A 144,179-nucleotide genomic window follows, 5' to 3' on the forward strand; every position below is an offset into this window, starting at 1 on the left:
TGCATTGAGATCTCTCCTATCTTCTTGCTTTTCTCACTTTTCAAGAAGTCTGTCTAGTTGCAAAACTCTTGTTAGAAGACATTATATAAATGTTTTGGGGTTTCTAATCTGTTTGAAAAAGAAGTGGCTACACTCTCCAGGAATGAAAATTATGTCTCAAAAAGAAATATCTCTTCAAAAAGTCCTATATCTGAAGAAAGATGGTTATCTCTGACCTGATCCCTTCCTTCCCATCCCATTTACTGTTTTTCTTCTCTCTTCAGATTTCAGATTTGATCACATTGCTGCCGGAACATTTAGTTTTATTTAAATGCAATGACACAAACATTACTAATCTGGTTTCCCTTCATTCGTTTGTGCACTTGCTGTCAACAATGGTTTTATCAGCCATCAAAATCTTATTGAAATGGCAGTGCTGCATGTAGTCATCCAATAATTATGAAATAAATAGACTGAAAATTCAAATGCATTTGAGAAAACAGCCCCTAAAGTAACATAACCAGAAAAAGGTAATTAAAGAGCTCCCTCTATGATTTTTTTTTTTAAATGCATATATATCTGAAGACATCACTTATAAGCTCCAGAGGTAGATTACTATGCGCTGTTCTTGTATTACAAAAAGGAAACGGACTGGATGGAGTTAATATGGAAAATTATTCTAGTAAACAGTACAAAAAAGCACTTCATCATCGCACCACCAAAACATGCTTTGCTTTCTCTTCGGAGAACTCCTACGGTAATACACACACGACAGTTAATAATAGATTATAAAAAGCAGTGCCCTTTATCATCTAAACACCAAATCTTTAGAGGCTCACAAATAGAACAGTCTGTTCAGTGATTGTAGAAATGTGACGTCAAAAGGCTGTTCTGCTCCTTATTTGAAATCTCGTCGTGTTATTCTATATACTCCACACCCTATCTTAAAAAACATAGGGCTGTGAATTGTCCAGAGGCTACAGAGTTTTGCCTTAATGGAAACAACATAGCAGTAGTGTATTTAAACTTTTGAAAGAAAGGGTAACAGAGCTCTCAAAATAAGCCCTGGTCATGAATGTATATATATAGTCCTGTGATGGGTTGGCATAGCAACTATTTCTTAGAACTCTGTTGCTGCCTAAGTAAACAGCTAAAGCACTGAGCATGTCTCTGCTAAGCCGTGTCCATCTGTAGTACAAACATGTATTGTATGTGAACCTTTTCTTCCATAGATGGGGATGTTTTAGTGGTGCTAACTTATACTGCCATTATTGTCAGTGTTTTTATCATAAAACCTTATTTTCTTACTGCTTTCATGATGTAATTGAACTGAAGATTCTAATTTAAGGTTGTGGGGTTTTTTTTCAATCCAGGACAAAGCTTGGCATATATAATCTCAGTTTAGACACTTTTGTATGCCCTTGGTTTGTGTAATTTTTTAATAGCATATTTTTCAGAACGCCAATAAAAGCTAAATGTGAACATAAATTAGTGATGGCAATCACTTAAAAGAGCGGCGTACTAGATTGCACATATCATGAAGGGCTACTCCATAATTCTTTTAATGTGTATTAGTGGCAATTTTTATTCAATGTGTTACCCTAATATATATTTAAAATGGCTATCTTTTAACCTGACAGCCTTTCTTAGCTGCAAAATATGAATTTAGATGTATATCAACTGATCTTGCAAAACAAACAAAGCTTCTGCTCCTTTAAATAAAGATTCATTTATGAATGGTTTATAATGAGTTTACAAAATGATTCTTTAAAATGGTTAATCATTAATAATAAAGTTTGAGTCATATGTGTCTTATAATCAGTTCAAACACCTATCAACATGGTTATAACTGTGTAAAACAGGTGGTACTAATGTCCATAATATACTGGTAAACTATTAATAAATACTTTGAGATGGCAATAATCTGTTCATTGTAAGTTATTATTGATACATACAAGCTCTCTACTATTCCATTAGATTCTTTAAAAAATGACTAACCATTTTAGTTAATAAACCTTTGCAAACTATTTATCCATTTTTAATGAATGAAAGAATGTTGCAATTAGTAAATTCTAAGTGCCTGATTCCCAGAGTGGAATGTTAGATTCTCTTTGATGTAGTTTCCCTGAACATTTTGCTCCGCACCTCTCTCCCTTGCGAGCTTAACAATTCATGCCATCAAAGCTAAGTAACACACTCTCCTCTCCTTCTGCCTTCATTTATTTCTTTACTAGGGACCTTTTATAGCTCCTCTTTTCTTTCTGCTTCTTAGAAGAATGTGATGCATGGGGGAAAGCCCTCATATCCCACCTGAGAGCACGTGGGCACAGGGCATGGCAGGGAACCAAAATTGCTCCACTCCTGCTCTGATGTATTTAGATATGATATAAGATGCAATGCCTGTTAACAAATTTCTCTACAGCATTGCTAGTGGCTATGGTATTGTCTTAGGGTGGGATTTGTCTCACTTCACATTAGTTCTTCCTAGTCTCCTTCAGTAGACTGCCTCTGTCGTCAGTGGAGAGAAATAAGCATCTCTTAATAGGCATATGATACCTTAAAAGAGGTGCCTTAGTAGGTGTGATGAGTCATCCTCTGGAAGGGCTTAGCTCTCAAGCTTCTGCTGACTACAGAAAGAAGCTGGCAACGTGCTTTGGCTGAATACTGAATTCTCGATAACTGAAATTAAGTGATGTGAATGATGCCACTAGTGTGGGATTCAGCTCAAGGTTAAAATATCTAAATTTAGTTGTGTGTAATGTATCTATATGTGCACCAAGTATCTAAACTTCCACCATGGTTGGTAGTGGCCCGTCAGCGCATCAGTCTGGAGACTGGACAGTGGTCACCCTCTATAAAGCAGGCAGATATATTTGGTCAGCTGAACAGTCCTAAGGAGTTCATTGGCTGTGTTGGCTATATTTCCAGTGACTCTGATAGGATCTTTATGCTTCTAAGTCACATGTAGGTGCTCACATTTGTGGACAACAGAATTTAGAGAATCTGAATTTTGCCACTGGTGCCCAAATAGCACACTGCAATGAAGAAGTAACCTGTGTTGGCGTACAAACAAAACGACTAGTTATAATTATGACTGTGGGCTGTTCCAAGGCCTGTTGGGATTTTTTTCAATTTAGTTGCCTTTTGTCAACCATTGTCATTAGAATAAAAACCTTTAGCAGGCATGGTGTCCTGTAGCCTAGCTTCTGTTTCATCATAGGCACTACAAAGCTGCTCCTGAGGTCTCAAATATCTTGGCTTAGTGCAGCACTGCTGCAGAGTATGCGATGTCACTGCACTCTGGATGAACGGGACGCTATTCCTGTATGGCTTCAGTGTATACCTGAAAAAATTTATTTTTCCTGACCTTGGCTTTATGATTCAATTGACTTTATATATGATGCTATCTTGAATTCTCAGCTCATCTGGGCATTTCCAGTATTCTTGGGAAGCAGACGAGGCTTCTCCCACGGTGTCTGGCTGTCCTGACAGAGTGTGACAGAATGATAGATGCATGCACTTGTAAATCTATGTCTTGTATCATTTGTTCTTAGATATGTTGTAGCCCCTACCTTGAAACTGGCACATAACAGACTTAGCTGATGCTTCTGTCTCCCTGCATTTTCTGCATTAATATCAGGCGAGAGATTTCACATTCCTGTTAAGTTGCTGTTAGTTGTGCACTGCAAGGCTGCTCTGGATAAGAAATCAGCAATGTATTTGTCAGTCTCTTTCATGCTTACACTTTGCAGTTTCGGGAGGATACACTAAAGGCTTTCTGTGACTGACAGTGTTTTTTTAAAAAAACACTCCCAAGTGATTTATGGGTACTTCCTACGGGGATAGTTCTCCTATCTTTGACCATATTGTTCGAACTTTTTGCATGCAAACACTGATATAAGAAACTGCTTTTCAAATTTGACTTATTTGGATTTGGGTGATGCTAGTAATCCTAGGCATGATGACTTCAGGTTGTCTCTTCTGTAAGAGTACTGCCCTGTGTCCCGTCTCCAGCATCACACTGACAGTGGCTTCTTTATTCACATCGCTGTATTGACACATCTAACAGCTATGTTTTATTGAACTAATTGTCACATGACATCTTCTTTCAGCAGTAGCTTCAGAGATTTGCACACACAGGTTGTTTCCCCCTCCTCAAAAAAGTATTTTGTAATTACTAGTAGCCTCTGAGTAATTAGTATCTGAAGTACAGTCATTTCTTACATTGAGTTTACTTTCTCATTTAAGGTGTTGGGGAAAAAGAGGCCTGCTATATGTGACCTTGGTCATCATGAAGTCAGCTTGTGCTTACATGGTTTGTGACTGATTTCCCTGATTCCTATATCATGCAAGGGAAGTTATGATTGAGGTCTGCTGTGCCCTCTACCATAGTGTGTCTGTCCAACAGCAGCTATGATCTAGTTGGTCTAATTTTCATTTCAGGGAACATCCTCAGACAATTTGGATATACTTCTGTTGTGCAGTACGTGGTGAGGTAGCCACTTTTGCTACTCAGGAATACTTGCCAGTATCTATCTTTCGCATTTTGGAATTTGGCACTAGGTCTTTTTCCTGTAATTTTTAATTTTTGCTTTTGCCAAGTCAGGTAATATTTCATGACTGTAGACATTTGGCAGTGAGCACTTTTTGTGTTTTATTTAAATAGCTTGAGTCTATAGAAATGCGCTTCTTGCCTGACATTTCAATATCTACCACACTACTTAGCCAACATATATGCTCTGTGACTTCCATAAAGATGTCTTTATCTATCCTGTGCTTATTTGCTCTTTTTTATATATTTTTTTCTTCTAATGCACTGGATGCTTTGAAAGCCAGGTGCTGTTCCAGCAACATTGCTTCAGCTATCTTCATATGTAACACAGAAGACAACATTTCAGATTTTCAAAAACATCATGGTAACCTTTAACAGACAGGTGCCACAGTGGGTTTGCCTGCTCTAGGTGTTTGTTTTTAAAATTTTTATTAGAGTGTGTAACATTGCTCCCTGCCTGAACTCTACTAAATTTATAAATTTACTTCTTTTATCTGAAAGCCTCATTTCTGTGTTAAACAAGAGGCTTGAAATTACAGCATTTATACTTTTCTTTGGTTTTGTGCTTGCAGTTGTTATTGAAAATATCATCATATGATTTTAAAATAGGTTAGCCTGATTGCAGGTTTTTTTGCTTATGTAGTGCTTAAGGAAATCTTCACGTGGTGAACTTACTATCTGCCCTTAGATTTCCTGTATTTTCTACTATCTTGTCTTTGCAGTTGATGATAGTCCACACTATGAAAACCATTTATTTTTGTTAATTTGCACTGCATTAGTGTGATACATGTACAAAAAAAATAAAAAATCCTTTGAATCAATACTTGCTTTTTAGCTTTAGCAGACTGATTTCTCTTTACTACAAAGAGTATGTCATCGTATACAAAGCATTTCCACCATTGAGCTTTCAAGTCTTCCTTGCAGCCTTAATATTTCATTGAGTTAAATGTGTTTTGTTATTTGGTTGTGCCTAGTCTTTTCAATTGCACATACCTGTTGCTTTCTGTAGAGCTTCTTTGGGACTCCTGAGCGTTTACATTTCAGCTGCTGTATCTTTTGCTTCTATTGCTGCTTTATCATAGGTTAATTTATCTCCTTGTTTTCAGTTGACCCCACCCAATCATTCACTCACCCCTGCCCCCATTGGGATGGGGGAGAGAAACAGGGCAAAAGTGAGAAAAACGTGTGGGTCAAGATAAAGACAGTTTAATAAGTGAAGGGAAAAAAAAAGAGAGGAAAGAGAAACACCAGCTGATGCAAAGGCAATCACTCACTACCTCCCACCAGCAGTTTGATGCCCAATTAGTCTCTGAGCAATGGCTACACTGGAAAACCTCCCTTCTCCCTCAGTTTCATTGCTGAGCGTGACATTGTATGGCATGCAATATCTCCTTGGTCAGTTTGGGTCAGCTGTGTGCCCTCTTAGCTTCTTGCCCATACCCCAGCTTACTTGACAGAGGGCATCAGAGTGAGAAACAGAGAAGACCTTGACATTGTGCAAGCACTTTTCAGCAATAGATAAAACATTGGTGTTTTATCAACACTGTTTTGGTTACAAATCTAAAACACAACACTGTATGGGCTGCTATGAGGAGAATTAACTCCATCCTAACAAGACCCAGGACATTCCTAAAATTTCTGAATCACACACCAGCCATCCTGTGAAGTTTAGCAATATACTTATTTATTTCATCATCTTCATTTTAAATTATTGAGAAAATGCATGTAACATCTTTGTGTCCACATAAAGCTTTTTGAGACAATTTGTTTGATGATTTAGGATTTTCACTGGAATGCATAAACTCCATTAGGGCTTGGGGCATGCATTAGAATGTGTAGAATATATTCTCGGGTTTGTCTGCGCTAGGGAGTGCAACAGTGCTTCTCAGATCTGGGCCGTGGTGAATCTGTCTGCTGCACTGGCACCCCAGTTTGGGATGATGTTTTCTCCTCCCCTTCTCCATGCCCTCGCGCCTGTAGGAAAGAAGTCTCATTTTTCAAGAGGGGCATAGTGTGCTTTAGTTTTGTCTTCCAGTTTGAGCAATCAAGGGAAAGGACAAAGTGGCATAGTCTTGGCCTCCGGTCCAGAGACAGTTTTAGTTTGCATCCTTTTAAAATGGATTACCTTGCAGTTTTCCCTGTATGAACTAAAGATTGCTTACTTAGTCAGGGAAGTTCTTCTCATGCTCTTCTCCTTATGCAGCTGAATTATGACATTTTCTTTCTCCTAGTTTTTTTGTTCGTCCCTCCCTTCCTCCCCTCCTCCCTCCCTCCCTCCCTCCCTCCCTTCCTTCCTTCCTTCCTTCCTTCCTTCCTTCCTTCCTTCCTTCCTTCCTTCCTTCCTTCCTTCCTTCCTTCCTTCCTTCCTTCCTTCCTTCCTTCCTTCCTTCCTTCCTTCCTTCCTTCCTTCCTTCCTTCCTTCCTTCCTTCCTTCCTTCCTTCTTGTTCTTTTTGTATCTGATTTTACATTTCTGTTAGAATGCATTTCTTGTACAAAGTGATCAAGGAGAGGAGAGGAAGAGAAGGGGGATGGGGGGAAAGAGATGAGCAGAGCAGAAAGTCAGTGATACCTCCAGATCTTACTTCTTCCTTTATTTATGCTGATGTTTACTACCAATAACCTCCTGGAACAAGAGTTCTGTAAGGTCTTACTGATCACAGTCAGGAAGCTATTTATCTTAGTGATGAATCCACGATCTGGATTCAACAGTAATAATAATTCAATAATCTGGATGAGTCTGGATCTGCATTCAATAATAATTGGGTAATAATCTGTCTCTGCAATAATCTGGATGTGGATTCAATAATAATAATTCAAGATCTACTATGAGTTGCTGGTCTTGCAGCTCACAGTCCCTTTCTATGCATTAACAATAATTTATTGCAAGATAAATTTATCTGTCTTACAGAGGTGTTGAAAGTTTTCATTAGTGCTTGCAAATAGCATTAATATCCTTGTCTGAAAAGCGTACAGAAGCTATAGAGAAGTAAACCATTTTTTCATGTATTTTTACAGCTCAGATTTTAGTCTTAGGAGAAAGCATTACTAGAGAGAAAGCATACTAGACCATACAATGAAAGTTTGAATACTTTTATTGGAAAAATAAATACATTGGATATTGAGACTTATCAAGCAGCAGCCTTGCATACAGTGTGATTGCATTAATAAAAGCTTTAATAGGCAGATTTCTTGCCTGTGCATGGCGTATGATAGTGATTGTAGATTATTTTGTGATGATAGACTGCAACTGCTCTGAAGGAGGTACTTTGATCTATGATATTGATACACTGTAGATTAAAACTCCTGCTGTTTCACCTTAATAATAACACATAGGAATTATTATGATCTATTGCTATCAACAATCTGAAGATCCATTTGTTTGTTTTATTTTAACAACATACAGAACACAGAAGTTTAAGCAAAAGAAAATGTAAAACCTGGCAAAAATTACTAACTAAGAAATTCACATTTTAAGTTTCAGTACTATTGCTTCAGAAAGTACTTATTGATTTCACAGTCCTGGGAAGCAGCACTGAGGAAGAGCTTTGGTAATGACATACCTACTTATGATTCTTTTAGTGCAAGTAACAGCAAGTTCAGAAGTGAAAAGTGAAATTCTATTCCATTGCTACTGAAATGTTTAGAGAGGGGAAAATAGCGCCTACCAGATTTTAATTTTTGTGGCTTTACCATTAATCATCTGCAATCTTTTCTCTTTCAATAGCACAAGAAACAAGTCAAAAGGATGCTGCAGAGTGAAATGCAAAAGTCTTGTTCAATTCTTGCTGTCCGAGGTCAGGCAGTACTCTGTGTAGGGTTATGTGATGGGGTTACAGAATAAGGATGTTGCAGGCAAGAAATAAAAGTGGTGGAGGGGAAATGCTGTAAGGGTCTTGCTTGAGATGCTGCAATGGCTTATATGTTAGGTGTCGATGCAGACTGAACATGCCTGGGGCTAGAAAGCTCAATCCAAAAAAAAAAAAAGAAAAAAAAGACATCATGTTGAGCTTTACAATACCTAACTTTTATGCCTCAGACCCTGGATTGCAATCCAGGGTTCTCTGAGGCACCTGCACTTTGTGTGATGTGTAGGGAGAGACAAACACCTGAAGAATGTATTCACAGTAAGTAGCATAGTGTGCAGATGCTGTCTAGAGGCAATCCATAAAGAAACATGGAAGAAGGGGATGTTTCTGAATGTTTTCCTATTTCTAAAGTCCAGGCATGTACATAATGTGTTTTTCCGAGCTAAAGCTACTTTTATGCTGAGAATTTATAGAACAAGCAAGAGAAAATCTAAGCATATATTTTTACCTCTGTTCTGTATGTATCGTAACTTTAATAGAAATCAGAAACTGTGCTTTGTTTAAAGATGTAGACTGTCAAGTGCTTACACCGCAAGAGAAGTCGGTTAGGGCTCATGTATGTGATGGTGTCAAGGAAAAAACCCAAGGAAACTATTGCATGGTGTTGCCCATGACAGTGACTGGCGAGCGCACTCAAGATTGCTCATAGGGTCAGCTATAAAAACAGCAAACATTTCCACATGTTGGCTTTGGAGATACCCCTTGGCTAGAGCTCATCTTGCTTGCATGTCACATCCTGCAGAGCGAAGCTGTGCCAAGGAGCAAGCTCAGATCCCAAAACCGGTGCTGTAAATGACTTCTGTGACTGAGCTAGTGATCCCACCTTCTCAGCAGAGCTAATTTGTTTTAAAATATGCTCTGCTGATACTTCTATAGCGCTTCTAGCTCAGGAGATAACAGTGATGAAGCTATTCAAAGGTTTTCATACGACACTCCATTGCTTGTTGGAGACATGCCTGAAATGTCCTGATTCACTATTGACTGCTTCATTAGACTGGTCCGTATTTTCATACTGATTTCATTGTAAGCTGTTCAATGCTTCAGGGAAAAATACCACCTATGCTTTTTTTGCTATTTGTTGGGCTAATTGGGACCTTGAGAATGCCACAAACATACATACACATTGTATCTGTTTAAACAGATGTGTGCACTTCTGTCATGAGTACATGACTACATGTGTAACCTGCGTGAGGTATAGGTTTACAGTCATGAAAGTATACAGACACATGCTCATTACAGTAATATTATCCCACCCAACCTGTTAAATATATTGTTTGCTGTTTGACAAAATGAGAAATTAAAGTTTGTTGGGTAAATGAAAGCAGGTTTTCATTAAGGCTTTGGTTGTACCCAATGGAAGGTGATAGAATAAATAAGGTCTTGCTGTGTTAACCCTACAGAACCTATTATAAAAACATAAACACAATCTTTAATCATAGCTGTAATAAGAACAACAACGGCAACAACAATAACAATGATGTGCTGGTTTTTATTTTTGTAGACAGGAACCCTTTCAATTTTCTCATCATTGTGTTATTGACCTGCCTTCCTTTTTGTTTAAAACCTGATGGAGCCTTGGGGAGCAGTGTCTGTAGCACTGATGAAGAGCTGCAAATAGTGTTTCTGTGTATAGAGGCCTTGGCTGTCCTGGTATTTTTGAAAGATAGGCTTTTGATCACACTAGCAGGGATCTATTGATTTATAGCTTTATGCTCAGCTCCAGATAGTCAGGCTATATTCTATAGTCTGTATCGAAAAAAAAAAGCTGTTACATTCTCATAAATTCTGTGAAGAAGGATGCATATTATTAAAAGAACTCTAAGTGATATTGCTTCTAAAAAGTCCGGGTGTAGGCTGGGCATGACTTTTGTAATGCATATGGTCCCACCAATTGTCCTGCAGTTAGTACCCACTTTTCCTTAATTATCCAATGCATATTGCTGTTCTCACAAGCAAGCACTGTGCTAGTCTATCAATCTCTCCTATATGCTTGTAAAGCTATGAAAATTAGGGTGAAAAGTCATGTATGAAAGCAGGAAAGCAGGCTGTTTATTTTAGTGTACTGGAAGGGGACTTAGAAGGAGCTTCTTTCATTATTTTTCCTTCCGTGATGAAACAGTTAATATTCTGCTAATATGTGTGCTAATATATGATGAAATACTGGAATACCTGGAAGCATTATCCACTGAGTGCTAGTGCTGAGGTATTCATGAAGTATGGACAGGTCATCCTAAAACAGAGTAGTCAGCAGAGATTTGCTTCGCTTATGTTGCAGTTAAAATTATGTCCGTAGTACTTCAACTTGAACCTTCTCATTAAATTATGTGAGCACTTGAAAAAGTATAATGCCAACTTATTCCTTTCCCACATAAATAAAAGAAGGGTAAGTATGAAAAACTCTGAGACTGATTTTTTTTCTTTTGTTATGTGGCTAAATTGCAACATTGGAAAATTGCTTTGGACTTTATTCTAAGTACAATGTTTTAGTTTTTGCCTGAGTGAAATGAAAAGATCTACAAATTTATTTTCATGACAAAAAATAATTTATTTCCTGAAAATTAGGGTTCTTTTCCTTTTCCAGATATCTACGTTTTATGAAACCAGCTTTTTTTTTTTTAATGCAATTTTCATTTCAAAATGGAAAAATACACCCGAGTATCTTCATTTTTCTAAATTCAACATATTCACTCAAGCAATACTTATGTGTAGTCTAAGTTTGCTCATAACTCAATTTTTCATCTTAATTTTTTTGTCTCACGGGTCTTGCCCAGTCATAGTTTGTACTTGCAAGTTTCTCTGGAGATATGAAAGTGCTGCTGGTAAAAACTGGTTATCCTGTTTGTTTAGATAGTGTGATCTCTTATTTGCCTTATTCTGATGAAACTGTTCCCTTGCTGAAAGCATCTGGGACAAAATGGCAGACTTAGTGTTCATCATTTCCTTCTTCTCAGGAAAGAGGAAAAAGTTTCACTCATTCTGTCATCCTGTTAATAGAAAAATATTTAGGTACAAGAGATATTATGTGCAAGATTCATTTAACTTTTACATTAATTGTTGGCAACTCGTCACTCTTAACGCTTGTTTATTTGAACTTGTCTTTGCATACTTATGCAAATTTGTGTTTTCTTTACTATGTTTCTATCCTGAAAGACAGCTTTGTTTTATTTATTTTATAATTAATTATAATAAAAAATAAATTGTCAAGATGTAATGGTCTCATGCTTCATTGATGTTATCCTGCAATTTAATTATAAGATGATCAGAGGCTGATTTCACAAGCTTTTTTGGAATGAGCTATATTTTCAGATTCCATTTTCCAACTACGAACATAAAAAGCCTTCTCTAGCCTTTCAAAAAGGAAGGCAGTAAAAAATGAGATGTAACACCTCTAGATCTAGAGGTTGTAAATTGCATGCCCTCGTGTGTATGGCTACATCAAACTCCTCTGCAAGTTTTTTTGTTGGTTGTAACCAAAATCTGTATGTCCATATTTAGTTATTACTGTGTTAAGTATAGTATATTTGGCAGGAACGGGTACAATATACATAAGCATGTAGTCAGCTGTACTATCCATTTGCAAAACTGTCTCAGGGAAATGAGATTATGAGCGTAGGAGCAATAAATTTCTTCAGTTAACATAAACAAATCTGTGCCTGATTTGCACTCTATGTGCAGTTCCTCCTGTCACAAACTCTTTTTCTAATTTGGCTTTTGTTCTTGCTGTATGAGGTAAATGCTGATATTTACCTTGCAGGTATTGTTTCCAAACATCGTCTTCTCCTTTGGTATGCCTAAATGGTCTTATTGTATATTTTTCAATATTTTTTTCATATATTACTCCTGAGTTCACCATGTGTGGTATCTTTAAAGAGTTTCACATAAACCTGAGAGTTCTGACTTCAGGTAAGACTAATGACAGTTGACAACCATTCCTATCTTAAGAGTTGGGACCACTTTCTGAAGCTTCCTATCCTGAGCAATTGTTCTGAGAATCACGGTCTCCCTACTTTTCTTTCTTTTAAAAATTCTGTTTTATGTATCAATATCTTACACTTGAATCTGTTCTACCTCGCTTCTGCCAAATGTTCCAGAAAGAAAGTTTGCAGCCCTCAGATCTTTCTTAGACTTGTGCTTGATTTGCAGATCTGATATCTGTAATCAAATAAGTATTTTTCACATCTGGGGAATGGGACCCACTGGTTCCAGCTTAGTCACCTAACTGGCAACTACATTTTAGCAACTAGTGAGCCAGTTTTCCAAAAATGCATGCTTGACTTCCCTGTACAGTCAATAAAAAACAGTAGATGCCTGTGAACGCCTCCAGAGGGAGATCCTGTCTGCTGAAGTTTCACATGCCTAAGTTTTAACAATACATGTCAAAGCAAACAGTTTGTTTTCAACTAGTGCTGACTTCCAGCAATTAAAGAGATGAGCCATACCATATCCAGTCGCTACGGCTAAAGTCTCCTTCTGTGTTTGAGTGTACTGACATGCAGGTTTCCTTAATGCTTATGACTCATTTGCCAATTGTGACCAGACTGCTCTTACTGGACTGGATGTTAATCTGGAGACAGCTTAATTTCATTTTCACTGCCAAAGCACCTTTGGACTTAAAGCACCTTTTCTTAAGGTCTTTGAAAGTGTTTATGAAGGTTTGGAAATCCCTGTCATTGGCTTGCTTTCCACAGTAGCACTCCTCATTATAAATGTTCTTTCATGCTTTGCCATTCCGAGGACTCCTTGTATCTGTTGCCTGGCATTTTGGGCTGGCATGATGATCACAGTCTTAACCACATCAAGAGCAAACTCATAACCTTTTCTGACTTGCCATGTTTTCGGGGTTCATTAGTCCCAGGAATCTGCATGTTTGATTGTTTAATTTGAAATCAGTTGCTGTGTTTTTTTCCAAAGCTTTTCAGAGATGTTGATGATATTCTTCTGCCTTTTTTTCTCCAGATCAAAACATAAGCTTTCTCATTCCTAGAACTTTCTGCGCCATCAGAATCAAAAGACATAGTAAATGGACCGAGGTAGGCTTTTTACTTAAAAACATCTGCCAAAAATCTTTTGATATCTGTAGTACAAATAATATTTGGATTGGCTAAATCCGTCAGTATTTTTTTCCTTTTTTTCTTTTTACTTTTTTAAAAGACTCACTTAATTCTTTTTACCTATATTTCAGTAAAAGTTTGTGAGCTTTTTTCCCTTCAATAACCACTGATTTTACTCACTTGGTGGTCATTCTAGTCACTCTGTGATCCTAGAGCAATGAGTTTAATTCATTCTTGATTGTTTTTTATCCATTTTGAACTTTTCTGTGTTCTTTGACAGAGAATCCCAAAATTCTAAAATTGTTTTGGTCTCTTGTATGTCTAATAAATGCAGTAGTGCAGTAATGCCAGGGTTCTGCATGAATTGTTTTAAAGTATACTTTTAAATCTCTGTGCCCACAAGCACACATCTTTTATTCATTGGACAAAATCTACTTTCAGATCATGTAAGATAACTATAATCGATAGTTATGATCCTTTATGGAACAAGATAGTTGAAACAATAGCACCATCCACCCCAGATTCAGCCATCTGTCACTGTCCAAAGCATTGAGACGAAGTGCATGTGCCCATATGGATGAAAGAGTTTTGCTAGTTACTGTTTTTGAAGATGTGTGCATCTGTGACAGAGAGAGGCAAGTGCAGAGAAGCAGATAGACAAGACTGTGAGTAAGGAACAAATCCTGAGAAAGCAGCTTGAAGGAAAGGTAAAAGTTTTTGAGAAAAGTTCTGATTGAAAATAGCATTGACAACTGTGACCAAAGGCAATGTTTAATGCATTTTTAATTCCTTTGTTTATTTCCTACTTTGTTATGAAAAACAGGATTCTGAACATTTTCATAAACAAACAGGAATATATCAAAGAAACATCTGACTCTACTAACAGTTTCTCTTTGAGAGAGAAACAATACTTACATCCCCTTGTTTGGTTAGAAGACAGACACAAATATATGTGTACATATGTGTGTATCATAGCCTTCTAATGTCTACTTTATCTCAAGATAAATGTCAGAAAACCTAGTCTAAATGAAGTGATCTGTATTCCTTAAGTCTCTGTACTTCTTATGTACCAACTGCACATTACTTATTCACTATTTCTTACCCCATTACAAAATTTGTGTCAAAATATTGCTTATTATTCTGTGCTGCTCTAGAAGACGATATCAGCTACAAGACATAGGCACAAGCATGTGAGCTACAAAGACTTATTTTTTCCTATACAATCCCTTTCCATAATAAACACAACTAAGCATGGTATTTGGTCTTCATTTTGACTTTTGTTTATCATTTATTTAATTTATTATTTATTTTTTTAGAAGGAGATTGAAATAGGGTTGTTGTTTCAATAAATAACTGAATACACATTTACTTTCTGAAACAGTGATTGTCTATTTATGTGAATATGTATTAGGCCTTTTATAAAATATGTATTACTTAATGGACTGATAGATCATAACATAGCTCTTGACTAACATGTAATTCTAAAAATGTTTTTTGTAATTTCAGTAATCTTTTTCACTTAACACTACCGTTTGGGAGTTTCTCTTCTAAGAAAAAGTCCAGCCTACATTAATGTCATGAAATCCCCATTTAAGACCAAAGTATGATAGCTTTTTATTAATGAAGACACAAAATATTTGCCATCTTGGTTTCTCTGTTAGCTTCTGAAGATTGCAAAACCCAGATTATTTTTCCCCCCTTGGTTTTCACATGGGAATGTGAGTTTCTTTTTCTCTATTGAGACCTCACAGTAAAGCTGGGGCTTTGTATCTCCTCATTCAGCCTAGAGATTCTTAATGATGTATTGCTAAGCCTATACAAACTTGAGACATATTGTGGCACAAAACCCTTTAAGGCACATCTGGGAGTTAGGTGTCTTAAAAAGACAACATGCAAAAATAAGAACTTCAAGTTGAAATGTGGCTTCACCATAATCTCTACTAATGTTTCTGTGGTTCCAGTATCCTGCCAGCATCCTCCTCTCCTCTATTCTGCTTACTGATGAAAGATGGTGCCATCTTCCCATGGTTGCTGTAAATTGTACACATGAACATGTCAGGAGTTGCCTTTAGCTGGCTCTGTATGTTTGTATAAATGAACATGAGTTGTGATTCTACACAGGTCTAGCACTGTGAAAGTCTTTTGATATGGTGCCTTGCCTCCAATGAAAATTGGGTGGATTAATTTTCATGGATACAATTTCTGCAAAGATATATTATTAGATGTTCATGTTGGTTTAAAAATATTTTTATTGACTTTCCATTGGGAATTTTTCCTTTTTTTCTTGATGCGGCACTTCTGTAAAATTTTATTTTACATGAAAGTTCTTGGAAAATTAAACTTACAGAATTGCAGTCTTCATAGGTCTTTGCATTTAGGCTTCAAAAGATGGTGTTCAGCATTTTAAGAGATCAAGTAGCACTGGCTGGCATTCATATGGATACCATTGCTTCTGATGGGAGAATATAATGGACCATTGTATGAGGTTGATCTGCAAAAGCTGACATCAGTAACAGCAGCTTATTTTTCTGTCCAAAATTTGTTAACAAACTTCCTGATTATGGAATTTAAGACATGAATAGTGCTGGCTTGTGAGGGAAGGAGCTGGCAATTGCTACACACACGCGCACTTTCCTACTTGTCTCTGCCAATACACCATAATCTTGATTAGTGATACAGCCTGATATTCCAATCCTTCATGTCTCCTGAGTCCGGATTTCCAGCCATGCAGAACTGTGCCATATTTGGAGGTTCAGTGGGGTGTGACAAACAACTCATTTGAGACTAAAAGCAGTATTTGAATTTGGATCTCCTGAGGTAAAAGGCTAGTTCACTTATAATTTATGTTATCTAGCTCACTCATGACAAAGATTTTCTGCGCCAGAAATACCTTGACAGGTGTTAGTACAAGGCATCATAGTTACAATTAACGCAACAGCTTTATTAAATTTGACATTGACGTGTGTATTAATAATCCTTGGACTGGCGTAAGAAAATCACTCAGCTATATTTTAAAGGTTTAATTATATATGTGCATATTTGTGTTTGGTGTCTCACACTCACAGTCAATTTTCCTTGCCTAATGCCTTCTGTCACATTGGTATTATAAAGCAGATGTTTATTATAAATTATACCTCTTTAATATATGAGTATGTAAAGATGCAAAGTGAGTTTATGACTTTTCAAGATTGTGTCTAACAAATTAAACTACATATGAACATCAATCCTACAGATTCATTTACAAATAAGATTACCTGAAGTGCAATATTGTATAACTGAATATTAAAACTCCGGTAGAGAAAGTACTTAGGAACGGTTGAAGTACTGAAATGTATCAAGTCTAAAAGAGACAAAAGACTTTAAAAACTTCCCTGTCATACTCAGTTCTTCTTCCCATTAATACTCCTGCTATCAACCTTCTCTGCTATTACAAAGCTTTACAAACTTCAAAAAACAGTGCTCAATACCTGTGATCTTTTAAGCTGTGGTCCTTTACAAAATGCTACACATTCCTATTTGTTTGTAAAGTGAAAAAAAAATGTAACAAATAAATCTGAAAAACACTTTTTTATGTGTGCCTTTTCCCATAATTGCAAGAAAAAAAGTAGTCTCCACTGATGGAGTGAAAATTTTCTGCATTGTTTATTTTCTTAATATTCTTCTTCACTCTCAGTTGTTTGGCTTCCTTCTCATTCTAGGAAAAAAGGAAAGGTTTCAAATTGTTGAAATTGTATGGCATGGTAATTTAAAAATTAAAAAATCCCTTGCAGTACTTGTAATTTAGTGTCATGACCTCCTTTGTGTCATGACTTTGACCCTCTTGCTGAGTTGATGGCTTTGAGTCCAGCTATAACAGTAGGACATTAGAGTTTAACCTCTTTCTTTCTCCACAATTATTGTTTGTAAGTAGCTTAACATGTGTGCAGACAAAGAGAATTATTTGGAAGGTATAAGACGGAAATGGAACCAAAACAGGAAAAAGAGCATTCACAGTTAATTTCAGAAAAAAAGAATCGTCTGGGGATGCTTTTTAAAAACTGTATCATTCTTTCCTTAGGGAAAGAGTAACATTCCTTTAGTTCATATATTTTGAAACCTGTGAGGACACCAATAGGTGTACCACACAGAACAAACTTGCAATGCCAGGGTGGTGAGCTAGATGACCTTTCAGTCTCGAATTAAGGGGAAAAGACTACATGCTGCTTCTGACCCATCCAGTGAAGATGAACTGAGATATTTAAGTACTTTTTGAGATGCTGTTTTACTTTAATCCTTTTTAATTTTAAATTTGTGACTTCTTAGCTTTAAAATTTTAGGTTGCATACATACTGTGGACTATGGTGCTATGATGTCCCCTGAAGTCTTTCTCCCTCTTTTTCTCCCTTGGTCTTGTTTTCTTTTTGTCTGGGATTTATATGACCAAATGCAGATGTCTACAGTGAGGTATACAATGAACTCCTATGACTCCCACTAGAGAAAGTAAGACACTACTAGAGCAAAATTTATCTCATCCCAACATAAATATTCAAAACAGGTCAGATGAAACACCTTAAAAATGCCTGTTCCTCTCTATTTACTGTAAAAAGTGACTAGAGTGAATAATAAAAATGTAGGTGTCTAATAGTAGTAGTCTAAAAGTACTACAGACGTCTAAAAGTAAGTGACATGAATCCCACTTTGTTATCTACTCTCTTTAGTATTAGCTTCCAAGAGTGTTGCTGATGCAAGCTCAATCTCTGCCATAGGGAAGGCTGCTCCTGCCAAGACTCACTCTGCTTTCCAGTGGCCAGATTTTTTAAAGGAGCTGCTGCATCTCCTTTTTATTGGGGTGCAGGGAGGGATATCAGTATTGTCTAGTGACAAAGGAAGAGAACAAAGACAGCTCAATACATAGTTTTTATTCAGATTTTTGATAGAACATACACATTTTGACTAAACAAATTTTGATGAGAAGTTTTCTTTTTGGCTTCGGCTCTTCACTTTGAAAGAACTGACTTTTCCATTTTAACCATTTTTGTACTAAAACTCATGTGAGATTGGAGTAAAATATTAGTCAGAGTAAAGGAGAAGTAGGATTTCTTTTAATTTTTTAAATCTGTTCTCCTTGCACTCCTTTTAATTTTCCTTGTTGGAGAAAAATGTTTGTAAATCAACATTTTGAAAGAGATTTTCTTACCTTCTTTAGCCAATGCTACAGCTAGAAGGTTAGAGGCCTAAGAAATGTTCTTTCTGACAGTACCTTTCCATGTCTGTGTACGCCAGTTTTCTTTTCCGGGTCTAGCAAAAGTGATCTTCTGATCTATTATTTAAGATCATGTTTCTAAACCGTCTCCTTCTTGTGGCTTAGCTTTGGGGTCAGGTTCTTTCCATCAGGATTCTTAATGCACAGCAATTTCTCATGAAATTATATGGTTAGAAGTTGGTTATGCCTGCTAGTTTCATTAGCGAATGTAAACAGCATTGTTTCATTTTGGGATAAAGTTGAGAACCTATAAAACTTCCCAGTGGAACCAGACAACTGAAACAATAGTAGTCACCAGCAGGACATTTGAAATACATACCAGTGTGGAGGGATTTTCTTGGGTATCGCGTTTTTAGGGGTCTGAAAGCTTGTGACAGAGAAGCAAAAGCTCAGAGAAAGGAGGAAAGAAACAGGGTAGCACGAAGGAACAGAAATGGTTTCAGTAGCTGGGTAACATGAAATAGAAGAAAGGCTGAAAGGGTTATTTTTGAAGCTGGGTATTACCTAACAAGAGCTTGAAGGAGTCAGAAAGGAAAACGCCTCATCTGATTCTTGTTGTGTTCAAGGAAACTGTGCTATATACATTTTGTCGTAGATAGACAAGATTGAATCAAACATATCTGATGCCACCATCAATACGTTCCTCTAACTGATTTTCCCATTCCCAAACAGTCTAAAATTAGATTAATTGATCAAGTCAAATAATCTAATAGTACACAGGGGAGTAGAATAGTTGGCATTGGCCCAAGTGCACAGATGAAAGTGTTTGTTTCCTGCTAAATCCTGTGTTTTTTGCTGCTTGTTTCTCTCATTTTAGCTCTTGAGAGGACTGTGGGCTCAGCTGTCATTCCACTGTCTATCCACTCACTAGCTGCACCAGTGGCAAGGGGTGACGCTCCATGTGTGTTTTGCTGCACCAAACCTGAGGGATTACATTTGTTCATATTTTTCTCCCTAGCTGTTGTTGTCCTTGGTAGATTACCCCTGCAGTTCTTATCAGTACAAAACTTTGGGCTTCTTCTTCATGGCATACCCTGCTGAGGGCAATAGATGCAAATGCTTTGAATGTCAGATTCTTCGTTATTGAAATACTTGAAAAACCTTATTAGTAAGAAACAAAACAGAAACACCCACATCCATTTTACTCATCTGTGTCATCGGTGACAGTTATGAAAGACAAACGTGCTTCCCCTCTATTACTGGCATCATTCAAGCCATAAAGCTTGAAGGAAAGCAAATGCACATAAATACATGAAACTTATTGAAATGTTTAACTATGGCTCTAGCCTAACATGCCAGATGAATATGAGCCAGCAGTGTGCCCAGGTGACCAAGGCAGCCAATGGCATCCTGGCTTGTGTTAGAAATAATGTGGCTAGCAGGACTAGGGAAGTAATTGTCCCACTGTACTCAGTACTGGTGAGGTTGCACCTCAAATACTGTGTTCACTTTTAGGCCTCTCACTACAAGAATGACATTGAGGTGCTGGAGCATGTCCAACATTGCTGGTCTAGAGAACAAGTCTTTTGAGGAGCAGCTGAGGGAACTGGGGTTGTTTAGCCCGGAGAAAAGGAGGCTGAGGGGAAACCTTATTGCTCTCTACAACAACCTGAAAGGAGGTTGTAGTGAGGTGGGAGTTGGTCTCTTCTCCCAAGTGACAAGTGATAGGATGGGAGTAAAGGGCCTTAAGTTGCACTTGGGGAGGTTTAGATTGGATATTAGGAAAAATTTCTTCACCAAAAGGGTTGTCAAGCATTGGAACAGGCTGCCCAGGGAAGTGGTTGAGTCACCATCCCCGGAGGTATTTAAAAGACTTGTTGATGTGGCACTTAGATTTAATGGTGGACTTGGTAGGGTTAGGTTAATGGTTGGACCTGATGATCTTAAAGGTCTTTTCCAACCTAAATGATTCTATGTTTTGCAATATGATTCAGTACTAAATAATGGCAGTGTCGTGGTTTTGGCTGAATTGGCCAATGGCTGGTGACAGATGCTGCCCCCCAACCTCTCGTATACAGAGAGGAGGAGGAGAGATAAAGAGATTTCCGAGTTTAGAAGATACTAAATTACTTTAATGAAATATTAATAATAAAATAAAAAGGAAAATATTAAAATAGATACAGTATATACAAAACCGTATTAAGCTCCCAGGATGACGTCACTGGCAGGCATTGGGGAAGTCCCAGACTGGACTCAGCGGTGGGTGGGAACTGGATTCTGGAGCTGGAGTCAGGAACCCACGGATCGGGATTAAAGGCAGATGAATAGACATAGTCCTCCTCAGACGTCAGCCATTGGAGAAAGAGAGATGACCCTTTGATCCCTCAGCTTTTATACTGAGCACGGGGCAGATGGGATGGAATACCCCTGTTGGTCAGTTTTGGGTCACCTGTCCTGTCTGCTCCTCCCTGCAGGTGGGATCCCTCTGTGCTTTTCTGTTTCTGACCCTCTAACGGGGCAAATAACAAAATTAGCTGACCTTGGTTGTTATAGCAAGAAGTATATGCAAGAGCCTCTCTGCGTACCATTCCTTGGCACAAACTGTAAACATTGGTCTTATCACTCCGAGAGCAAACCCGACAAAATATGCTGTTAGTTTCAAAGACTTAGAAGAGGCCTAGCTAAGAAGTAAAATTACTGAACAGAAAGTTGGTTCTGTTTTACCTCAAACAAGGACAGGCAGGAAATACTTTGCAACATCCTATTTTTCCCATGATGTCCAGCACCCCTTGAAGTCTGAAATAGAGTATCTCTATTATTTCCATAGGAGCTAAGACAGGTTATTACCTTCTAAGAAAATTTCAAAGAGAGAGGAAAGGAATTCTCTATTTCCTTTTTGATTTAAAACCTGAAAATAATTTGACTTAAACTGAGTCACTGAGGAGTACTCATGTGAAACCCTCACAGACCATCTTCTGTGTAATGTATGTACAAGAGCTGCTTGTATGTTATTAACCCCTTTAATTACTTTGGGTTTTTTTACTAGCAAAGCACTGTCTACAAGCTATTGGGAAAATTGTCATTTGCAACATGAAAAAATGCAACCGGTAAATGTATCAACTGCACAAATATATGTACTATGAGATGAAAGTACTACGAGTGCAGAACTGTTATCACACTCCCCACAGTCTCATTCTCACTTGTTTCTCTAGTATACGTGTGTGGTTGGCTGGCAAGTCACTTGATTACAATATGGGAAGTGTCTAAGTTTAAAGTTAGTCTTGCATCTCTGTTTTCCCTTTGGAGATTTTTTTCTTCCCTATCAGTATTTTTCTTGTTCCTACTTTTTATTTTTTGAAACAAAAATGTTATAGCTCTTTATTTAAAAAATTTTTCAAATTCTGCTGTACATTTTTCCCCTAGAGGATTAAAAGATGGCTGAAATAGCTTGAAAACAAAGCCAAATATTAAGCTGAATTTTTGTTGTTGGTTTCTTAACTGAATAAAAAAACATCTACGATTCACGCAATTCTACTTGAAAGTCTTTTGTGGTGAGTGTCAACATGCATATGAATAAGCATATAGCACATAATTCCATGCAGTAAACATTTAACTTCACAGATGAAATGCCAATAGCATTTGGGTTAATGGCAGTTAGCTCATTGTTTCTGTGAACTGTTGAGGTCTTCTGAGATCTTGTGTCATGCTTTTTGTTTGCTCCACCTGGGTTCATAACTTACTTTCCAGTTATACTGTCATTTACATCACTTTTTTCTGCATAGCTGCTCATCAGTGAAACCACTTGTGCCCATGGAGAGACACATTTATTTTTTTCTTGAAATGTGTCCGATTTTATGCTTCAGCACTTGAAATCTGATGTGGTTTCAGCTTATTTTTACATAAATGTTTTAGGTTGCAGTGGATTGTTATTAGTTTTGTTGACTTTTTTGCTCAACACGCTAATAGCAAATCAGTTCTTTCTCATAACTTTCTTTTATTTCTAAGTTTATTCAGGGTTTTCTATTGCAGTGGAGGAATTAGAGGATGATAAACTTTTACACTGTGTATTTTAAGTATGTATTCTTCAAAACGAAACTTTCTACTGCAGTAGCAAAGGCAGAATTTGTGAGAGGTGTTTGGAAAAGTAGTCCATTTACTACAGGTAGCCTCAGCCTGATGCTTCAGCTGAGTTAACTGCAGCTGGAAGGCAGGAATAGTTGGGCTATCGTTGAAGAACGTACAGGACAAAATAGCTTGGGAAATGCTGCATTATGTTATTGTGAGTCTCACTGTACTGAGACCCAGGGAGATGTGTATTCTATCTATCTGGAAAGCTAAACAAGTAAGATGAAAATGCATCAGTGCTCTAGAGGAAAATTAAAAAAAAAATAAAAAAAATTCAACTCTTCGCAGAGTCCAAATACAGGAAGTAAATGAAAAATTTAAACTGGCTACATTTATTTACAGTATTTTAGCTTTTACAGTCTCAACTACTTTTAGTATCACAAAACTCCAATTCTTTTAAAGGGATGTTGCTGCTGTTCCTTTGTTTTTGAGCTTTTCATAGAATTTATTATTGATAATTACTTTTAGATAAGAAATGCAGCTCCCTTGTAACCACCAAAATAACCAGAAGAAATTAATCAACACATAGGAATAAACCTTTGATTGAAATTTTAACAAAAATATTCCCTTTAAACATCTTTATTGTTTACTTTTAACATTCTCTGCCTTTCTAACTTGATTTTAATGTGCTTTCCAGATTTGGTGTCAGCAATGTTGCTATGGTAGAACTTGTGCAGACAGCTAGGACAGAACTCTAGCTGGCCCCTTTTTGTGCTTAATAACTGGTACTCAGTCTTGGTCCATCTTCTACCACATCTTCTACCAGTAGAGTGCACAATATCAGCAGGTAGTCAGGCCAGGCTGCTAGTGAGCTGTCATAGCAATCATACAACTACCGATTTATTGTTACTTTTTACTCTTTTTTTCTCAGATATAGCTTAGGCTGGATCATCCTAATACATCCTAGGTGGGATGTGTTAGCTAAAGCACATTGCAGCAGTCACAGAAGTCTTTTGGCTTCGAAGGGACCTACAGGTATGTCGGGCAGTTGGTGCTTTTGCATTGCAGCAGGTTTGAATGTTTAATTTGTATAGTTACTTAGTTGTCCCATAGAGTGTTTGAGAAGCCTTAACTATTTATCCTTACAGCATCTCTGAGAGCGAGGGAATTGCTTTTGTCACTGTTTTACAGCTAGGGAGCTGAAATGCAGTGTTAACTGGCTTGCCCAAGGTCACGTAAGAAATCTGCAGTGCAGAAAGAAACTGGCTAGAGCCCTAACCGTTGTGTGATCCTCCCTCCACCAGATATAAAGGAAGAATAAGCTACAACCTGCATCTCCGAGGGAGTTTTTCAGGCTCCTTTGGCAGCATGTTGTATTCCTAACTGTTCTATTAGTTAAAGTTTTTCCTTTACACTTAACCTAGATGTTCTCTGCTGCAGCATAAGCCCATTAGTTCTTGTTCTGTCCTCATTGACTAATGAGAATAATTTGTCCCTATCCTCTTTATAGCAACTCTATGTATGTGCAGACAGACCACGCCTCCCTTCAGTCTTCTTTTCTTTAGTCTGAACATGCCCAGTTCAGTTAACCTCTTCCCATAGATCTTATTTTCCAAACCTTTTATCATTTTTGTTGCTCTCCTCTGAACTCTTTCCAATTTATCTGCCTTTTTGAAAACGTTGTGTCCAAAACTGAACACAGTAACCCAACAGAGGCCTAAACAGTGTCAAGGAAACCAAAATAATTAGCTTGCTTGTTTTACATGTGATATGTCTATTAACACTATTTAATATAATATTTGTCTTTGTGACAGTGTGCTGTTGTGAAATTGTATTTAGTTTTTCATATACAACAAAACCAATTTTTTTGTAGCATTGTTCTTGCAGACATGCTATCATTTTCTGTACCCATTGAGCCTGTAAATTTACTTTCCTTATTCTTCTTATTACCGTTATGGTTCATTGTCCCTCCCTTATCTGAACTGGAAGAAGCCTTGTCACCTACAGGTGGGTAGGGTCCATTGAGATTCTGACGGACTGAAAGGCATATGAGTGAGGATGGAGAGGAGAAGTTTGGTGGAATTTGTCAAACCACAACTGTTCACCAGCATATTATTGAGTTGTGATCCCTGCTTTCAAACACATTGCCATGTTCTCCTTTCAAATGTCCCTGCTAAAGAGCTAACAATTGACTTTTTTTAACAAAACCAATGACTCTGAGAAGCTTTAACAAGTATGAATAATGCCAAAGAAACATCAAAATACTGCTGTTTTAGATTGGGGGATTTTTGTTGGGAAGCTATTGTGGGTCACTGATGAGTACATTTGATTATGCCATCCTACAGTAGCCTCTGTGGACTTGTCTTTGTCAAATTACATTTTACTTATTTAAGGAAAAATAATTTTTTAAACACCTCACAGTCATGTTGTATTGTAAATGTGGCATTCAATATCCACATATTCCAGAAGACATACTCTGCCTGTTTTTAATTGCTAGTGTTATTTGTTAGTTCGACTTGTATCATGTATCTTTGTGCTACTAACCTTTGGTTAGTCATTACACAGCTGCCAGTCCTCAGTTTTCTAAACATTGGTGTACTTGTATGGTGTGCCAGTCCATATCACTCTAGCCTTGAAAGTTGCTGCATGATTTAATAGTTCCCCCTGGTGACAGCTGGTATACAGTGATTTACATTTTTCAGCGTGTAGCCAGGTTTCATTACTTAGGTATGCTGCTTTATTTACTCAAAATATGGAACATATAATATTTCAGTTATTAACCTAAATGTGAAAGGGCAGTATGCCCAATACAAATCTTCAGTCCTGTGGTCAGCTATTATAAAAAAGAAAAAAGATAATCCTTGCTACATAACAGAAAACTAAGCTCCAGGAGTGCTGCTGGGTAGATGTTAGCTGAATCTGTTTGAGTGACATATTTGCTTCCATTGTTGATGAAAGGCCACAGTCTCAGACAGTTTCTAATCACACTGCACTTCAACATGATGCACCGTAAGTCAGAGTAAAGGGCGAAAGCAGTTTGTTAAGAACTATAAATCAAAACTTCAGTTGAATTAGCATTCTTTTGTTCGAGGCTGCTACCTGACGTGCATCTAGCTGGGCATTCATCAAAAGAGAGTATGTAACTTTGTTAATTATATTCTGGTAATTGCATACTCACCTTTAACATCTGAGAGGAAATAGAGAAGTAATGTTTCCTTTGTCTTGAGTTAAAGTTTGCATTGTCATCATCTTACACTGTCTCCAGTAATTACCTTGTGTTTTAGTATTTCACAAAGTGTGCAGGCAGTGTGGTTTATTTGTAGAGTTGGATCCGGTGTTAAGGAAGAGCAGCTAGAGCATTTGCAGAGATTGAGATGGTGGGGACCACACAGGGCTGATTTAGATAGCATTTTAAGTAATTTATGATGTAAGAAAGGAAGGCTCATAACAGGCCATTGGCTCGGGGCCCCTCACTGGCATCGCACCAGCTTTGCTCTCAGTCGGGTTTATTCCTTTTTGTCCTTATCATTGGCTTTACTAAAGAACGTGGCAACCTTCAGTTGCCTGGACTGATCAAGGCTGGGGAAAGCAGTGCATCACTGTTCAAATGGGAGCCGACAACAAGTGTATACTGTCAGAGTCTCTGCATGCTGCCATGCAGCCAGTCCAGAGTTTAAAGGGAGGAATCATGAGGCAATAGTCTGTGCCCGTTTCTTCTGTGTATAATTTACTGTGCAACTTAAACTCTGGACCTGTTTAATGGTCCTAACAGCAGAGTTTCTAGGCCAACAACTAAATCAGCTGCAGCACTCTGCATTTGCAGACAGACCTTATGAATTACAAAATATAGCAAGCTGCCCCCTCACGATGTTTTTTCAAAGACACAGCTTTTATAAGAGTTGCCAAGAAGGTTGTCAAAGGTACAAATACACATTGGTATAATGAAACTTTAGGTTGTGGGTTTTTTTTTTTTGGTTGTTTTTTGGTTTTTTTGAAAAAGCATATAAACAGTCTCCAAGTATTGCTAATTCATTAGCAAGGAATAAATTCTAGAGAGCTCCACTGGCTGGCCATGGTAATACATTAGTGACTTTCCCAACATCGCTCTATGGCAGTGATATTTCTTGGGTAGCAGTGCGGTGAGCCGCTGGCAGACGGAGACAGGCAGAGGGAGGGAGGACTTACACTATCTCATTTGTAGCCTACTTCTTAAATGAGGGTTGCATGAAGCCAGAGTTCCCTGTTTCACCCAGATGTGCCTTTTCAATGCTAAATTCACATTACAATTTTAAGTAAAAAATCTTTTGCTAGTATATTGTTTTCTATTAGAAGTGTCATAGCAAATTATATGTCCTTTAGTTAAAAAGACTAATATATATCAAACACCCAAGGTGACTTTTAAAGTCAAGAGATTTTGTTTGCATACACTAGTTAACCATATTTATCTGTTGAATATTGCTGTTTGGAAAAAGGAAAAAAAATAAATTTTAATTTCTCACTGAAATTTGGAATTTGTGAAGATAATAACAGAAAATTCTTTAAGAACGATGATATTTTATGCAGGTGTGAAAATCTTTAAGTAGTTTATCCCCTTAATATGCCATCAGTTTTCATCAGGTGTAAACTTAACCTGCCCTATTTACAGACTCAGTGCCCAGCTTCAGCTCTCATTCTGCCTCCATTTATGTTTCTTCCTCTCTGTTCTTGTCTAACATTTAGGGTAAAATTTCCCAAAATGTACTAGTCAGTACCTACAGCCAGGAAAGGACTCTCTACTAACAGTAGAATTTCTTAGTGTAATACTTACTAAACCACATATCAAATCTTTTCTGCAAGTCAGATGGAGTAAAAACACTTTGATGCAATTCTTCTATGCCGTTTGGTTGTAAGGCAATTAGATTATTTAAGGAGATTTTGGTCTAATAAAGCAATAGTCTCCTTGTATTAAAACAGTCTGAAAAGTAATTCCTTCCCAATAAAAATGTGAATATTGGCAGAATAAGGAAGCTCTTTATTATCCGAAATTTAAATTTAAAAAATAAATATATTCTTTTTCAGTGGAAATTATTTGTATTTATTCTTTTTCAGTGGAAATTATTTATATTTTGACAAAACCTACATGCTCTCTAGTCCTGCTTTTCCTGAATTCACTACTTTATTTATGTTTGTGTTGCTCAGTGTAGTTATTACACTAGCCTGTGTTGCCGGTGTATCACCAGAGAAATGTGAAAAAAGTCTCTGATTTTCTCTAAAAATGTAGAGAAGTCTGATTGTGCTCTTAGAAACTATAGAAAAATGTCATTTGCTTCTCCAACAACCCCGAGACATGAAACTTCTCATGGAGGTAACCCAGAGACACTTGTCTTCCGTTGCAGGGTATTGTTCCTGTTGAGGTTCCTCATATTTTGGTGTCTCTCATTGTTTAAAACTTAATCACTCTTCCTATTTAAGATAGTTTTCCTAGTGTAAAAATAGCTAATCATTCCAAATCTTTAAATCAGTGTGTCTTCTGTGTCCTGTTTCCTGTCTTCCATTGTTCCATCCCTTCTCTTCCCCACACCCACCTCCTCCAGCTTTCCCCATTACATGAATCACTTTCATGTAAATTGTTCCTACTGTTTTTCACTCAGTCTAGCCCTGAGGGAATATTACTCCTGTTAGAAATGTACACATTTTACAGAGCTGTTTGGCTTAAATGTGGTGATAAATACCAGAAAATAGATATGTTTTTACCTGCCTGCAGTATTTTCTTTCCATTGCAGGGAATTTTCATGGATGCATGGCAAAACAAATTGCAATCACTGGCATTTTTTCCACTCTAGTTATGTATTTCAAATGACAATTATTATTGTCGTTGTTGTTGTTATTGTTCTAATATTATTAGAAGAAACAACTTTTAATATTCTTCTATGCAATTTGAGTAACAAAGCAAAAGTATTTTGTTTCTTTTGCAGAAGAACTGCCCTTTTTGTTTTACTGTTTTACTGTTTTACTGTTTAGCATTATAAATATAAAAGATCTGTGTGGGACAGCTTTTAAGGTCAAGCAGAAAGGAAGATTTTCTTTTCCAAACATCTGTCAACAAACACATGGAAGAGAAGACAGCACTAGCATAATTTAATGTGCTTTCACTGGGTGAAAAATGTTCTTTGGACACTATGTCATGACATGTACTTTAAGTAAAGCTTTTCTCAGGTGCTTTATCTTACACTGTATGGCTTTGCTTCTCTTACACTAATATTTTTCAGTTTCTTTATTGTTCGAGGCTACAAATATGTCAGAAAAGGCTCATAAGCGTTATTTATTCTTCTGGCATTCAGGGCTCATTGTGATAAGAATGAGCAGTTGCCACTCTGCAGATGGCAGGAGAACCAGTTCCAGGTTTCGATGAACCTAGAGGTCATCGATGACTGTGCCGGACCACAACTAGCCAGTGATTAAGCAGCAGGTTTGACAGGCATGGCTGTGGCGAGACCTGTGGGTTTTACATGTGGCCTTTTCCAGCAGGGGCTGCTGCAGAGCAGTAGTAACGGCCTATCCCCAAGGGACTTGAAAATTATTTTCAATTCCCTCCTCCCCACCACGCCCATTTGCATTTAATGTAAACATATTGTGGACCTGTTGGTTCTGTTGAGTCAGAAAAAGGAGAAAGTCACTGAGGAATATTAAATCTGGACCGAGACAATACAAAAGCTCTTGGATCCTTCAGTAAAATATGCCTCAGCTGTACTGGAATTATCTCCTTGGATAGGAAAGAAATGCAAATATAAGATGTAAAAACATGAAATCCTATTAATTGCAAACCAACATATCTGAAAGGAAGCAAAAAGTGCTCCAAAGACAGCGAGCTTTAAGCTCAGTATGAAAACTTCCACAGTAACCATAACCTGTGTAGTGTGCAGGGTTCAAAGACCCAACCACATCACCTGGCCAACACATGAGGAACCCGGGGATCCAGTTGAAACCAAATGCATTCTGAAGCTGAAATGCTGTCAGATAATGTAAGAGTCTGTAAAGGCACAAAGTTTATAAGGAGAGACCTCTTTTCAGGCCGGATTATAGGGTCAAAAAAAAGTAGGTACACTTCCAGGCACAAAGTCCACTCTATGGGTTAGACATATGCTTTTTCCAACTTTACTGCAAGATGTAAGATATACGCCTTCTCCCAGTTAGCCTCAATTAAGAATACCCTCTTCTTAGATAAAGATTTTACGGATAGATTACAATATCTGAGTTATCCTCGGTAAATTGCCTTTGTAAAATTAAACACCTCCGGAGAGGAATTCACCTCATCCTAAAGGAGATATTTAGGGTATGTCAGGTAGATTACCTCTGGAGGCCTTTTCTCACCCTTAACTGTAAAAAAAGCTGGCTGAGACTTAAATGTTTACATTCTGTATGCTACGATGATATGGATCCTGATCCTTGTGTCTCTTACATGCCTAAACCACCACAGCTGCAACATTGCTGCCTAGTATTTTCTTATAAATAGCGCACCTTAAAGGATTTTATGAAATCTCAAAAAACTGTTTCTGCTGTCTGCTTATACTGCAGGTTTCACATATAGCAGTTTGGTTACATTGCCAATGTTTCGCTTATTGAAAAAAATTATGTGATTATATTGCTCCATATTGCTACTTGTCTTCTGAAAGAAAATAATGGATTGTGGTGCCAAAGGAACCTACCTACTGATACAGAAAATTGTGAGATATCACCACCATACAAATGGCAGTACAAGCACAAACTCAAATTAATAAATAAAAAATAGCTTGTGAGGTAAAGAAGGCTTGTATTTTTCTGTTGAGACATGATGGTATACTAGCTCTCTGTAAGAAATAGGACTTTCCTTGAATTGACCATAACAAATACATTTATCCTTGAATAAAAAAATAAAGAAAAAAGTGAGAAAACTTTATGTTTTCAGAGCTGAATAAGAACCTTGTGTAGACAAACTTGTAATAGAAACGCATATGGTATACACAGCTATTGAGGCACAAGGATTTGGCTTAGATATAATGATAAATATAAGAAAGTAAATTGAAGAAATTGTTGCATTTGTCTTTATATAACTACTTTCCTGTGCATTATTGCTTAGGCTTAGGACACAGAAATTCATCTGTCAACTAATTTCACTAACTTTAATTCTTTCACTAACTTGTTAGTCATTTCTAATGAATATGATATATCTTTTCCAGTTAAGACTGAGTCAAATACAGTTTTCATACTACTAGTGACATTTCCCAGCTATATTTCTTACATGGTTCTCATCTATTATTTCTTGATGAATTATGGAAAAGGGGTGGTGAAACACTGGGACAGGTTGCCCAGAGAGGTGATGGGGGCCCCATCCCTGGAGACATTCAAGGCCAGGCTTGATGAGGCTCTGAGCAACCTGATCTAGTGGAAGATGTGTCTGCTTACTGCAGGGGAGTTGAACTACATGACCTTTGAAGGTCCCTTCCAACCCAACACTTTCTATAATTCTATGATTCTATGAGTGGCATTCCTCAGGGGTTGGTACTGGAACCAATGCTGTTTAACATCTTTGTTGGTGACATGGACAGTGGGATTGAGTGCACCCTCAGCAAGTTTGCTGACAACACCAAGCTGTGTGGTGAGGTCGACACACTGGAGGGAAGGGATGCCATCCAGAGGGACCTTGACAGGCTTGAGAGGTGGGCCTGTGCAAACCTCATGAAGTTCATCAAGGCCAAGTGCAAAGTCCTGCATGTGGATCAGGGCAATCACAAGCACAAATACAGGTTGGGCAGAGAATTGTTTGAGAGAAGCCCTGAGGAGAAGGATTTAGTAGTGTTTGTTGTCAATATGACCCAGCAATGTGTGCTCGCAGCCCCGAAAGACAACGCCATCCTGGGCTGCCTCAAAAGAAACATGGCCAGCAGGGCAAGGAAAGGAATTCTGCTCCTCCACCCTTGTGAGACCCCACCTGGAGTACTGCGTCCAGCTCTGGGGCTCCCAACATAAGGACATGGACCTGTTGGAGTGGTTCCAGAAGAGGGCCGTGCAGATGATCAGAGGGCTGGAGCACCTCTCCTAAGAGGACAGGCTGAGAGAGTTGGGGTTATTCAGCCCAGAGAAGAGAAGGCTCCAGGGAGACCTTATAGCGGCCTACCAGTACCTAAAGGGGGCCTACAGGAAAGGTGGGGAGGGACTCTTTATCAGGGAGTGTAATGATAGGTGAGGGGTAGCAGTTTTAATCTGAAAGTGGGTAGATTTAGATTAGATATTAGGTAGAAATTCTTTACAATGAGGATGGTGAGACACTGGAACAGGTTGCCCAGAGAAGTTACGGATGCCCCATCCTTGGAAGTGTTCAAGACCAGGCTGGATGGGGCTTTGATCAACCTGGTCTCGTGGGAGCTGTCCCTGCCAACGGCAGGGGGGTTGGAAGTAGATGGTCTTTAAGGTTCCTTCGGATTCAAATCATTCTATGATTCTATGATTTTACTGAAATAAGAAGCGGCTCTTTAATTATTGCATGAAGTGTTGTTTTGTATTTCAGGCTGAAAAAATTCCACATGTACTACATGATTGTTGTTGGAAACCTAAAGAATTCAGCTCTGATATTTAACTGATTTTTATGCTCCTAGAGACTGTAAACTTTATCCCCTTCTTCCAGTCATTGGGATGCTGGCTACAGTTTGTAAAGCAGGGTCCAATTATCTAGAGTAACTGCATATCTAATCAGGAAAAGAAGTGTCAGATATTTTTTTTTGTCAAATATGACTTCAATCTAAAGTGACCTCAGTGGCTTGATTAATTGTAAATAAAAGCTTATGTGGAAGTATGTAATTTTACATTACTTTTAATTTTTTAACTTAGATATTATGGGTGGGTGAAATTTATGCCCTGGAAGAGAAAGAATTTCCTGAATAGCCTGTAGTTCAGTGCCTGTGGATTTTACTTGAACTGTGGAAGAGTCAGCTGCAGACCTCTGATTGAGGTCTGTTGCGAGGCTTAGTTTCTCAGTTTCTCCTGTGAAGATTGTTTGAGTGAATAATTAAGTATTCAGGGAATGAAACTAGTTTAGATTTCATTCTTTTTGATTTTAGGCACTTAACCAAAATCTCTACACTACCAATTTCTTATTTAATGGTCCCTTTTTTCATTATGTTTCTACTGTGACGTAAAGACCTCCAACAGAATATTCAGTTCTCTTAAAGTCTAAATTTCTTTCTGGAAAACATCTGTTCATTATTGAGTAGATAGGTAGGATGGATTTGTGCTTACACATATAAAAGTTGAACGTGCCTATGAAGTGTACAACCTGACATCAGAAGATTGCCTGTCCTGTGATTTATTTTTTAAGTCACAGTTCCTTTCTAAAGCACAGCAAAAAGTAAGTAGTTAAACATAAAAACTTATTTTTTAGACGTCTCAACTGTTTATGTTGAGTTGTGTACTCTTATTGAGTTTCCTAGCCATCTACAAAAGATTGGAAGCAATGAAAAGCACAATTTCTGGTACTGTTTTTATTAAGGTATGCGAAAAGAGCTTTTTAAAGAGAGTTTATCTTTTATTTATGCCACCAAAATAGTAGCCAGATTTCAGAAGAGTTCAGCAGTGAATGTGCTGAGCTTTAGGAAAAAAATCTGTACATAATGCAGCTCTGGACAAAATGTTACAATGAGAGTCACCCACCCATTTCAAAATAAGGCTTATAATATATTACAGTAGGGACTTAATAAGTCTGAATGAAGCCTGCCCTAGTCAGATCAATGTTTGTTTTTATACGTTAGTTTTGCCACTGAATTCACCAGGATGAGGATTCTACCTACCATCTTTTGTTGTACTTGAATCAAAAGAATTTGTCTTTGATGCTTGATGACACAGAAATATTCAGTCAATGGGATATAGAGATCCTTCTTCCGACACATCGCTTACAAGTCTTTAGTAGAGGTGGTGCGTAAACGTCCTACAGTCTTTCATGCATTAGACACACACATGCTCTTTACTCGTTCAGACGTCATCTTCCTTGGAGGAGGTTCCTGAAAAAAGCATTGATGCAAAAGATATGTTAAAAAAGATCAATGACAAAATGTCACTGAGAGTCGAACTCATGTAAAGATCCTTGGAGTGGCAGAATATAAAGTGAGAGAGATGCTGTCACTCCGCTTTTATCTCTTTGATCCGATGTTCAAGACTAGCATAGGCCTGCAGCAGTGCTTAAACTGTAACACTGTTACAAGAGCAGCTATTGACTTTGGCATTATTGAGAACCTAATACCATTTATTGAAGTCAGGTTTTACTGATTTTTAACACTGGCAAGATTTCTGTAAAGGCAGATGTAGTAAAGGCTTCATTTTTATTTCTCAGGAACTTCCCCTAATTCTCAAAACAAAAAAAACCCCAAAACCCCCAACCAACAAAACCAAAACCAAAACCCTACAACTGTGCAAAGAGTATACATAGGAGCTTGTAACAGACATGACAGAGAAGTGGAAAACATATTCACATTTTCTAATTTTTTTCATAACACGATTGGAAAGAGTACAGATGAATAATGCTAATTCACCTTCTGATGCATGGAGATATTCTTAATATAATACTGTCTGCAAATATGCTGTAGTTTTAAAGAAAATATTTTATTTTAAAAATACCTGGATTTTATTTTTTGCAAAACTCATTAAAAAGAAAAGGGATTGATTACTAAATATATAGATTGGACTTTCAGAGAGCTACTTTGATCTCTGTTCTGTGGTTATAAATTACATCTATGATTTGGTTTCTAGGTCAGCTTCAAGTCAGTGGTAATACTCAAGTGTTAACATGAACTCCTATCTTAAGTTCAGGAGAAACAAGCTGCCAAGTTTTGAGTTGCAGAATTTATCTCTTAACTGAAATTAACCCGAAGTTAACACATCATGGTGAAGTGGCCTTGCCAAAGCAGGAAGAAGCACCAGAATACCACATGCTGGAGCCAAGTTTTGCCTCGTACAGGGCTGGATTCACAAGCCACATGGGGAAACCCAGACAAATTTCTGACTTCTTTTCCTAACCTTGCCTTAGTCTGAAATGAAATTTCCAACTATGCATTTGTGAGCTGAAAGGAGAGAAGAAGCATGAGGTACTTCCCTGCCACATTTTTCTGTGAATTGTCTGTGATCAGCTTCCAATTTTATGCGCCTCAAGTATCCCTGCTTAAGAAGCGGCAAAGCAGAAATCTCTCCCCATTCAGAGGTACAGCTTTATAAATTGTGGCTATATGTCTGCTTGTAGTGCATTGGAGGGGGAACCCAATGGCCTTTTTTTTTACATATAAGAAATACCACATACAAATTGAATGACTAAATGCGTGGTGGCTAGGAGAAGTCCTGTGAAACATGAGCGATCCTTTAAAAAATATGTGTTTGACTAATTTTCTGCTCAGTACTGTGTTTACCATTTCTATTTATGTTCTATGCTTCATGGTGTTAGATTATAAAATGTGGTGGAATAGCATGGGCTTGACTGAAACAATGAAAACTTCTGAAATTTTGTCATGTATCTCAAGTATTTCCTCTTTTTGATCCAATTTAGCATGGGAAAACACATATATTCCAAGGATACTGCACTTTTTTTAAAAAGAGTATATATTTCTCCATATAACATCAAAAGTAAAAGTAGCATAAGCTGTAGTCTACACAGACTCACACATGCAGAGAGATGCATATATATTCCACTCTGTAGTGCGTATATGTGCAGTGTAGAAAGCACCACTGAAAATCACCAGTCACTTAAAATGTCATAGTCTGGAGTATGCCTGAGTTGTGCTGTCAGTATGGGAAATGAATTCAAATAATAGGTGCCATTACTGTAGCATGAAACTATTAGTTAAAGTTCACAGTGCTTGCCTAGATCATTTAAACCTTTATTAGAAAAAAACTGAAATTTTGAATGTTTGAATGTTCTTCTTTTCTTCCTTAATTTGAGCAGGCGCTCAAACTTTAACCGAAAGCATCTGGAAATAAGTTCCACTGCCATCTTTCTGGTTCAAGTTCCAAAGAACAGAAGGCAAAACTCCCTGTGCATGGTGCTAACTAATATCACAGGGGTGACTTAAAATGGATTGACGTGTCATTATTCCTCCCATTCTTGTTTCTTTTTTAATGATCTGCACCTGAGCTCCGGTGTGTATTTTGTGACACTTATTAGCAATCTACAGGTCTGAGAAAACTGTTGTTTATCCATCTCTCACCTGTGAAAATGTTAACAAGACGAGACGTGCAGCGGTGTCTGGTGCCAGCTGAAGGTCATGGATAGAGTGAAGAAGCGTCTGACATCTGTCTCTCGCGGTGGGCATTGCACCGTTGTTTCACTGAAAGCAGCAGGCTGAGCGATCTCACACCATTAATATCAATGGGACCTGAGTGCATGCTACCTGCCTTCGTTCCTCCGTTCCAGGAGTGGAAGCGCGGAGCTATTAGCGCACCTCGTTCACATCCTAGATAAGAATGTTGAAATAGTTCCACATGGCAGATGAACAAAAGAAGTCATTAGGCTTTTTCTTGTCCACATGCACTCAAGGGCCTGACGGCAACTGCCCTTGCTATTTTAAATCAAGACTGAGAGACTGAAGGCTGCTGATTTACTGAATTTCAATCAACCTGGATTCATCTTTTCGTCCTCTTATTTTTCTTTTGTGAGGGGCTGCTTCAGAACAACTAAGTCTCATTGACTAAAACAGTTACTTTGGCTTCCAATCCTGCACTATTTTCACAATAGGCTAATATTAATGGTATTTGCATTTTGGAAAATTGGCATACTTCTTCAATTAGAAGTTTTTTAGGATGGGATAGATGCCTTACATGCAATAGTTTTAAATAAGCTTTCCTCTCCCTTTTTGTGTCTATAAGTGAATGGTTGCAAGTGAAAATATGCACCTATTTGTGAATATTCATGTGTGTGTGAATTACCTGTGGAGACAGATAGAAGCCAAAATAACTATGCAAATATCATAGAACATATATCTATATGTATACATTAGTGAACAGAAATTGATCTCTTGCTGAAGTACACATAAAACAGTTTTGCAGGGGTACATATGAAAGTGATATCTCCTTTCCCTTTCTGTCTCTCCCCCTTCCTCTTCCCCTTCACGACCCCCTTTCCCTTCCCCCTCCCACCACCCCTCCCCTTCCTACCTTCTTTCCTCTGCCCCCATCCACTCCCCCTCTAACACTCAGTCTCCCTTCCCGCTTCCCGGGTCTCTTTCCTCTCCCCTTCTCTCTCCTTTTCTTCCCTCCTTCTTTCCCTTCTTTTTTTTTTTTTGTTTTTCTGTGCAGTGGCTTGCTTTCTTTTTTCCCCTTGTAACATTTTCTTTCTTTTGCAAATCATTCAGACACTTCAGCCCATGCTGGGCTGGCACAGCCACTAACAACTGCTCGAAAAACCCTTCCATTTCTTGTACAGCACATGAAACGATGCTGTTAGGCAGACAGACAATGGAAGCAAGGTGTTCAGCCCTTTCAATTTTTATTTATGGCAATGGGGAGCATATTGCTGGAGGTACTAAGAACAGGCTTACTTTCTGAAGGAGCCAAATTTGTCTCAATTGTCTCTGGATGGAAAACTATCTGTCCCAACAGTCAGTGGAAACAGCTCTCCTGATCTCCCTTTACCTTTTCTTCTGAATTATAAGGATGTTTTGTGAATGGTTAAACAGCTTCCCTCTTAATCTTATTAGTGTAAGACTCTCACTCAGGACCCACTGAAAATGGCAGAAATACATTCACAAATTTAAGTAGACTTTAGTCCCGACACTTACAAGTGTCCCACTGGCTTAGCCTTTCGTAAGTCGGACAAATTTAAAATAATGTTAAGCACTTCTATCAAAAATAAATACCAGTTGTATTCTGAGGTCTTTTTCTCAGCACTTCCCATTGATGCAGGCTATAGAGGGCTTTGGAATATGACCTTCTTTTATTGGCTTGTTCCTTTTGAAGCAAACTTCAAATCATTGTTTTATTTTGTTTTGTTTTGGGGGCTCACAAGCTCTTAAAAGGATCTCCCAATGTCTTGCAAGTTACAATTGTACTCATAAGTAGAGTAGTGGGCAATAAATAAGAAAGATAAGCATTGTGTAGCCAGGTTATAGTGGCACAACAACCAAAAAAAGAGCCTGCTGCATTCTTTCTAAACAAACAAAAAAGCATAATTGGAAAAAATCATTTTTATGTTCTCTTACATTAGATGGGACCACTGAGTGAAACATTCACTGATGAATTACTCCTCTAATCTGTGGAGGAAAAACAGCTACTGGCTAATTAAAGAGTCCTGGAACAGAGCCATGAGAACTAAATGGCTAAAAATGAAAACAGGCAAACATTTGAAGAGTATTCTACAGAACACAGATCTTTCAACACCTCCCCCTTTTCCATGGCTAATTCATTGTCATGGAAACTGAATTTATCAAAATGTTCTTGTTCACTCCTAGTGACCCAGTGAGTCGACTTACAGAGCTGGTGAAAGGTAACTCAGGCTGAAGCAATTTTTACAAATGATATGCAGCAGTTCATAAATCGGTAAATTTTGAATGGTACCATTGTGCTTCCCGAATAGTTTCCCCTAGTCTCAAAAGACTCTTTTTGTCTGCAAGCTAGAGGTGTCTGAAACCCTTACTAATAAGTTAGCATGGGAGGCATGTATGAGTTTAGCTTCTTTCTTCCCCTCTGCTCTCCTTTAATTTGTTTTTCGCCTTACCCTGTGAATTTATGCTAAAATCCTGTTATTTGTGTCTTTTTTTTTACTTCATGCATTTTCCACAGCATTTTCCTTTGCTGATCTGTAGCCCAAGGATGCAAAAATCCTTCATCACCTCATCACAAACATCTCTTCTTATCTGCTGCTGAAGGTAGGTGTTGACTATCAAGTGTAATACACAATGACTACTGTATGCAGCCAGCTTTGCCAAATCTGAAATAACCCTGGAACTCTGAGTGCTTTCATCCTGTCTCAGAAGGTGGGGTTGCTTGTATTTCTTCATCGTACAGGAAAATTGTCATATAATTATTTTGAAGGTTTTTCAGCTTCCATGTCACTGCCAAATTCCGTCAAGGTTGATTTTTACTTTATTTTATGTTAGCAATTAGCGACTTGTTGTCATGGAAACCACACTTCACATGATTCTTGAACTTAAATGGCTGAATGTGATCACACAGCAGCACTTCCTTCTTTAGCCTCAGTAGTTAAAGTCTTGCTTTTTGTGTGTGTGTCATCTTGATTACAGAATCACATAAAATATCTATAAACACACAAAATAATAGCAGAGGGCTACATCAATTAAAATGGAGTATTCAATAATTCATTCTTTAATTAAAGCTCTTCCATTTCCTATTGCTGTAACCTTTCAAGTGTTAAAGCAGACATAAGAGCTAATCATTTGTATGAAATATCTTTTCTAATTAGCTGTCTGTGAAACAATAATGAAGGAAAACAGAAAATGGGGATTTCAAATACTTTTGCTTTTATGCTTAATGCAAAGAATGACAACAAAAACACTTTAGAGAAAATATTTTCTAGGGGGTAAGTCTGTGAGGTTATAGATGGTATGTACTTAAGTAGACAGAAAGGGATGCATTCAGTTCAGCTTTTTGTTGGTAAACAGATGAAATGACACAGGACATAAGAGTCAAAGGATATGTCCCATGATACTGTGAATAACAGACACATTTGAATTTGGTCATCCACTAAATATGTTGTATCTGTGAATCTAAATCTTAAAACTTTACTTCAGAGGCTACATTTTTCAATAGCAGTCACACTGAAGGATTAGTATATTGCATTTTTTTTCATTTCAATGATGTCTTTACCATTTAGAAATATTCCAGAAATATTCCTGCATCATAAAGATCTGTTTCCATTGAAGATTTTTTAGATTATATTGCTGTAATAATAGTGGCAGACTAAGATGAAATAGACAAGTATAAAGACCTGTGTGGAGTCTCCTATTCCAGAGTATGATACTTTGGGTTTGGTTAATCTGCTTCCAAACTATCTGGAGATTTTTATTTATAAGTATGTGTGTATACACGTGTGTTTGTGTGTCTACTTGTGTGTGTATGTATGTATATACATACTTTATTTAGAAAAAAAATTTTGCATGCAAGAGTTATGCAGATATGACTACAATATTTTAAATTCACAGCATGTACCATTTTAATTTTATTGTCTAGATAAATGGTTTGTGTGGTCGCATGTTCATGTCCCTCTCTGTCTGATTCTTGAAAAATGCTGAATGGCCTGTAATCAATAAGAGTTCAAGGTACTTGAACCTCATAGGAAATGATAAGAATCAGCCCTGGGCACATAAAATTATAAATGTCACTCTAATGAATGCTAACCAGTAGACACAGTGATTTTTGAAGACTTTCCTGGTGCTTGAAGCATGAGAAGGCTCAGTCTTGAAAGGACTCTGCATTTTTTATTAAACTTTTCAAAAGTCTGTTTGGAATATTAGAACTAAACTAAAATATAGGTTAGGTAGCTCTCAGAGATGTTGAATCATAGAATCATAGAAGCATTTGGGTTGGAAAAGACCCTTGGGATCATTGAGTCCAACCATCAACTCCACTCTACAAAGTTCTCCCTTACACCTTATCCCTTAACACCACATCTAAACGAGTCTTAAACACATTCAGGGATGGTGACTCCATCACCTCCCTGGGCAGCCTATTCCAGTGTCTGACCACTCTGTCTGTGAAGAATTTTTTCCTAATGTCCAGCCTAAACCTACCCTGTTGCAGCTTGAACCCATTCCCTCTTGTTCTATCGCTAATTACCTGTGAGAAGAGACCAGCACCAACCTCTCTACAATGTCCTTCCAAGTAGTTGTAGAGAGTGATGAGGCCTCCCCTCAGCCTCCTCTTCCTCAAACTAAACAGTCCCAGCTCCTCCAATTGCTCCTCATAAGATTTATTCTCCAGGCCCTTCACCAGCTTCGTTGCCCTCCTCTGCACTTGCTCCAGCACCTCGATATCTCTTTTGTATTGAGGTGCCCAGAACTGGACACAATACTCAAGGTGTGGCCTCACCAGTGCTGAGTACAGAGGGACAATCACCTCCCTCCTTCTGCTGGTCACGCTATTTCTAATACAAGCCAGGATGCCATTGGCCCTCTTGGCCACCTGGGCACACTGCTGGCTCATGTTCAGCTGCTTGTCAATTAGAACCCCCAGGTCCTTTTCTGCCAGGCAGCTCTCCAGCCACACTTCCCCAAGCCTGTAGCGATGCATGGGGCCGTTGTGGCCCCAGTGCAGGACCTGGCACTTGGCCTTGTTGAAGCACATTCCATTAGTGTTGGCCCATCGATCCAATCTATCCAAGTCTCTCTGTAGAGCCTCCCTATCCTCATGTAGATCAACACTCCCGCTTAACATGGTGTCATCTGCAAACTTACTGATGATACACTGTATGTCCTTATCAAGGTCATCAATAAAGATGTTAAACAGAAATGGTCCCAACACCGAGCCCTGAGGGATACCACTTGTGACCGGCCACCAGCTGGATTTAACTCCATTGACCACCACTCTTTGGGACCATCCATCCAGCCAGTGCTTGATCCAGCAGATCGTATGCTCATCCAGGCCATGAGCCGCCAGTTTTTCCATGAAAATTCTATGGGGGACAGTGTCAAATGCTTTTCAAAAGTCTAGGTAGACAATGTCCACAGCCTTTCTCTCTTCCAATAATCGGGTCATCTTGTTATAGAAGGAGATCAGGTTCGTCAGGCAGGACCTGCCTTTCCTAAACCCATGCTGACTAGGCCTGATCCCCTGCTTGTCCGTTATATGACTTGTAATGGCACTCAAGATGATCTGCTCCATGACCTTCCCTGCTACTGAGGTCAGACTGACAGGCCTATAGTTTCCCGGATCCTCCTTTCTGCCTTTCTTGTAGATGGGCGCTACATTTGCTACCTTCCAGTCCATTGGGACCTCCCCAGTTAGCCATGACTTCAGGTAGGTAATGGAAAGTGGCTTGGCGAGCACGTCTGCCAACTCTTTCAGCACTCTTGGATGTAACCCATCCGGTCCCATGGACTTGTGCGCATCCAAGCACAAGTAGTTCATCCAAGCACATGTAGTTCAAAGGCACAAAAAGAAAAATTCTTCCCTGAACTAACACATCTGAATTCAGTGTCATTTTCCCTTTTATCTCCTCCCATGTGTTGGAGACTCATTAATTGGACTCATTAACTTTACATAGTAAAGATAGCTGTTTGCTTTCAGTGACACAAAAGCAAATATAGTATGATTTCAGCATGTGTTTGCTGTGTTCACAGGTTGCCTACAAAGAAGCAATTTTGAAGTATTTTAGTGGAAAATTCAGTATGCTATATTAACGTCAAGCATTTGATTGAACACATCTTTTTTTTTTAAAAAAAAAAGGGAAGAAAAAAACAGGTAAAATTGTGGTAGTAAATATATCTGCCAGAAGGTAACATCGTTATGAAATTTAATGTATTTACTGGATGTTTTTATTTACCATTAAGAGAACAGGTACGTATTTCACTATTTGCTGTATGTTTCCGTGCTCACTCAAGTCCTAGGAAATCAAAGCAATTATTCTGAAAACCATGTAGAAAGCAGTGTGAGGCCAGAATTTGCCTCGTTTTAAGATAAGTTGAATTCCATGTTATCAGACTAAGTGTGGTATTTCCTGGTAAATTGTGAATTTGGGTTTTAGGCTCTTTTCCAACTGTTACCCTTCGTCAATGTGTGAGGTTACTCTTGCTTCCTATTTCTTTAGAATTACTTCAAATGTATCTTTCCAGCACTAACTTCTCCTAAAAGTCTATACTTAAAACTTCTAAAATCACAAATCTAGTATCAATAATTGCACTGGTCCCGTGGTAGCTACGACACATATAGAATCTTTCTTGAACACTTCCAGTGTATGTTGTTGGTGTACTTTTATTGTTTTAAAGAGTTGTGTTAAATGAACACTTCTTACTAATTGTGCTCTGTATTTGTTTTCACAAATATGTGAAATTTTATCTTTTGTTTCATTAAAAATGCAGAGAATGAAAAGGATCAACTTATTAATTCAAGTTTATGATGCAGTGAAGCATTTGACCTTGCATATGTATTCCACAGAACTAATGCTATTATTACAGCAATTTTAAAGAAAATATTACGAAAATAAAAATACAGAATAGCATTCTTCAATATGCACATTAGGCAAACAAATACTCCTTGGAATAAGATGTAAGTATAATTTCAAAATAAGAAGCCATAAACCAGCTGATTTTCTTCATTGTGTGGGATTTCTTGGGGTATTATTTCAGTCTTGTAATCTGTTTAACATTTTTGTACTTGGAAAGACAATAGAATATGACAGGTTCTTTGACAGTTTGCTAACACAAATTAACCTCATTTATGGGAAAACTGACTGTGTGTGAACATCTACTTTTGCAGTGCTTTGTAAGACAATCTCTAAATTGCTGACTTTCTGGGAGGTCTGCTTCCTAAATTTTAGGCATTCTGATGAGTAATAACACCTATAATATAACATGTATCTTATCATAGGCTTGCATATAGATGACCTTATGATATTTGTAGGGGAAAAGAAAGAAAAAAGACATGCTTGATACCTTCATTCAAGCTGATCGAAATTCCCAGCATTGCACCTGTAAAACACTACTGCTTTCCATAGGGTTTCACTGGAGTAACAGAGAGGGGTATTTGGCCATGGTTTATTCCTTAATTCATAAAGAAACCATTCAAACCAAGTTTAATAGCAAATATTTCATGACAGGAATTTATCACATAGAAATAATATTAGCCTAAGGGAAATGCTTAGGTTTATATTTGTTTCTTAATTTCTATCTAGTCTGACAAATGAATAATGATTGTCCTCTAGGAACATTGAGAAGAATACAGGAGAATCTGATGTCAGTGTAAACCCCTTACAAAATGATGGTAACCAAAATAACTATTAGACTTTTCTTATTTTGCCAAATTTCACATTGATTGTGGCTTAGAATTCTTTTATATATAGGTAAGAGGTAATATATAAGTTGGGTGAGCATGATGAAGAATATCTATGAAATAAAATCAAACACCAGTGGACTTTACAAATAATTTTACAAATGAGAAGGTCTGAAGATCCTGCCTATCCACCTTATAAAAGCATGTTTATATCTTCTTTCAGTTTAAGATATACTGTTGATTAAAATTTTCACATAGCTAAACAACAGAATAAAATACAAAAAGTTATACAAAACCCCGTGTTTCTCATCAGTAGTTATTTTGCTGTGTAGAACTCCTAGTGCTGAAGGAAGGACCAAGAAACTTTCATTGGAGGAGAGGAAGGGGTAAATGGCATTTTTTAGTCTGAAATCTGCAATGAAAAAAAGCTATATCTTTAAAGAGAAATATTTACTTTGTGAAATAAAAGGCTGACTTCTTCTTTAGTACTCTAAGGCCGGACTGAAAATTTTCGCTTTAGGCTACCTTTTCTGAAAGTCTTTGCTATCAGTTGTATTTGTTCTGGATGACCTACATTTATGGTGATAAAACCTTTAATGTATAATCATATCATCATATTTTCTGTACATGCCACATATGTTAGAAATAAACTATTTTAGGTACATTTCAAAGCCTTAAACTATGTTTATGGATAATCTCTTGTACTGTTAATATAGAGTTATATCCCTTGGTTACTGTAGGTCCACTTGTGTGCAAGTTTCAGAGGGAACCTTTGAAACTTCTAAATATAGCTTAAAAGAGTTTCTATATATCTAAAATGTCATGACATTAACATCCAGTATCTTGGGATACTCCAAAGTTAGAAACTGGGAAACTGATCCTTTCCAGTACCATAAAGCTCTAATTTCTAGCCTTACAAGTCTTCAAAGAGATGGACTTACCTTCTGACATTTTAGATATAAAAAAAGGTTTTGTGAGTTTTGGTCATCCTGTATATTAGAAAGTCATATTTTCTAAGTAAAATTCACTGATTTGAAAAGACAAAGAAGTAATGCCTCCCTGTTATATTTAATTTAAAATAATTAAAAAAATCCATCCTGGTTCTTTATGGTTATTCTATAGTTCTGATTTCTATAGGAGGGGAACTAAGTCATAAAAGCTTTGCTAATTAATCACAAAAATATACAAATTATCTTACAATTAACTGCATATTTATGAATACATACTTGTGTAGCTCTGTGTGAAACTAGAGTTTGAAGATGCAGAAAGATATGCTTTTTATGAGCAAAGAAAGAAGATTTTATTTGCTGCTATTAAGAAGGAAGTTAAATTAAAGGGAAAAATACAGATGTAGTGTGTGCTTAGCTTTTCTTTGACCCAGTGCTCATCAGTGGTGATTGTCTATTCTGGGCTTTTTTGGTGGTGAGACCGAATCTGTAATTAATTGCAGACATGAATATGAAAAGAAATTTACTACCTCAGTTCTCTTCAGTAAAGCATTTCGTTGAGCTGGATGACAAATCAGTGTCTGAAGTTGTATGTCACGGTCAGACTACTTTTCCATTTAGGGCCTATTGCGCAGTGACTGAAAAATGGTAGAGTGGTTCAGCTCCATTTGCTGAATAACCTGGAGGTCCTTAGGGGAAAAGGGGAAAAATCTACTGTGTCTCAGAGACTGTTGGATCTAACCTGAATTCTTGACATGCAAGCAGCGTATTTCTCTTGCTTGCAATACCTTGTGCTAAGCCTGGCTTTGACGAGAGTGATGGGAATATCAGACATCTCCCCAGAGTAACATTTTGCAATACAGCAAAAATAATATGCAGTTATCTGTATGTTTGCACAGGAAATTATATATAAGTTTCTGAGCTGGATCAGTAATGCTCCTTCATATCACGGAATCACGGAATCTTCAGAGTTGGAAGGGACCTCTAGAGATCATCTAGTCCAACTCCCCTGCTAGAGCAGGATTGCCTAAAGCACATCCCTCAGGGCTGCATCCAGGCGGGTCTTGAAAATCTCCAGAGAAGGGGACTCCACAACCTCCCTGGGCAGCCTGTTCCAGTGCTCTGTCACCCTCACCGTAAAGAAGTTTTTCTGTGTATTTGAACGGAACTTCCTATGTTCTAGCTTGTGCCCATTGCCCCTTGTCCTGTCGCTGGGAACCATTGAAAAGAGCCTGGCTCCGTCCTCCTTAAACCCACCCTTTAGATACTTGTAAACATTAATCAGGTCCCCCCTCAACCTTCTCTTCTCCAGGCTAAAGAGTCCCAGCTCTTTCAGCCTTTCCTCATAAGGGAGGTGCTCCAGTCCCATAATCATCTTGGTTGCCCTACGCTGGACTCGCTCCCGTAGTTCCCTGTCCCTCTTGAACTGGGGAGCCCAAAACTGGACACAGTACTCCAGTTGTGGCCTCACCAGTGCAGAGTAGAGGGGGAGAATGACCTCCCTCGACCTACTGGCCACAGTCTTCCCTATGCAGCCCAGGATACCATTGGCCTTCTTGGCGACAAGGGCACACTGCTGGCTCATGGATAATTTGCTGTCTACCAGGACCCCCAGGTCCTTCTCCTCAGAGCTGCTTCCCAGCATGTCCGCCCCTAACATATACTGGTGTTTGGCATTCTTCCTTCCCAGTTGCAGGACCCTACACTTGCTTTTGTTGAACCTCATTAGGTTCTTCTCTGCCCAGCTCTCCAGCCTGTCCAGGTCACGCTGGATGGCAGCACGGCCCTCTGGAGTGTCGGCCACCCCTCCCAGCTTGGTATCATCAGCAAACTTGCTGAGGATACACTCTGTCCCCTCGTCTAGGTCATTAATGAATATATTGAACAAAATTGGTCCAAGTATTGACCCCTGAGGGACACCACTCGTTACAGGCCTCCAACTGGACTCTGTGCCGCTGATCACAACCCTCTGAGTTCTGTCACTCAGCCAGCTCTCGATCCACCTCACTGTCACCTCGTCTAGCCCATACTTCCTCAGCTTCCTAATGAGGATGTTATGGGAGACAGTGTCAAAAGCCTTGCTAAGGTCAAGGTAGATGACTTCTACGGCTCTCCCCTCATCCAGCCAACCTGTTATAACATCATAGAAAGCTATCAGATTGGTCAGGCATGATTTGCCCTTGGTAAATCCATGCTGACCACTTCCAATAACTTCCTGTTCCTCTATGTGTTTGGAGACGACATCCAGAATGAGTCGCTCCATTACCTTCCCAGGGACAGAGGTGAGACTAACCGGCCTGTAGTTCCCTGGGTCCTCTTTCTTGCCTTTTTTGAAGATTGGAGTGATGTTAGCTTTCGTCCAGTCCTTAGGCACCTCTCCTGTTCCCCATGACCTTGCAAAGGCAATGGAGAGTGGTCTAGCGATAACATCTGCCAGCTCTCTCAGCACTCGCGAGTGCATCCCGTCAGGGCCCATGGATTTATGAATGTCCAGCTTGGCCAAGTGGTCTCTGACCCAGTCCTCCTCAACTAAGGGAAAATCTTCCTCTCTCCAGACCTTCCCCCTTGCCTCCAGGGTATGGGATGTGTGAGGGACGGCTTTATCAGTGAAGACCGAAGAAAAGAAGGCATTCAGTAACTCTGCCTTCTCTGTGTCTTCCACCACTAGGGCACCCGTCTCATTCATCACTGGACCTATATTTTCCCTAGTTTTCCTTTTTCTGTTGATATACTGGAAAAATCTCTTCTTGTTATCTTTAACTGCAGTGGCCAAGCTGAGTTCTGATTGAGCTTTGGCCCTTCTAATCTTCCCCCTGCATAGCTTTGTTATATCTTGATAATCCTCATAAGTTGCTAAGCCCCTTTTCCAGAGAATGTAAGCCTTCCTTTTTTTCCTGAGGTCCAGCCAAAGCTCTCTATTTAGCCAGGCTGGCCTTCTTCCCCATCGGCTCGTCTTTCGGGACATGGGGATGGCCTTCTCCTGTGCTTCTAAGAGCACCTGCTTGAAGTATGACCAGCTTTCCTGGGCACCTTTGCTCTTCAAAACTGCCTCCCAAGGGACGCTCTCAACCATGCTCCTAAACAGGCTAAAGTCTGCCCTTCGGAAATCCAAGGTGGCAGTTTTGCTGGCTCCCCGCCTCCCTTCACCAAGAATTGAAAACTCTATCATTTCATGGTCACTCTGCCCAAGACGACCTCCAACCTTTACATCCCCCACAAGACCTTCTCTGTTAACAAACAGTAGGTCCAGTAGGGCACTTCCCCTAGTAGGTTCCTTCACCGGCTGTGTTAGGAAGTTGTCTTCCACACACTCCAGGAACCTCCGGGACTGTTCCCTCTCTGCTGTGTAGTATTCCCAGCGGACATCCGGGAAGTTGAAACTATCGTACAAGGCAGTTTACAAAAGAGAACTTGTTTTCTTGACATCAAATCCAAGAATTTCAGAGTTGCCAATATCCCAACTTTTTTTCTGCCTAGGTATCTTGGAAAAGCCTTGTTTTTAAAAAGTGTATTTTCACGGCATTGTGAAAATCATATCTTGGATTGTATGTAAAGAGCTGAGAGAACAAAATCCTATAGTTTGTGTTAAAACATGCAGTACAAAATAACCTCAGAAATTTATCTACCAAACTACATTTTGGTTTACACCAACTTTAGTATTTCCTACATACTGTCTCCAAGAAATGTTATCTGTAAGTATACACATACATTAACAAATGGTACATTAAAGGCATAGATCTAGATACATATATTGATTCCTCTGGTATACAACAGTTTCAAGAAATTCTGTATTGTAGCTATAATTGATTACACAGGAAAACAGGACTTTTAATCATCTTATGGCCTAAATGTTTTGTTTGCATCATATCCAACTTACTAATAATCCATACAAATGATCAGCACTGACAGTGATGACTCAGGAAAGACCAACAATTTCACTGGAGAAAACCTAAAATATTTAGAGACTGAAAACTCAAAAAACATTTGAATTTATGTAACTAGCAACTGCTTGCTAGATAGTGAAGGCAAGCCTGGTTCAATATAACTCAGATGTCACTTGGACTGTTTTATTTTCCTTTTACATTTTCTCTTCTTTTCTCTATTTTCTTATTTCATGTTGTCTACTTTCTAAATGTGAGGTTCTAAACCAGTTATTCTTAGTCATCTAGCTATCAGAGAAGACTCTTAGAGAGATAAGAATGGATAAAATTGGATAGTTGTTTTTTTTTCTCCAGCCTTCCCTTCTCTCTGACAAATGTTGACCATGATCTGAAGTGAATTTTATCCCTAAAGCAGCTTTATAGAGCAATTCTGAAGTAACCTTCATATATTGAGTTGATTGTTAACAATTATAAACTCTACTTTCACATTATCTATCATGGCTTATCACAAAGAATCCCTGTTATTCTCTCTAGCCAATGCAATAGCCCTGACAGCTAGCTCTGTAGCGGTGGTGATGTGTGTTTGCATGTAATTGGGGCACGGAAGCATCCTTCACTGGTATTTTCTGTTCCTGGGAGGCCTTGCATAGAGAGAGGATTGATCAAATGGTCTCCTACAGGGGTGCCATTGCTGCAGGCTGGTCATTTAGGGTGGCCAACCAAAAAAAAAAAATAAAACTGAAGCAAATAAAATAAAAAAGAACACAGAGGTAGCTAGAGGCAGAAAAAAGCTGTCAGTCCATTCTTTTGTTATAGCTGTGCTTCAAGCATCAGTGCTTGTAAGAAACTCCAAAGTGGCCCTAGGACGAAGCTTTGTAATTGGAGGCAAGCAAGGCACAGATGCTAGCTTTTATTAAATATCAACAGAATTTAACAGTGCCAACAGTCCAGCGCTGAAGGAGAAGGATGGGAAAGAAATTCCTTCCCTGGGCTAATTTCATGCTTACTGTCCTTCAGACCTACTCACCAGATCTGTCATTATACTTTGCGTCTCTGACAGGGTCAGGCTATCTACAAATACCTGGATAGCTTTATGCACTTGAGCCATGTACAAATAACCTCTGGCTCATGAGATGCTGCAGGCTACCCCATCTGGCTCCCAGCTGCCTCTTGTACTGAAGGGTACAAGTCCCTTGTAAGTCCTATGCGGTATCTGTTAGCCCTGCGTACACATCTTTATTCCTTGGAGTATCTCAAAAGTTGTTAGACACTAATGTTTAGGGAACTGAATCCTTCCCAAAATGTTAAATGGACTCCTTAAGTGGATGAAGGCATGTATCAAATATGTTGATAACTCTGCACAGCAAAAAGTTCCTTTCTCCTGTCTCTTTCTCACTTTGAAATTATTTGAAGTTTTATAGAAAGAGGTAAAAACATTGGGTCAGACTACTCTGCTTATTGGCACCTTGGTGGGGTTTTTTTGGTGGTTATTTTTTTGTTTGTTTGGGGGTTTTTTGTTTGTTGGGTTTTTTTTTTGTTTTTGTTTTTGTTTTGGGTGGTTTTTTTTTAATGAAAAGGAAGTGGTTAAGTTGATTTAGAGAGGGACTTTCTTGGGTCTTGGTACTTTGCTATGGCATGGCTTCATCCAGCTGCAGAACGGCTATAATCCATTGGGCAGCAGTTACTGCAGCTCTCGGACTTCTCTATAGTCTACCCAGTGACAACAAATGAGGTTTAAGAATATCTCTAATTTGAGATCTCAGATGCCCTGCCTCTTCACTGCAATCACTGATGGAATGGAACAAACCAGAGTCATTTAAAAGTATCAGCCTTGTTTATTTAGGTTATCTCTCTTCCCAGATTATTTGAATAGAGCTGTGTTGTGCAGATCTTAGTCTAAGATCATATGGGAAGGAATTTTATATAAAGCTAATTTACTTTGCCTAATGCAGCAAATTACAACACTGAATTGAAAAGCATTCATGACAATTTAGTTGTTTTCAATTTGTTTGTCACTGCACCCACGCAGTTCTCTGTTTCTTCAGACTGACCATGTACAAGCTGCCTTTATGCTGAAGGATGCCACCCTGAAATGGCTACTCAAGAGTCATTACTCAAAGGTAACTGTAAAGCTGAAAGGTGTTCAGTGCCAACAGCACCCTCCCTCCCCCCTTCGCCTCCCCTCCAGTCCCTCAAGCTGCTACAGGAAATGCTAGCTGTATAGATAGTCCCAGGAGAGTTGCTTTGCTTTGCAATGTTCATGCCAAAAGACAGCACTATTTTTGCCTGAAGTTCTCTTTTATGACATCTACAGATCAGCATAAAGTACCCTGCAAAATTAATTGAATTCTCCAATAATTGTTTTAAAGCCAAATGCCATATAGAGCCTTAAGATATATATGCATTTGCAAATGTCTTTGTAGCCTGATTTGGGCCATTTACCTCATGAAATCTCAACTTAAGTCTGAGTGCATTAAAGAAACTGTGAGCCAATGTACATTTTTTTCTTCTCTGCTTTTCTTTTTTGATGTGGATGCCTTTGTTTTCTGCTACAGTGAACATGTTTCTTAGGTTTACTTGATTTGTCCACCTGTTGGTGACAATATGAGCAAGGATGGGGGAATAACAGTGGGTAGATATGAAGACAAAGAGAATTGTGTCAAAGAAGATTAGGAAGAAGTATAAAGACACAGCAAATTCAGCCTGATAGTTGTAGGAGATTTAATAGAGCAAGGAAAACAAAGTTTAGTTTTCCAAAGCTGTCTTTTCCAAAGTGTACTGCACTTGTTCTTGCTGCATGGGTTCTCTGATTCCCCCACACCAAGGGGGTCTGTTGTCATGGATGTTGAGTTAAAATTAAGGAATGAACTTACTGAACTACCACTTAGTATAAAAAATGGACACCTGTATCTCCTTCTACAAACTGAGGGGTGAGACTGGTCAAAACCAGCTTGGATCAAGGAAGATACAGTGAGGTGGGCATTGTGTCATTCACAGGATTGTAAGGAGTTGAGCACCTGCTGCCACATAAAATCAACTGATGTTTTCCTGCAGAGATAAATTCTAAAGTGGATCTGAGATGCTGAACTGTTGATTTGTGGGAAAAAAGAAAGAAGAAGAAAAAAAAAAAAAGGGTAATTTGTGGACAGAAAGAGTTTTAGTGTGGAGAAGTCCCTGTTATGGTTATATAACACCCACCAAGGGCAAGAGTTTGAAAGTGAAGTGCCAGAAGTTATTGGCTACATTTACATTAATAAGCAGTCCAGTCCAATGGGGAGGTATCAGCAGAGTAAAGCAGGTCATTTATGTCTGCTGTACATGAATTCTGGAGTTTTAGCTTTGCACTGGATTTATCATGATTTCCTAGACTGAACATCCCTGCTATGTGTATAACTCACAGCAGTCCAAAGGACCAGCCACTGGTTCATGTACTTTTGTCCGTCATGATGTGGGCACATTTGGTGTGTACATGAAGTCATACTTTGTGTTTAGATTCCTGTTAAAGAAATCAACTTGCCAATGACTGAGACTACTCTGAGCTGAATCACATGGTTTGCTCCAGAACAAAGCACTAGGTATAATCATTGTTCAAAATTTAATAAATGCAAAAAAAAAAAAATCATAAATATGTTGTCTATAGCAATAGAGTGGATTCTTCATATATCGCAGGGTGTGCCTAATTGTAGCTCCAAATTAAATGAATTTATTGCTAATTATATCTGAATAAATGAAAAGACAGTCAAGCTCCATTTGAAAAAATCGATCACCAGGGCTAAGAATTACACTGTGTATTCAGTTTTCCCTCATGTGCCTATTCTACCTGAAACAAAGCAGGTATTATATAAATGCAATCATTTATATGAAAGTATTGTATAAATGTAAACTTTAATTTGTGTTATGTTAAACAATATTTTTTTTAATTTCCCTATCTTCATCTTTTTGTATGCATATAGGGTTTCAATACATTATTTTTTATTAGTAATTAATTAAATTATTCATTTGAAACAAAGACTGTGCTATGTGGTGCTAGTACTGTTAAGTCATAGGTGTTGCTGAAGAGTAAGTGGTAATATTATAGATTCATTCTTTTTATTTATTAATTTAGCAATTTTATTTTTCACTGCAGTATGTTTCTTGCACATTTTGCATTCTAGATCTTCTTTTATTATGCCATTTCCCCCTTCTTTTTAAAGCACCACTAATTCACCTCAGTGCAGCAATAATGAGTAACTGGGAAGGAGTTTGGAAGGAGAGAGAGGGAGAAAGAGAGCTATTGAAGTAAATGAAGCATTACCCATGACTGCAGCACACGCCAGTGTCTGTTCCTGTACTAGCGTCATATCCCCTCTTCTGAGCATTAGAAGGATAACTCATTTCCCAGAGCATTCCATGCTCAAGGGCAATAGTTACCTTCACCACAGAGAGAATTAGCACTGGCTGGCATAATTTTGGAAATATGTGGCAATTACTTGCAGCAGAAAGTCGGATCTCAGAATCCCTTAATGAAGAATGACAATGAGCCGAGCTCAGAAATGGTGGCCCAGAGCTGCTAGGTTCGCTGTTCTACACCGTTAGTTCGCAGAATCCCCATGCAGATCATCTTCCTATTTTCTTTTTCTGTCTTTCCTCCTCCTTTCCATCTGTCTTTAGGATCTGATCAACTTACCGTCTCAGCTGTGTTACCCTTCTTGTCCTTTGCATTGAGTTTACCTATGATTGCATTTGGCTCATTTTTTTGACATAACTTAAAAAAATGAAAGCGTTTAAATGAACTACATTATACTGTTGCCTTGCATAAGCATGCACTCTTCCTCGTTTTTCTTGGTAGTTCTAGGATACTTGCCTTTGATTTGTTTTATTTGCCCCTATATAATTCACAATTAAAATTTATTTTACTTTGAAGGTTTTAAGGATGTATGAAAGCTATGTGTAGGTGTAAACTCCTGCAACTAGCCATGTATTTACACTGTTGGGGGTAGCATAATAGATAGATCTCATTTGTGATAAACCAAATAAAAAAGATGAGGTTAAAGCTCACTTCTAAATACATGAACTCTCTAATGGCATTTATTTTCAAAATGATTCCTGGCAAATATTAAGACTGAGGCTGATGCCTGACTCTCTGGATAAGTTCCATTTTTACATACTGTTAGGAAAATAGCTTTAGCTGAAAAAAAACTGCTCGAAGGAATGTCTGAGAAATATCGTAGATAAATAGCTACACTGCCTTGAATGGATGGTTGCTTGGCAGTAGTGCTTTTCTTTCTGAAGGGATCTTGGAGACTCTTCTGTTTGAAATACTTGTGATTAGAAATTATATTATCATAAGCATGCTGGTGTCTCAGGCACACAAATTTCATTGAGCTAGGGATGCGCTGCAGGATGGCTTGCAGCTGGACTTCATGTGACTGATAATAGCCCTCTGATCCCAGCAGTTCAGGCAGTTTTCAGTCCACACTACTTTCCATTTATCTCATCCATACTTCCTCAGTTTGTCTAGGAGGATGTTATGGGAGACAGCCTTGAAAGCCTTACGAAAGTCAAAATAAGCAACAGCCACTTCTCTCCCCTCATCCACTGAGCTAGTCATTTTGTTGTGCAAGGATACAAAGTTGATCACGTATGATTTCTCCTTTCTAAATCCATGCTGACTACACCAATCACCTTCTTTCCTTTTATGTGTTTGGAAAAGGTTTCCAGGGTTATTTGCTCCATCGCCTTCTCCGGGCCTGAGGTGTGGCTGACTGAACTGTAGTTCTCTGGATCATACTTCTTGCCTTTGTTGAAGGTGGGGGTGAAATTTGCTTTCTTCTAGTTCCTCAGGAACCTCCCTTGATCACTATGACCTTTCAAAAGTAATTGAGATGATTGGATTCACAATGACATCAGACAGCTTCCTCGGCATTTGTGGATGCATTCTACAAAGGCACAGATCCCAGTGACTTGAAAAAGGGGAACATCACACCCATTTTCAAAACGGGTAAAAAGGAGGACACTGTGAATTGACGACCAATCAGCCTCATCTCAATGCCCAGTAAGGTTGTGGAACAGAACCTCCTGGAAGTTATGTCAAAACATGTGGAACACAGCCACTATGGCTTCACCAAAGGCAAATTGTGCCTGACTAATCTAGTGGCCTTCTACTGTGAAGTAAATACATCTGTGAACAAGAGAAGATCTACAGATGTCATCTACCTGGACTTCTGTAAGGCATTTGATATGGTCTCCATAACACTCTTGCTGCTAAATTGGAGATATGAGTTTGATGGATGAACTGTCAGATGGATAAAGAATTGTCTGTATGGCTGCATGCAAAGAGTTGCAGTCAACTGCTCAATGTCCACGTGGAAACCAGCAATGAGTGTTGTCCCTCAAGGGTCTGCACTGGGACCGATACTATTTAATATCTTCATCAATGACACACACAGTGGGACTGAGTGCACCCTCAGCAAGTTTGGGGATATCACCAAGCTGAGAAGTGCAGTTGATACACTAAAGGGAAGAGGTGGCATCCAGAGGGACCTTGACAGGCTTGAGGAGTGGGCCCATGCAAACCTCATGAAGTACTACAAGGCCAAATGCAAGGTCCCACACCTGGGTGAGGACAATCACCAGTATCTGTACAGACTGTGAGATGAATTGATTGAAAGCAGCCCTATGAAGAAGGATGTGGGGATACTGGTGGATGAAAAATTGGTTGTGAGCTGGCAATGTGGGCTTGCAGCCTAGAAAGCCAACTGTGTCCTGGGCTGCACCAAAAGAATTGTGTCCAGCAGGTTGAGGGAGGTGATTCTCCCCATCTACTCTGCTTTCGCAAGACCCCATCTGGAGTACTGCATCCAGTTCTGGGATCCTCGGCACAAGAAAGACATGGACCTGTTAGAGCAGGTCCAGAGGACGACCACAAAAATTTTCAGAGGCATGGAACACCTCTCCTATGACGACAGGCTGAGAGAGTAGGAGTTGTTCAGCCTGGAGAAGAGAAGACTCCAGGGAGACCTTATTGTGGTCTCTCAATAGATAAAGGAGGCTTATAAGAAAGATGGAGAGAGCATTTTTGTAGTGACAGGACAAGGGGCAACAGTTTTAAACTGAAAGATGATAGATTTAGATTGGACAGAAGGAAGAAATTTTTTATGGGGAGCATGGTGAAGCACTGGAACAAGTTGCTGAGAGATGTGGATGCCCCATCATTGGAAAATTTCAAACTCAGGTTGGATGGGGTTTTGAGCAACCTTATCTAATAAATGATGTCCCTACCTGTGGCAGGGGTGTTGGACTAGGTAATCTTTCAAGGTGCCTTCCAACCCAAACCATTCTATGATTCTGTTAGACGCCATGGACTTGTGTATGTCCTGTTTGTTTAAATGTTCCCTAGTCTGATATTCCCTCACTGAGGATAAGTATTCCTTGCTCTGGACTTTTGCATTGGTCTTGGAGACCCCATAACATCATAGCTCAGCAACTGCACACAAACCTCTAATTCCTCTTCTTTGTTCCCTGCGCTTTTTGCCTTAGCGTAGAAGTACTTCAGATGGGCATCCAGTCTTGCTGATTTTCCAGAAAACGTACAAGAGCTTTCCATATGGTGCAGTCCTGTAGGCACTTCCTTATTTAAGTGCACTTAACATTGGCCCCTTTCAGCCCAGCATTGTTGATTATAAGGTTTCTACCATTCACATGATCTGGCACCCTCCGCTTGCCATTCCAGTCCACCTTCAGAAGATTGTGGGTTATCATCTCTCTCCTCTGTCATTCCTACTTTAAAGGTCTTCTCATAGGGTTGACTGGCCTGTTGGTGAAGTTGCTTCTTCCCCAGATAGTCGTGTGGATCCTATCTCTTCCTAGCAGTCTGTGAACATCAAAGAAGCTGGACACAGCTGGACACAGGTCCCTGCCTCCCATCTGCTACCAGGGCACTGACCCTATTGTGTAGTGGAGCAGGAGCCATCCTACTGAAAATTTTCTGCCAAAAATTACGAGCTTCCACCCTTTGCCATCCTAGGAGTCTCCATTTCCCAAGCCAATAAGCACAGACCCTTCTTGCCCTTCTTTCAGTGTGGCTGGTGGCTCAGGCTCTTGCATCCTGCAGGGTCCCAGAGAAGATCTGTTCAATCGCTTTATCGTCATCCCTGATGCTGCGCAGCCTGCTGACCTCCTCCCACAGCTCTTTTACTTAGTGACACAAACCCTTCCCTGTGCTCATATCCTGCAGGTGAGAAGCCCATCATCCTTGATCCCAGGATCAGTGAGAGGTCCCAGGCCTCTGTGCAGAACTGTGTCAGAACTCTCTGACTCTGTGGCCCCAGGTCTGCAGAACTGCATCCCTCCTCAGGAGCTCCAACTGGGTTGAGGTCTCCATTGAGCTGGAATAGTTGCTCCAGTGCATACTGGGGACTCTGCTTTGTGGTGTGTCTACTGCTGCTGAGCATGTGTACACTGTCCTCAGCAGAGTTTCTTGCTCCTATCTGCACAAAGTGCTGTCCCTTTGAGATCCACTCTAGATCCAGTACTTCTGGATACTACCCTAGTACCTGTTGAAATGGTGTGTGACGCTCCCTAGGAGTACATGACCCTCAGGAGTCAGCTGGAACAAGAGCTCAACACCCTTTGGTCAAATTTCTGGAGAGGCTGCAACCTGCCTTCTGACCTGCCTTCTAAGGATGGGTCTGAAATTACTGAAAATGCCCTGAATAGGAAGAAAAATTATGTACTTTTAATTCAAAATTGACTAAAATGCAATGGCTTGGTGTAAGAGTACTCATGATATCCAGCTACAACACACTAATAGAAAAATGAAAGAGAGGAAAAGACAGGGCTGATCACCAGGATTTGTAACTCCTTTAGGAGGGTTGATAGCATTGCCTTAGCATTGCTAATCAAAAGTAATTTAGACATGGTGCTAAAGCACAAATATTTACAATGTTTGTAACTTTGGTTTTAATTTTGAAAACTTCCTGTCCTTATATCTTCTATTACTAATTGTCTTACATGGTAGTAACCTTCAAGAAATAATTTATAAAAATTAGGCTGAATTTGAATGCTGTTAAATAATGCTAATTTGGTGTTCTCTCTTACACTTATGCTCTGCCAGCATTTTAATGTTTGTGGAGCAAATGAAGAATTTCTAAACAGTGCCAGAGGGGCATCGTGTTAATTCTTTGAGAGAGAAAATCCTTACAATTTTAGTATGCCTCGAGCACTGCTGGTTTTTGATAAGGTCTTTGTAGAAGTACAATAAAGATGATGGCTTAGTTAAAATATTATCAACATACCTGGTTAGGAAATGAAAACCCCAGTCTTTCATGCATTGTATTTAAATGAGTGAATCTTCCTATTATTCCTTTAAAGAATTTCAATGTATACACGAGTAATTTGTTATGATTTTATTTTGGGGGTAATTATGTTTGAATATAGAAATATTGCTGGAATTAAGAGTCAACCCTCTTTGAAAGAGTCCTGTTCTGAAAAGAGGGTGAGTATACATTGGGATGAACAAATACCATTGCAAATATCTTAAAATTCAAGGGTAAATGCAAATACCTATGCTCATGCAAAACATATAAAAATATGTTCTACTAAATAATCTTTATGCTTTGTGAAAGGAATCAATAATATGCAAACCAGAATAGATTATTAAATAAATAATCAGGATAAGTCATTTAAGATTCTTATTGCAGATTTTATGTTCCATTGTGTGTTCTTTGTCTATAGGTTTCAGCAAAGGGTGCTAATGCCACGTGGCATTAGTATAGAAAAAGGACTACATAGTTTACTTTCCAGTGTCTGCTTTTGACTGCAATAGCCCATTTGAAGTGTATGCAGGTAGTAAGTGCAGAGGGAGCACAAGGATTTATTTGGCTGTCCAGAAAAGAGGAGTTCAATTATCTTTTTGTGGATCTCTCATCACATGTGTAAAATATGAGTGTAAAGTAATTTGATCAAAGCTGAGCAACAGAACACCAGCAGCACTGTGACAGGAGCTTTAGATATAGCAGTATGTTATGTATCATCTTTTTTTTTTCCCCACTAAAACCTAATGGGATGGTATAGCTTTGTATCCCTGCAGATAAGGCCTTGTACGCATTCTGTATGACAATGTGTATTGTGAGTGTGTTGTGCTTCTGGGCTATATAAATAAACATTTTGAAGGCAGACATGAGCGTCCCCATTTTAAAAGTTTCCTTTCCAATAAGAACATTTTTTCAGGAAGTAGAGTCCAGGGTTTCAGACAGAGATGATATGGTGAATTTTTGTGATGTTTGCCTTACTTATGGTAATGTCAATATAGTAAATTGTGGCTATGTTGACTTGTACTCCCACATCATTTGAATGCTTTAAAAAAATCCCACTCTTGATATATCTAAAATTTTGCTCAAGATTGTTATAGATTCTGTCATGCCTCCCTATAATATTTTTTAAAGTCACTTAAGTAGTCAGTTACAATATGAGTTTTCTGTACCCTGATGTTTTGCACAGATGATGTTGGCTCACAGTCATCCATTTATAAGGGTATTGAGTCTGCAGACAGATATTGAACCTGGATGTTACGTTGCTAACAGTTCCATTGGCTCCTACAAATGTTGTCATTATTTTCCTGACTTCTCTGGCGCCATACCTTTGACCTTCTATTTATTGGGTATATTATAATGATTCTGCTACCGTAAGGTAACAGCTACTGCTATTCTCCAGATATTGTCAGGTAGAGTGTTTTTCCACATGACATTGTGGACAATATTTTCCTGTGACAAGATAACAATTTTATTTTTTCACCTCTTATAAAAGGGCTTTTTGTGAACCAGAATGACAAAATTAACATCTGAAAAGCTGGCAATTTTTTTTCAATGTCCCATTAATCTTTGTGAGATAAATGCTTGGCAGATTCTGAAGACAAATTATGTTAAGACAGAGACAGTTACAATATTAATATAAAATGCAGTCAAAATGTAATTTATTTTTTTTTAAACATACATGCAAGTGCCACACTGAAAAAGACAAGTAACATTAGGTTCATTTTACATGCAGAGAAACAGGTTGGAGAAGTAGTGGGATTTGCACAAGTTTGTGCATGGGATTGTAAGGAGTCATATTCACTCTCCTAATTTTCTATCAAAAAGATAACTTGATGCTTAGTTAGCTCTGTCACAGAATCACAGAATTGCTGAGGTGGGAAGGGACCTCTAGAGTTCAAGTAGTCCATCCCTGTGCTCAAACAGGGTCAGCTACAGCAGGTTGCCCAGGAAGTTTAAACTCACTAGTCGTTCTTTGAGGCTAATGTGATTTTCCTACCTGGAGTTCAATACTTTAAAAGATTAGACTCCGCTGTTATCAATAATTTGTGCTATTACCACTCCTTCCTATTCTAGTTAGATACGGCTAGTTTTAATATTTCTTCTGTGTTTGTCATCTAGGAAAACTCATTGAGCACAGAGTGGCAATCAATTAAAAGTAAATAGGTATTTCTGACAGTTTAAAAGAGTCCCAAAGAGGATGATAGGAGAATGGTACAAGACAATAAATAATTTATAGCTGGAGAAAATTAATCAAGAACCCCCAATTCCCTCTGTCCCCACACGCAGGTGCTCAATTACAGTACCTCTAAGAAGAGGCAGGAGACCAATAACCAAACATCTGTGACATAAATGAATTTAACTATTAGGGAAGAAAGTCTTGAAATATATAAACACACTGAAGTAACCAAACCAAATTACAATACAATGTACATTTGCTTTTTATAATGCCTTTCATTATCCTATTTCCCAGAACTCTTCACATAATTAAATAATATAAATGCTATAGTGTATAACTGAAATACAGCAGCAGCAGAGATTTTTCAGCAGCAGAGTATGCAATCATAAGGTAATTGAAAGAGGTGAAAAAAACTGGAAAAACAAAGATAGAGAAATTCAGACAAAGATTAAAAGTTAGTAAGTTAGGCCTTGGCATTGGACCATTAAAATGAGTGGAAGTTATTGCGTTGTCCTCAACAGTAACAGTATAACTCCAGAGGGTAACAAGGAGTTTGCCGAAGGCAGTGGAAGCATTGATGGAGAAGAGTAAAGACAAATACAATGACAGTGATTGTTCAGAAGAGGGAACAGGAAGAGGAGTAAATAGATATGTGAGATCCCTGTAGAATTTTGGAAATAGTTGCCTGTCTCATTACTGGTTTTCTTCATTTTGATGCCTGCATACTGCAGATGAAATAAGTGAATTGAATTAACAGACCTATCCCAGTTTAAAGCACAGAAGGGACCTAACAGTGCAGTTCAAAATGGTTCCTAAAATGACTGTTGATCCATATACATGTAGGAATAGTCCTTTCTATTCCATTTGTACTTCTGCTGTTTTATAAAGCAGCAGTGCATGAATCCACCTGGAACAGTGCTTGTGACTTCTGAGACTCCCAGGGCTAATTCAGTGGGTTGCTCATCTGGTTGCTTCAAAGTTAAAACACAGTTTGGCTGATGCTACTGATGTTGAAGATCATTTCTGTTTGTCTCCTGGCAAATGAGGTAGGTAACAGCTTATGTAACACAGTTGTATTTACTCACCTATTTGATTTTTTTTTAATTTAAATTGACTAAGGAATAAGATAGTTATATCTATGGAGGTTTTTTTAATGTATCTTGAATTTATATATTGAGAGAGCTGGGGTTGTTTAGCCTAGAGAAAAGGAGAAAAGGAGGCTGAGGGGAGACCTTGACGCTCTCTACAGCTACCTGAAAGGAAGTTGTAGAGAGGTGGGGGTCGGTCTCTTCTCCCAAGTAACAGGTGATAGGACAAGATGAAATGGCTTCAAGTTGCGCCAGGGGAGGTTTAAATTAGATATTAAGAAAAATTTTTACACTGAAAGAGTTATTAAGCATTAGAACCAGCTGCCCAGGGAAGTGGTTGAGGCACCATCCCTGGAGGTATTTAAAAGACGGGTAGACATAGTGCTTAGAGATATGGTGTAGTGATGGTTTTTGCCAGTGTTAGGTTGATGGTTGGACTCCATGATCTGAAAGGTCCCTTCCAACCTAGGCAATTCTATGATTCTATGATTCTATATAGACATACATATATATGTAATTAAATTCAAAGCTTATTTCCTAATTTCTTTAGATGATGGCATCTATGATTTTACCTCAATATTGTTTTGGGCAGGTTCTTCAAAAACATTCCATAAGACTCAGTCATCTGTCATTTTCGGTTTGCATTGATATTCCTCTGTCCAAAATACTTTTTCATGCTCTTTCCCTTTTTTAACTTAGTAATCACATGGAGATGGACGATTCACTTCTCTGGTGAAATACAATTCTTTTTCATTTCCTTCTAAGGATCGCAGAATGAATCATCCCTCTCTCTTCTCATTACAGCTTATAAAACTATTATTTTCCTCTTAGGCAAAACAAGGCCTTAGTTGTTGTCATCAAAACCTTACTATCGTTGTATTGATGAATTCACAAGATTTATTTCTACACTACACAGTTCATGAATCTTAGTAATAGTTTCACTTGAATGAAAAAGGGTTATGACCTGTAGCTGAAGGTACAAGACCCAATTCCCTATTGTTTGACACAAATGATAGCCAAAACGTACAGAAAAGGGATAAACTGCTATCAGAACAGGTTATTTCTGAGGAATGCAAGTGACCACCTGGGATGAGATTTAGCAGGCACAGGTCTTCTACATTAACAGATTTCATGTACACAGAAAGATTCCAGATGACTATTTTGGCAGAGTTTTATTAAATGGACTTTCACGATTTCACCAGTTTTGTGATTAATTTGTACAGGTATTTTAAAATATCTTTTATTTATAATAAGAGCTTCAGAATGTAACTAAACAGGCTCCACATCTCCTTTACTTTTTCAGCATAATTTATTTTTACCTGTTTTAGTAATGTCAGTAATATTGCTTTTTCTGAATACATATCTCTTACCCTTCAGAATGTGGATATACTTATACTGCATTTGTTTCATTTAAATGATATTTTTAAATTTCTTCATCCTTCCTGTTGGTCTGTGTAAATTGACTTCATGTTGAAGAGTATGCAATTTCACAATTAACCTGTTTTTAGCAAATTAACAGTAGACCAATTTTGCTGATTTCACCTAAATAAAATTAAAAGGATCTCTGGATTTTATTTGGCATTTTCAAGCAAAGCTTTGATGCTACTAGGGTATGAAAGTAAGGACCTACTTTTGCTTATACGTAGTTAGAGATTATAAATGTTTGTTCAGCTACAGATTTTTATTTTTTTTTTGGTACGTGAGTACCTTTCAAAATTAGTCCTCAAAGGTCAGTTTCAAGGTGTAATAGACACCTAAAACAAGACTCAGGAAGCCTCAAAAAATGCGTGTATTGTGACTTAAGTGTGGGTCTTGCCATTTCATTCCTCTTCTTGTAGCACTGATGGGCCAGGCGTGGCATGGCCCTGAATTTGCCACTTTCAAGTCTGTTTTATACATATATTCCAAAAGGTCCTTGGGGTAATGCCATATGGCGAACATGGGCTATTTTGTAGAAGAACTGAATACCACATGCTGCAAGTCACTTTGAATATGCATGGAACTGATCAATAGGTATTTTAGGACTAATTGTAAGTTGTATAGAGTGTAATCAATTTAAACTGTACAGAGTGTTTGCCAAGGAATATACATTAGCCTTCCTGTGGACCTGCTCTCCTCTGAGCAGTGCAAATGTACACTACAGCCAATATTACTATATAAGGAAATCTTTGCTTAGTATCTGCCTATATGTACAAATGGTTAAAATTCAATGTTCGTGTCCAGCCTGAAATGTCCTTACTGTCCTCAGTTCTTTTTGTGCCTATCCAGAACTGCCCAGGCTAAGAGCACCCACCTACACCTTATTGAGATCTAGAAAGTAGGAGCTCAAACGAGTTGAATTAAGCCTATAATAAAATGCAGTTGAATCTGCTTTCTTTTTAAAGTCTGACTGGAATAATTTTTTTCCTTCCCTGCTCACTTGTCTCTCCCCTGGTAGGTAGGGCAATCACTGGAGAAATAGATCTTAGTCCTTATGATTTTTTAGCACAAAGGAGATGAAACCCAGCATTGCCACCTGCCAGGAGTGCCACCTGCAAACTCAATTTACAGCATATACAGCAAAGGGTGAGTCAAGTGGGGTTATGTGGAGATATGGATCCATGTTCTTGTCGATGCTGTACCACTGTAATGCTGTAGAACCAAGGAAATGCACAGGATCAGGAAGAGCATTCTGAGGTAGAATAGCTTCATATTCCAGTTATTGAAGTAGTCCCCTACTAGCGGATCGTCATAGGTTCTTGTCTGCCAGCTTTTGTTTCTGTATTTTATACAGAATAAGCATTGGGCAACAAACAATTCTGAATGTTTTTCTCATGGCAAGCACTGTTTCTTCTTCCAAAATATAAATGTACCTTAAGCCCTACCTAGGATATCTCATTCTTTGAAAGAACAATAACTGCAGTCTAGGCCAAGGGGAGAATTTGAGACTTGGATCTAAGATGAGGAGGGGTGCCTAGGTTTTTGGGACTCAAATTCCAGAAACCGCATTGAATTTCAAGCAAGTTTAGTGATCAGCATTCCTCTTATTTTTGGTTTCTTGTTCATTTTATCGAGTTTTTTTCATTACCCTTCTGAGATGTTCTTCATGACTTGTACACAAGTTACATGTGCTTACTTAGCTCTGAGATTTGAATTTCATTCTAGGAAACAGGCTTAAAATTGAATGTTACTGTGTATTTAAGTTAGATAGGCACTTAAGTCTTTTATTGCACCTGGTTCTCGATAACATGGCTTACGACACAAAAGAAGTGGTATGGAAAAGATTACCCACACAATATCTTGTAGAAATAGAGTATGGACCCCCTGTTTCGCAAGGGTGATTCATAATATCTAGTTTGTGTATTTAAAGTTATTGAATTACAGCTTGACTCCTCTGCTTGATAGAGTATGTATTTCTGATCTGATTAGGAAACAGGTTCTATTCTGAGAGCTTTTCTGCCACCTCTTCAACATTTCTCATCAGCTAATAAATTTCATTGCCTGATTTAAATGGTGTGATTCAACAATACATATCCATATTTATGATTTCCCAATCAAAATTCTAGAATTAGTATCAGCTGTAGTTTGTTCCATTTACTTTTTATCTTCAAGGTATTCCATATTATCAACTTAGTTTTTACGTCTCTTCCTTTGATGGATAATTTCTATTTGTTTTTTTCTTTTTTTTTCCCAGTCGACAGTCAGATAACCTAAATTAATTTTGTGCTTGCTTTAAGGAGCTAGACAAAGAGCTCGTAAAAGTGTCGGGATTGGACCCCAGGTAGCCAAGGCCATGGAGTGGAATTGCTCCATTCTTTCTTTAATGAGAGAATACTAGAAGATAACAAATGCAATCTTTATATCTTCAAATATTTAAAGCTGTTTTTCTTTTTCAGAAATATAAAAAACAAACAAACAAAAAAAATAAAGTCAAACTAGGCAAAAGGGTCTTGCTTTTCAGCCAGCAACTCTTTAGTTCAGCAATTTCTATACAGTCTGGATCCCCTTTGTTCACCTCTGCTGTGAGAAAGTTCCTTGTTTTTCTTATAAGTCTCTTGGCTCCATTTATATTTAAAATTCCCCATTTTCTGTGTTTTTCTCTGCCTGCTTCACTGTGTATTTCAGATATTTCTTCCAGTGGAGCTTACTCAGTTGCTCTTGAGAAAAGGCCAAGTCTTCTGGGGCAGGAGTCAATCTGGTCCAGAGTAAAACAGGCATAACAAGGTACAAAGGAAAACTTCCTCACTTAGCCCCAGCTACTTCAATTTTTAACAAACATCATAATGCTCACATAGTAAGTAATAACAAATAGACAACATAAATATCCCTTTTGTTACAGCAGCTCACACATTTATCTACAAATCTAGTGATTTTCATTTGCTTTACTTATGATTGTTTGTGGAAAATAACTGAGCTTAGAGCCTAAATTTGTCCTATGGCACACACAATTTTTTATTTTTTATTTTTGCCATAAAATAATAGAGAAATTTACTTACATTTCTATTTCTGAAAGAGGACTGAAAAAGATATGTTGTGTTTTGTTTTTTTTTCCCTAAGAATCTGAAAAGAAGGAATTTCTGAAAAACAAAAAAAAAAACACTGAAAAAGGAAATTCTATAGGTGGAAAGAATTCTACTGTCAAAAGATTTTTTTTTACTGAATAAACCACATTTTCTGTATGTAGAAACATTTCCTTTTGTTGTTCCAAATATTTGTAATTATATTCATTGTGGCAATAGCAAATATATATTGTAGCTATGCTATATGTAAGCAACAAGATTCAGTAGTGTGGTCCAGTGTTTTCAAAATGAGAAGCTATTTGGATAACACAGACCATGTGCTTTTCTACTTAAGAAGATGAAAAACGCATTTTTAAAACAACTTGACTCTGGTGCTCTCTAAAACAGCATTCCTTTATATTTCATGATCTTAAGAATTGTGTCCTTAGAAACAGAAGCTTTTGAAAGTCTTAGCCATGTTAACCAAACCATTTTTCATGGAGTAAGGGGTAAATAAAAAAATTGAATTTTTTGGTCTGAAGTTGTTGCAACAGAAATTTTCTGCTTTTTGCTTTTGCTTATGTTCCCAACATAACTTACACCAGGTAGTCTCACACTGAGAGGGTACTCTGGGTACAGTCTGGCCACACAAACACAGACATGGCACAATGTTGATGTTAAGCTAGTAGGCACGACCACTTAAATTGAAGACAATGGCTGCATATAGACTTGTGTTGGAAAAGACTGAGTAACATGCTCTGCTGTGTGATGTTTCTGTGGGAGATCAGGGTATTGGCTAATCTGAGCATTGTACCCCAATTTCTGATGTATACTTACTTATTGACTCCTCCAGAATCAGCAAGAATAGCTGAATAGCATTTACAGGTCTCTCTCCCAGCACTCATTCCTTCCTATCACCAACTTTAACATGGCCTGGCCTCTCTATAATGCAGATAAATCAATTATCCTTCCCTATAGCAGATTGTAGCTGTTCAAGGAGACACATTTCCTACCACCAAGACAGCATGCATTCCTTAAATGCGACATACACAGAATCATCTCGCAGCATAAAACTCCAGCTGTCTTATTAAAACTATGGAGATAGATTAATTTTTCCTCCCTCTAAATCAGATAGACCTCACCAGGGTACCCATTATCTTTGAGGGACCACTCTAAAAATAAGTTTTGTAATGTTGGTTCTCACTCCATTTCTGCCATCAATATGGCGAGTGGATCAGTGATGTTTTGTCCTGCTTTTTTGTCTCCCAATTATGTGATTGAAGCTTGCAAAATTTGCTGTGAGAAGGGGAAAAACAAAGACCAATTTTACTGAATTTTCGAAAATGCTAGATTCCAAAATGATGGAGTTACAAAGGATTTTTTTTTTCTTGAAGTATGGATAGGCAAACTGTCAAAATTTCCTCCTGAGCATCCTACATTTATGCAAATAAAAATATGAGGATCTTGACATGAATTACGAAGTAGGGATTTTAGAATCTGAATACACATCCAACTTCGCAGATGGACGCCAAACTATGATGAGACTAGCTCAGATCCCCAGAATATAACATCTGAACTTTGTAAGGGGAACTACGCCCAGATCTGGATTTGAGTTTAGCAGGTGGAGCCCATCTGTATTTTGAAATCACATTACAAGGGTGTACGAGGTGCATGTGAGAGTGGAATGCTTGATGAGGATTGCTCTCACCCTGAAACAAAATACATTTTATAAACCTGTGTGCTCAAAGAAAAACTTGACAGGTGGCACTCTAATGGGAGTTTGAACCTGCACAAATTTGCTGCCTCTAACTTCCACACTGTTTGCAAAAACAAACCAACAGACCTGACTGGCTTTTCTTGACATAGCTTTAAAACAGGGCATTGTTTCAGAGTGCATTAGCATGCACATGCAATGGCATGACATGCTTGATTTATTTTTTTTTTTTTTTCTGGGGTTTTGGGTTTGGTGGTTTTTGTTTTGTGGTTTGATTTTTTTTTCTCCTTCTTTTTGTCACTGATGGTGCAGAACCTGCTCCTGCTCATCATTCTTTTTTAATCTGGCCCAGCGATGAAACAGACGACTGGGGCAAGCTTGGCAGTTGAAGGATCCAGATGCTAAACTCCAGGATTAATTTCTCTAGCAGAGGCATCTGGGAGTCAGATCCTCTCCCCTGGCTTTCCTGGCAGCTTGGTTTAACCCCCAGCAATCCAAAAGGCTCATTTTTCTGTTAGACTGGGAGTTCAGTTATCCTGGCAGGTAAAGGACTGCCAGATTGACTTTGTCAAATGAAGAAATTTGTATTTAAATATCAGTGCCTTGATTTTCCCAGCTATGGGAGCTCAGTCATTGAAGACTTCTGTATTTGCTAACGATGCTTTCCTTTGGCATCTTCCTCAGAATGTGACAAAAGGAGGAAGTTGACATTAGCAAGTGAGAACAATGAAGAGGAGGGGAAAAAAATCCAGCAGTGGTACAGTGGCATTAAAACAGGGAATGCAATTCTGATCCACGAAGAATGAAAAATTAAAGTAGCTTCATTCATGTGGAAATGTAAAATCAGTGTAAATGACATCAGATAAGCATCATTTGACCTTAACTTTTTGCTCTTTTTCTTCTTCTTTTTTTTTTTTTTTTTTTTTTTAAAGGAGCGAGCTTCTTCTATACTTGATGACAGGGAAATAATTTGCAACAGAACTGCAGAATGAAGAAATTTTGCATTCTTCCAGTAAATCGTCTCCCCCTGTAGCAGTAGTACCTCACGAAAAGTTAGCCCTAAATATTATACCTAATTCAACTTCTAAATCGTGTATACTGTAGTTGCGTTGACTATTAGTCATCAGAAGCCCTAAAGCAGTATAAACACAGTTTGGATTTCCAGTGATAGTATGAGAGTAATGCATTGGCTATTTAAAAATAGCTTGGTTTTATTTTTTGTCAAGCTATACAGGTTGAAGGTGCATTTACACACTAGGTGACAAGCATGTCATTTCACAACAATATAATTAGGGATAGAATGAAGAGTGGGAATGAAAGTGTAACTACCACAGAAAAATACTTAACAGCACCTATATGTAATACAGTGAAAGCTCAGTTTTGAAAACAGTTCCCTTTATACGACCTTTTATATGACCATATGTAAACTAATAGCATGCACTTTTGTAATATCACATCAACTACTGGTTAAAACAAACAAACAAAAAAACCCAGCCCCAAATGTAGCGTACATCTCAAAGCCAGGCAGAGTTATGTTCAAATATTTTTTCCTCTTCCTGCTATATGAGTCACTTAAACTCATTTTACAATATCTACTGATGAATACTAACTTAAAAGAGGAAATTCACCCAGCTCTGTGTAACTGTGGGAAAAACTGGAAGTGAAAAATGAGAATTAAACTCCATAGTAAACATTTTTAGGACTGAGACAGAGGTGAACTTAGATGTTACATTTATTTTAAAGATTTATTCTGCTGCTTCTAAAAACATTCTTGACCAAACAATCGCCAGAGGTGCTCTGTGGGAGAGGAGCTAGAATCCAGCTCCAGTAAAGAGGGAGAAGGCTACAATTTGGGATTTCTCCTTTGCTTTCCTGGATGGGTACATTCTACTAAGAGTGTAGAAATAAATCCCTTATCCTGAAGGCAACGAATGAACTTATGCTCATTGTTTCCACATTTGTGCTGTGCACACAGTCAAGGTCAGACGGATTTTATTTAACAGATGATAATTATGTGTATGCAGTGTAAGTAGTGCATCTGCTTATGTGTTGATCTGAAAAGTGATCTGAGTTTTTTTGGCTGCAATCAAGCTGTAATATGATGCCAAGATCCATGACCTATGGTTCATTGGTGGGAGCATGGGTCTTAGAGTCATGCATGAGCAATCAATTATATGCTCTTGATTAGAGAGTTTTGGAGTATGGCTTTGGTCAAGGCCTTGTCAAGTGAAATAGACCCAAGAAATGATGGATCATCAGGGGAATTAAAGTCTGGTCTGAAGAAATACATTGAGGTGTCTCTGGGGATAATCAGACCTTTGCTCCAATTAAGGGAAAGTCAGCAGTATTATATATATGAAAAGAACATGAATAGTCTCTAACCTATGTTCATGTCACCTTGTAAAATTAAAGTTTTCTGGCCTGGGGCAGGATGTCTTACAGCAAGTACACTACAAATTGGTATTAAGTCACCTGACAGCATTTCTTACAGCCCCTCCAAGCAATGTCATTATGGGTGAGATCCTGACCCCTGCGAAATCAAAGACAAAATTCCCACTGACTCCCTTGGTGCCATGATTATAGGGTTTTACCTTACTATCAAATTTTATTTGATTTGCAGTAAATGTGAGTCTTTGCAGATGGTATTGAATGGGGGAAAGAAACTCCGATGCTTCTCATTGAAAGGGGTTTAATAGTTAATTGTTTAGTTTTACATAATCTATAGTTTTAATAATCCATAACCAGTCTCAGGTATAGGAAAGCAGAGATAAGCAGTTACAAAATTTTGGTGGGAAAGAAGCCCCATGACTTAATTTTTAGGATTTTTTTTTTTGTGTCCTTTCTTTCAAAACTGCTGCAACTCACATTGATTTTCTCTTTAGAGCATCCTGGCAATAGTGTCAGAGAAATTGCAGAGAATATAAAGCCTCAGAAAGAATAGTCCTCTTAAGAAGATCATTTTTGCCAAATAAAACATGAAAAAGCCTTGTCACATTTTAAGTATCGGTTTTGGAGTTTACAACAGGAGGCACGAAGTTACTGTGAATGGTTCATCGTGTCAAGCTAGTGAATTATTCCAGACATTTGAATCACTGAAATAACTATTTAGAAGTGAGGTTCATAAAAAAGGACACAGGTGGTGATATCACAGTAGAATTATTTAATTTAGTCATACCATTTTTAAAATAAGAATTTGAAGGTATGTTCATTTATCATGTCATTAAGGCATATAATCTCATTGTTTAATTTAGAGTTAGAGATTCTATGTTGTCCCTAAACAATGTTGATATTATGCTTTTATTCATTTATATGGGTACTGACGATATCCTTGCTTGGCAAATTGCTACTGTGAGAGACTCTGTAGATCAATTTAATTTTCAGTAAAACCTTGCTACAAAAAAGAGCTAGCATATGATTATTCCATGGAAGCCTGTAAAAGCTGTAGGAACTCTTCTTGAGAGACATAAATTACTTCTTTTATCCAAATACATAAACAAAATGGTTTGAATAAAAGAACATTCAAAACAATAGAAAACAAACCAGTCATTTTTCATTGAAAAACTGTAAAATTTTATGCCAAACTAACTGACATTTATCTTATCATATTCATATCTGTTCCTAAAATATTTGAGAATCTCAATATGTTTTTGAATTAGATGCTTGCAGATACTGGGTTTTGTCACGCTGATAGAAAAACAATAGTTCATCTGAAATAGCAGTTATAGTAGACTACGTTTATAGAAGAATTGGAAGGTATGGGGATGAACATCAGTAAGTAGGCCTGATTTTTGTGAAAAGAAGCCTTACACATCTCTGTTGGTGCTCAATTGGTTCTTCTAAGGTTTTGTAATATTCCCTACAGAACACTATTTGTCTTGTCTTTTCAACTTTTTATCAAAATGTAAAGTTTTTTCTGGCTGCTAAACTAATATAATCAAGTGTACCCTTGGCATCTAGAAGCTGGAGGTAACAGCCTTAGAGATGAAAAGCTTTTTCACTTTCTTCAGTTTTATATTCCAGAAATTGAAAGGGCCCTTGGGTGTATGTTTTAATGGAAAGCTCCTTACTGAGTTGCACCTGGGAGGGATTGTCAGTGAAAAATGTTAACTTATGAATTATTTCTGAGCAAATAATTACACTGCAGCTCCTTCTGTTTCATGGGTTTTATTTGGAATTGGTAGACTCCCTTTTGGTCAGTCAAGTGATGTTGAACTCTGTTTTGCGTTCTGTATGCTCTAAAAATGAATTTCTTTGTTAATTCTCTTGAAATACGCGATCAGCGGTGGAATGTGAAAATAGAAGTATATAAGATATGTATGGCATGTTTTGTCTTAGGAAAGAGATATAAGGCCAACAGATTTGACAGTAGTCAAGGAACGTTCTTTGCCTGTGGAGCCTTGATACCATTTCTCTGCACAACACCCTTGAGTAAAATTTTGAATTGAAGCTTGAGTCGAAAACTTTTCAGCAGAGCTTGTGTCCTTATGGGGTTTCTTTTGCCAGAAATCTATTCTAAAGCTATGAAGCTAATCAAATTATTATTTCTAAGGTTGTTACTGTGCTTCCTACTCTATATAAATATCAGTCTATGGGAAATAGTGCATAAGTAGTCATGAGAAAAATTATCATTAGTCCCATGCCCATATATGTCCAGTCATTGCCAAAGTATTATTTTTATTTTTGTGTATGTGTTTGTGTCTTTATCTGTCATTATTAGGGTATCTGTGTTACAGTAGTGCCATTTCTAAGGAGCGAATATCTGTCTGAATAATCTGAAATGGTAGTCTAACAAAATCCATATATTATTCTAAAAGATCTTTTTCACTTAATAAAATATATATAATTTTGTTAAGTGTCACATTAAACTAGTAGAAGTTAGGAGCTTGTGGCATAAAAATACAAAGGTAAACCTTTCAACTGACAGAGGCAGCTTTGTCCTAATGACAACTTCCATAAATTTATCTGTTAAAAAAACAGGGGTTTGCTCTGCTTTCCCCCTGCATTTCCTGTTGAAAAGGTCTTCCACAGACCAGGTCCTCTGAGTTAGAAACCTTTTCCTAATTTTCAAACTAAATGTATTCGTAGCCCGATTATATGCATTTGTTCTTGTGCCAAGATCATCCTTTGGTTTAAGTAGTTCTTATCTCTCCCTGGTGTTTACCACTAATGTATTTAAAGAGAACAGTCATAACCTCTTCTGGCCTTCATTTTGTTATAATAAACACTGGAAGTTTCTCTCAGGAGATGCTCTCAATACCCCTGATGATCCTACTAATCCTTCTTTGTACCTGTTTTAACATGAATGAATATATTTTCTTAACATGAGTGGCAACAATTGTACACGATAGTACATATAGGTCTTTACTAGTGTACTGTACAATGGCATTAATGATTACTTCTCTTTCCTGGAAATATTTGGTCTACTGCATTTTATCTATGATTGCCTTGCCTGTTTTGCAGCCACTTCATCTCCATGGTCCATAGTTAACCTATGGTCAACTGAATGCAGTTCTTTCCCTTTTATCCCTTCAAACTGATGAAATCCCAGTTGATAGCAATAAGTATTGTTATTAATATCAAATTACATGACCTTGTGCTCTATACTATTAATTTTTATTAGTATGATTTATGATATCAAATTCTTTATTGAGGTCTGTATCGGTCATTTCTTCCTCATTTCATTTATCTACTACTCATTTAAAATCATCTGCGAAGGGCATCTAGGTAGTCTGTTAGCCTGGCTATCATAATTTCAACAAGCTCATGTGGTTTTTTTTGTTGCTGTTGGGTTTTTTTGTTTGTTTTTTGTTTAAATTATATTATCTGTTTACTTTTAAATCTTAACTCATTCTTTTCCTTCAAGTTAGTTCTAAAGCATTACATAAAAATAAGTGCCTGAATCACATTTTTCTTTTCACAGCTCCAGTGGTACTACATGAACTGAAAACAGAAGCTACATTGAGCTGAAAGACTTAAAATTACCTGAGATTGATATGATATGATATGATATGATATGATATGATATGATATGATATGATATGATATCACATCATATCATCTTTTTGATAGGGATTATCATGTCCCCCAACCTGAGTGTGTTGACTATCCAGAGAAATTTTTTTTTGCATCCTACTTATGGTAATTTACATTTGTAGACCCTGATTTCTACAAGCTAGCTTGTTTCTTCTATTATGCTTAATGCCCTCTTTACTGAAACTGAGGCAAAATACTAATTCAGGTTTTGGGGCCATATCTAGATTATATTTAATCTCTTTCCTTGATCTATTTTTAATTATGTGGATAAGGAACTTTTCAGTATTTGTTTTAATATCCTTTGCAAGATCTAATTTAACTTGGCTTTCGCAGTTCTCACTTCTCTAAACGTATTGACCTGTAACACATAACTCTCACTACTGATTAAACCCTTTTTCCTTTTCTTACAGCCTTACTGCTTTTCTCACTTTTGAAGACACTTTTTCATCCACTTACATCTGAGGCCCTTTTCTCCAAGTTTCTACTACTTTGCTTGTAATGAAAACCAAAGAAAATTCCTGTACTTTTGACTTAGTCAGATTCTAGTCTCTGCCACATTCAATTCAACTCCTGCAAGTTTTCTCTTTTGAATTTAAACTGTTAATTATAGAGGAGCTCTTATGTGGTTCCCCTTCATTTCAGCTGCGTCACTCACAACCTTGATCCAAAGTTACACCACTTACAAACACTTGACAAAGAGTTTTTAATAGCAGTGCCTCATATGAGGCTCTATCTTAGAATTCCTGTTAGGAAATATAATTCACACACATTCATATGAATTTATCAGAAACAATCAGCCCTTGGATACATAATGCTAACTTCTACCCTTGATCCAAGACTGATCCTATTCTGTTTTTTGTTTGTAGGAATAGCCTGGGGGAAAAAAAACCACACACACAAAACCACCAAGAAAACCACAAAACAAACCCAAACACTCACCCCTCCCAATCATGCCCCCCCCCAAAACAAGAAAGAACCCGAGGAAATCATCACTGGCAAAGTCTGGAGATGATACAGTAATTGAAGAAAAACAGCCATGGAACAGCGAAGAGAATGGATTACTGCCACCACACTACCTGAACTGCCCAGGCAGACTGGCACTACCAAATAACAGGTATTTTATTATGCCCCAAAGTAATTAGAAGGAAAGAACATAATTATAAAAACAAAGAAAAGGTCCCTGGAAGAAGAGAATAAATTACTTAGTATCTAGGATTGGATCTTAGCCTGAGTTGTCTATCTCAAAGCTGACAGAAGAGTAGGGTCAATGATTGTTGCCCTAAGCCAGCACTAATTATTCCATAAAAAAGTGGAATAGCTTCAACATAAGAGAGTGAGAGACCCTCTCTCATGAAAGAGTCAAAATATATGCAGGACATGGATTTACAGGGTGGATTGTATCTTTTCATATATCATGAAACCCCCCCAAATTAACCTGTTATTAGAAAGACAGAGTTGTTATTTCCTTCTCCACTAACTGAATTTTCCGAGATAAGATGGGCCTGGAAAGGTAACAGCAGGAGACAAGAGTCAGGGTTGCAGATACCCTGCTTAGATGTACCATTTGTACTGAAGAAGTTTGTGAAAGCTGTTCTCAGAAAGAGGTGGGAGGGGCGATCCATGCTTACTGAGGCTGGTAACATAGCGATTATCCCAGCAAAACTCTGTGGGACTTAGATTTTCGATTTTCAGATTGGAAAAAAATATCAGAAATACTTTAGTTCTCTGTGTTTCTTTTCTTGCTTGGACTTCCACTACCAGGAGAGATTCTTATTGTTAATTACGTAATCTGTTGCATTGCTGAGAATGGCATTTTTTGCATGGCTTGAAGACTGACATCCTTCTTAAAACGGGAAGATAGTGGGCTACACGTGCTATATATTTTCATTGGAAACTGAAAGATTACCGTGATGGATTTTTTTATGGGATGTCTTAGTCTCTAGCTTACTCACACATAAAATCTCTTAGTACTTAATCAAATATGTAAATAGCAAGTCAAGCAAAAAATCTCTTGCCAGGCTCCTATTATTTGGTACCAGATGCATGTGAGACTCTTGTCCCCATCTGCCTGTTTCATCTTAGATATGAAAACATCATATTAATTGTGACTATCATATTAATTACATCTGATTGTTAAGGACATGAGTTACTGAATGTATCTCTCAGTGCAGGTGGCACAGTTTCCAATATGATGAACTGTAGCAATCGTGGAAAACTAGACAATTTATTTATAATTTACACTGAAAGAGGGAAATTTAGTTTTTAGGGAAAATATGTAAGTCTCTCAATCATTAACGAAATTACAGTCACTTTTGTTGTAGTAATTTCTCTTTTATAAAAATTTGTTGCTTAAGGAAGAAAAATGACTTGACTGTAATTGATTTCTACTATATTTTATTCTTTTATGCTATACCTGTCATCTTATCTGCATGTCTCTCAGATTTAGGACTACAGAAATGACTGTAGCTGAAGGTGATATTTGTGATGCGCTGTGGATTGTCTCGAAATCTTTTGAACTCATTTAGACTATGACATTCTATGTCAGATTAATTAAAATAATTCACAGTCACTTCAGCCTGGGATGGAGGAGGGGAAACAGGTCTCAGATGTGAAATGCACTCATCAGCTTCACTCACTGCTTGATTACTCTTGTACCCATCATATTTGTTCTGCGGTGAGTCAACGTCAATATTTTGGTCATGAAAAAAAAAAGGCAGATGATTGCTCCCGTGGTAAAAAGGCAACTCTTTTCCCACTGGTGACACAAACATGTTTTCTGTGTGCCTCCAGAAGTGAAGTGAACAACAGAAAATACTTCCCTAACACTCTATCAAAGGCTCGGCACGATTTGCCCCTGTGACCTGTCTGAGCCTCTGTTCAGCAGGGAAGCCAAAGGCTTGGGTTTGACTCTCTGTCTTGGCCCCATGCTCTCACGGCACACTGCTTCAGCCCATCTACAAGGCTGACCATAAACTGCTAGAGGTGATGACAGCCTTTTATTTCTCTGGGTATTTAAAATTCACTGCAGGAGGCAAGAAGTCGTTCAGCTGTCTTGCTTCGTTTTATTGTGTCCTTCATAAAATGCCCAAATTAAAGAGTTTTTCCCACTTACCAACCGTTAGCAATCTTTTTAGCTTTGTCTGCCAACAGTTTTGAATTTTATAGGGAGGAGCATTCTGCTGTGAACAATGAGGAATTAAAAACTCAGCTAGTAAAGCTGATTTCAAATGTCTTGATATTAGGAAAGAAAGGTTTTCTCTGCACTTAATGGTGTCATATGACTCAGCTGGGACTTCAATTGATCTTTGTGCTCATTTTCCAGCTGAAATTCAGCTAGGGCTGGAACACGTTGTTACTGTGTTTACCTTCAATGCCTCCTGCTGTTCTTCCAGGGATGTGTGATGACACATGTCTTCATCCCTTCGTTCCTGTTGTCAGAATGAAAATGTGTGTTATGTGCATTTCAGACCCTTGAATGTGATAATGACCTTCAGGTCTAAGAAGGGTACAGAGATATCAGAACTGAGATGTGATGCCTTACATCCGTGTTTTGGATTCATGGGAATATTTGGGAAAGTTTCTGTAGGGGAAAAATAAAAAAAAGAATAAAAATTATTGTTTTACAAACACAAATAAGTTGTCCGAGCATGCCAAACTTGTGAGCCTAGGATATGTCTAATGGAACTCAGCAGAGAAAGACACACGCTGTGGGATCCATCTTCCCTGTGTGGTACCTTGTGCAATTTCCATGAAGTTGTAAGCCCAAGAGCTGAATTTGGTACTGAGGCTACAGTGAACCTCACAGCTCCTTGAAAAAGTATTTTCTCTGCTTTACATTCTGGTTCTAATTCTTTTAGTAAGACTAATTCATGTTTTACATATCCATAGTACTGTTAAAATGTGAATCATTCTAAGCAACTCTTTATGACAGCCTGGCTATGGACTCTGAAAAAGGGGTGGGAGGGACGAAACTGTAGCAAAAAAAGATCAGAGAAGAACACTGCTAGAAATTGTAGTACAATTCAACGTTTTCCAGATATTTGCTAAAGATGTGAGCCCACATTTATGTTTTGAGAAAAAGAAGCTAATAGGGCTTTTGTATTCTAGCACAGAGTACTCCAAAGTCCTTCAAAAGCTTTATAGCCTTTTCTAATTTTTCACTGTCATTTTGCTTTGCTTTTCCATTTTAAAATTAAGATGAAATAGGAAAAAAAAAAACGTTTTGTACTGTGACAGCAGCTAAAGTCTGTACTCAAAATCATGACTCTATTGGCTAAATGCAGTACAAATATATAACCAGACATACTGTGTGTCACAAAAAGGTGGCGATCTCATTTGGCACACTGAACTCCAAGTGAATACAGCAGATGTAGGGACCCATGTTGGTCACACTAATTAATTAGGTGTTTGTGTCTCTTGGCACCAATATGTTGTCCTGTGATCTAAGTGGCAAAACCCATGCTTGGAATATTATGGGGTCTTTCCATTGGGAAGAGAAGTTCCTGATAGAGACAGGTATTTATTTCTTGCCACCCTGCTTATTTACCAAAAAAAAAGTCCTCTTTCAATGAGCACAGTCAGGCTCCAAGAACAGGCAATTTCTTTGCTCAGTTGCTTCCAAATCTTTCCCAGCTCAGTGCTCTCCTCCCAAACTTAACGCTTACCACAGAACTGCTGAGATACTTGACTCGGTTCCTTCTCCAGGTGTGTGTAGTAGAAGTATGGTGTGATGACAACTTCTGCCTTTGGTCTTTGTTAGCTGTGGTGTTTTGTAAGAACTATTGTTCTGCCATCTAACTCCAGAATAGACTGACCTGCTCCTTTCCTCTGTCCCCAGTGACACAAAGCTCTTTGTTCAAGCTGTGTAATTAGCTAAGCTGTGTTATTAGGTGAACATTAGTGAAGCTATATGTTGCTTACACTAGGTGTGGAAACATTTTAAAGCTTCAACTCTTAAATTTTTTTAAGCTTCAAAATGACCTTTTTCTTTTTAATCACATTATGGATATTTTACGCACTGTGATATTTTTGTCCCAGAGTGTGACTGGATTGCTCTTTCAGGCCCTGATTCAGCAAAGCACTGATGTATTTCCTGCTTTAAAAATCAGCAAAGCACTAATGTATTTCCTGCCTTAAAAAAAAAAAAAAAAAAAAAAAAAAAGATTAAAAGTCTTAAAGTAATCCTTGGAAATTCTGTCCCAGTTTATTGAGAATTTTATTTAAAAATTCAAACAGAGACTGTTATTCTTCAGACTGTATCATATCTTAAACACATCTAATGAAGGAATATAATGCTTTTCTTCTCACTACCTCTCTTTGTTTTCTATGGGAAGGTTCATAAAGCTGTGCTGGATTATCTATTTGAATTACATTTTGTATATGTAAAAGATGGTAAGACCCTTACATCAAAAGCCATGTTCTCCTGTAAGTTCAATACACAAAAACACACGGGTGGTGTTGAAGAAATAATTAATAATACTTGCTTGTCCCTGTTAATTACATTATTTATCTGAAGAACAGAATGAAGATACTGGAAATACAAATCTCAAAAAGGAATTTAATCATCTCATGCTTTTGCAGACACTGTAGCTTTTGAGAAATTTGTTCTCCCAAGATGTTAGTCACTGGAGAAGTTTTGTTTTATAAAACAGGTGTCCTATAGAATTGATCCCACTCTTGACCACAGTGCCCCCTATTGAAAAGTACATAACAGTATTTCATAAAGAAAGTTAAAGACTAAATTGTTGTATTGTGAGTTTTAGCAGTGGCACAATAAAGGGGTTGCCAAATCAGCTGCATGACTCCCTGCAGAAAAGATGCCACTTCAGGGCAATATTTAATTGATGCGTAGCTAGCATTGCAAGTGTAAGAAATGCATGTGGACAGAAGTAAGCTTGGAGGGATTGTCCCTTGCTGTTCCCAACTTGCTCTTTCTATCAAAGAGCTACTGCAGGCACTGTTTGGATTTGCATAGCTAAACTCCACTTGGAAGCTTGTTCTTGCAACCTAGATAGAGCAGCATCACGGTCAGGCACTGGAACAACATCACAAGTGTTACAGCAGCAAAACAGGGATCAAGAGCTACATAATAAAGAGGTTTCACGCAGCCAGAGTAGCACCCATGAAATACAGCTAGATAGAATGGACCAGGCTTCAGTGTCCTTCTTTCAGCCAAAACTCTGTGCACTTCAGCAGAATTAGTTCACATTTAACACTGCTGTAAATGAGAATCCTCTAGTTCTGTTTAACAAATGAAAGTATAAAATGATTCAAGTCTTATTTTATTTTGGATTATGTGCTCCTGGCATAACAGCAAAGTGAACAGACCTGAGCCTTCTGAAGACAAAATAAGCAGTGAAACAATACTGTCACAATCTTTTCCTTTGCAAAGCCACAAATGAGACGTTTGGGAATGGAAAACTGTTTTGAGGGAACATTAAATCGGCCAAGAACAAATTGCTACAGAAAATGACATCCTCTTCTGAACATCCATTAGTTTCTGATAATCAGGAATTCTCGGATGCTTGAACATTCCATTAGTACGAAGCAGCGAGTTAATTGTAATAATTATCAGCAGTTTTAATTGTTTGGTTATAATGTATTTTGCAGTTTGTTTGACAGTGTGAAATCAATATGCACCTCTAGGAAAAATATCTAGTATAATAAAATTAGGCTCCATTATGCCTCCCAACCTTAGAATTAAACATTGTGCATAAATATGTATTTCTGTTTGTGTACATAGAAGACTTATACTGAGAGAGCAGAGATGCATAAACACATTGGACTTCATTGTTAAAGGGGAAGATGGAGTCTTTCTTTAAGAATTGTCTTTCAAACCTTTAAATTTCAGACATGAAATCAGGAAAACACTCCTATCTGTCTTCAACTTTATTGAATATTCTTTTAGATTACAAAGAAGTACTTTACAGAGCTTTTAGTAATGATTTCTACAATACCTTTATTGATGTCACATTAAAAAAATGTGTTGAGGTATGTGAATATAAATTGTAATAATGATTTCCAGATGGAGATCCCAAAGCACTTAGAGACTATGAATCCTTGTGAAGGTCCTACTTGCAGTTTAGTACATCTGGTGTAGCAAAATCAGAAGAATTTGAAAAATAATTACCCAAATTTACATAACAGTCTTCAGTATAATGAGAACTAAACCCCAGACATTTGAATTCCTATCCTGCACTTTAACACTAAAATAACATTGACTCTTTCATTACACATTACCTATAATTCCTCAATGTCTGTCTTTTTTTCCTATGGTCTTCATACTGTTCCTGAATATTGTAGTGGGGAATTTGATACTGGAGCAAGATTCAGTTTGGGTTTACGTATTTTGAAGAAGATGTTAAAATATTGGAAGTGGGGCAGAAAAGAGCCACAAGAATGATTTAAGCAGTGTGCAGAGATATACTCCAGTGAGATACTCTGACAGTTTTATCTGTCAAAAGGAAGATTTACAGGCAGTTTGATTACAGTGTTTAAATATCGTTTTGTGAGAATACCCTGTATACTTAAGTGTTTTTTAATCTCGTGGAAGAAAGAAAAAATAAGAACCAATAGCAAGATGCTGCTGTGAGAAAAAATCAAGCTGAAAATACACCTTTGCGTTTAGCAGTGATTTTAATGAATGATTAATTGGTGGAACAAACTACCAGCAGAAGTGAGAAATTCTACATTTCTTTATTTCTTCCAGATATTTTTTGAGAAGACTTGTTTTAGTCAAATGCAAGTTATTGAGCTCTGTAAAGGCATAAGTGGGATGAAGTGTAATGGTCTAAGTTATAATGGATTGTGATATACGAGATGTCAGGCAAAATAATCTAATGATTCCTTCCGGTCTTATGCTGTGATCCAATTAAAAAAGATTATTACCTACAGAATTTCTGTGCAGCTTCCACATTGAAGTCTCTTGACAAGAGACCTAAGTGTCTGTCAGTGTCTTGGGAGTGATAAAAACTTCATTATTCTTCTTTTTGTTTGTCTGTGGAAAAAGACGGACGGTGCTGTGAGTCCTGGAGAGACTTGGGAGAGGCAGAAGCTGAGCTGGATCCTAGAGGAAGACAGGAAGTCATCCTTCATCCCTCTATGGAGACAGAAGTTGGGGAAGACAAGAAATTAGTGAAGGAAAAAGAAGACAGACAGGATGGGGGTGGGGAGCAGTGAGGCCGACCTGAAAAGATTTGTGATCACTACACTAGGAAATAGATGAGATTTTGGAGCTAATTTACTACAGTCTAATTTACATGTGAAATCTGAGGTAAGGGTCAATGCACACTCTAACAAGGAACAATATGAAAATGTTTTCTGATAATCTGCCCCAAGTCTCTTTAAAAATCACTTTCAGAATACATTTGTTCTATACTTACCTTATTCTGAATAAAGACATATTTCTGCTTGTTTTGCTTTTTGTTTGTTTGTTTGGGTTTTCTTGTTCTGTTTTGTTGTTGTTGTTGTTGTTGTTTTGTTTGTTTCATTTTTACTTCCTGCAGGCAAGTCTGTTTCTGCTTATCGTTATATTTCTTGCAGAGGTGCAGGGCTGCTCTGGAGTTGGAGGGAAAGACGCCCCTCTGTGCCCTCTGTGGAGCAGCACAGCTGAGAAGGTGTTCAGCACACCTTTGCGCAGTCACCACCGTGACTGGGTACTAAGAACATCCTTGGCTAAAAGCCTGTGTGACGGTTCAACTTTCAGGGATACAGTTTCAAGAAACGAACGTGAATAGTGAGTATACTGTCTCTCACTGCTGCTCTCCTCTTGTGATCTATAAATAAAGAGAACTTTGACCTTTTGTAAGCTCAATGATAAGCTATTTATTGGAGCAGCAATGTGTCAGACGCTAGCTGATTCATAAATGACAACTAAGGAGCAAGCAGACTATGCTTCATATAAAATCCAGTTGTTGTGCCGTCATTGTAAAGGAGGCTTGAGAGCTCTGTTGTCTTTTCAGTAGCTGTCATTGCCTCTGTCAAGGGCTTCATCTGTATTCAGAACATATCCCTTTATTTCCTTATAATGACTAATGATGATTCACATTTTTTGCTTTCCGCTGTCTTAGATTCCAACAACACATGTTTTTATATCTGCTGTCTTAAATCCCTCTATTCGCTGTTAAGGGAAACTTCTAAAGCAAGCAGACTCAGGTCTTCCACATACGCTCAGCCTTCCAGAGGGTATTCGATAGCTCCTGAGAATTCTTCCATACTGCCCCATGCTGTTCCAGCTATTCTGCAGTCTTTGAGATTGTAATTACTATTGTCATTGCTGTAGCTAGATGTCCACTTGGGGAGTGCTCCAGAGAGAAGTGAGCTGCACCTCCTCCCTCTCCTGAGTCCAGAAGGGCAGATGCTTCTCATCCCTGCTGGTCCCAAAGGCAGGAGTCTTCTGGCTGTTCTTTAGCCCTGACCTCTTGCTTTGCAGTAGATGGAGCTGAAGCTGAATCACTGAGCTGACAGTATATATAATGTCTTACTTTCTATTACCAAATTTTGAAGTCCTGAAGCAACTTTTCAAATTTTAGCAATGATGTTGTTAGTTTTTGTTGGAACTTGTCTTTTTTTGTTTGGTTGTTTGGTTGTTTGTTTTTAACTGTAGCTGCTGATCGTGATTGCAAGTGACTTAGCACATTTCTTTCTATAAAGGCAGCTGATACTATCTACTTTCTCTGCCTCTCTCTTCCAGAAAATGGAGTTAGAGCTTACTTTTAACTGTGATGGCTTTTGCTGAAATTATTTAAGACCCTTACCCCTTTTCTTTTTTTTTTTTTTTTAAACTACTGGGAGGACACATCTAATGTACTCTCTTTACATTTCTGAAACTAACTTTTTTATTCTGAGGCTGCAGCTTTGGTTTTATTTCAAGGTGCTGTTGCTTTCCTCTGGTAGGGAAAACCCACACTGAGATGCCACATTGTTTGGAGAAAATAGCAAAAATGCCTGCAGAAGGCTGCTCGGGAGAAGGAAGGCAATGTAAATGACACGAGTGGTTGTATTCAGAGGCTGGCTAACTCTCATATGTACAAGATGCAGACTAATGGGTATGAAGGGAAAAAAGGAAGGTATGCTTTAGGGGAAAAACAGTGTTTTTCACAGAATGATTTTTGTTCCACTTATTTGTAGGAATGGATTGATTATATATTCCTTCACAATCTAGGTCTTTGCAGGAATAACCTGTGCTGGCACCATTCGATGTCAGAACTGCTGCAGACTTGAAAGGATCTTCAGTGCGTTTTATTATATGCTTAACAAGAACAGAGAAGTTTCCTTCCCATTCCCAAGAAAGAGGCTACTACTTCAAAACCTTTCTCTACAAATACACGAGAGCAGGGCGGAACTTCCTTTGGACTAGACCCGATGAACTAGTGTAACTCACTGAGGAGCAAGAATGAGCACCACAGGAGTATAACAGTCTCACCAGGTTGCAGTATATCCATTTATTTTTAGACTTCTGTGACACAGCTGGAGCTGACAACTCCGGGAATAGTAGTTCTGTCCATGAAAAGTAGAGAGAGCTGTGTTCACAACCCATCCTCTGAAAGACATTAATAATAAAAAATAGAGCGATGTATGAAAGATACTATTTAAAGGATGCTTTCAAGATGGCCTGTGTACTGGGAGACTGCATGTAAAGGAAAATCTCTGAGACAAATTTCACTAACAAGGTATAAGGTATTCAGAATGTCACACGGGTAATATCCAAGCCACCATTTCCAAGGGTGGCTTAAGTGAGAGAAAAACAAAATGCAGATGTGCCTTTCCAATTTCTTTTGGCTGTATTAAGTGTCCCTGTGGTATTTTTAAGTGCATTTTCTGCATATTTTTGCATTAAAAATATTAGGTTATCACATCCTTGTGTATGCTCAAAGATGAACAAATTAGGAGGCTTCACAGGAGACTGAAATCTTTGTACAAACTCTTAATAAATCATCTGGGAAGGAAAAAAGAAACCTTTCTGTGTGAAATAAAAATGTCTTTCTACTTTCATAAAAGGGAGAGGTGGTTCTCAGCCTGCTTACCTAAGAGATCCTAAATAAAACTGAGACTGCTACATCTCCAAGTTAAGAATTCTCAAATCACTTTGTCTTAATTGGGAAAGCTACAGCTTTTCACTACACCTCCACAAAGAAATCAGGTGCAATTTTCTTTTCCCCGTTTTTACCTTTCTTGCAATTTACCTTTCTTACCTTTCTCACTTATACCATTAATAAACATGCTACGAATAAACTATAGAACACAATTTGAAAAATACCATAACCATTACTCACTTGTGACTAAAGCAATACCAAAGATGTGCTAATTCAAACTACAGGCTAATTCTCCTTAGCATGACACTAAGCCTGCTCTGTAAAATCTGCTACTGTTGTTATAAAGTTAAAAGGCATTTCTACAGATTTTGCCTATTGGATGCAGTTCTCTCATACACAGTAGTTTGCTTGTGACTGATGTGATAAAGCATCAAAAAATTGACAAAATTGTAGTTTTCAAAGGAGCTGTTGTGGAATAAAATAAGAGTGTGAAATTAGAAGATTGAGGCTACTGATTTTATCATTCCTGACTAGTAAGAGATGAACATTTAGGTTATTGAAGCATCCAAAACACTAGAATATCATTCATTGCACATGTGAAATCGATATTTTCTCTCCCTCTTCCCTGGTAAGAAGCTGAAGATATGCTTACTGGGAAATGTAAGATGAAAAATTTAATGGCTTTATTTATTTAATTATTTATTTGTCAAGGAACACACTGATACCAAAGACAGCTTAGAATTTAATTTAATGCTTTCTTACAATTTGTTTTTCAAAATAATTTTGTCCCAAATGCCTAATATATACATCTTTTAACACTTCAAAATTTACAAACTGCAAAAATTTATCATAATGTAATTACATTGTGAAAGCAGTGTATTTCTAAAGGAACATTAAGCACCTAAAATCTATCTAATTTGTGTTTTAATGCTTCTCCTCTTCTCTCTTGAACACCAAGAAAGAAGGATGATAGGTGAATATAAGAAAAGTGGAAGTATGTGAGAGAAGAAAGATTCCATTATGGTGAACTAATCTCAAGAATTATATTTTTTACAAATACTGATTATATATGAAGTTCTTACTAAAAGGTTAAGAATAGGTTATTACTCTTGATGTTTCATGTTTGTAATGAGCTGCAGCTGTTTTCCCACTGCAGCTTGTGCATCCTGTACTCACAAAAAATGAAAAATAAGATAAATGTGATGTATATTAATGTACATTACATGTTTTTATAGAGGTTTTTAGCTCATTGCTGTTACTGTGATGTTTGATCACTTTTCAGGATTTAAAGAAGTATACTGTAGCATTTGCTATCAGTACAGTTTCTTTTCCCAGCTCCTCAGGAAAGAATATGCCAAATAATGCTCATTATGTGTCTGTTTTCCAGAAATGCTGAATTTCTGTCCTTAAAAACAAAGTAAAAAAAAAAAAAAAAAAAAAGTGGGGTTTGCTTCTTCTGAACCTCACATCTGTAGTTTCTGCAATTATTCTTGGCTCTTCAAGAAATTAATTCCAAAGAGAATATTATCTTGCTAAGTAAGCACAGCAGTTGCCCTTGAGGTAGATCGGCTTCTACATCCACAGGAAGCAAGCAAGAAAAATTAAGATTCTCAAGAAAACCACTCAGACGATTAAAACTATTTACGTGGTGAGCTTGAACAAGGCCTAACAAATCAAGTTTCATCACCTGTATAAAGTAATGAAACAGAGACACTGATGGCACAGTGGTATTTTAGTCAAGGTGTGCATGAAAGCACATATTTCAGCCCAACAAAAAAACCCAATGCTTTTAGATCCAGAGAACAGACAAAGTAGATAAGGAGAGAAAGAGAGGGGGAGGGAAGGAGAGAGAGATCCCTGCTGTTAACAGATAGATTCTCCTCCCAAACCTTGCTGGCTCCCTCCAGATCGGCCATGTGATGTGCGATACTGGATACTGGTTTGAACATGCAAATGGTATTGCTGTTGTAAAATGAGTGATTTCTCAGAGTTAAATCTTTCTGTATTTGGCGTAAACTTGGTGAAATTGCAGCTACCTTGGACAAACCCTGGCGTTTGCAAACATTTTGAAGCCAACAGAGAACAGAACTAGCCTGAGTTTGTCTCAACAGAGGCAAATTGGAGAGTTTTGAGCAATAGGATAATTGAAGGACCAAGAGCAATAAGGAAATGGAGACAGGGAAAATATTTTTTATTTTCTTTAGACTTCTGTTTTCCTTGTATTAGCTAAAGTGCAAACTGAAAAATCTGTACTCTTTTACTACCGCAGGTATGATGATGTCTGAGAAAAAGGATGCTTAAGCTGTATGAGTATCCACAGAAAGTCCACACTGACTAGGGGTGAAGAGAGATGGGGCAAAGGGAGAGGTAGGGCATCTGGGTCATTACATCTCATTTCTGTGGAGAATAACAGACAGAGAGCTATGTTGAGAAAGTGTGAGAGTAAATTAGAGAAAAGAACAGAGAAAGCCTAAAAGGATTTGAATTCAATACAATAGAAGCCAAAGGTGGCAGCAGCCTGGTGAAAATCCAGCTTGGGGGGTATTATCTAGTCTGTATAACAGAACCCATGTGTTAATAATCGATGGTGGCAGATTCAAATGAAATGAACTCATAAAATATTAGTAATATGAACCATCCCTACAAAATGAAAGGAAGTTCTTAGCTAAAATGGACATAAGAGATCATTCCTCCCTACAAGATTCAAAAATATTTTTTTTTATCCAACTCTGAGCCTGATTATTTAAAGAGGGGTTGTGTGGAAAACTCTTTCTATGTTTTACAGAAGAATAGAGAATTAAGTCTGTGAACAGAGTTTTTTCTGTTTTGCAGTATGTTCTCTTAATCTTTAATACAGCTAGCAGTAGTAGAGAAAGACAAGGTGGTGCTGGTTGTTGGAGACGATAAAGAAAAAACTGCACTACCTCTTTCCAATAATTTAATTACCATTTCCAAACTGCTAGTTTGCATATGCCTGAACGTTCAGAATAGGCATCAGTATTATTTGTTGAAGCCAGTAAAGCCTACTTTTTTGGATAGGGTACTTGACTGGGAATCCTGCCTCTCACAAAAGATGGCACTACTTTTTCCACCACTAAAACACATCAGTCAGATCAATTTCTCTTTATTTCCATTTGGTAGATAAAATAGCTGTTCTTTCTCTACAATTACTCGAAAGTGCAATTTCAGAGCTTAAGTTCAATAAAGAACCCAGACTGTAGATGGAACTGACTAACGTATAAAAAATTCCTGTGATCTCTTCAGCTTTTGAGATTGTAGCAATATTGCAGATGTTTAGATAGCAAACACATTGCTGAGATTTCTTTTCCTTTGTTCTTTGGAGGTCAGCATATTGGCAGCCAGGGCTTGCATGTCAGTCACTCTGGGAAGGAAGCAGCAGCAGCAGCTCCACTGAAAAAAATTTTCTTCCATGTTAAGAAAATTTCAGTTCTACGAGTATTCCCAGTCTTAAATTTTCTCTGTCTTTGAAACTACAGAGAATCCTTCAGACCAACAGGAATTTTGAAAACATGACTGCTGGAGAAAAGCATCAACTCCTGGCTCCTCAAAGCCAGCAAAGTTGGAATAAAAAAGAGTATGCAGTTGTGTTTCTGGCAACACTTCAGAAAGCATAGTCAGTAATGATGAAATAAATAAATGAATGTAACAAAACTTAGCAGAAGAGAAATACAACCAGAGTTCTAAAACTTTCATTAGGAGACACCAGATACATCTAACAAAAGAAGAGTTCCTGCTAACTGCCACTGCTGGAGACCGGATACTAGGAATAGATGGATTACCGTCTCATCCAGTATAACACTTCCTCTGCTCCTCTGTTCCCTGTTGTTACATTAGCATTTTTAAATGTTATTTTTAAACCCAAGATAAACTGTATTTAAATATAGGAAGTAGACCGTGGAGAAACAGTTTATTCTAAGAGGTGAACAAATTTCCTCAAGTTTTTGATGAATGTGCCATTTCCTGCTCGAGGATCTTCCTTCTTGGTAACTGGAATGCATTTAACCCCTTCCAAGTTGATTGCAGTAGATCTTTCCTGTGCTCTAGTAAGATTGAAAACCTGTAATTTGTCATGTAGTGATGTCATCAGGTCATCTTGCATAGAGAAGAAATAGTTTTATCAAATAAATTAAATAAGAAATGCATTTTCCCTCAAGATGTAATATTTTGGATATACTTCTCCTTACTTCAGGTAGAAAAATGCCAAAAGTTGTGTTTCCTGTTTCAATCTACAGGTACTTTCACCACCACCATGGCTGCCTGGGTCTGCGAATAGGTCTAGCAATCAAATTTCTTTTAGCTCCTCTGCAGGTAACGTCAGAGGAAAAATACTGGGCACTGAGAGTGATACATTTTGGTTGCATTTTGACTACGTTGAGGCATCGACAACTGAATCATGGGTGACACTGACTATTATGCACCATGATTTAGGATTCAGGGTATTGGTCAAATTACTATTCTTTGAAAGGGGAGTTTTTAACAGAAGTTACAATTAAAATCCAGCTTCTTTTGTAAGTCAGTGGGAATTAGGTACCTAAATGTCTTCTGTGCCTTTGAAAATCTCTGCATAAGTTTATAAATTTGATCACAACAGTCCCTTCTGGCCTTCTAATCTATGAATCTCTTAACCTTCCTATCATGGGAATTAAACTAATTTTCAGCTCATAGATTGGTTACGCTGAGATCCACTTCATTTACTTACTGATGGGATTTATTTTTCCCTGTTTTATGCTGAAGGAAACGTAAAACACTTTCCTAATTCATGGTAGCTATTGCTGATTTTGTTTGTTTCCTGGGAGTTTATTTTGAGGGGTGGATGACTATTTCTGTATATGTTGTTTAAGATAAACAACACGGTTTAAATTAAACAGTTAAAGTTTTTATTATGTGTTTTTAATATTATTTCAAAAGTAAAGAGAGCATGTAATCAGCAAAAAGAGAAAGTAAGCACACTGCAGGGCTGGAAGAGAAAGCTTACTTTGATTTTTCCCTCCCCAGTGATGCATGGATGAGAGGACATTATGGATTCATACACGATTGCTGTATCCCAGGAGGACTGCAAAGTGACTTTCTTCTCTCTCTATAAGACTTACTCATGAAACAACAATGTGAGACAAAGAACAGATAATTCATTTTTTTTCTGTATATCTCTTGTCCTTCAAAAGTATCTTGAAAAATATTAAGATTTTTCCTAGGAACTTAGTGTCCCTATGAAAAATGAGTGTTCCTTCTTTGTGTAATGTAGAAAACTGTTTTCCAGCAGGAAAACTAAAAAGTTGGACTAAGACGACTAATCCGCAAAAAACTGTATTGCATGTATCTTCAGCTCACCACCATTGCTGTAATACTGCAAGATACTGTGATTAACAAAGCTGGATTTATCTGAAGTATAAGCAGTTACTTAATTGTTTTTAATTCCTCACTCTGCCTCCTTTTAACACCTTTTAGTTTGAAAATTTATGGATCATGGGAATAATACATTCTGAGATGCTTATGAGTGCACCCATTTAAGGATATGATCAGCCTCGTATTGATAACCTCCCCTTGCTCTAAGTGGGTCTTTATAAGTGCAAGAATCTTTACAATTTACACGAATATATTTTTACTGGTGAAAGGAAAATCTTCATTATGTTTGTGAAATCTGCTTCCCTGTAAATAAAATCCTCACTAAATCCATTAGCAGGCATTTTACTGCTTTTTAGAATTTCATTGTAAGCTCCTGTGATTATTGTCAATAGTATGCTTTTGTGATATATTGGGGGCCAATTGTATTGACTTAGTATGGATAGTTTTCTTTATCATCAACAATAATAATCATGGAACTAAAATCTAGACCTGCCTGCATTCTGCTCTGCTTATAAAGGTCCAGAAACATTTTTCGTCAAAGCTTTTCAGCAAGACACTATAGGCTCAATTCAGTTGCCTAAACACAGCTGTCAAGTGCCACCTGAGATACCTTAGAGTGCCCACCTGACCTTCAGCAGGTGCAAACTTTGAGCGTTATGTTTGCTGCTTTTGCATGAATGCCTCAGATACTCTGGTTGTCTCAGGGGTACTAAATACCTACGTGTCAGCAGCTGAAACGAGGACTCTGTTCCAGTCTGTATTTAAGAACACCCTGCCTGCATGTTAGCTGGGTGTTCATCTCCCATTATGGAAACTGATCAGTACAGTCAGTGGAGAGCGAGCCTGTGACTGAACTTACTGAGATTGAAATTAAGTTGAGTTGCCTTATAAAATATGAAAATGACCAGATTAACAGAGGACTAACTTTAAGGACAGTTTCTTATAATGAGAAAACAGAGGATGTGAAGTTTAAGATGATTTAGAGGAAAGTAGGTACAATTTAAAATATTTTATTGGGTAATCAAAGTTAGGAAAAAGAGCATACATTAATTCCCATGGAAAACACAATTTAGACCTGCTAGGATCTCCTTCTTCCCATCTTCAATTCCTTCTTTTTCATAAGGCACTGCTAGTTAAAAGAAAGCTTTTCTGTACAACAAGTTCGTGCCTAAGTTATATTAAAAATCCAAATATGTATGTAAAAATGGAATTGTTTTTCATCTTCCCCATGACTTATATATCATTCCCAAGTTAATAAATGCTTTGAGTAAAATTTAGTGGCCTAAACACAGACATTTTGTGCCATTTCAGGTATTCTGTTTCTCGGACATTCACATGGGGCTGACAGATATGACACAGGATCCACTGGGATTCTTCTGAAGTGACAGATGATCAGGTGCAATATGAAAGCATGTCGAAAGTGATATGGTTTATCTCTAGTTGAATCACATTTTTTCACACACCTTTTAAGACAGAGAACATGTGTGAAGTCAGAAGCAAAAACTTTCACTGATTTCCATGGAGCAAGAATTATATCCCATGGTCATGATAGCTGCAAAATGTTAATCATGACATCCTGTCAGAGGTCCTCAAGGGTCTCATTAATAGGGACCTTTTCCTCCTCCAAACATTAGCAATAGAAGACATTTTGTTGACTTTTACGGAAGCTGATTCAGGACATATGGGTCAGTCTTAAGAATATCTGCTGTGAAATACATAACTGAGGTTTATTAAGATCCTTGCATACTCCCAACAAACATGCTGTAGACCCTGCTTGCATGACTAAAGCAATTGAATTTACCTACAGAAAAATATAGTGACCAGTCTGTATTTGTTCAAGTTTCTTTATAATAGAAAACTCAGGAAGTTTCCTATTTCTCTGATTTTCATGGCGGTAAAGCAGTTGCTGGTAAAATTACATTATTATTTAAGCAGAAGTATCTTTTTGATCATTTAAACACTAATTAAAGTCACAATTTGAATTATTTATAAAACTTTCTTAAGAAATGACACACTTAAGAATGACTGCCTATGAACATAATTGTTTTTGTGAATTGTGCAAGTTTTGTAGACTGACAGCTTAGTGAAAGGAAATCATACCACCATGTCACAATTTATTTCACTTTGCTATAATAGGAATTTGAGCATGATCTTTGCTGATATGAAGTGACATCCAATTCAGTCTGTCCTAGCACGGTCCAGTAGCAACCTAGTTAAAAGAGGTATATATATATATATAAAACTACATGGGCATATTTTGTGTGTGTGTGTGTGTATATAAATATATATATATATATAAAATAAAGGGGTATATTTATGTATAATACAACTTCAAGTGGATTGCTAGCTACTGTGAAGGATTTTGTAGTACCAGAATTTATTCTGATGAAAACTATAGGAAATGTGGCACAATGTCAACAATTCTGAAGTAGATTATTTGCTTCTTTCAAAAGTAAACACTTAGGCATGGCATATTACGTTGCCAACCAACTTCTATTAAGGTGTTACTGTGCTAATAAAATGGCAATCAGTTCTGAGAATTAATCTCAACGTAGGCATTAGGAAGTCCTTAAAACCTTCTAATGTTCTTTAGAAAACATCAGTGAGAGAAGTACCAAAGAAGTATACTGCAGTAGTTAGGATGACATCAAATAAAAGAAGGGTGAAAAGAGGAAACACATGAACTTTCAGCAGAGAATTGTGATGCTGAGAACAAAATTAATCAAGACACCAAAGGACGAAGAGAGAAGAAATTCTTTAATCTTTAATTGCCTATACACCAATGATAGGAGCTTGGGTAATAAACAAGCAGAACTGGAATTGCTTATTTATGAGCATAAACACAACCTGGTTGGTATAACAGAAACCTGAGCGGATGATTCACGTGACTGGAATGTTAAAATCAACATTTATGCTTCTTTTAGGAGGCATCATTTAGGCAAAATAGTAAAGGGAGCGGCATTTTTTCTTAAAAAAAGGATTCTATCTTTTTTGAGCTAGGGACAATTTGTAAAAAAAAAAAAAAGGATGATAATCATTGTTTATATGAATAAACTGGGAAAGAATAGCATTCACAAATGTATGCTGCTCAGCAGATATGCAGATAGGGCAAATTTACAAATACCACATTGCCAAATCATGCTGTAAACTGGATGACTGACTCCTTAACTACCTATAAAATTCAGGAAGAATTTAAAGACCTGAAGTGGCCTTCTGTAATCTAAGGGACTACATTCTTCATGGCATAAAGTAGAAGCCCCAGGCTACCACTGTTAAAATATCACTGGAAACTCTTATTATTACATAAGGCAATTCTCAAATGTCCTCTCAAAAAAATGCCATGAAGACAAACAGGAGGGGATTCAGAGAAGTACCACAGGACTGACTAAACACGGTTGAGAGCCACTGCAAAGTGAAAACCTCCTGTTAGAACGATGGGTCATTAAAAAATAGGCATTAAAAGATAGTGTCTCAGTATATAAGGAAAGTTTATGTTCCGGTGTTCAACACTTCCTTTGGGTACCTAAAATATATTTTATCCATAGAATGTGTAAGTAGTTCCTGGAAGACCAAAGCAGATAGATCCCTCTGCTTCCAGCTAAGTAATTGTGAATGTAGATTTTGCCAATGAAAGGAAGATTGTGATCCCAAAAGTGGCGCAGCTTAGAAACTACTGGGTTACCTTTTCAAGCAGTTTTAGATTTCTTTGTCACTGTGAGATGACAACACTGGTCATTGCTCTCTCTTTGATTTGTCGGTTTTGTCCACCTCTGTGAGAAGTGTTTCTCTTAGCAAAGTAAATCACATGAAATGCTATTGGGTACTGAATGTATGATGGGTATAATCTGCGGACAATTTTAACTACAGTACAAAGGCAATGGGTGTACTGTAGTTTGGTAAGGAAGACAGTAAATTCGTCATCTGTCTGTTGAATATTAGTTTATTACAATACATTTTATGAATGGCATTATTTATGTTATGTAGATTTCATGCTTTTTTTTACATGAGGCAAATTCTTTGTCAACTGCTGTAAATTTCATAGCGATGGACGGGTAATGAGACAAAGTGCCAAACTATATCCTGTGCCTTATGTAAAGAGCCTGTAAACTGTTACTGCTCAAAGGTTCTCATGAACTTAAACTAATTGTGTCCTTAAATTGGAGAATTTAAATGCCAGAGGCTCTATTCAGGGTGAGTAAGCAAGTCTGTATTTCCATTAACACAAAAAAAATTCTTCTAAATTATAATAGGGTTATGACAAATTTTTCTGCAATCTTTTCTTTAAAAAGTCAATTGCCGAGATATTTCTCATAATTTAAAATTTTTTTTTCCTTCTTCTTCTGTGGTTATAAAAAGCGACTGGGTATATGAAATGCTAATGGTAGTGTAATAAAAGGGATTATAACTCCTGAAAAATGATCATATATATTAGAAATAATATGAATTGTAATAAAGAATAATTATCAACTAGACATGTAGGTTCTGTCTGGATGATCTGATAACCTAGTTACAGCCACAAGGAAATGTGACTCAGCATCTGAATACAAGAGAGGCAGGAAACTTTCTAAACTTAATAAAGTTGAATTCTACAGTATTTTTTTTTTTTGTACATTGCATAAATATATAAAATCTTGACCATATAGCCAATTTTTTTGATCAGCAAAACATGCATTTTGGACCCTGAAGTAGTCATGACTCTCTTAAATTTGATTAGTATAAAATTCCTTTACTTACCCAAATTCTTTCATTGTGGTTAATTGAAGTTCCTTCATATGTATGATGTCAGACTGCAGAGTACAGGAAAGTTGATGTGTCATGTAATGAGTACATTATCCTGGATTTCAAGGGACCTGCACTGCATAGATGGAAAAAATGTTAAATCATTTATGTGAGGATTGTTCCCATTACTCTTTCTATTTTGGACTTACAGCACATAAACTCCATGTTTAGTTGCTTAAAAATAAACTGCAGGTCACCTTTAACTCACATCTTTGTTTCATTTGTAAGAAAATGCTCAGTTTTCCTCATTTTTACATGTAAAACACTAAAAGATACAGAATGATACCTACAGAAATTTGATCACTGCTCCTAGAATAGATATAATCATAATGCAGCATTTGTCACATAAAATGGATGTAGGGTTTCTAATTACAGCTGTATATCAAAAGGACAAAAAAATATAGTGACTTACTCTCCTTGGAATAGTGTCTCTAAGTATTTGTTGTGTGCTCTACATCTGTTACATGACAGGTTGTTAATGATGTGTGTGTTCATTAGAGGTAAAGTGCCTCCTGTGTGTTGTAGTCCTTAAATCTGTCTCTGAAATCCCTACTTGAGCAGCCATGATACATTTTCCCAGTTTATGTCCTCTGAGAGGTCCAAAGAATGACTAGTAGCTGTACCATTCTCAATCAATTTTTCTATCAATGGTCACCATTTCTTTCAAGTCACGTAAGAACATTCACTGTAGAGTTATTTAAGCAAAAGACAATACAACCACCAGTCCTGATATATGTTATTAAGCATTATCAAATACAGCCTCATGGATTTCTGTCATCTGCTTTGCTTTAACAGTCTTTAGGCATATTCATAATGTAAAAATGTATTTGTTATTTTATTTTATATTTTACTACTTTATCTGCCTACTAATGGAATTGCATTATCCTAGGAAATTAGCTGTGTGCAAAGCATGAATAATCTAGACTTCTCCTTCAACTTTTTTCTTCATCTTTTCCAAATGATTTTCATCCTCATCCATTTCATTGACTAAAGTCACTGCTGGTCTGTTCTTTAGCTCAATCAAGGAAGTGTTCAACAGTTTCATTCTTCTTCTGGCTTTCGATCTTGATGATTTTTTTTTCCATCTATACTTTCTCTCCTGGCTGTGCTCACCAGCCCTTTCCTCAAATGTTACTGATTTTGATCTCCCACGTTTCCAGTACTACTGTCACAAAACTACCCAGTTACTTTGAAATTGCCGTTTCTTAAAATGAAACTTCTACTAAATCTGTGGAACGGCAAAATCAAAAAAGCTAACTGAAGTCTAGATTAATGAGCATTCTCTAAATACAGAGGAGGTACCTTGCTAGGAGACAAAAGATTTTGGACAAAATTGCTTAAAAGATGAAGATGAAAGGTTAGCTGTCATATAACAGGATTTTAATAAAGCATTATAACAAAAATATCATGAAATCTTATTTAACAAATTCAGACTGATAGAAATGATTTGTTGTAGGCTGGTAGCCGAGGAATTACAAACAAAAGATAGTAAGGGCATACAATAATATATTTAGTTGCAACTTTAACGATTTCCATTCTTTCAGTCACAGTTACAAGTGAATAACAGTAAGGGTGCTGGAAGAACAGAGAGGGAAGTTTATAGGGAGGGAAGTTTATAAGGAAGAAAGTTTATAAGTTCCCCCTTTGTAAGGTAAGTTTAAAAGTACTAAAGCAGTTTGGCTTGACTAAGAAAAACTGAATGCTACAGGTAAAAAGAGTACCAAAGTTTTGTCATGCGTGTCAGTGGGTCCAAGACCTGACACCAAGGAGATGAAGACTTTTTTATAGTCTTGTAAGGCATGTAGTTGTGCTGGGTGTAGGTTTCCAGGAGCTGGCAGCAGGGGCTGCAGGGGTAGCCTCTGTGAGGAGGGGCTGTGGATGCCTTATGCCAGAGTGAGAATAACCCTGTAGATTGTTCCTAAGGTGAGAGATGGACACCCCCCCCCCCCCCCCAACAAGATGGAGGGGGAAGGAGGTGCCCCAGGTGGTTGGGCAGAGATTCCTCTGCAGCCCCTGGAGGAAACCATGGTGAAACAGGCTGTCCCCCTGCAGCCCATGGAGGATCAAAGTGGAGCAGATATCCACACTGCAGTCCCTGGGGGACAGCCCACCGGGGCAAGTGGGTGTGCCCCGAAGGAACTGCAGCTCACGGAGAGGTCATGAAGAAGGAGCAAAAAATGTGAGGAGGAAGAAGGGGCAGAGAGGAGCTGTTGCGGGCTGACCACGACTCCCTATTCCCATCCCCCTGTGCTCTTCAGGAGGAGAGGAGGTAGAGGAGCTGGAGGTGAAGGAGAAGCCTGGGAGAAAGGGGGTGGAGAAAAAATGTTTCAGTTTTTGTCTTTGTTTTTCACCATCTGACTCTATTTTAATTAGCAATTAATTAATCTTCTGCAAGTCAAGTCTGTTTTGCCCGTGAGAGTAATTGGTGAGTGATCCCTGTCTTTATCTAGACACGTGAGCATTTTCATCTTTTTTTTTCCCCTGTCCTGTTGAGGAAGGGTAATGAGAGAGCAGGTGGGTAGGCATCTGGCACCTGGCCAAGGTCAACACACCACAGCAGTTAAATTAAAAGAAAATGTGGGTTAAATATGAAAGAATGCTTTGTATCTAGCTGTGGATAACCTCAAAGAGCAATTGTGATAGCCCCATCGCTTGAGACATTAGCTCTAGAAAATACGCGGTATGGAACAAGGCTGGATCAACTGATAGCAAGATTGATTAGAAAATTACTTGATCTTTTTCACATCTAACATTGATGATTCATAAGGATCACCATATTGGCTGCCTTTTGCTTTGTCATTGGTGCAGAGCACTCAAATGCAATTGTGACAGAATATTCACGGTGCTATCTGTTACATGCACCCCAAACCAAGCAGTAAGTTTTTCATCTGCTGAAGTGAAAAGAAAATGGAGTTGTCACCTTCTAAGAAATTAATTTCCAACACAAGGGTTTCTTTCGTGGAGGTTGCTGAGGTGTAGTTGTTACTGCTGCAGTGCTGTCAATGTTCATTAAATGTCCCAGTCTCATGTAGGGAATGAAATAAACAGAAGTCAAAATTATCTAAAAGCAGAACTACTTGGATTTTTTTTTCTTTTTATTGAACCTACCCAGTAAATCCTGCCGTGATGAAGACAAAATTTCTCATTAAATCACTTTGATTACGAAAAATAAAAGCCACAAAATAATTGCTCACAGCACAAGAAACAATTGTTAAAAGCCTTTCCCTCCCCCCAAACTCAAAGTCTGCATACATGTGTACATATACAATATCCCTATAAAAATACACAATAATACATATTAAAAATACATATTAATAATATTTTATGTCTTGTTTATCACTGCTGACTGAGGTCCAAAAAATACCAATACTTAGTATTTCAAGTTATAAAATTTTATAAGCAAAAATAAGTCAAGAAAACTGCTACAGATACCAACAACTGAGTTCACACTTTGCATCAGGTTGTATCTGAGTTATAGTGGAATAGTTTGACCTTTGGGGTGTAAACAATAAAGATTACCCATTGCTTCTGGTGGCTAATCTCCCCAGGTTCAACATAATCAATCGAAAGAGTGAGGTTCCTCCTGAGGGCAAAGTAGAATCTAAAATTAGATTCAGGATTCCTTTTCTGAGGATTATAGAATCCTCTTCTGAATTGCCTCTAGAGATGCTTCTGTCTCTCCATCAGCTGTAGTGGGAGTCTTGGGAGATTAGCCTCCCTGAGCTAAGGTTGCGTTTGTGAAGCACTGCTCTTCTCCAATCTGTTCAAGGCATCTCAACATGAACTGCAAGACTTGTATTCTTTTCTGTGGCCTTTGTATCCAGACATTTCTCATCATGAAAGGAGGGCACTCATCTAGAAAGTAAGATGTTTCCATTCATCCATCCTAGGTCACATCTACCCTAGTATTTTAAAACTGAAAAGCAGAATAAAAAAGATGTTAATATGCCATAGTGCACAGGATTGCATTATGCACCTCTTGTCATATAACAGAGTAATGTTCAGATGATAAAGTAACTAAAAGAGAACAGAAATAAAGGAAATTTTAATTTTGAAATAGAATGCATTCTTTTCCTAAATGGAATTTGCCAAATCCATTTATAAATTTATATTTCACAAGAAATGTCAAATATTTGGTTTAATTTTTGAGAATGAAATGTTGAAAGTGGATTTTTTTTTTAAATGTTAAAACAGGAATCTCCCTTGAATCCGAATTAATCACATTTGGCTGTTTATAAGAAAAAAATTTAGGCTACTCAGTTGTAGCCTAATTCTCCAAAAGACCCTTGCCTGGCCTCTGAGATTTTATGACTATATCTATACTGCTAAGTATATGATGTCCATGGATTTAAATTTAGCTCCGGGGCTAAATGTGAATAACCTCACATCAACGCTGATTTAGAATAACTCGGCTAGGGTACAGAGGCATCCACCCTACGTAGCACCTGGCTGGCAGTCTCTTCTCTCTGTGTGTGTTTGCCCTCTACAATTTTTATTTAAAACCATGATATTTAGGGTATGTGTAACATGCCTAATTTCTACTGTGTCCTTCACTAGTCAGTTAGCCCAGAGAAGATTTATATGGGAAAAGATTACAGAAGAATGTTTGTTTATAAAAACCTGGAAAGTCTGCATGGCAGACAACAGGGGAAATTGTGGTTGGTGCAAGGAGCCTGAGCTGCCTGAAGCGTTGACATGCCATGGCCTCAGCCCTCATCTTGCAGCGTTCATGAAAACTAAAGTAACTTTGTTTCCGTAAAGCTAGGTTTTATTATGACACAAACTGATATATCTAATAGCAAAAGTCAGACCTGTTAGATATGACAAATTAAGATAAAAATTGCAAACAAATCTCCTCCCTGACCCTCATCCTCGCAGGATAGATTCTTTCCTTGAAGTTTATTTTTAATCCAGTTTCTGGTTTACAACGAAATCTACAGAATCCCTAATATTTTTTTTCTGCCACCCCTAAATTTGGCAGCGTGCCTACTCACAGGTCTTCTTAACAGCATTCTGGTCCTTACTCCTGCTGGTGACTCGCAAGATCTCCTGCTGCCCCTCCTTATCCTCTGGGAAGGGGCACTGTTTCCCCTCTCAGAGTGGTCCTATGAAGCAGAAGGACCAGAAGTGGAAGTCAAGAAAAGATAAACTGGCAGCTTTCACCTTGGCTGCTCAGCCACATTGCTTTTGAAGAACAGGAAAGGCAACGAATGTTGAGCAGGCAAATGAAGCAGTTAAACAAAGTGTCATCCAAGGATATGGAAAACTTTGTGTATGCAAAAGCTTTGAAATGTTGCCTGAACATTGCCTCACGGGATGGAAAAGGATGTTGTACCTCACAGAAAGCAGTAAGGTCATCCAGGCTGGGCTGAGCTGGGACAGTCAGTGTGTCGTGGTTTAACCCCAGTTGGCAGATAGGACCACGTAGCTGCTCATGCAGTTCTCCTCCTTCCCCTCCAGAAGGTCAGGGAGAAGAGGGAGAAAAGGAGGGGAAGGGGAAAGGAAAAAAACCCCAACGTGTGGGTCGAGATAAAGACAGTTTAATAGAACAGTAACAGAAAATTAATAACAAAAATGACACAAGTCACTCTCACCACCTGGTGAATTGGCACCTTCCTGAGCAGCAATCGTGCGTACCCACCCCCTGGCTAATCACATTTATATACTGAGCACGACGTCTATGGTACGGAATATTCCATTGGCCATTCCATCGTTCTGTCTAGGCTCCTTCTCAGCTTTTATGGGAAGATGAAAAAAGTCCCAGAAAAAATATAAACAACACCTGGCAACAACTAAACCAATATGTATTATTGACATTCCTTTCATACCAAATCTGAAACACAACAACCACTAGAAATAAAATTAACTCTGTCCTAGCTGAAACCAGGACACAGGGTCATCCCCAGAAACAGGGAGACAGCATGTCACCTCACTAAAGGACAAGTGCATGTGTGCGGTAATTAGTAGGTGTGTTAGTAACTTAAGGCTCTCAATCTTGATGAAAGGAAGGGAGAACAGCAGTAAGGACTGGGAATTTGCATCTTAAAGGAATTCTAGGAAGATGCTGAAGAAGAGACTGAGGATAAAGATGCGCATCTTTTCCCAAACTCGAGTTTTCTTCCATGAATACAATCTCCAGATAATAATAACTGCGCAAACTTTTGTTCACACAATTGTATACGTGTCTGAATGTTTTTCTGGGGTTGCTAAAAAGCCCACCAAGCCCAGCTTTTGAGTTCAGATAGCTGTGGTCTGCTAAGAAGAATGGGCTGCTTTCATGATCTGATAACAGGACTATCTAGGAAATCTTGGCATTTAGTAAGGTACCATGAAAAGCAATTGAATGCAAAGGAAGCTTATAGCCCATATTTAAGCATTATTTTTCATACTTGAAAATGGACATTATAAAACATGCTTTTAAAAGTAGATAAAATCCTCTAAGACCACTACTTATAAAAATACAGTAATTTTGCTTAATTGTTGTTAGTAAGTAATTTATAGAGTGAATTTGAGGAAGCGTTTTCAGTTACTTTACACCTGGACAATACTTCATTGGGAACCTACATATGTATCTTGTTTCATAATACCATAATCAGAGCTTATAGGTTATGTTTTTCCTGTAGCCCTGAAGCTAATGTTAATTTTGTCGACTTGAGATCAGTGTGTCCAGCTGTAGACATTAGGAAGAAAGAGTTAATTTCAAATTACTCACATCTACTATCCCCATCTGGAGACCTAATTCTGAAAACTGCTTTCAACTCAAAAAATGAATTCCCTCTTTAGAAAGCACAGCAAAAGAAAAAAAATCTGTGAGGCAAAGGAAAATCTTTTTCTTTGCTGTGTCAAATAATACTAGCTTGTGAATAACTATTATTTCATACAAATTTTTGTCAGGATGTAAAAAAGGAAAGTGGTATCATTATAAGCAAAACCTGTGATAAATAATTGAATCTTACTGAGATATTCATTTTAATAACATTTGTTCTGACTGCCCATGAAAAGCATAATGACTTCCAATGAGCTAAGTCCTTTAAAACTTTCTTCAAGACCTGGCGTATAATTCAAACAGAATAAGTCTAGAATATTCTTTGATATTTAAAACTCATATAGCTAATTGTATCAGAAGTCTCCTTGAAGTCAAAATTAGCTCTAAGATGGTTTAGAGAACAAAAGTTGGTAAAGCCTTTGCTTCTTCAAATTTCGTTATAAAACCAAACATTCCCTGCAAATTTAAAAATAATACCAGATTGTGAGAGAACAACACACACTTAATCCTATTAGGAAATAGTGTAGTTAGTACAAAAACATGTGCTAAAATCTCAACTCAACTACTATATCATAATGCTAAAAGGGAGCACTGTTTTCCTTTTATCTAAGGAAAATTAGAATTCCACACTTTTTGAGAGTAAGGGACGCATTCACATAATCAGTGCAACACACATACAGAACTGTTCGCTTCACTTCTACAAATAGTTTTTATTCATTATAAACAAACTAAATAATAAAAACTTATTTAAGAAACGTGATGATTGGTATTATAGTATCATTAGGCGCTATCATGTGTCGCATTCCATTTATTAAGACATGCTTAGAAAAGTCTAATAAATTAGAAACAAGTTTTCAACCTTGCCAGAAAGCCTAAAGAAATAATGCTAGGATCCAAATATATAAAACTATGCAATCATAAAGTGTTTCATTTATCATTGTTACTTACAGGAGAAATAATGACAGATCATTTACCTAACAGTGTCTAATTAATTAATTATCTAATATGAATGTTTGTCACTGAAATAATATATATATATATGAAAGTATATCTGGGAGAAGTCATTGTTAAGTGTTACCTTGGCTTATGTGTTGGATTAGTTGTAGATAGTCAAACTTGACGAGTCATGAAGAAAGGATATTTCAAGTCGTCGTCACTTGAACATTTGATATACTGATGAAACAATACCGATAAAACAATTTTGATATTTCAATATCTACTTTGCTGAATGTGTTTCTACTCTGGTAAACAAGGCGCATATCAGCCTCATTTTTTCTTCTGTAACATCCTGGTTTAATTAATTTATTTGCTGGTTCTCTTCAAGAAGATTATTGCATTTCTCTGTCAACTGTTATTTTTTGAAAATACAATTAGATCTAAACCTTTCTGAGAGCATTTTATCAAATTTGATAGCTTAAATGAGAGACGTTGTCCTTTACAAATTCATATGTTTTCATTAGATTAAAAGGCCTCCCATTAGAACTTTTCATTTAAATTTATATGAGATTTCTGGTGTGTAATTCCATGCTTCACAATATTCGCTTTCTTCTGCAATATTATCCGAACACTGTTGCTTTTTTATTACATTTAGTGTTACATTTCCATCCTTCGGTGTTCTTATGCGGAGATGATAATTAAAACTGAATAACTTTGGTTGATATTTTTCATAGAAAGAGATTTTTTATGGGCACCAGCAAAATAATCACTAATATCTTCATTGAATCTTTAAATGCAGTTCTAATGAGATAAATTTCCTTACTGAATTAGGTGCTTGTTAGCATGATGAAATTTTTTTCTTTAACCTCTGCAAATTAGAGTAGTAATGTACAGAATATTACTATTAACCCTAATGGAAATAAGAGTAGCAACTGTAATTGTTGTGTTTTTTTTTTGGGGGGGGTGCATTTTGATGAAAGACAAAAGATTCAGATTTGAATCTGAATGTATCAGCAAAAGAAGTGCTGCCTGGTGATCATGCCATTCTCTGATGAGGCTGGCTGGGGGGTAGACATATGATACCCAGAGAAATCCACCTTTTGGCTAGGCAATGTCAATCTTGAAACACTGTCTGTGTCTCTATTGCATCGAGATTAAACACCTGCATTGTACACCTAATCAAATTTTCTTTTAAGCTTATCCTTGTGGTAGAAATGTGGTCGTTCTACATCCTTGTTCTTTGAACTTGAAGTAAGGGACTTGGCCATGGTCACCTCACTGTCATATTGGGAGAGGTTAGGACACTCTTCTGCAACAGATCGTTGAGTTCTGCAAAGCATTTTTTTTAAAAAATAAACCACACCCTTCCTATTCCTGCACATCTGCAAGCATTTTCTGCCTACAAGACAAGACAAGAGATAATCTTAAAAAAATAGATAAGCAGGAGTCAGCTGCTTGAGCAGCCTAGTTGCTTTGAGAAGTTGAAAACAGAGACGGGGCCTAACCCCTGAGAGCTGAACGTGGTCAAACATCATATTCCAGAATACAGGAAGGCAGTGATTTCCCACTGGAAATCCCTCTGATATCAGATTGTCAGCTATGAACTTTCTAGAATTAAGTACTTATGGCCAGCTCTTTCTCCTGGGAGACAAGCAAAGACTTTCCTGACACCTACGGATATCCAATACAGCAGTCATTGGGACAGGGCTGAGCCTTATCTTCAAGTCCCTGTGGCACAGCTTAGAGCGGAAACATAAATCCAGGCTTCCTACAGCCCAGGAAAAAAAAACCCAAACAAAACAACCACAAAACAACAGTCTGGGGTGAATGAATAATTTCATTATTGTCTCTCTAAGCTCTTATTTTTTTTAATAAATAAATGCATATGCAAAAGACCCACCCAAAACCCAACCAAAACCACCAAACCCAAAGGCCACAAACCACCAAAGAATGTGATTTCCTAGATCCCCGGTGAGAATTTGAGCCACCGAGACAAAAATCAATCATCTCTTTTCTCTTTCTCTTTTTTGCCTTAATTGATTCATTAGATTCAATAGACTATCAAACTGTTCCCACAGGGGATCGATGAGAAGTATTCCTGAGTGTAGGGGAGATGCAGGGCTCAGGGCTGCTCAGCAAGATCAGTGTTTGGTCAAATACATATGACAACTTATAGGTACCTGTATAGGTACCTGTGTGCCTGTATATCAGAAATGTAGGTACCATAGGGATATGAGGCACTTCCAATACAAGGTACCATCTGAGTGTGGAATATGAGGCTCAGCAACTTCTGGGAACTCTGCTTAGACACGCTAAGTCACAATCAGACACTTAAATTTCTGTATGAACTTATCTCAGAGGGTTGGGATTTTCAAAAATGTCCAAGGGGAATAGAAACACAGGTTTAATTGGCTTTCAATGGTACTTGTGCTCTGAAGTCCCTTTTTGACAACCTCATACTGATCAAATCAGCCAAATGCCTGGAACGGGGAAGGCCGCCCCTGTTGCTCCTAATGTGCTTGTGTACCTTCCAAATGAGAAGCACACTCATTTTGTACTTGGGCTACTGCTTTGTGCACCAAAATCAGTTTGCAAACAGACTTAAGGGATCCACCCCTCTTCAGGATTTGCTGAAAGTAGCTAATATGCTCAGTGACACTGAGATGATTGTCCTTCCCAGACATCTTTTCCATACAGATAATGAAAGTGAAAAAAAAAAAAAAAGAAGTATATCTTGTCAGGACAGTCTAGGGGTATTTTTTGTGTGTGCAGTATTCAGGTTTTAGAGGCGTAGATGATGGTACAAACTGCAAGGTTTTGAAGAGGTGTAGACTATGTCTAAGAATCAAAGCCAGTATTAAAGAGGCAGGGTGTAGTAAGGAGTGGCAACTGCTTCGTGGGACAACCTGAGCACTTAAAATAACAAAATATGTCTGATAATGGCTAACGCAGTCATTACAGTCCTGTAGAGTAAAATCACTAATACTGGCTGTTCAGATGCAGGCAAGGCTGAAATTCTCCGAGTTTGTCATCTCTTCTCCATTCCAAGTGAAAAGTTTACAATAATACTGTTTCCTTTCAAACCAACAGAAGAAAATTCTTGTCTCGAGGTTCTTTTACTTCTCTTATGATTGTACTACTCCAGGATTCTCTTCAGAACATTTCTTTCTTCCCTTAAACAAATTCTTACTGTTGTGTTTGCAGAGCAGAATCAGTTGCTGGGAAGTGAACTCTGTTATTCAACACAGCACACAAATGGAGCTTTCCTGTATCTTCTTGGCTACCGCCGCATGAGTGGAGGCAAGGAGGAAAAGAACATGACGTGAATTCTGTGTGCACGAACTAGGACCAAGGTCCTGTCTGCTAACGTGGCATTTTAGGTGAATGCCTGTGCCCCATAAAGCTGCTGTGCTCTCTTGTGCATATGTAGCAGGTAGTTCTGGTCTATCTGAAAATTTATCTGCAAAGTGGCTTGTTGTTGCGCTTTTTGTTTTTATTTTTACCTACCCATCCTTCCTAAGGAAATGCCTATCAATTACTATTTGCCATTAGCAAAACACATTTCCTTTTTATATTTTAGTTTATTAAATTACCTCTGTTGTATCCATTACTTCCAGCTGACTGAACTGATTTACACCTACCTGTTATGATTGGCCTTGTGGATTCATGTCACTGGTGAATTTGGAGCATGTTGTTTAATTTGCATGAAGCTTCCTGGGTTAAAAGTTATTTAAAAATCAACTGAATTTTTCCTTTACATTAAAATTCCTTGGATTCTTTAGTTACTCAGTTTTGCTTTTTCTTTCCTTTTCAGTGTCCCTCTAGCATTTCTGTGTTTTTTTTCATGTTTATTCTCTTTTTTACAACATTTTGTCTTCAGCATTATTTTGTGGACTCCATATCTCTTACCTCATATTTGTCATATTCCAGCTCATGAGGCAGATCTGGTATTTCAGTGTTCATCTCATCAAAATATTTAGTTGCTTTGTTGTATCTCCTTTGCTTTTTGGACCTCACAGGACTAGCAGGTAAGAGGCAGCCCTGCATAAAGTACCCATAGAATGTTAAAGAAATAAAAGTAATTTCAAAATTTGAACATTAATGGCTTGTTCTGTAGAATATAATCTTTTTGAAACATGGAGGACTGAATATTTGCTGAAATCCAGTATCCAGGTCAACAGTTGCAGTGTTTCAAGCTCTGGACAGTATTCCTTCAAATAGGAAATAATATTTTGATAAACCTTGCAAATTCCATGTCACATGCAAGAAGTGGTTTTCTGTTATCAGATTCCCTGGAACTTCCTGGCACCAACGGGGACTAAAACAAGAAAGGCTGTGGAGACAGATAAACATTCATATTCTTAAGACTGAACAGAAACGGAAACTTTCTTTGGGACTGTTTCATGTGTTGTCTAAACTATATTGGCAGAAACCAGACGAAGAGGTTTAACAACTGTTACATGCTATTTCTGGTCTGTGTCTGTGTGGCATTCTGCTCCTGGGCAAGCGAACGAGGCAGTCTTGCTGAGATGACCAGATGACTGGAAGCATAGCATGGTAGCAACTGGAGAACAGCACTCTCAGAAGCTAGAAAACGTTGAGAAAATGCTGTTTCAGAAGCCAATAAGGTTTCTGAAAAACACAGGGGAGAGTCTGGCATGACAAGTGATTACCCTGCTTGTCAAATAACCAAAGTGTTACCAAAGGGATTGAGATAGATTTAGAAGTGGGATTCAAATAGAGTTAGGCATTTAAGCTCCGAAAATCTAATCTCTTGTCCCCATAAGCAAGCAAAATACTCTAAGAAGTCGCCTATTGATCTAAGCAATTCTGAATTGTGTAGTTCTGCAGGCTTCTGCATATGAGCATACCTCCTGTGCCATACGCACTCCAAGAGACTTTAACTTGATTTTAGCAGGTTGTCTGTACCCAGACAGGTAATTACCTGCAGTGAAATGTTTGCAGAATTAGGACTCTGCCCAGCAGCAGTAATGGGAGTGACTTTTGGACTGTCCAAGTGACTCGGGAGCGTGAGCGCTAGCGAGCCTCTAAGTCTCCTTGACACTTCTGAAAATTACTGCATTGCAAATGCATTTTCTGGGGCTCGGGTGTTCTGATTTAGTTAGTTCTTCTGCAATACTAAAGCCTGTGTTCCGGTTTGCCTTTGCCCCGATTGCAACGCACCCCACTGTGGGCAGAGTAGAAAAGCAATCTGTTAGGGTTTGGGATAGAAGCACTCATACACTCATTTTGTGTGCTCATCTTTTGATCTCTTCCTTAAAACCCTGCACGACTCATGAGAATGTGTTTATAGCTGAATAGCCCTGAAATGTTATGTCGTTGATGCAGATTGACCTCCATAAATAGCATGTCCTCTATACCAAGATCCATTTTCTCCACTCTCTACTGCTCCTTTGAGATGATTTTTACTGTTGTTCCTAGCTCTGGGGATTTTTGTTGAGAGCCTGTTTGCAGAACACATACCACACGTACCTTTCAAGGCTCTCTGACTCTTATTACCGATATTACTTTTAAAAATGATTTAGTGAAGGCTACAGATGTGCTAAATGGTTTGGCAAAAAAGCATGGAATGCCTCTGAAGAGGGGCACCCACCTGCTGACTCGTGAGTCAGTACTTCTTTGGTTTTACAGTGCTGAATGTAAAATAAATAGCAGATGATGAGAAATGTTGTACACTGCAATAAAACACAGAGAATGAAAGGTTCATGACAGAAAAGTAAATCACTGCTGCACATTTTGTAACAAAATGTTCACTCTACTATTCTGTTTCTCAAAAGGGTTCAAGTGAAAATGCAAAAACCTCCTTTTGCAAAGCATTTTAATTTCAAATCACTCTTGCAATCCTCCAGTCTATTTGTTGTCTCCCCCAGGAAGTAGCACCTTTTTTAAGTACTGAGTCACAAATGGCAAGTGCCTGACCTGAAGTATTTGGCTGCTATTAAGTTTCTTTAAAAACAAGAGAAACAGGGAGAGAGAGATTAAATATCAGCATCATAAGCTGCTGTTTAGAAGGGAACTAGCTAAACAAAACACATTTGGCATAGACACACTTCAGTGCCACAAACTGCACTAATGTGATGAGGTAAAGAAGGAAAAATAAAGGAGTGTTGTTTCATCCTCCCCTGGACTGTGGTTGTGCCCAATAGCGGGTTTCTTAATGTTTCCATTACATCCCCCTATTTTTAGAAGTTAATAGCTCGGCTATAACAATTTGCTTCAGGCTGAAGCTTGGCGTACAAGGTCTCAGTCAGGGAGCACATTTAGTGAAATAGAAGATTACCCATTTTAGAGCCATTTTTTTTTTTCTGTCATACAATCTAAAAATATTCTCCATTTCAGAAATTACGTTTGGCATCTGATTTATCTATAATGCAATTCAATATCTTTTCTCACTGCATTTGACCAATGAAAAGCCCCATCAGAGAAAAAAAATGTGGTTTTTTTTTTTGTTTCTTTTTTGTATCCATATGAGATTGGTGGCCACTGTATTCACCTTTTTCAGGGTATAAAACAATCTGTAGCTCTTTGAAATTCAAGGAGATATAAGTGGAGTAGATTATGTGACATGCATCTACTGTGTGAATTCTTTACTTTGGTGTAAGCCATTGTAGGAGAAAAGAAATAGGACTAGGTGAATTGTGAGTCTAATCTAATATTGCAGTTCTTATTTTTATCTGTTTCCTAGACCTTGATTGCCTGGGTACTTCTGCAGTACCTACCTGAAAAGATATTTGCTAGATAGACAAGGTGTTTTGTCTGAACAGAATATGAAACTTCAACAGTGTGATACCTGCTAGTCTTCTGTAAATTTCTTTTTCTGTATTTGGAGTTATATTAAAATATAGCACAACAGAGGGATGACAGCTAGTTTCGGGGAAGAGACAATCACCTTCAATCTTTTACAGAAATTAAGATAGTATTGTAAAACTGATGCACTAATAGTTATGGAAGCAGCATATACAAATTTTAATGATCTAAAATATCTAAAATAGCACAAATAACATTAGACCATTAGACATTTTGTGCTTGTTCAGAAGTTATTTCTGATTTTTGGAGGTACATTTAGTTTTGTTTGTATTGTGTCTAAGTGAAAATTATTTTCCTGAGTTATATTTTGTTTTGCTGTATAATACTTCTGTGACTTTTCTGGACTGAAAAGCTTCAGTAAAGCTACATTTATTCCTTATTTCACACATCTCAGTTCATTTTACTTGCATAAAGTTGAAATTCTTTAATTTTTTGTTAAAGCACGGATGAAAGAGTAAAATAGATAGTGAAAGAGAAAAGATGTCTTGTCCCTCAATGTTGCAGTGCTGTCTGTGCAGCCCAGTGTTCTGGACATTGACCTGCTCTTAAGTGGGGCTACGTCTTTGTTGAGCAGTCTCTCCACTTGATACCGACCGCAGCATCATAATGTTCCTTTTCACTGTAGCGTCTGCACCAACTCTTGATATAAGCCAGCTAAAAAGATAGTATCACGCAGTTGTTACAGACCAGAAAAACACTCGATACTTCAAAAATTATCTTACACTTTTTGCATGCAATAGAATGCACTTTGTTATCATGGGCTTCTGTATCAACTCATTCTGTTTCGTGGAAGATTTTATTTCAGCATCTTTCTCTTTTTTCCCCACTACTTTTCACTTTAGCATGTGCATGACTCAGCAATGGGAACAGCCTTTGTAGGAAGCTGAGTCACCTGCAGGGCACATTTTCTGTGACAGGTACAGCAGTATAATTCAGTGTACTTAGAAATTAGACAATTTGTAGTAATACTTGGTTGGGTAACGTCTTTCTTATTTTCTCTCCCTGACCCCAGCAGGGAATCCTGGCTGATCTTCTTCCAGTCTCAGTCTTCTCCTAAACAGGAGAGCCTATCGCTCATCTCTTCGAAGCAGATCCACTAGGTTACTGGCATGTAAGCTTGTTACAAATGAAGTATGTTGTACAGGTGCTTTAGATGTTCCTGGTGATAGCTCCTGAAAGCTATAATCATTGGTCCTTTGTTCGATGGAGACTGGGAAGTGTCTATGCTTTTCTCACACATTGTCACCTCTAGAATAAGTACAATATTGTTGGGAATTACTTCAAACAACAGGTATCTTCAGTTTCATCAGGCAACAGCAAATTTGTGTTTGAACTACAGACACCTTCTGACAAGTATTGAGGAAAGGAAGGAAAAAAGCGTCAGCCAATCTGTGGAATAGGAACATTTATTTAACAGCTTCTGACAGACATTTATTTATTATTTTTTTCCAAAAAATTAATGCATCTGACCAGTAAGTTTGGTTGGATTTTTGTTTTTCATCCTTCTGTTGTCTACAGTATAAGTAATGTAGAATCAGCCTTGATAGAAAGGTTGACATGTATTTTTAATTCTGTGCCCAAACCATGACACTCCCAAACTTTGTGAGTGTCTTGTTATGCAAAATATATTTGATGAAGAATGGTAGACCCTAGGTATCCCTCCCTCCCTCCTTTCCTCTTAGCCTGCCTGCCTTCCTTCCTTCCTTCCTTCCTTCCTTCCTTCCTTCCTTCCTTCCTTCCTTCCTTCCTTCCTTCCTTCCTTCCTTCCTTCCTTCCTTCCTTCCTTCCTTCCTTCCTTCCTTCCTTCCTTTCTTCCTTCCTTTCTTCCTTCCTTCCTTCCTTCCTTCCTTCCTTCTTTCCTTCCTTCCTTCCTTCCTTCCTTCCTTCCTTCCTTCCTTCCTTCCTTCCTTCCTTCCTTCCTTCCTTCCTTCCTTCCTTCCGTCCATCACTGTTTTCCTTTTCTTTCCTTTTGCTTCTCAAAACCTCAACGTTTATCCCTTGAACTTGTAAGTTATTACATATCACATGCAGTTTAAAGTAACCTTCACTTTAAATTCCATGGCTTTTGTTGGCTAAGTCAGTATTTCAACAGCATTATTACAGTTTTCTTTGTGCGTCAGTCAGCCACTTAGCACAGGTAAGTATATTGCAGTTCTACTTGCAGCTTAGTGGTGAATGTCACCTATTAGGCCTTTGCAAAATCCTCGCAACTGATCAGAAATTCCACTGCATGGAAAAATTGTCTATTGTTAAATAGAGCTTTAATTAAAGCTATACTTTGTTTTCAATCCAATTTAGGAACAAATACAAAAAAAGAAAGATGTAAATTTTACAATGCCTGGCAATGTATCCAATTCTGAGCTGAACAAAGAGGCTTATATGCTGAAAATCTTGTAGGAATAAAGCATGTAAGATAAATAAAAAGCTTCCAGTGCTTAATTCCAATCGTCTCCACAACAACTGGAGCTGCTGATAAGACACCTACTCAGAGTAATGATGCATAATGTGAAGAAGCAATAACCCAGGCTGCATAAGTATGAAGAAATGCCATTCTTTTAAAGAAAAGTGTGGCAAATGTGAAGCTCCGTTAATGTTCTGAGCCATTTTCAAAGGTATTTTTGTGAACACGGCAAATTGCCAAGGTTTAGTTTTTTCCAAATGTGATAGAGAGAACAAGAAACGTAACTAATATAAGGGTATCAAACATTTGTCCATGTACTAGCATGTAAATATTTATGTACTGTCAGTTCATTATTCGTGGAGGTTCTAATAGGAATATAAATATTATAAAGTGTGTTTATGACAGATAAATCATAGGGGTGCTGAAGTAATTTGCAACAGTAAAGCTCATTTCGGATAATTACAGAGCCCCAGAAGATTGTATTTATGTATTACAAAAGAAGGGGATGTTCAGAAGAGAACTGTTTTGGGCTGCTGACATTCTGAGGAGGCTAGAGGCTTATCCTGCCTGGGACTGACTTAAGAACATATGCAAATACTAATGAAGGATTTTGTGAATAGAAGGGAGGGAAAAATCAGTGTGGTTTCAATTGCAAGGCTAACCTTATTCAGTCAAATTTCATGCAGATGAATTACTGTAACTATAGAAATAATGTAAGAAAAGATTAGTTAAGATTATGCTGGCAATAAAGATACTAATGTTTTATTACACACAGAGTTCTATTTTGCATTTTATGTGGAGGTAAATTAGACCGCAATGTTGTTTATCCTTGTTTATGAAGGCTATTTTCATACACATATTAAAGCTTATTATTGCCCTTGCTTTCACTCCCCTCCCCATCCCCATGCCCATTTTATCTATGCAAACTAAATACTTGACTCGGTACATCTTCTTCTGCAGGTCTTAAACACAGTTAAAGTTAAGAACAAAACAAAGCAACCGTTCTCTCCTCCATCCAAAAAAGGGCTAAGCAACAGAGCAATAGACTTTGGAAGGTCATATTATAATGAGATTAAAATGTAGTTCTCTGAGCTAGTGCTTAGCAGAAAATAAATGTAGTTCAGCTCTTTTCCATGAATGTTTTATTGATAAGATTAATTTAAAGTGAAACATACATTCTTCCCTTCTGTGACAAGGTACTCAATGTCTATCTGGTAGATGATGGTTCAAGTAAAACACCATGAGAGGCAACAAAATTATTTTCTGAACTGCAACAAAAGAGCTTAAAATTAGAGTGAAATCTATCTCACACTTTTTTCTTCATGGTAGCAAAAGCTATCAAAGCCTTTGTTGTTCATAGATAACTTTTCTGGGTGCTAGACTGGTCATTGGACCTTGACTGCCTTTGGAGGATGTTACACCTGGAGTGCAACATAGTGGGTATCATACCTCTTGGTCCTTTTTTTTCCCAAGCCCTGTTAAGGACTGGGTTTTTGTTTTGTTTTGTTTTAATTTTATTTGTCATCAGAAATAAATAAATCAATCATAATAAATACAGCAATAGGCAGCTAATTGTCAAGGCAAGGGATCAGTGTCACAGCTCCCTGAAGTAGGAGTTACATAGTTTATGGGCTTCTTCACAGTGAGCGCTCTTTTACACGGAGACCACGTCTGCATAGCAGCATCTGTCCTAACGTACAGTATGTTAGAACAAGGCAAGATAGTTGTCCTCCCACAATTAAAAAAACATTGTCCTGCCTAACCCAGCTCACTCCACTCCTCCCTACAAACCCTCTGGGCTCCCTTCTGATACAACTGAGAAGTTCAGTTCACCTGCCAAGACTTGCATCTGTGGCATCTGCATGATGTGTTAAAACTCCTGCCATGGGGTAGGCCTAGAGAGACAAAATACTGGGAAACAGAAAATAGGAGTTGACTTGTTAAGTAGATACAAGAATATTATAAGTATTTTCTGTTTCTAGTACTGTATCTTCCGTATGATTCAAAGAATTAATTTAGATAGCATTTAGCCATATGGAAGTTGATTTTTTTTTTCTGAGAATATAGCAGGTTTAATCGATTTTTCCATTGTTATTTTTGTATAACCTTATTATCAGTCTCTTTCTTTTCAACTGTCATCTCCTTCTCTGTGTTCTGTCTTCACCTTGTGGTTTTCAGAGGACTTTGTCATCATCCCAGTTTCAAAAGTTAACCCTTTAATCCCTGCCATTGTTTAGCTAATGTGATATTTTTTATACTAACCTTTTACCTACTAATCCTTGTATACAGATATCTTTGTATGCTCAACTAATGAACATTTATTAAAATATAATTAAAGTGAATGTGCTGAAAATCTGTTACAAAAAATAAGGAGGAAGAAAGGCAGAAGGAAACTCAGCTTATTCTCTTATACCACTTTCATTGTACTGAAAGCTGTTAAACGTTTAATCTTCTCAACTAGTAGTTCTATGCTTTTAAGAGGATTATATTATTAATAGTTTAATTATTCATTATGCAGTATTTTTCCAACTGTTACAAAGGTTTTTGTCATTTAGTTTTTAAAAAATTAATTTAATGTTTTATTCTTCTTAATAGTCACGACTCACTCTGGTTTCGCGTCTAATTTCATGAAAAATTGCTTCAAGAAGGACACAAGAAGATGCCTGTAGCAGAAGCAGATAGATCCCCTGCCAGTGTAGTGACTCAAGCTACTGGGTGCCTAGCACAGTCAAGCTGTACTCCAGAGACTACGGTTTGATTACTGTCACTACCAGTTGGATCATTAATCATAACAGTGGTAGTGACAGAAAGTTTCTTGACCTCATCGTGAAAGGCAGGGAGGCCATCCACTGGAGCAATTCATCCTCCAGGCAAAAGAAAACTGTAGGGAGGATGTCTTTTATTATCTAGCGTGTTCTCTGTTATCCACTAATTCTAACTATATTCTTGGCAAAAACGTGAGGGCTTTAGGGAGGCAAGATCTCGCATTTCTTCTGCTCCTAGAGAAACATCTTTTGTTTCTGATCACTGAAGTACATGCTCATTTTCTCACCCTTCTGCATCCCTCAGTGTGTAGTAGCTTGGCATCGGAAGCCAGAAATGTTAAGTATCTGCAGCTGTATATAGCAACAGTGCATGTGGTTGTTATATGGAGGTTGGTTGCATGGAAAATTACTATGGGTCTCCTTCTGAACAGCAAAGCATATATCCTGTACAGAATGGTTATTCTCCAGCATCTGAGGTGTATTTACAACCCGTTGCTGCCAAAAGATTTAACCCTGAATACCCAGAGGGACGACTTCTAAAAACTGAAGATTACAAGGTAGAAAATGTCTAGGGTTTCTGATCATTTTGCTGATGGAACTGACAGCATTGCAACCAGCTTTCCAGTCCATGAAACATGTAGTACCTTTTTTTAGTCTGTAATATCTATGCCATTCTGCTGACAGTGTCTGCTATTTGTTATGCCTTTTCATTTCCTCATGTAAAATTCCCTCATTTTCCAAGTTATTTGAGTACAACCAGTCTTCAAAGAAATTATCTCAAGCAATCTCTGACAATTAAAGCCAATTTGATTCTCATTTTCCTTCCAGATTATTTGCAAGGACTGTTACTTTTGTCAACAGAGAATCACAAAAGTGTGTTTTTAGATCTTTTTTTTTTCAGTATAAGCAAGGCCAAGCTACAAGGAATTTCTATTCTGAGACTGGGAAAATTATTAGGAATGATATCATCTTTAATGAAAAGCTTGAAAGACATGACCAAATATAGTAACATAGTACTTGCAAGTCATATGAAAAAATTTCAAAGTATCTATGCAAATAAATACTCACGTGGGAGGATAATTATCATGGGTGTGTCAAAGAGTTCCCTTTATGGCTTCATTTATTTTCTTTATTAATGACCCACCTGCCACACAAAGTAGGCAATGCAATATCATTGGATGATTAGCTAGAAACGCACACTTTCCAAGACCACAGAGAAGCCTTCATTGGACTGAGTGTTTTCTGCAATTTTCTAATTTATATACTGCACTGAAAGTTAATGGGTATTTAAATGGTTTTAAAAGCAGTTTGCAAAATGAATTTTTAAAAGAAATAGCCATAATAAAACTATAGTCATGAAACCTGCCTTTGCACACAGAACTACACCTTATTTGGATGGCAATATGTGAAGTGAACAGCAACTCTGATTCATACACACATAACTGTGTAGCAAATGTCCACTAATTGACACTGGTCATGACTTTTAGTCATAGCAGAGGACCTTGAACATGTTAACTAAAGGCAACGTATGTATTATTCCTTTTTTTATTTACACAATTGGTGCTAAATTATGATAAAATAATTAATTAAATGCCCATTCAGGCATGCCAACTGAGTTATTTGATATTTAAAATACAGTATTTCAAGTACAGTATTTCAAACGCAAGCACGAGGCAGGTTCTCTTGATGCCAAACAAGCAGTGCCATGGAATTGGGCATGAAGTTCTGAGACCTAATTTTCACTGTGTTTACTTAAAACATGAACATTTGTACTTCATAGCTTACAATCCAGACTTCCACGTTTCTTGTCTTTGTTGGAAAAACAGCCAAAGATGTTATTTTAATTTTTATCTTATCTATATGATTCATATTTATATCTCCAATTGTTCAAATTTTCCCTGTAAATAGTCATTTCGTGTTAGACTCATTTGAGCTCTTGCTTAAAGACTAAATCCTATCATTTTTTTACAGCTGCTGAGTCCCAGACTTCTTAAAAACTGGGTTACCGTGACCAGCTTGAATTGTCACTTCTCCAATTCTGTGCAATGTCAGTTTGCGTTTTCATATTTCACAAAATTAAAATTTTCTTTTTTCTAAAAATTCTTATTTTGCTCCTGTCATGGCTGGTTGGTCTTTGACCTGTAATTGGATATTCAGTTAGGGCTTTGTTTATTACTTTTCTTTCTGATTCTTCTCTTTCACTCTCTCTTTCTTTTTGTTTTCTTTTATTTTTTTCTTTTTAAAAAAAAATATATTTTCACACAGGCAGTTCACTGCATTAACATATGTTCATGTAAAACTATTGTCAAATATCAGTATTCATACAAGTAGGTCACAGTTAAATCTTGGCTAGTGCCCAGTGTTAGCACTGTGGAAACTTCCCATATAAATAACTCACTAAAACACCTCAGTCTTAACCTCTGTCTCATCCACTGAAGTGATGTGGATTTTACATTACAGAGAGTTTGTAAATCATACAGAAGTGACAAGCAATTATGCATTTTCTCGTTCTCTATTAAGAAACCAATACAGAGAAACCAATTAAGCAGACTTCGAAATAAAGCCCAATGAAAACTTTCCAACAAAAATAAAAAAATAATAATAATTTAAGAGAAACATATATTCTATTTATCAACCTGGAGGAGCCACAAATGAATTAATATTTGAGGGTGAATATCACCTAAAGTTTGGAAGTTTTCTTAGAAGTTTGCGTCAATATTTTGGGCTAATCTAGAAAAAAAATCTGGCCAAAAGTCCTAATAGACTTTATGTGCAAAAGTAAAAACAATTAAAAAAAATAATCTAGTGAATATAAATCTCTGATATTTTCACAAATCTAATGTTTTTTTCCAATTAATAAAATTTACTGGTGAATTAATCTCATGCACTAATACAAAATTCTTGAAAATATAAAGGTTTGACAGGCTGGAAACACTACATCAACTTTCTTGTTTCTAGTTTCCAGTTTTCTTTGCAGAACCTTTTCAGGTGTATGTAGAGATATGAGGGATTATGGAGAAGGCATAGCATAGTTGAACGGTAAAAAGCAAAGGAGGAACTGGGGCGGGGAAAAGAGGAATAGAAACTTGAAGTATGATACGTACTTGCGAGGGCAGAAATAATGCTTTTATGCATTCAACAGTTCTGTGATAACAGCGTGGGTTTTGTGCTGCATGCTGAAGTGGACAAACTGAACAATCATATTCCATAATATATCACTTTGTTTTCTATGTAAAATTGTCCTGCGCAACCTGCTTTAGACATGTAACTTTCCTAGCAATTATCCCCAAAACAATTTAGGAATAGATAACTAAATTGACATTTTGTTTAATTAGCCCTATTAAAACTCAAGCTTGTGGTACACTATTGTAATAAATTTTAGTAATAAATGAAACAATGCACCAGTTCTCCCACAAAGAAAAAGCTCTTTTTGGTGGCAATTTACATCATAAACATTAAAAACTTACATCATTTGGGCCTGTAATAATAATAATGGCAATATAAATTATATGATTATCATCTTCTTATCAAATATTTTAGATGCTAATACCTGAAAAGGGTATGAATTAGCATAACCTGAAGTGTTATTTGTATCCTAGTTTCCACTGAGCACTGTCCTAGAATACAAAGGTAAAGCTTTGTCATTTTGCAAGTTAAGCCACTCATAGTTCCCAGAAGCCGATCTTTCTATGTATCTTTTTCACGCGTCCTTGAAATACCCTATTGGGTTTCTAGCTGATCTGAAGTTTACCAATATGGCATGTGTTCTGTAACATGATCATAGCGGCCTTTTCCAAACACCTTAAAAACTTCAAAACACTCATGACCTGCTCTGTTTAATTTTCCCATCTCAGACCAGTGTTTTTCTTGGTTTTGTGTGTGTTTTGTAGGTAAAATACCGCAGCATGTAATCTAGAAGCAGCATAATTTGTGAAAATTCTTAAAGTGCTTTTGGAAACAAGTCCCATAAATCTGAGGTTATTCCTGAGGACTTTCATCCAAAAATTATTTATTACAAAAGGCTGTGTCTAAAATTATGAATGTCTCATGGACATAACTTTCTTACTTTGACCTGAAGTGGCTTTGTTCTGGAAGTATGTGTCTGCACTTTCTCACAAAACTGTGCTATACAAAGAGTGATCGCTTCTCCCTTTTATCCAACAGCCCTGCAGGTATCCGAGACACCCACATAAAAGCAGCTGACTCAAGTTCTGGCCCTTCCCTGGCTAGGAGATTCTGAGGATATGAACATTTCTCTTTTGCATACCTCATCACCAAGCTCATGAGGTTTTTGGGGCAATATTCTTCTGACGTCCTCTTTTTGAAGTTGTTCCATTTTGCATAGAGTAATTAAGGATTCACAGGCCTAGTGCAAGCAAGAAGGAGAAACTATATGGTGCTATGTGGTAGGATTAGTGTGCTATTTTCATAGAATCATAGAATCATAGAATCATAGAATCTTCATGGTTGGAAAGGAGCTTTGGGATCATCGAGTCCAACCAAACAACCTACAATCTCTGCCACTAGAGCATGCCCTGAAGTGCCACATCTAGACGTGTCTTAAACACCTCTAGGGGTGGTGACTCAACCACCTCCCTGGGCAGGCCATTTTGGAGATTTCTGATCTTTAGGTGCCCTAATAAATTACAGACTTCTGAAAGCTTTAATCTTTGTGTCATATCTATTGCTCCAGACAAAAAAAAAAAAAAAAAAGAAAAAGCATTTAAGTCATGATTTTACTCTTCAACATCACACGGTAGGTAAATTAAAGACACAAACTGACTGACTTAAGAGGGTTTCTAAAGGGTGCTTTGATTTGTATCACAGCAAATGCACAAATTTAGTAAATATATTACCTTGCCTGCATTTCAGTGTGTAACTTTTCTTACCAGACAGCAGTGTTCATTGAATTGGTGTCATAACTTCCAGGATGACTGAAAACCTTCAGATCATGCTTTTTTAGTAAACCAGAGAATTCTTCATTCTCTGCACGCTTTCTATAATTTTCATTGGTTTTAAAACTAAATTAGCTATTCCCCTTCACTCTCATCTGGGCAACCAAAGTCTCATGGTCTATTTCCTTCTATCTACCAGGCAGAATATGCAACTTTTGTATCCTTTCCAAGCAGATTCTTTTCATTCTTACACTATCTCATCTCATCTCATCCCATCCCATAAATTTCTTTTCAGAGAAGAGCAAAATCTTCTCTTACTTCTAGTCAATTTTCAAAAACATAACCGATGTGCAAAAATTAATATTTTCTCCTGTCTCTAATTTGGATGTATGCATGCTAGTAGCTTTTGCAGCAAAGGTGAATATACCCAGGCATTTCATGATACAGTCTAAAAATGAAAATTCACCATGGGCAAATTCCCAAAATTTTTCATGCTCCCTCAGTCTTAATTCCAGTACAGGCAGTTATAAATCCTGCTTTCTCTTGTGCAGGTGAGTGAGGCTTTTAGGATCAAAAACTCTCCATAACTAAGCAAATATATATATTTTTTAATCTCTGCTGGTTTTGTCCTCCTAATTATCAATCACTTGTTAAAATGTAATACTTTAAAAGAATGTCCTTTCGCAGATACATTGGGAGGACGTAGCTTTTTAAATAAATGCTTAAGTTCTGATATATCCAGCATGAAACCCGCAGTAAAATAATAAGTTTTCCTTATAGTGTGCTCTGTTTGCTTGAGTCTACTTCTTTGTATTCTTTATTTTGAGGAGTCAACAAAATCAAAGTATCACTAAAACAAATCAGCATACTTCTCCCGCTCCATTTCTGTATCTTTTTAACTTTAAAGATGAGGCCTAGGGAGGTTGGCAGTGTCGCTGTGCAATCTACTTTGCAAAATCTGTATTGTGATGTATGACATGCGAGGAAGTAGGCAGCCAAAGATACAGAAAAAGATTGGGAAATTACTTTCTATATTGAACTGCTCTATGCAGTGAACACTGATTTTCTGTTATATCCTGCAGCTATCTTGTCATAATAATTTTTTTTGTAAGTCCTTTCCTTTTGTTTCTAGATTTTCCAAGACTTAGCCGCCTGTCTGAAAGAAATAAACGGTAACTCTGGAAATTCTTTGGTACAGTATGAATACCGATTAATTTTCTGATGTATTTTTAGTCATGTTCCATTAAATATGTAAAATGATGAGTTGCTAGTGTTGGTGAGAGGGGGAAGTGGAATATAATTAATAGATGAAAGAATGCCCCTTCAAAATGTAGCTGCTATAAGTACACTTGGCTGATCATGAAATTTCTAATTCCAGCCCTCATATCTATATTTTAGATTGACTGTACCCTGGGGCCTCAGAAGTGAGCTTCATTTACTGAAAAGTCATGGGAAGTCATGTTTATTGTCTCAGCAGGTAGCTGCACTTTAAGCGTAATGCTGAAAGACAAGAGAAAACAGAGACCAGTTTATATTATTAGAGGCACACTGTAGCTTCCCGACAGACGTGTGTGGCAGGAAAGAAAAAAAGAGGAAAAAAAAAAAAAAGAGAATAACATTCCCATCAGATTCTATCAAGCTTTAAATATTTCTCCTTAAATACGTCAACCTAAGCTCTTCAGTGTTCCCAAACACATGAGAAAGGTGTAAGCAATCTCTTCTGTGGAAGGAAACGGGACCAATCTCACTCTCTAAGAAACTCTTGTCTATGAGGTTTTGTGTAGGCTGTAAGCATTTCAGCTTTATCCCTCAGACTCATATCAGTTCTTCCACCATACACATGGAAGGATTTGTGTATTAAAACTGACTACAGTAATGAAATATTTGTTTATTCAATTTCAGAAAGGATACTTATCTCTCTGAGGTTGCAAAGCAAAACATTATGTTAACATATTTCATATATGTGGGCAGCAGCAAGGCAACCCTAGACAGTCTGCTCTCTTTCTGTCACGTAATGTTCTTAGCGCCTAATAACACTGTGATAAAGGGGCTGTGCTGTATCTGTGTAGCCATGTTTATTGCCATATGGTAGTTCCCAAATTACATTGCACTCTGATGAGTAGAGATTGGCCAAAATGGTCTGGCTGGCTCCCAGCATCGAGCAGTTGCTGACAGGGCTGGTGCGCCCTAATGGTGGCGATACAGCTGGTAATACAGCATTTTCATCAAGTTTCCTTCACTGCCAGCTACTATTTTCTACAGTTACAAAAGGACATTTCTTGTTTACCTTTATTATTAATTATTACATATCCCTAAGACACATCACCCATGCTTCTGCTAATAATACCTTCCCTGGGGTATAATATTAACTAATTAATCCATTAACTAATTAATCCAAATCCTTGACAAAGTTCATTCGAGGTGTCCTATTAAGAATGTCAGTCATATTAGTTATTCTAACCCTGTGACTTTTGGGTTTGTTGCCCGTATTTCTGGGAGAAGTAGCATATATAATTTTTTTGAACATGAGCTTCACAAGATTGAGTGGGATGAGCCAGAAAAAAATGCTAAACTTAGAGCAGCACTCCAAATGATCTATGTGTTTATTATGCTTCTTAACACCCTGACCTAAAATAAACAATGCACCTCACCACAGCTTTTCTGACCATTTTGTAGGCTTTACTGAGTCTTTTGTGACATGCCTGCTACTAAATTGCTGCATCTTTATCTAAATAAACCTAGTCCAATCCTGACCTGATCTAATAATTTTTGTCAGCCCAGCCAAACATTCTTAGTATGTTGACATGTTCAGACTGCAGATTTCAGTGTGATGTAAAGGCATCTAAACAAGCTGTAAGTCAACTATCTCATATACTAGAAATAGTTCTCTTTTGGAGCTGAAGGTTGCTTCGTAAGCTAACCTGACTTCTTGGAAAAATGAATGAGTTTACATTAATTCTTTGATATGTAGACAGTTATAGTACAGTGCCATCAGTGATGTCGATGTAACCTATATTAGGGCACATTTCTGTACTCGTAATAAACTCAAAAGCTACAAGATTAAGGCATATCTCTCTGTAAAGAGAAGCACTTGCTTTGTGCTTTATTGAATTGTACACAGAAAACCATAATTGCATCTCTTCATATTCCGTTATCCCACAGTGGATTAGCACTAATATAATTTACAAAATGTTTCCAGAACTGAAATACACTGGAAAAGTCAGAAGGCTTATACTAGTTCTTGAATTCATGAGGGAATCTTAGCACTTCATAAGCTTTTGTTTCTTAAGACTAAAACTGTAAAACATTCTGTGAAACAGAAAGATGTTAAGATTTTATAGATGTTGAAACTTATTTAATAGTGTTCATGAAGTATTTTTATGTCTTAACTAGGGCTGTGTGAATAACCGATTTTTTAGCTGAACTTAACATTCCAGAGAAAAGCATGAGACAATCCTCTCTGCTCCTTCTAGCGTTAAAAATCTAAAAAAATTATGTCGCTCTGAACAAAAGATTTCTGTTGGCTTAAATTAATTTAATTTTTCTTATCAATATCTATTTCTTTTAAAAATTATATTTAGTAACAGAAATATGATGAAATTAAATATTTTTTCTTTCTAAAAATGCTTTCTTATATTTTTTAGGGTAAAGCTATTAGCCAAACACTGTTTAAATTTAAAAAAAAAAATATTTCTGAGTTCTTTCAGGAATATTTTTTTTTCCACACAAATTCTTCCTCTAAATATATGGTGTTATAAAATACTTATGATTATGACTAAAACTTCTTATTTTTTAAGTCCTATGCGTGAATTGTAGCCCTTAGCTTCAGAAAGGTTTTCATTAGATGAAATGAAAAACTCCTTTTGAGTAAAATCAATGAAAAACTATGAAAAGTCCTGTTATGCTTTTTCAACAATGTTCTGTCATGAACATTTCTCTCCAAATCCTCTGCTTTGTTGCAATCCTCTAGCTCTGTGCATCCTCTTGACTCGCTCTTTGTCAGAAGCGCCTGTTTCCATGCCTAGGATCCCATATATCCTTCCTTTGGTCCTAATGCATCACATGTGAGTGTCAGAGATAATGGGTATCTAAAAGGAAGGCTTCCAGCCAGCTCTGATATGGCACAGCTGTGACCTTGAGTCAGACTGCTGGGAAAAGAGCTGTGTCTTGGGCCCTCTTTGCTCAGGAGCTGTGTTAAAACTGAGATACTCGGTCTCAGAGCTGTTGTGCCTGGCCATGCACCTCACTGATCCTGGTCCTGACCTGCTGACTCGAATTCCTGCCCTGACCCTGGATCCGTCTCATCATGGTGATGTGACGGTGATCCGTCTCATCATGGTCATGTCTAGCCTGGCTGCTAGACTGTTGGCTGAACTGGGTTACTGTCACGGGACTTGCTCGGTGTCCACGTCCCTTGTCAGCCGGGTCACTGCCCTGCCTGCCTTGCTGCTGGTCGTGGCTGCCAGCCCTCCTTCCCTGGCGGAGCAGCCCACTCCTGTCGCTCCTTGACAGTGGGGCTCACTAAATGAGACCCTACTACTCTATTGCTGCTCTATTCCCTTAATGTGGCTGTATCAAAAGACATAGTACTTTCCAGAAATAAAACAAGTAGCAAAAAAAAAAAAAGAAAATTACAAACAAATTTCTGCTTAGGACTGAAGCAGCAAAGAGAGCACTAGATAGCTACTCCAGTACATTCAAACGGCCAACCCTCCCATACTGATTAAGACGTCCTTCGCGGGAGCGAGAGACAGTTACTGTAAAGGGCCTATATGTTACAACCCTCACAGACACATGTTGCTAAGGAGAATCGAAACGCTGTCAGAAAATTACTTGGCATAATGAAAACATCACTTGATTATCATTCATTCAGTAATATTATTTTCATTAAGTAAATGGAGATTTCAAGAGCTTTCATGCCTCAGTCTCTCAGAAAAGAACACCGAAAAGCTGACCCTCAGCATGAATGTGAGCTAATAAAAGCTTTCCCAAATTGGAGGTAGGCAGTGGTGTCTACCAAGGTGATGTTTGTCACTGTTTGAATTGACCTTTCTGTGAAGCTTGAAAACCAATTCAGATGTGATTGCAAAAGCTGCCTTTTGGTAATATCCTATTTTATTGACAAAAGGGGATGGGGTCAACTCATTTTCATAACAATCTGCTTGCAGAAATCCTTAACCACTCTATCATTTACAGTTGTTTTGCAATACGGCCTATGAAAATATGACTGGACTTAAAGTAGGCAATAAGAAAGGGGAAAATGGCAACTTCTGGGTTTTTTTAAAAGCTGTTAAAAAAAAAAATGTCTACCATTAACGAGCAAAAAAAAAGATAAACAACTTAATTTTTTTCTCTGTCAATTAATCTGTTCTAGCTTTGAAATGTTGCCTCCTTTAAAAGAAAATAGTTCTTATTGAAACCTTTCAGAAATGAAACAAATAGAAAAAGAAAATAAAAAAGATACAAAACAAAGCAAGCAAGTGGTTTTCAAAAGCAGACACATTTGAAAGGCTCTTTTTTTTGTAGAAGTCAGCAATGGCTAGTGACAACGTGTGATAAGTGGTTGTCAGGACGCCTGGTTCTGGTTTTGGTTCACTGCTTACAATTATGGTTTCAGTGAATTTATTCTTTTATCTGATTTTGGATTATCCTAGTTCAAGTTATAATTTTCACTGATTAGTTATTATTCGTAATTGGTGAACGAATCATTTGCTTGGACAAATTGCTGCTTATCAATTGTTCCTGAAGAGTTCACTACAAGTTATTTGTAATTTTCTCTCTGAGTTGCATGAATGGTTACCTATGTCACATAGCAATATTTTTGGTCCCTGATGGGATGAAATAAGCTTTCTGAGCTACTGTGCCTGAAGAAAAAATCCTGCAGTTTTGATTCTTGCCATTAAGAGTGGTTAGAGCAGATTGATCTTTGAGCGTCAGGAATGACAGGTAGAGGTAACATGCAGGCACAGGATACTTTAGGATATTTGAAATATTTTGGTGACTTCCCTTAGCCCAACACAGGAGATCCCCTTGTACGGATCCCAGATTTAGAAAATGTCTAATGAAACTCCTAAGTAGATTTCTCAGCTGCTTTATAGTAATTTATTCACTTTTCTTTTGTCATATTTAAGTCCAGCAATTCACACCAAGCATATTTTTAACAAAAAAGCTGAAACTAGGTGTGTGCTTTCTTCCCTTGCTTCGATCTGTAGCTGGAACAAAACACCAGAGTGTTTAGGAAGCTGCTGTGTCATTTCTCCCTCTTATAAATAGTAGATCGCTTTTATATATCGGCTGAAGAAGGGCATGGATTGAATACTCCTCTCTTTACTTAGTGTCGTGCTGTCACAAGCTATTCTCTATTCTTAGCACCATAAATGTGCACAGTGGTCTTTGTCTCGTATTGAATGTGTTAGTGCCAGGTCTCTTCTTTAGGCTTTTAGAGAACAACATCTTACTGCTCCGTTAAGTATTCCAAGCTAAATAAAACCGAAAGGTCATCTATTCTGTCAGTGCTTAGTTGTGTTCAAGCAATCAGCAGAACTACCAGATGCATCCTTGGTCCTCAGTGTCTTCCAGGATGTGGGGCCCTCTTGAATTCTTGTGGTGGTATCACTGCACTCCGTGACTTCTGTCTTCCGCTACTGATGCTCATTGTTTACTTTGGCCCCCTTTGCTTAGATAGGAGCCTTCCTCCTTCCTTTTCCTTTACTCTGTTTTTAAAAGCACAGTACCTACATTCATATGCTCTCTTGCCTGCGCAAATCTTCTCTACGTTTTCAGTTTTTGAATTTTGAATAAAATCTTACTCCCTTCAATGCTTGCAAGAACAAGCCCAGCAACTATAAGCCAAATTAACTAGCAAGTGCTGTTATTTGCAAGCGTGCTTAGTAATTTTTCTTTTGCTGTATTTCCCTGGTCCAGTGTAACTCTCTCAATAAACGGGTCACGAGGACTCCAGGGACTCTCCTGCAGAAAAGGAAACGGTCTCTGTTCCGGAGTTTAAAAGTGCTTTACTCCAGCTGAGGATCTAGACATCTATTTTTAATTACAAGTTTTGTGATTACTTCTTCAATAATGCTCCTTCCAAAAAGTGTTATTTCATTAACACAATGTTAGCCAATTCAGCTTTTTTAAAAACCAAACATACCCCAAAATGTTTGTTTTAATTAATTATAAAGGGCAAAACCAGGAAAACAAGCAAATATTAATAAACGACGGCAGTCTTGAAAAGGGCAAGAGGGAGATTAATACACGTATGTACTATTGCATAGGGAGAAGCATTTTAAATAGAGCTGTGTGCAGAGTCAGACACAATGGAATATCCATTCTTGCAAATTGTTCTCAGTAAATCTATCTAATCTATTTATTTATCCTCAGATCATGCACATTTAGATCAGAGTTCTGCCAGCTGAGTTAATAATTCTTATCTGAAAGTAATTACGTTGGTCCATAAGTTTTCACCACTGTGTTGTTCCACATCATATCAAACTGTGTGATGTCTCATCACATTAGCATAAAATGCGTTGTGATGGTGCACAGCATGGTGTGGTGGCAGACTAGCAATGATGCAGCATTCCTAACGGTAGTGAACTAGTAAGTGTCACTGGTATTTAGAAACTTGTGCATACTGCAGTTCGATTACTGCCTAGAGGATTTGGTTTTTATCCTTTCCTTTACATTTAAAGGACTTGAACTGGATGTTAACTTTTATGACCCAGATTTGGTGCTCTGGAGAAGCACTGTTAGAAGCCCAAAAGACTTCAAACCTACCTTTTAGTTACAAAAATGTGTCAGTTATGAATTTATTGACCATCTGTCAGACTTCACTCACTACTAGCTAGCTGTCATTGTTTGTTATTTGATGCTCTTCTATAATGACTCACTGCAGGGAGCTACCAGTATCTCCATCACAGTGATTAATGAGGTCACTGTCTATCCACAAGCATCTCAGCCTAAAATTATTTCTAGTCGCTATTAGCTAGTATGCCAGATCAGATGAAAGTAATGTGTTTATAGATAATATTTTCCCCTGATAATAATATTCACCTGTTGTGAAGATATTTGGCTGATTATTTTCCATTAGTATTTTTCTTTAATTGTATTTGAGATGTCTTTTAAACCAGCCCCATTCGAAATCATCTCACGTGCGGTAAAAACAACTGTAACAACTGAGTTCCAGTACTCTTCTATTTCTCGGTATTCCGTATGCATATTTGGTACATTAATATTTATTTTGTGCTTATGATATTTTTGTAGATAGATAAAAGTTTGAAATTCTCTCATTGTTACTGCTGTTACTGTTGTAGTTTTAAGATAGTGGTGCTAGCCACAACCCAGAATGGGGATCCAGCAAGCAAGCACAGGGTGATAGGTTTTCCTGCCTTGCAAAACCTACGAAGTTTCCCTAATATTGTTTTTTAGAACAGTAGTTCCTCAGGGACCCCATGAAGACTACAACTCCATTATGCAATGGATTTACTAGTGTACAAGAAGATATAATTCCCATCCTGGGAAGTTTAAAATCAAAAGAGGCAAGCTTTATTGTGTTAGGGACCAAAAAGAAGGATAAAATATTTCAGCAGAATTAGAGAAGGATTTTCTTGTCATTCAAGTGTCATAGTAAGAGAAACATAAGGGCTTATCTCCAGCAAATTATTTAGGGCTGTGCAAAATGTCCTTTCTGAACTGATAGATTTATTTTGGGTACTTTTTGTAGAGGCTAAGACAAAAATGGTTCAGATTCAGAAAGTAGAAGCAACAGTGTGAGTTTCTGTTCTTCTCCCTACCCAATGCACTTTTCATGTGGTGGCACAGCAAAGAGGGGACTTATCCAATATAAGGGAACTGTCAGATTCAAATCCTTTCTATTCGAAAGTGATTTAGCACAATCCTCCTACAGCAGAATGACAAAAAGAACTTGTGAGATGCATCAGATCTTCCTTTTGTCACTTTAGTTTTGTGTAAATTGTTGGAAAAGTTTGATAAAAACTGCAAAAAATTTTGGCTGCCTTAAATTCCACACTTGGTGGGCTCACCCAAGATTTGCCAATTTACACTCTTATTTGGACCATCGAGTCTATATTCTGTACTCATAAAATAATTTCTGAGGATGAACGTATCAACATTGGCGATATGCTAAAATACTATAATGGCATAGGCCATGTACATAAAGGAAGGCAATGATATGCAACAATGTTTAAATGTTTTGTGTCAAATTGAAAGTTTTTCACGAATATTCCAATCACTCATTAGTCAGTAGAAAATGTTACCAAACAGAATTAAATTAATGCAAAATATGTGTTTTATCAGTTCATTTTTTTAGATCTTAACAATGAAAATGCTTTTCAAATGTTTCCTTTTATGATGATCGTTATCTTCTGTTCTAATTTATTCTTCTTACCAGAATACCTTGCCATAACTATTTTTAATTGTTAGACTAATTGGCTTTTCTACTAAGATATGATAATGAAATTCCTTTCTTTTCTAAAGCCTAATCACAGGTCCACACTGAAACCCAGGTAATTTTACAGAGGTTATATATTCTTTTCTCACCACCAGGTCTGTCAGTTTGCTCTTTCTGCAGTGAAAAACCTTCACTGCACTGAACAGACTGTTTACCCAAAAGAACCCGGTGAGGCTTGGTGAGAAATCCCTGGTAAGACACAGGATACAGCAAGATTTCTGTGCAGTACTGAAAAAAGGAGAAGAGATGTTTGCCTACAGACAATTCAGAGATGAAGATGGACAAAGCTGGAGAAACAGCACACTTCCCCTGCTGTGTGGAAGGAGCTAAAGGATAGGAAAAGAGGGTTCAGAAAGCAGTAGAAACCTTTTTTTTCAGGGCTGAATTTAGAAGAAAAGGAGGAATGAAAGCTAAGACAACAGTCTTACGTGCCAATTACTCAGTGCTAAAGAGCAAGGGGTAGAGAGACCAAAGGGTATGGGAAAGTTGTTCAGGTGATAAGAAACTGAAGGGGTACTAGCAACTGGCAAGCCTGATATGGGGAGGAGATGATAATTGTGGAAAGAGTCTGAGGAGTCCTGCTCAAAGGTCTCCAGAGAAAGGCCTGAGAAGTAAGTTTAGTTAATCAAATGTAAGTATAGTTAGTCAAAAATTAACCATATAATCCATGTAATGTTGTACCTGGGACTTCTTAAAATTGATGCCTTGTGGGTCAAACAGATTTTATGGTGATATTACGAAGGATATTTTTTGTACTGCTGGAGGAAATGCTCCATACAGAAGTGGTTCTAAGGTTGCAAAGAGCTATAGGGTTGTGCTGGAAATACTCTTGATAAAAGAGGAAGATACATAAAAAAAATGCCTGAGGGCTGAGAACTGCACCTACACACATCCAGAACACACAAAAATCACCAATTTGTTGACAGTTTATTGACAGGACTCTATTTTAAGGCAAGTAGAGTACTTGGTTGCTTCCATAGCTTACTGGAAGAGCAGTTAAGATTTTCCTTTCTCCCTCAGCTTTTGAGATGTAACTTTGGAAAATGGAAGGGAGAGAAAAATTGTCTAATGCTATTCTCACAAAGAAAGAGGGAACAGAGAGAACCTGATAGAGGTAATCTGTTGTCTCTCTCCTCTTTCTCTGAAATACTAGTTTGGAAAAGACGGGTGAATAACTTTCAGAGGAAAAGTTAAAAAAAAAAAAAAAGAAATGGAGAGAAATCTGAGGTACATATTTCACTGCTCAGGTGGGGAAAAGGTGGTGATTTGGATGGATACTGGTGATGCAGAAGCAGAATTAATATGGGGAGGCTGGGGAAGATATAGTCTTGTGGTTCCTCTCAATTTATGACTTGGGTGACACTTTACAATATGATGCAATGAATCAGAAATTGTTCAGTGAATGTTTAACTCCCCTTAACATATAAGTTTGGCAGAATGAGCAACATTGCGACTTCCACATGGTCTGAAGGCGGCCCAGGGTTATTTCGAAAAAGCTAGTCAGAGAAAAATGTACAATATAGCCTTAAGATAAATCTAATAACTGGCAAGGGGGCGAAAGCTTTGACTCCACTTTTTCGAACCTTAGGGTGGGTAACACTGTACTTTGACAGAAAATACCCAAACAGCTCTAGTAGACTGTATATTCTCAACTTAATTAAAATAATTTTAGAAGATAACATATGTAATACTGAATCAGTCAAATATAAAGGCAAATTCCAATTTCAAGAGATACTCCTTTTCTTAATTCTTTTCATTTCTCAGTCTGTTTACTACTTAAAAGCCATTTGTTTAGCTTTATAATACCACAGAATTGGCATTTTTATTGTAAAGAATAAAGAAGTTCTTGTTTCATCAAAAGCTTTACTGTGCAGAGCTGTAGGAAACTTGTACAATCTCTTTCCTTGCATTAGCTATTCTATTTTTATTTTCCTTTGTTTGGTATTGTTTTCCACCATACAGCTTTGTCTCATGCAGATTGTCAAATTTGTTAGGACTCCTTATTTGTTTGAAATTTTTCAAGCATAAGGGTTATTTTTCTACTAGCAGTTCTAAAAATATATCCCCAGAAGATATGACTTGTATGATGATAACCTAGGCTGCAAGAAGGGACACAACTGAATAACAGAAAACTAACTAAATAAAACTAACATTTATTTCATGTGCATAAATCCACTGGGAATTCTTCCTTTACTTGAGTTACTGAATTTGAGGGGATCCAGTTATTTATTATGACAGGTTGTAATTAGTCAGCATGCTGCTTACATTTGCTTAAGATTCTTCTGCTCGCTGGAATACAGAAAATATTTGAACGAAAGGAAGCCATAGGACCTTTGACTGACCTAACCCACTCATCTGTCTGGAGATATTAGTGGATTCACTGTTTATGTGAGCAACTGGTTTCAGGAAAAATGCTGTAAAACACAGCTTTGCTCTGACTACTGTCCCTGTCATTGCTTTACTGATGTTATTCATTACAGTATAATTTTATGTTATAAGATTATTTAGGGTAGATTTTTTTTTTAATTATTATGTATTTCTGCAATTCCTAGCACAAGGGGAGCCTGAAATGGGGACTTGTAGCTCTACTATTATACAAATAATAACACCAGTTAACAGCCTTTTGTCTCTGAGGCATTAAGACTACAAATTGAGCTGTGTTAATGACTAATTAGTGTTTTCAGCATCCTCCCATTGCACAAGTCAAGTAAAAGGTAATTTTCTTGGCTTTTTTTTATTTATTCTCCCCAACGACGAACATTTTATTACATTAAATCTCTTAATATTTTTTGGGAAAAAAGGTGAAATTTTATTTTAAATTTGAGAACAGATCCCATTTAACTTGAGAAATTTCCAGCTATGGGAACTTGTGTTATCTTTTCTCTGCATTGTGGAAAATCCAGTTATGACAAATTATGCTAATGAAACAATGAGATAAACATTCTATATGACATTGTCTATAGATGGAAATAGAAGAATACATTCCATTACCTGTACCTGGTCATTGCAGGGTCCATGTGACCTTAAACACATAGTATTTCCCATAAACGTTCCACATTCCAGCAGGCTAACTAACTTGTCAGGTTTGGGGCAATTAGAAAAAAGTGAAAGAAAAGGAAAAAAAAAACCAACCTTGACTCAATTTGGTAAAGAGACTATAAAAGCAGAAAGGGGTCTGAGAGGATGTAATGGATCTGAACATGGATAGTTTTCATGCTTGAAATTTGTTTTTAAAATCATTTCAGTTCACTGTCTTCTGGACCATAACTTTAAATGTTTTTGTTCGTTTGTTCGCTCCCCGCCCCTGCTCCCCAGGTATGAATATTATTAATGAATTTAGAAGAAAAAAACTATGGAATGCTCTTAATAGTATTTTTAATTAAAAAAAAAACCCACAAAATTAAATGTTATTCTGAAATGAAAGAAAACTTTTTCTTCCTTGGATTCATTACAGGTTTCTTTCCGCCCCTCCCCCCCCCCATTTCTTTCCATATCCTTCCCACTTTGGAAATTTGTTCTCAAACCTACCTTGCTCATCTTAACAGCTACAGCTCACGTACTAAGGCAATACAGTCTTTAAAGATCAACTTTAGATTAAAAGTTTCTTAAAAACAAAGAACAGGCACTTATTAAAAATAGAGAGTTTATTTAAGCAGATGGATAATCTTTGCTGACTGCTCAGAAAACTTCTGGAGGACAACAATATTTTACCTGAGGTTTCCAGAAAAAGAATAGCCCGCTTTTGCTTTTCTGTATTCCAGATAAACTTAACTCATCTATGTTCTCCAAAAAAAATGGCTAGTAAAATATTTTTACATTTAAGCACTAATTTCTACTCCACCCTTGAACTCCTGTCAGGGAAAAATTGAACTCTCTCCCAGCTGCAGATCTGCTGTCATTTGAAAAGAGCAACAACATTTTGTTTCCCACTTCTTTCCTAAGTGACTTTTTAAATCATGCATAAAGCAGTGTCTGCCTTTTCCTATCTGCCTGAGGGCTTGCTATCACTTTTCCTCAAATAAATAGATATGGTAGTTAAAGCGGACTTTTTAAAAACATTCAGTGCTGCATTAAATATCAGTGGTAAAAGTCTCCTCAATTTCAGTGGACGGAGATTCAAACAAACTCTCGTTCTTATTATTTATATGAACCTCCACTTTCGATTTTCTTACTATATATTTTTTCATTTTTCCTGAATTCCATCAGTTTTTCTGTTCTCGCTCTGGGGAGATCATCAGTGACTAGAGTTTAAATTCATAGTGTCCTTCGGATGTGTCCACCCATAGCATGACTTCAAGAAGCGTATGAGATACCACACCTGATATAGCTCTCAGCCTGCTGATCAGGGTATTTTGTAGAGATGCTGGGAACATCAGTTTGAACTGCCTAATGCTGAGAAGGACAATGAACCTGAATTTCCCACCTACTGCAGTGTTCAGTCTACTAGGCTATAACAGTATATGTAGATACAACTTGACCTTCCTTTCTAAATCAAATTGTCAACATTTTGTGAGCTGTCTGTTTCTCCAAATGTTTGTGTGTTCTGTGAATGCAGATTGGGTTGTGTGTCTGATAGGAATGAAGCATTTGCAATGGGACTGACCCAGGCAACCCCAGAAAGGGGCAGTTCTGAGATGAGCAGGAACAAAATTGTGAGCTCAGATAGCTTTTCATTCAAACAGAAGAACATTTAATAAGAAAAGTAGTAGCAGAATAAGGGTTTTGGACTCAAATCTTGATCTTTACCACAGTCTTGCTTATGTTCAGCCTTCTGATACTCTCTCTCCTCTTTTTCTCTGTTTCCAAATCCATTGAGATAATAGTGATTTACTGCTGCTCTGGCTCATAAAGATGCTCTAAGAGTCTGATGCAGGAAGTCAGTAGGATTTTTGCCACAATGAATCAGTATAACTCACGTTGCATAAAATAAGCAGACATAAAGTGCATTTCAGGACATGATATGGCCTTGTACTGTCTCCTGCGATGGTGCATGGAATTCCCTTGAAGAAAGCAACTCGAGTGTTGTTTTCACATTGTGGGGCAGAAACGTTTCACCTGGAAACTGTCATGTCTCCTTATGTTTCTATTTTTGAATCTCCGTGACTATTGGTCTCGGGGAGGTCAGTATAAGGCCACATCCTTGCCAGAGTTATTCTTTTTGAAACCATATACAACTAAGTCTGTGAATTTGTCTGCCTTTTGAATGTCTCCGAGAACTACCACCTCTTACACAGCTTGCAGATTTTTAGGTTGCTCATTTCTCAGGTGTGTCATTCTCAATAAACTGTAGCCCAAAAAGACATGTGGAAAGAAAGAGAGACAACTCAATACAGTATAAGGGCAGATAATCAGTCAGAACTCACAAAATCAGGAGCAGATGTAGCCCAATTAAACTCAGCAGTTCACAGGTGTTCTCAGGAATGACTTTAACATAAAAGTACACTTCTCTTTAGTGCTCCTTAATTTTATTTTTTTTTCTAGAGCTCTTTAAATTTTATATACGTCACCAAACTGAAGTAGAAAAAGTAGATAGGTAATTGGAGATTAGTTGGATATAATTGACTTAAAATTCAACATGTTAATTGTTTGTTTGATTTTGGAATCATGGTGAACCATACTTACTGAGCGGATGTGGGTTAAATGATGCCACATGATTTGTTCATACCATTTGGTTTTAAACTCCTGGCAAAAAAGCATCCACAATTAAAATTGATATACAGGAGAGCTGCAGGTCGCTAGAAAACGCTGGAACTCTAGTCCTAATTGGCTTCAATGTGTATAATTATTTCTCAGTAGCATGTGATGGAATTTGTCATTGTCTCACTACCTGGACACCGTGCTATCAGCCAGAAACACAGCACATATGCCATTCATTCTTTTCGAGCTGGTGCTTTCCTGACTGCTGTTTTAAGAGTTTGTTGAGGGGAATGGGCAGAGTGATAATGCACACATTTTTCATGAGTATCTGTTGTTCTGGTATTAGCATTAATCCTTTGACTTCCTATCACATTGCAGAATGGAAAGGTTTTCTTTTGCCCAGGTGCCAAAACATGTGGAAGACAGAATTCTGTCTAGTTTTCAGATTTTATATTATATTGGGATGATTTTATTTTTTTTTTTAAATCAAATAACACAGATTTTGCCTTAGCATAGCTCCTAAAATGATGGGTGCTTTCTTTTCTTGGTACGTTAGACCTTACTAAAGTTCTTACTGGCAGATAATATTTGCATTCAAGGCGAGAAACACGTGCAAGTTCAAAGAACGGTCTGGAAAGTATGCATGACATTGCCATCTTGAACTACCTTAACAATTCAAACCTTACATTATTTGGCTTTATTTAACCCACTCTTCAGTGACATTTTTCTTATGCCAGTGCACACTCTGCTTCTTAATCAAATGAGCTCTGCCTGTCTTAATTTGTTGAAATCTTCAGAATCAGACTTGATAGCTTTTAGCTTTCCAGATTTGGCAGAAAATTACATCTAGTCAACAGGGTAAACCTTTTGCTGTGTTATTTGAGAACTGACGTAGCTATAATTCTTACATTGCATTAAGTCCCAGTATTTGACTTCCCTGTAGCAATTTCCATATTAGCCTAATCTGGATAGCAAAGATGTGCAAGCCACTTCGGCTTCCCTGTGTTATCATTTGCAATTCCTCTCTCTTCATTTCATCTGTATCAGTATGTTTTTCAGTGTTACATCCTGTGAGTCTTTGTTCTTGTTGATTTCTTTGCACTATATAATGAGAAGTTATGTGGGCCTTCTGAAAACACAGGAGGAATAGCTGGAAGATATTGGTAAAATAGCAGGGCTTGAGTAATTTAGTCTATAATCTCGCTTCAAATATTGAGGTTACCCTTCTGAGTAAAAGCAGCATGTGGGCTCTTGTTTATATCTCCAGCCATACTTACTGACTTGGACTGAAAGCACTATTTAAACTCAAAAAGAGATTTTTGTCTATGTGCAAGAAAAGAGATATAGATGCTTTTGCCAAATAAAACTCTTGTTGGTCTAGTTTTTTGTTTGTTTTGCTTTTGGGTTTTTTTTGTTATACTACTTTCCTGTAAAAATTGACTTTGTGTATGTGCTACAGGGCAGTGTAAAGATAAACCACTTTGCTTCTTCTGAGGTAAATCTAGCCACCTTTTCTTCCACCTATTAACAACTGATATTAGGTCTACATGTCATATCACCATTAAGAGCGCCACTGACAGGATGTGGAGTTGTTTTCCTGTTCAGAGGGATGGCTATATGGATCAGACCAATAGTCTGACAGTGAGACACAGGAGATGTCTTCAGCAGATTAAAATAATTCTGTAATTTTATGCCGGTGTTCAAGGACAGTGTTCAGTGTTCAAGGTGGGAGAGCTCACCAAGCCTCTCTCCATCATTTATCAACAATCCTGGTCAACAGGGCAGGTACCAGATGACTGGAGGGTGGCTAATATGACGCCCATCTACAAGAAGGGTCGGAAGGAGGATCCGGGGAACTCCAGGCCTGTCAGCCTGACCTCAGTACCAGGAAAGATCATGGAGAGGATCATCTTGAGTGAGCTCTCATGGCAAGTGCAGGGCAGCCAAGGGATCAGGGCCAGCCAGCATGGGTTTAGGAAAGGGAGGTCCTGCTTAACCAACCTGATCTCTTTCTATGACCATGTGACCCACCTTCTGGACGTGGGGAAGGCTGTGGGCAATGTCTATCTGGACTTTGGTAAGTAAGGCCTTTGACACCGTCCCTCACAGCATTCTCCTGGAGAAGCTGGCGAATCATGGCATAGACAAGCGTACTCTTCACTGGGTTAAAAACTGGCTGGATGGCCGTGCCCAGAGAGTTGTGATTAATGGGGTGAAATCCTCTTGGCAGCCAGTCCCCAGTGGTGTCCCTCAGGGCTCAGTTTTGGGGCCGATTTTGTTTAATCTCTTTATCAATGATCTGGATGAGGGGATTGAGTGCACCCTCAGTAAGTTTGCAGACGACGCCAAACTAGGTGGGAGAGTTGATCTTCTTGAGGGTAGGAAGGCTCTACAGAGGGACCTGGACAGGCTGGATCGATGGGCCAAGGCCAACTGTGTGAGGTTTAATAAGGCCAAGTGCCAGGTCCTGCATTTCGGTCACAACAACCCCAAGCAACGCTACAGGCTTGGGGAAGAGTGGCTGGAAAGCTGCCCGGCAGAAAAGGACCTGGGGGTGCTGGTGGACGGCCAGCTTAACACGAGGTGGCAGCAGTGTGCCAACAGCATCCTGGCTTGTATCAGGAATAGTGTGGCCAGCAGGAGCAGGGAAGTGATGGTGCCTCTGTACTCGGCACTGGTGAGGCCTCACCTCGAGTACTGTGTTCAGTTCTGGGCCCCTCTGTACAAGAGGGACATTGAAGTGCTGGAGCGTGTCCAGAGGAGAGCTACCAGGCTGGTGAGGGGTCTGGAGACCAGGTCATATGAGGAGAGGCTGAGGGAGCTGGGCATGTTTAGCTTGGAGAAGAGGAGGCTGAGGGGAGACCTCATTGCCCTCTGCAGCTACCTGAAAGGAGGTTGGAGAGAGGTGGGTGTTGGCCTCTTCTCCCAAGTGAATAATGACAGAACCAGAGGAAATGGTCTGAAGTTGCGGCAGGGGAGGTTTAGATTAGATATGAGGAAGAATTACTTTACCGAAAGAGTGGTCAGGCACTGGAACAGCCTGCCCAGGGAGGTGGCTGAGTCACCATCCCTAGAGGTGTTTAAGAAATGTCTAGATGTGGCACTTCAGGGCATGCTCAAGTGGCAGAGACTGTAGGTTGTTTGGTTGGACTCGATGATCTCAAAGGTCCTTTCCAATCATGAAGATTCTATGACTTCCTGAGTCAGTTTGTTGCCATGACCTTGGCCAGCAGCCAGACACCCACCTAGCCACTCTCTCACTTTCTATCCTCAACAGGAGGACAGGGAGAAAATAAGATGAAAAAACTTGTGGGTCTGGTGTGGGGGTCCTTCATGAGCTGCAAGTGTGGATATCTGCTCTGGTATGGTCCTGTGTGGACTGCAGGGAGACAACCTGCATCGCCATGATCTTCTCCAGAGGCTGCTGGGGAATCTCTGCTCCAGTACCTGCGGTACCTCCTCCAGCTCCTTCTTCACTGATCTTGGCATCTACAGCGCTGTTTTTCTCACATTGTCTCACTCCTCTCTCTCACAGCTGCTGTGCAGCATTTTTCACTCTTTCTTAAATATAAGTTCCCCGAGGTGCCACCACCTCAGCTGCGGGGCCCAGCCGTGCCCTGTGGTGGGTAGGTTGGAGGTGGCTGGAACCGGCTGTGTCCGGCTTGGGGCAGCCCCGGCCTCTCCTCACAGGGGCCGCCCTGCAGCCCCCCCTGCAGTATTCACCCCGTCTCTGAAATTCATTATTTTATCCCCTACTAACTTTTACCTCTCCCTCAATTCATCTGTGTTCCAGGCTGAAAGCACCTATTTAACTTACTCAGTCCATCCCAAGAAGAATGATTCTTTCTTCTTAAGGAAACTGTTCTTCATAAGGACAACTTTGAGCATCCTCGTTGCACTTCACTCTATCTTTTCCAGGACCCTGCCTTCGAGATGGGAGTGTGGCTGTGCCCTTGAAGAACGTGGTTGAGTGGGGCAGACAGGTTCTCCAAAAAACATTCAGGACACCAAGCTTTCCCAAGGAAAAAAGATATATTCTCCCCCTTTTTTGCTTTGTTTTTGCCAGTAGGCAACCTTTATTTATGGACTTAATGCAGAGTGAAGAGTTCTACCCTCTGCTTTTACAAGATAAGGATATCACTTGACTTCTCCATGTTATAGTTTTCACTATCTGCAGTACAATAAACTATAACTTAATTATTAGGATGGCATATCAATTAAATAAAATTTGATATTAGGATAATGATTAAAATTTGGAATTTATGGACTAATATGTATTTTATACATGTTATTATTCCCTGTTTTGAGGAGATCATGACAGCAGAGTGACTTTAACATTTAAATATTTCTGAGCCACCGGTATTTTTTTTAAAAGGTAAAAGCTGTTTCCCAGCATGACATAATAGTGAGTTTCTTATACTTTAGGAAATATAAAGTAAAACAATTACTCAGTTAAGGAATTAAATTATTTAAATTACAAGTGGAATTTGTTACCCTTTCAAGTAATTTTTAAAAATTAATAAAACATTACTTAAGTAAATTTAGTGCTTATATCTCAAATATAGTGTAATAAATTTCACATAAATGAATAAGTCATTATTTAATTTAAGTATTAAAACCAGATCATTTGCTAAGAGTCGGTATGAGCCTGGCGAGCCAGTGACTCTTCGTGTAGCAGACATTGACTATAGGATGAAACCATTTCATCACTTGGCTTCCCTGACTAGGCTGGAGTAGCAAGAGAGGAGAGGCTGGCACCATTAAGACCTACAAGACTCAGCAGAAAAGGAAGAGTTGATGGAACTGATGTATCTCATCAGTCTGCTTCATTGCATTTTAGGCACGGCGCTGCCCTTGCCGTAGCTACACATCCTGCAGAATTTTCTGTGGGATATGTTGTGTAAAACGAGTTCTGCCAGAACAGTGGTCGCACTGCAGAGTGAAAACATGCTGCAGATCCCATCAGGAAACCATAATGCTCTTTGACAGTCCCCTGTGATCCATCCACATCCCAGCTGCAAATTTGGCAGACCCCAGAAACTTGCTCTCAGGCCGACCTGGGAGGCTTTAGCTGAGATTCCAGAATTGCAAAGGGTCATGCTTCCCAGATTAGCAGCTTCCCAGTGTGAGGAGATGGACCGCTCTGCAAGCCAAAACAGCATTGTGATACATCATGAGCTCCAAGGCATAATTTTGAGTACCTACTTTTTTAAAAATTCCCTTTCGTGAAGCTTTTGATACATCTACTTTTGCTCCCAAGTAAGTGATTTTACGATTTGCTTTCTCGATCCCACTCTCCCTCTGTGTTCTTCTCCCCTAAAATATCGGCTCGATGCATGGTTACAAATGCTTTGTGCTTCTCTCCTAGTCAGTAGCCCTAGATATTCTCTCTGGAAGCCCCAGCTTGAGCCTTCAATCCTGGCTTTTCAGCCTTTTCAGGGCAGACAAGGAGGCTGGTCATTACAGGATTTTCAAAATGCAAAGGCTTTTGTGCATGGAAACAGAAGAACAACCACCTTAGTTCTAAATATTCTTATTTAAAACAGTGTAATTAATGTGATTTTTTTTTTTTTTGCTAGAGCCCAGTGTGTAGTCACTGGATAGCTGCGTTTTACAAGGAATGTTTAAATTATATTTAATAGTGTGTTTTTTAAATTGAATTACTAAATACTATTTAGTAATATGATATGATAATATTTTCTATGAAAAACAATTGAGAACTTCCAAAAAAATGGTAATTAAACATGATTTAAATTTATTTTATCTGCTGACATACAAACTGCCTATCACAAACCATAGCCACCTCCACACTGTTTTTGTGTTCCTGTCTACATTTAATTACATCAATGATTGCATTTTTAGTTCACCTTTCAAAACTCCATATGTATCAAGGGTATGGTGTATTATACATGACAAGTGATATGGGATATTTTCATCAAATCCAACAATACTTGTTCCTAATTACTTTTTAATCATGTAAATGACTTAATAGCATTAGATGACAGTAACTTTATCTCTTCCTGCTGAAAAATAAATTATGGGAAAGAAACTATTCAAGTGAGTTAAAACTTAAGGAGCTCTTGAGTCACACTTCTCCTAGGGCTGGGAGTTTTGCAATTCTGGTAAAGGAATAGTGTCAAAACCCCATCAGTTCCTTGGAGACAGAGAGCCAGAAGGAAATTAAATTATTAATCTGTGGCTAGTACACTAGGTCTGACAAAAGCCTTCAGCTGTGCCATGTTCTCATTCCCATCTAGCTCCAAGTGAGCTAAGTCATGACTGATTCTCACCTTCTGGTTGTTAATTGGCAGTGTTTGGTGAGCTAGTCAGCAGTTTTTTCTTTTACATGGATTTTTTATCAGAACCGGGCAGGTCACCAAAACTGGAATGTTTACTAAAACTTTTTTATTTTTATATAAACTTGCACCACCAAAAGTAGTCACATTTTCATTGGAAGCTTTAACTTTGTGACTTCTGGGCATCTCAGGTTGTCAATGATCTCTGGCTGCAGAGCAGAGTTGCTGTGTGGTATACCCTACAGTGTGGAAGCTGGAGAACTCAGAGAGCTACAGTCTGACACATCTTTTTGTGCTTTTATGTTCAGGCTCCTTTGATAGGGGACTTTCTTGACTTTTATGTCCTCTTAGGTCCAGTCTCCAAACCTCAGGAGCAGTTTTGGTGATGCCTTAGGTAAATGGTGTAACCAGTTGTTCCATTTCATCTCACTACCAAAGTTTTGGACAGAAATATAATATTTTTCCTTGCCTATCTATAGAAGTGTTTCATCTGTGCATGATGCTGATGTTTGTAATTAGCCTTTGAAATCAAGAAATCCTCTTCTGAATTTTTGGATTTACTCCAGCTCATATATTTTTGATTTTCATTGTCTGTAGCTGCCTGCAGTTGTCTTTATTCAAGGAATAATACAGAGGCTAGAAGTGTTGGTTCAGTGTATATTTCTAGAGTTGCTTGATTGAAAAAATCAACAATTCATGGGAACACATTCTTATTTTTGAAAGAATTTCATTAAGATGTCAAAATGTTTCAGTTCAATTAAATAAGAATTGTATTTCAAATAGATAAAAAATTATTTTTAAAAAATCAACTTGATATCTCTTTCGGGTTTTTTTCTGGCCATGTCATATAACAGTAAATCCTACCTTGAGCACATTATGTATGATGGTTGATGAAAAGGCTCAAAAAAATAAAGACTGCTCCTGTGTTGGTGTCCTCTGGTGCCATTCAGTGATTTTGCACTGCAGTTTTGGAAGCAGAAGTACTGAGAACACTACCAAGAAAAGTGAGCAGCTATGGGCTGGTACTAAAACTCAGTGCAATATTGTTGGAAATTCCACCAGAGTTGGTGGGGAAAAGGAATTACTTTGAGGGTCAGGTGCTGGGCACAGAATGATGTCAGCTTTATTTTCATACAAAGCAAAGCTTTCACTTCACCTAAAGAAATATATTGTTAGGATTTAAGTATATTTTTTTAAAATATATACTTTTGACCACCTAACTCCCAAGATATTTCAATGTTTTGTTCTCATTTTTGGCTTATGACTATATTTCAGAATCCCAGCATTTTCTATTGGATGGAAGTGCCATTACTCAGAAGGAAATTGTTATCTCCTGTTTGCATTTCCCAATCTGCTGTGCCTCAGATATGTGATTTGAATGACCTTTAAATTGTCACAACTTACTCTAGCCAACCACTCGCTGTGTTATCATGGTTGTTTAGTACTTAGTCAAATGATTGTGTGAAAAAAAAAAAACAAACAACAAAGAAACAACAACCACCACCATATTTTCCTATTCTCTTTCTTCCTGAATGTGGAAAAAAAATAATAAAAGTGTGAAATCTGAATGCTCAAAACCCCACAATTCAATCAACAAACAAACGAATAGAGAATTAATAACTTTTTAAAGCAAAAATTTATTTCTATAAGAATCACTATTTCAGACAAACCTTGATGCGGGGAATGAGAGGGACTACATAGTAGCATTGATGACACTGATTCACAATTGGTATTTATCTCAGAAAAATTTTGGTTTTCCTATAGTGAATAAACTCAAGACACATGACAAAGCACTCTTTCTACAAAATTCCAGTCTTTTCTTGGCTTTCAGTTCTTGCACTGAAATGGGAATGATGAGTTCCAAATTCTTGGAATAAATAATTTAGGAATTTTCATTCAAGTTGATTTGTATAGTCAGTAGATTCCTCTAGAGATAGTTGGGTGGATGGTTGGTGGGAGGTATCTTCTCTCAAACTTGGTCCTGGGTATGTAGTTGAGGGTGCAGTTTCAGAGGTGCTGTTTTTTTGACAGAAGACAGTTTCCCTCACCCTTCTTTCCAGTGTCCTAGCAGCTCGTTACTTTCCATGTACCACAGCTCACTGCCTCTTTTGTTGTTTCTTTTTTATATAATTCTCTTTATTACACATCATTTGACTGACCATGTTATGGTGTGGCCCCTACAATCAGTCTGGATAGTGTTAAGAATGTACATACTTTCACATGGTGGTAACAGGGAACAAACACCTGGCTTTGCTGATGGAACCATTCTGTGGTAAAATAGTACCCTGAGAACAGCTACTTAATTTTCGGGCAGATAAAGCTTTAGGAAATGAACTCTACCTAGCGACAAAACCATGGTTTCCATTCTTCCTTACCGGGAATCATAATTAATAATAATCATTCCATGGGAAAAAAAAAAAATAAAAACAAAAAACAACCTCTAAACAGTGGGGTGGGTAAGCGTCATTGATAAAACTGAGTCTTGCTGGACAACAACTAGAAGAAATGGGAAGAACATGTGAAGATAAATCAGGAAGAGAGAACAGAATGGACAGGGGAGAAATGGAAGTAATCTTTACTTAAAATTACATTTCCTGAATAATTCTCCTTCTTATTTCTTCATAATTTTTGAAGGAAAACTTGACAGCAACATCTAGGTCCACGATAAAAAGACTGTCTACATTTTGCTGTTCTCCAGCTAATCAGTACAGCACAGAACATTATGCTCAGTCTCATTCTGTTAGTGTTTGCTCACGCTGAAGGAAGTAGGTTAGTGTCAAACATGTAAGGGAGTATCTGGAGACTGGAACTCTTCCATGGTTTAAAAAGAGACCTGCTCTAAGTAAAGTCCTAAAGAAACATTTTCCCAGATTGCAATCTTTGTGCTATCAGAAAGCCAGTGCCATGTTGAAAGCATTATTAACCTTTGTAAAACTAGCCAGAATAGCTGTTAAGACTGAAGGTATAACGATTACTTTTGCAGTGACTTGCCAAACCAAGGTTAGCACAGTCTTAGGAGAAGTCACAGATCCCGCGGTTTTACTTTTGTTGACTTAGTCGTTATTTTTGTCCCTGTGAAAAGTTACACACTGTTTTCATTACTTTTTTGTCCACTTCTCCTCTAGAGAGTGTTAAGATTTTCTGTGCTGTTCTTTGCCATAACAAGAAACTCTGAAAGCCTGGCTGCATTGGACACACTGAGTCATCTTTACTTGTAACACCAAAGTGACATCCTTTCTTGAGCGAGTGGAATCTCTTTCTGGCTTTATTTTCCTTACCTTCTCCTCCTTGGTATAGGAATCCTGTGCTGACTCACAAACACTCATGCTCTGCTGCCAATTGTTTTGGGTCTGGTGCCTGAGGCACAGTAGTTGGCCAGTTCCAAAGCCTGGAAGATACTTGAGATCAGCACTTTTGGCAATGTACCTTGTTTCGGAATTACCACTTCGTATTTCCAGTTTGTTTCTAGCACACTGATTTTGCAGCTGCCAAATCCTTCTCTGGATAGCCAAGATATTGTTTATTATATAAAGAATTGTGGCTAAATTTTATCTTCATCTCTCCTGTGGTAGTGGGATAAATACCAACACTATTTTTGACTGAAATTTTGAAGGACATTTACTCTCTTCCAAATTGGCGGTAGAACTGGTGACATCAGAGAAGATAAGCCAGAATTCCACTGCTGATCCTGCCTCCAGGCTGCTTTACACAGCATGTCAATGCTAAAGCTATAGAAAATATTTGTTGGTAAAAGTGTCTTACAAAAGGAGTTTGCC

At 37.8% G+C, this 144,179-nt stretch overlaps 1 long non-coding RNA gene across 2 annotated transcripts; it reads left to right on the forward strand.

Moving 5' to 3' along the window:
- The first annotated feature begins 38,139 nt into the window (after positions 1 to 38,139).
- Positions 38,140 to 81,652, forward strand: LOC141737930 (uncharacterized). Of its 2 annotated transcripts, none has more exons than XR_012585276.1 (4): positions 38,140 to 38,221; positions 38,465 to 38,550; positions 74,104 to 74,351; positions 81,246 to 81,652. It is a non-coding gene; the product is annotated as an uncharacterized LOC141737930 (long non-coding RNA). The 2 variants fall into 2 exon arrangements; XR_012585277.1 differs by having other exon boundaries at positions 38,140 to 38,168; positions 81,246 to 81,651.
- The last annotated feature ends 62,527 nt before the right edge of the window (positions 81,653 to 144,179 follow it).

The sequence above is a fragment of the Larus michahellis genome, chromosome 1 (assembly GCF_964199755.1).
Source record: "Larus michahellis chromosome 1, bLarMic1.1, whole genome shotgun sequence".
Taxonomy (NCBI): domain Eukaryota; kingdom Metazoa; phylum Chordata; class Aves; order Charadriiformes; family Laridae; genus Larus; species Larus michahellis.